This window comes from Primulina eburnea, chromosome 6, assembly GCF_022965805.1.
Source record: "Primulina eburnea isolate SZY01 chromosome 6, ASM2296580v1, whole genome shotgun sequence".
NCBI lineage: Eukaryota > Viridiplantae > Streptophyta > Magnoliopsida > Lamiales > Gesneriaceae > Primulina > Primulina eburnea.
This window is the reverse complement of record NC_133106.1, coordinates 10,012,791-10,156,969: the sequence shown is the minus strand read 5'-3', so window position 1 is coordinate 10,156,969 and position 144,179 is coordinate 10,012,791. Positions and strand designations below refer to the sequence as shown.

The window sequence follows — 144,179 nt, the reverse complement described above, 5'->3', positions numbered from 1 at the left end:
TTTTTAAAAAAAACCGAGAGTTATCTGATCGGGCGGACACTTACATCCGCCAGGCGGATCGTGCAGATTTAAAAAGTCTGCAGCTCTTTCTTCTTCCCCCATTCGAAACCTAGCCGCCCCCCTCGATTTTTCACCCCTACTCTCTCTATCTCGCTCAAATCTCTTGCCTTGTGTCAATTTTAGGTACAAATTGTGGGTCTCCATATGCACCAAACATCAAGAAGTGATTTTTCTGGTCAAAAATTGAACTTTCCGGCCACCTCTACAAACTCCGGCCACCGCTGCGTCATTCCGGCCGCCTCCTCCGAGTTCCGGCAAGCATTCTATCGGTGACACACCCTCCTACTCCGGGCTTATTGTTATTCAGAAATCGTCTTCAACGATGGCACCAAAAAAAGCTCGGGTAAGTCACATTGCCTCTTCATCTTCATCCCGTAACTCTTAGTTATTTGTTAATGATAAAGCGAGGGAACGCTACGAATATGCAAAAATACATAGAGCTCCGCTTCGCGAACGGGATTTCCAGCTTGAGCAATATATATTATAAATCAGATTGAGAATAGAAGCTGGGGAAAATTTTGTAGCCAACCGCAAGCCGCGGTGGTACCAGTGGTGAGGGGATTCCCAATGCAGCTGAGAGGAGTGATGGTAAGGCATTTGTGAGAGGGAAGTTGGTCGATTTTAGTTCAGCGGAGATTAATAGGGTGCTTGAGACACCGACGGTGGATGACTCGGTTTATGTAGCATGGGCAGCAGAACCGAATTTAGACTTGATGATGCAAAGAATCTGTTATCCGGGGTCTCCAAGGAAGACACCTGGCTCGCGCACTTGTTTTGTAGAGAAATATTTTCTTATCCCAGCTGCAATGTGGTATGCATTTTTGGCCACACGTTTGATGCCAGTCGGGCACACTAGTGAAGTCCAGAGGGAGAGGGGGCTGCTACTTTATGCATTGATCACTCAGAAGCCACTCAATGTGGGCAGGATAATCCATTCGCAGATCCAGCTGAGCATTCATAATCCGAATGTGGCATTGTTCTTCCCCCACATTATCACAGAGCTATGTGCGAGCGCTGGAGTCATTTTTCAGGATGACGATGAGCGGTTGCCACCGACCAAGGCCGTCGATGACGCTAGCTGGTTGCAGAAATTAATAGTGCGGCGGAAGGCTTTACCGCAGTTTGGACCCATCTGGGACGGTTTTACGTTTGATCCCGTGCCATAGCAGCCCCCACCACCGGCCCCGTGACCTCGACGTCACCTTCTTCAGGACCGGATGGACGAATTTGCTGCCTTTGCAGACCATCAGTTATAGTGGCAGGCTGTGAGTCAGACGTATCAGAGGCTACTGATGCCATACTTCGCCTATCCATGAGCCACAGTGGTGTCGACCCAACCCTTCTCCCACCACCCATGCCAGCTTTCCCGTCGCCGTTCCATTTTCATTACGCCGATGCACCAGAGCCGGACGCTGGCGTTATTCCTCCGGAGGAGCACGAGGAGGAGGATCAGTGAGAGGGGAGTCACTTCTATCCCTTCTTTTCTTTATCGCATTTCGTTTCGTTCAGTTTATTTATTTTTGTTTATTTCTATTTTTGTTGCATGTTTAGGTCATATTGCATCTGTTTTGTTATGCACGATCTGTCCCTGTTCTATCGTCTGTTTCATTGGGGACAATGCTCGACTTTAGTATGGGGGGGTGGATGGGTGTTGTGTCATCTTTGTCGTGTTGGTGCTTTGTTCGTATTGTTCGTTGGCATGTAGTTTCAGTTATTTTTCATATGTTTGTGTGTCAGCCGACAGTGTTTGTAGTAGTACATTGTTAGCCAAGGATGATGAGGAAGTGATGAGACATTCCCTGTCTGTCGTGTATTCACACACCTTTAGCGCATACTATGGTAAAGACATAAAGTTTTATTTAAAATATTGAACTCTCTTTGCACAAATGTTAGAACTAAGAAGCATGCATGATAAGATGGTGAAAATTTAAACACTAAAGTGGGGAACGAAGATGTTTGAAGGTGTAAATTGAACTTGACGACATTCTCTTGAATCGAGGTATCTATCAGCATCGTAAAAAAAGAAAAAAAAAAGAAAAGATGAAGATGTAAGGTGTGAGGGAGCCGAATAAAGGAATGAAATCCTATTCCTAGCTAAAGTTGGAGATGTAAGGTGTTGAGGAGCCGAATAAAAGAATGAAATCCTATTCCTAGCTAAAAATGCAAAACACATGGATTTGAATCTGAAATGAAAAGTTCTAATATAGTCCTTTCATTACTGTATTCTTATTCAGAAAACAAAGGAGAGAAAAGAATAGTTGCTGATGGATACTGAGTGCAGAGGAATAAAGGAGAGTGATATTTACACTAACAGGCTGATTAAATATTTGACAATGGTTGAGAATGGATCCCTCTATCATGTGTGATGCTAGGACTAACAACACACACACACACACACACGTTCAGGCTTTATTTGAAACGATGTCTAGACCAAGGGAAGTGCGAAGAATTGTGCTTTTGTGTTGATTGACAAGGGAATATGTTGAGTTTCGCTGAGACTAGTTGATGACTATGAATTCACTGTCGAGCTAATTTATGTCATGTTCCATTCTGTCTTGTCACCTATTTTGCTCGAGGACGAGCAAAAGGTTAGTATTGGGAGGTTGATATAGGTGGATTTTACTTGTTTTTCATGTCATGTTTTGTCACATTGTGTTGCATTTATTGTTTAGATTGCATGAATTTTGTCATATTTTAGAATAAATTATGTTTTATTGTTACTCATGTAACTCGTTGGTGAAAATGCAGGAGATTCGTACAAAACTAAAGAAAGAGATAATTTTTGCGAAGGACGTCCGCCCGGGCGCACATTTATGCCCGCCCGGGCGCTTGAGACCTGGAAAAAAAATCATTTTTTTACGAAAGTCATCCGCCCGGGTGGAAACTTATATCCGCCCGTGCGCGTCAAAGGAAAATTAAAAACATGAAATCTGCGACCTTCCGCCCGGGCGGAAACCTATGTCTGCCCGGGCGCGATTGTATTTTTGGAAAATATTTTGCGAGATTCCTTGCCCTATTTAATGGAGGTAGATGATATGGAAGGGGGAGAGGCACAATTTTGGATCATTCAGACATAATTTTTCGCAGCTGCCACAAGTTGGAGAGAATTCTGCGCTTGGATTGAAGATTTCGGGCGTCGCTCTTCGTGTTTTTCGTCAACTCTAGTATTTCTTATTTAGTTTCTATCATTTGAACTTAGTTTTGTTGATTTCAATCATGAATTCGACTAGCTAAACCGTTATTATTTGTTGGGATTTAAGAGGATCCTACCCCGAATGTTGATTTGAATTAATTTATATTTCGATGGTTGCGTTATTCTTGATTATACTACTGTTTTATCGTGTTGTTAGAGCGTAGATAACTTTGGCAACGTTTTTATATTGCGAGTGAGTTCGAGAGAATAACTTGTGATAGGAACGAGTAGTATAATCCGTGGATCAACAATTTGCATAGATATATGAAATTGGATACGCGTCGATAGTCATAGTCCTAAGGGTCGAAAACTAGTGGATTTCATAAATCGACATGCAATTCACTCTTGATAAATAATTAAAGACATTTAATTACTTCATTGAGTAGAATTAGTTTGGCATAGCTCGAGAGAGTGTGTTCAATTGAATAGGAAATCCTGTCGGAAGCATAAAATCAATATCGAACGAATTAATAAATTAACGAGGGGTACATGAACCGATATTCCCAACAAATTCATTTCTTATCGAATTTTACTCAAGCATTTTAGACATTATATTTCATTACTTGATTTTGAATAATTTTTATTTGCATGTTTATTTGATTTTAGTAGTAATAAAACACCCAATCACTTTTCGTTGCTAAAGATCTAATAACTGAAAATAATAAATGTTAAATACAGTTTTCAGTGGAACGATACTCGTACTCACGTACACTATACTATAACTTGACATCGTGCACTTGCGATTAATTTTGAGCATATAAAACATATTTTTTATTAAAGATTTCACAGTGCAAGTTTTGGTCGATCAAGGCCCAACACTACTAACACTGAGAGACGAAAGCTAGGGGCGCAAGAACTCACTATTCTATTCTGAAAGCTAGAAAAGCGTGAAATCTTTACCGAGCCATTGCATAAGAGAGAACTCTTTCTTTAGTATGAGATATCCTCCCAATGTGGATCTAAACGCACCACGCAGTACTTTATTCTCTTTGGTTCTTTATCAATTCTATAATTAACAAATGAGGGAATCGTGTTTCTACTTCTCGCGAGAAGGAATGAATTTCATGTATGTGAATTCATATTCCCAGCCATTCATTTCAAATATAAATTTAAAATGCAAGTATTAAGAATTCACAACCGTAAACTTTAAAAAATCAAGTTTTAGACAAAAGGAAATAATATTTTTATCTGAAGAATCATATTGAAATGAACAAGAGTTTATAATCACATTAGGATTAAGATTTGTCGATATATGATCTTCTTTATGATTTAATTTGAACTTCATAGTAACAACGGAATTATTATGAAATGACTAATTAAATCTGTTTAAGTCGTATATAATCACATTATATATAAATGCCCGCATCTAGATGTCCTAATATCGACGATCCATATAAGACGATCACATTCATAATGTTCATGGGCCGCATTAGTAAAGCATTAATTAAAGATCAATACTTTAATTAATTCATTACATGCTTAATTTAAGTTTATTATCCATACTTTTAATCCTCTTGTATGTAACTGTTTTATATAGTAACATTATTGTTACATCCAATAAACTAAAGATTTTGCTAAGATATTTATGACAATAACATTTTCATGCAAACATGTTCAATAATAATTGTCGCTTTCATTAGTAAAATTAAAATAAACAATAGCTTATTACAATGCTTTAAGGGCACTATCCCACCATTCTCCCACTTGCAGCAAAGCATATGAGACATGTCTCTAAGTCCTAAATTTAGCATATGCCTTTCAAACACTTTTTCAGGCAGTATCTTGGTGAATTGATCGGCGAGGTTGTCAGCAGACACGATCTTGAGAATAGAAGCATCACCTCTTTGCACTATCTCTCAGATCAAGTGGTATTTCCTTTCTATATGCTTCGATCTCTTGTGACTACGAGGTTCCTTCGAATTAGCCACTGCACCACTGTTGTCACATCACAAAATGAGTGGATTATTCACATTTGGAACAACTTCCAAATCAGATAGGAATTTCTTAAGCCATACAGCCTCTTTAGCAGCTTCGGAAACAACTATGTATTCGGCCTCCATGGTCGAGTCGGCTTTGCTAGATTGGTTGATGCTTCTCCAGAATATGGCACCGCCACCAAAAGTAAACATTGATCCAGACAGTCGATTTTCAACTATCTCTATCTGACTGAAAATTAGAATCAGTGTAACCGTCTATATTAAGCTTTCCACCAAATAGACAAGCATATAATTTCAAGATACTTGAGATTTTTCTTATCTGCTATCCAATGATCCAAACCAGGATTTGACTGAACTATCCCCACAACATAACATATGTCTAACCTAGTGCATATCATTGTGTACATAAGGCTGCCTACTGCATAGGCACACAGAACGCGTCTCATGTCCTCAACTTCTTGAGGAGTCTTAGGACACTGCTCCTTAGAGAGGATGATTCCATGTCAGGTTGGTAATAACCTTTCTTCAAATCTTTCATTTTGTAACACAATAGCATCTTATCAAAATAAATAGCTTGAGATAATGCCAACAAATTGTTCTTACGATCTCAAACAATTCGAATTCCAAGAACATAATTTGCTTCCCCCAAATCTTTCATTTGGGATTGCTTGGCAAGCCAACCATTTACTGTAGACAATTTTTCCATATTATTCCAAATAAGCAGAATGTTATTTGCGTAAGGCACTATGAATATCATTTTTCCATATTTGATGTGCTTGTCTACACAATGCTCATCAACACTTTGTTCAAAGCCATAAGATTTGATTGTTTCATCCAATCTATGGTTCCATGATCTCGACTCTTGCTTTAGTCCATAAATTGATCTAAGAAATTTGCAAACCTTCTGCTCTTGGCCTTGGGTTACAAAACCTTCTGGTTGCTTCATGTATATTTTCTCGTCCAGATGACAATTCAGAAAGGTCGTCTTGAGATCCATCTGTCATATCTCATAGTCAAATAAGCAGCAATTGAAAGTAAGATGCGAATAGATTTAACCATGGCTACTGGCGAGAAAGTCTCTTCATAATTGACTCCCTCTCTTTGGGTATGACCCTTTGCAACCAATCTTTGTTTGAAAGTCTCTTCTTTCCCATCTACACCTCTTTTTCTCTTATTTACGCCCAATAGGTCTAACCTCTTCATGTGTATCTACAAGAACCTAGACAGAATTAGAGTACATTGACTCCATTTCTTGGTTCATATCTTCAAGCCACCTTTCTTTGTCGGGATCTTCCATTGCATGTTGAAATGACAATGGATCATCTTCCACCCCATCGGTGACAGTAACATTTACTTCTTCATCTTGACGATAACGGAGGGGTGGTCTTACTACCCTCCCACTACGTTCGAGGTGGCATGTTTTCTTGATTTGGTTCAGTGATATTATTAATGGTTTCCTTAACAACTTTAGTTGGAGGTCAAATGATCTCATCACTGAGTAACTCTTTGAGTACAATCTTACTTTGATGATTCAAGTTAGTCATGTAATCATCTTCAGGAAAATGGCATTTGTCGATATAATTGCCTTCTTTCTTGAGGATCATAAAACCAACCTCCTCTCGTTCCCTTGGCATATCCCACGAACAAACACAATTTTGAACGTGGATGCAATTTCCCAGTCTTTCCTTCCAATACATGTGTTGGGCATCCCCATATGCGAAAATGAGATAAACTAGGTTTTTTCCCATTCCAAAACTCTAGAGGTGCTTTATGGATTGATTTTGATGGCACTGCATTCAAGATTTAAGTGGCAGTCTCTGTTGCATAACCCCAAAACGAGATTGGCAGTTAAGAGTACCTCATCATAGATCTCACCATATCAAGCAAAGTGCAATTTCTCCTTTCAGCAACAGCATTTTGCTGAGGGGTACCAGGTGCAGTGAGTTGGCATAAAATACCATGCTCTAGCAAATAATCTTTGAACTCAGTATCAAGATACCCATTGCCTCGACCTGATCGAAAACATTTTAAAGATTTACCTAATTGTCTTTCGGCTTCCGCATGAAATTCTTTTAACTTTCCATAAGTCTCGGATTTTCTATGGATGAGATTAATATATCCATACCTTGAGTAATCATCAATAAAAGTGACGAAGTACTCATAACCACCTCTAGCTTGTGTAGTCATAGGAACACATACACTATGTATAAGCTCTAGTAGTTCCTTGGCCCTAATGCCCTTTGCGGAGAAATGTCGGGTCTCTTTGTCATTTTTCCTTCCAAACAAGATTCACAAATAGGAAGAGTGCCAACAATTAGCTCTCTTAAAGGGCAATCTTTTACAATTTTTAATCTTTCTAAGGAAGTATGCCCTAACTTTAGATGCCATAGATATCTTTTATCTTCGTCAGAAAATTTTTGCTTTTTAGGTTTGGGATGTTCTACTTTAAACATTTCGACATTAAGCAGCGGTTGTTCATTTGGTCTTAGAATATATAGTCCATTTTTTATTAAAGCAGTACAAATCATACGCCTATTTCTCAAAATAACTGAAACATCTACTACTTAAAATTCAACAGAAATATTTTTTTCAAAAAAGCTCTTTTCGGCAATACTATAACACATGCATGAAATAAAAGAAGTAAATCATGCATTTTAAAAAGTCGTCCAAATACTAAATAAAAAGAACAACAATTAATTAAATCTTAAAATGAAATCAATCTCCTAGTCTACTGTTTTAAAAGAATTCAAGGTCTGTCAAAATCATCAACGTGTAAAGAGATGCAATAATATTTAAAATATTTTTTACACCCATGACTCGTGATGACAATATGCGGAAGAATGCAAGGTCCTTGGGTTAAAAGTGCACCCCCAGCTCATCCTACTCAGTCTTTAGGGCCTTTAGTCTCCTCCTCAACAAACTGCTCACCTGCACCATTCACACCTAATGAGTCTAAAAACTCAACACACATGAACTGTTATAACAGTATATATACATACCAGACACAGTAAAAAGTACTGTAAAAAAAGTAAATTTCATGAACTTTCAAAGCGTGAACATAAACGTAAACATATTCTTATCAAAACATGTCATATCGTGTCAACACATACATATTCTTTTCCTTAATTGAATTCAGATCATTAGTTGTGACTTTCTTATCAGCTCTAATTCGAGGGATCCATCTACGTATAACCGCGGTACCCGACGACGGGGACATCTGCGATAGTTTTACCCATCTACTGAGCCGTGGCCTTACGTGTTCATATCCGTATTAGTCACAACCAACTCTCATCCTTCAAAACATATCATCATATTCATCACTTGTAAAAATCATGCATATACGTAAATTTCCTTAAAATCAAGCATACAACGTATTATTCATATTTTTATAAAAATTCATGTTCGTAATAACATATACATTTTAAACATGCAATTTTTGTTTTCGGGGCGCTGCTAGGACCGCTAACTCGACCTGGTTGTAAAATAACCATTTTCCATTGGAAACCCTAATTGACCGTTTTACCCCTGGATATCAAAATTTCGACACAAAGCCAACCAAACTCCTTGAAACACCTCAAAATATAATTATAATCATTTCCTAAATGTAACCTCGAGTTCGTTCCGTAACTTTTACGATTCGTTTTAAAACCTGGACCGGGGTCCCGGTTTTAACCCGAAACTTAACCAAACTTCCCCAAATTTTTACCACAACTTAATCACACCCTGCCAACTGCTAAACAACACAAATCCAGCAATTGTGAACCCCTTAAAACCAGCTTCTACTTGCTGGAAATTTTTGCACACATGCACCCTACAAACCCTAATTCACTAAACCCTCAAATTTTTGATCCTAGACCTAACCAACTCGAACCAGCCCTGAACCAATGTTACCTAGGACCAAGAACAAGCCATCAACACCCTACTCGACCAACCCTAACAATGCCTACTGCTCCATGCATGCACATTGCTCCATCTTGCCAAGGAGTGACCCGACTAGCCCTTTTTCCTTTCCGTCACCTCTACCTTCACGTCCAGAAGCTCATGGCCCCTTCCCAACCCTGTCACGTACCCACAAGGGTATGGTCCATGGCCGGAACCAAGCCATGCATGGTTGCACCTTCCATTTTTCCCGATCTAGCCACGGAAACCCTAGATCTAGAAGTGTACGGTCAGCCCCTTCCCTCTAAACCTGAACCGAAGCTCTCTCCACCTTATCTACCATAGATCTTGACATGTTTAGTCCCTTGAAACCTAGATCTATCAACCCTTTCAAGGAAGCCATGGAAAAACGTGAGTACATGTCAAACATATTCATATTTCGTAACAAAACTATGCAAAAACGATGCAACATAATAGATCTAATAGTTTCTCATTCATAAACACACAAATCAGCATATAATGATGTGAATGATGATAAAATGAGATTTTGGTCGTGCATTTGTGTTTATATGCTCGAAACCTTAGAGACATTCGCGTAGAACTTGCATCGGGGAGGCGGAGAAGGATTTCTTTGCAAACTTGGGAGAATTTTCGAAGGAGGATACTGTGTTTTTTGAAAATTGTTGTTGCTCTAAGGGGTTAGGCGGCCGAAGTGTAGGGAGATTAGGTTAGGGTTTGGGTTATTAGTGTTAATGGGCCCCTTAATTAAAAATAAAGAGATTAAAAGGATTTTAGGCCCATTAAGAAATAAAATAATCACATTAAGCCCAAAAACACTCCTGAAAAATATATCGTTTAAGTATGTTTTTGAAAATATTGCCCGAACCCTCAAAAAGTACCCCGACTCGCTAAATTTTGCGTATCAATTTAAAATATGACCCGGCGAGTAAACGTAACCCACCAAGACCCATTTTCGAAAATCATACATATTTACACCATATATTAAATAATTAATAATAATTACTTAATAAAAATCCTTTTCATTAACTGTCATCGGTCTCCATTTCTCGTTCAAACGCGAAATACTGTTTAAAGCCCTAGTAAATGAAATCTTAATGAGCCAAGAATTAAAACACACATTCATGTCACAAGCATGCCTTAAATGTATTAAAAATAATTAATTAAAATGCCTAAGAAATTTGATAACTTGAATGCATGTGGTTCATGTGGACTCTCAAATTTTGGGACGTTACACTTTATCTCCCTTAAACGTCCCCGAAATTCGCTTATCTTCGATAATAAAGAAATTTTAGACTCTTAATTTTAGTATCTCAATAATCCACGCTTCCACTGCGCCACTCTGATAGCATAAGTGTTAGGTTGTCCTTAAGTCTTCTCAATCCTAATTAAATTTACCTTGAAAATCCTCGTTTGCAAATCGCAACTTAAAACGACCTATGTGACTTAGTTCTATTTTACTATGACCTCAAATTTTGACTTTTCTCACAATTCATAGTACTAGAAATTGAGGTCCAAACTTATCGCACCTTAATTTCCTTATATTATACCCAATATGTTCACCGACCTATTATATTTCAACATTAAAATCCCAAAAGCATCTTTTCTTAAATTTAATTGAACTCAAGGTGTGTTAAGGTTTTAAATCCAAATATTAGCATTTATGCAGTTCGACTTAAGAGATCTTAGAACCAAAATTTACTGATAGACTTATATCCTGGTAATACATTTAATAGTTAAACCTTATCTCAACCCCATAATAATATTAGCCTAAATTTCTTGAATCGAATCTTTATCTTACGGCACCAAACTAACGTAACTTAACTATTTACAAGTACATCCCAAATATCAAATTGTTGCAAATCTTAATTTCGAGTAGTGTTAATCCAAAAAACCTAAAATATACAATATCGATCTTCTACCTATATAATAAAACCTTTCTAGCATCAATTACATGCTTAAGTTATTTTCTTCTCAATTACAATATAGTTGAGGCCTAAGACACATGGACTTTCCTCATTGGAACGAATGTCGTATTCTGACGTATCCTTAGTACTTAATTAGTATTAACGTATAAAACTTAATAAGTTATCTCGTGTTAGCGTTAGACTAACTCTAATAATTCGAATTCACTTAAAATCTGTAGAATTCTAGAATCCACATATCAAGATTTTAGATTGCTTACTCGATAAAAAATATCTTAATTGTAAAACACTACTAATTTATTTTTGTTTTTTTATTTCACTCAAAAATTTTAGATAAACACTTATCTCTTGTAAATCAAACTTACAAAACCCAGATAGTCTTAGACGACATAATTCTAACAAACATATCCACTTAATCCCAGGTTTCTTAACGACTTTCAAAAATTGCTCAAGTGCTTTTATTTCTTATAAAGCATAACATCTAAATTTTGTTAGTATACCATATATACTTACTTCCAAGTATTACAATATAACTAAACTTTTAAGAACAAACATTTTTAATTTCCAAGACATGGTGTCTATCTCACGTCTTACATACGTCTCTCAAGTAACCTAATCATCAATCATACCCAACTTTCTAAAAAAAAATTAACCCTAAAAAAGGTATAATTTTAAGTCTTATGATCATGACTAAAACTTATGATACATCAAACATAAGTTCCCAAAAATATATTAACTTAATATCTAATTCTATAACTTAACTAATTTATCAACTTTTCCTTAAATTGTCATCACTCTAAATTCTTATTTTTCCACAACACTATTCTATTAATGCTTAGATTTTCAAGCCCAATATCGATTTATCCTACAATGCCCTTGATTATCATTCGTTATAACATTATAACCCGGATATTTCAAGGTTCTAAATATCCCTTCAAGCCTAAATCATTGAAAATTCCTATAATTAAAATCATTCAATTCTCACTCATTGCTACACTAGTCCCCAAATTTTTTAACCATTGCAAGATAAATTCTTTATTTCCTCGAAAATTATCCAATTGGCCCTTAATTTCAAAAATTCTACAATTACCCATAAATTCTTAGCGTTCCTAATACCATTTTATGGGTTCCTATAACATAAAGTTCAATCATCTTAAGCTTATTAATTCCAAAATCAATTCTCATAACAAATCTTACATACCATCAATACCTAAAATCCCAAATTATACATTTTTATACATCTAAATATCGTTTTAGTCTTCGAATCATTATTCCTAATATGAAATTCTCAAAAATTAACTCAACTAGTAACCTCGAATCATCAGTATTTTCTTAGAAAACCTACATGTCACAAAAGTATTCATAATCTTCACGACTAACTTATGACCAAAAAGCAGAATATCAGTACTATTAACGAAAAATCAATATAGTCAAATTATTTCAAACCTTCCCTAACGCCCATTAGTCAACTTCTTAATCATGTCCAATTCCACTACAAAGCCAGCATGCATGAAAATCATAAAATTACTTATTTCATGTCGTAACATGCATAAAAATTCTAAATCTTATATTCTCAATACATATAGACAAATAAACCAGTACTGTAAAACATATATAATATAAACATGCAGGTAATAGCATAAAAATGAAAAACATTTAAAATATGTAAACTTACAGACTTGAGGCTTGACGACCGAGCTTCCAAAGCTGACAGTGGCACAACCCTTTATATATATATATATATATATATATATATATATATATATATATATATATATATATATATATATATATATATATATATATATATATATATATATATATATATATTAAAATATCTTTTTGAAAATACTAAAACACATGCATGAAATAAAAGCATTCAATCATAAATTTTAAAAGTCATCCAATCACTAAATAAAAAGAAATATAGTTAATTAAATCTTAAAATGAAATCAATCTCCTAGTCTACTGTTTTAAAAGAATTCAACGTCTGTCAAAATCATCAACGTATAAAGAGATGCAATAAAATTTAAAATATTTTTTACACCCATGACTCATGATCACAATATGCGGAAGAATGCAAGGTCCTCGGGTTAAATGTGCACCCCCAGCTAGCCTACTCAGTCTTCAGGGCCTCCAGTCTCCTCATCAACAAACTGCTCACCTGCACCATTCACACCTAATGAGTCTAAAAACTCAACATAACTAAACCGTTGTACATATACATATTATGCAACAGTGAAAACTACTGTAAACAAAGTAGCTTTCATGATCTTTCAAAGCATGAATATGAACATAAACATATTCATATCAGGTCATTTCATATCGTGTCATCATATACATATTCTTTTCCTTAATTGAATTCAGATCATTATTTGTGACTTTCGTATCAGCTCTAATTCGATGGATCCATCTACGTATAACCGCGGTACCCGACGGTAGGGACATTTGTGACAGTTTTACCTATTTACTGTGCCTTGGCCTTACATGTTCGTGTTCATATTAGTCACAACCAACTCTCATCCTTCAAAACATATCATCATATTCATCACTTGTAAAAATCATGCATATACGTAAATTTCCTTAAAATCAAGCATGCAACGTTTTATTCATATTTTCATAAAATTCATGTTCGTAATAACATATACATTTTAAACATTCAATTTTTGTGTTCGGGATGCTGTTAGGACCGCTAACTCAACCCGGTTGTAAAATAACCATTTTGCCCCTGGAAAACCCTAATTGACCGTTTTACCCCTGCATATCGAAATTTCGACCCAAAGCCAACTAAACTCCTTGAAACACCTCAAAACATAATTATAATAATTTCTTGGATGTAACCTCAAGCCCGTTCCGTAACTTTTACGATTCGTTCTAAAAATTGGATCGGAGTCCTGGTTTTAACCTAAATCAACCCGAAACTTAACCAAACTTTCCCAAATATTACCACAACTTAATCACACCCTACCAGCCCCTAAACAACCCAAATCCAGCACTTTTGAACCCCTTAAAATCCGCTGCCACTTGCTGGAAATTTCTGCACACATGCACCCTAAAAACCCTAATGCACTAAACCCTCAAATTTTCGATCCTAGACCTAACCAAATCGAACCAGCCTTGAACCAATGTTACCTAGGACCAAGAAAAAGCCATGGAAACCCTACTGGACCAACCCTAACCACGCCTATAGCTCCATGCACGCGCATTGCTCGATCTTGCCAAGGAGTGACCCAACTAATCCTTTTTCCTTCCTATCACGTCTACCCTCACGTCCAGCTACTCACGACCCCTTCCCAGCCTTGTCACAGGCCCAATATGGTCTGATCCACTGCTTGAACCAAGCCATGCATGGCTGCACCTAGGGGTGAGCAAGATTTCGGTTAAACTGAATTAACCGACCGAACCGAGTCAATTCGGAAATTCGATTCGGTTATTTCGGAAATTCGGTTTTCAAATTAAAAAATTCTGTTATGTCGGTTAATTCGGTTCGGTTACGGTTTTCAAAATTTTGAAATCGGTTAACCGAATTAACCATATAATAAATTTTTTTATTTATCAATTTTCATAAATATTTTAATTTTTAATTTTAAAATCGATATAATATGTATTAATTGTGTTCAAATAAAACTTATACATTTGTGATGTGTGTGATTTTATGTTTTTATGCATTTGTGTAAAGTGTAGCGTTAAAAAAAATTAAATATATAATTAAAGTTAAATCACAATTTTTTTAAAACTAGTCGTGACCGAATTAACCGATTTCAATTCGGTTCGGTTTTCATCGGTTATGAAAATTTATTCGGTCGGTTCGGTTATGACTAAATATTTCGGTTCGGTTATGGCTAATTCGGTTCGGTCGGTAACCGAATTAACCGAATGCTCACCCCTAGCTGCACCTTCCATTTATCCCGATCTAGCCACGTAAACCATAGATCTAGAAGCATACGATCGGGCCCTTCCCTCTAAACCTGAACCGACACCCTCTCCACCTTATCCACCATAGAACTCGACGTGTTTAGTCCCTTGAAACCTAGATCTAGCAGCCCTTGGAAGGAAGCCACGGAAGACGTGAGTACATGTCAAACATATGCATATTTCGTAACAAAACTATGCAAAAACGATATAACATAATAAATATAATATTTTTTCATCCATAAACACATAAATCAGCATATAATGATGTCAATGATGAGAAAATGAGATTTTGGGCGTGCCTTTGCGTTTATACGCTCGAAACCTTAGAGACATTCACATAGAATTTGCACCGGGAAAGCGGGGAAGGATTTCTTTGCAAACTTGAGAGAATTTTCGAAGGAGGCTGCTGTGTTTTTCGAAAATTTCTACTGTTGCTGCAAGGGGTGGGGAAGTCGAAGTTTAGGGAGATTAGGTTAGGGTTTGGGTGTAGGGTTTTGATAAAATAATTAGTGTTAATGGGCCCCTTAATTAAAAATAAAAAGATTAAAAGGATTTTAGACCCATTAAGCAATAAAATAATTCCATTAAGCCCAAAAACACTCGTGAAAAATATATCATTTAGGTAGTTTTTGAAAATATTGTCCGAGCCCTCAAAAAATACCCCGACTCGCTGAATTTTTCATACTGGTTTAAAATATTACCCGTCGTGTAAAATTATCCCACCAAGGCCCATTTTCGAAAATCATACATGTTTACACCATATATTAAATAATTAAAAATAATTATTTAATAAAAATCCTTTTCATTAACTGTCTCTAGGTCTCCGTTCCTCGTTCGAGCGCGAAATACTGCTAAAAGCCCTAGTAAATGAAATCTTAATGAGCCAAGAATCAAAACACATATTCATGTCACAATCATGCTGTAATGCCCGAGATATGATGTGTTGTTAATCTAAGATGATTCGTTATTTAATTGATGTGATTATAGACAGAACGGATCAGACCGAGGAAGCCGGAAAGAAGTTGGAATTTTGTGCGAGGAAATGAGCCTCGCGTATATGCGCGACAAGATTGGGCGCATATGCGCGGAATAGGCAGAACACCTCACGCATATGCGCGACGTGCGCATGCACGAGGGTACCCGAGAGTGGGGGAAAATGAATAAGGGCCTCGCGCATATGCGCCGAATGAGAGCGCGCATATGCGCGAGCTGCCGTGAGTCAGACGCGCTGAGACATATTTTCTTGTGCATATGCGCCGAGGAGGGTCGCGCATATGCACGAGACGTGTTTTGCTAAAAGAGAGCCACTTGGTCGCTACATGCATGATATATATATTAAATCACTTCATTCCTTTGGATTAACAAGAAAAAATCGAGAAAGCTTCAGAAAAGTTGTTGAAAATCCTGACGCCTTTATTTTGATCTGTCCGTCTGATTTTGAATCCGACTTCGGTACTATGTTCCTATCGACGCAGGCTACCACTGGACGTAAGTTTGTTACGTTTGGTTATGTCTTGAAATTATGATGTTTTCAGAATCGAATGTGATTCATATATGATGTTCTTGACATGTTAGACATCGTAGAATCAAAGACAGATTGAAAAACAGACTGATTATAGAATTGTTATGAATTTCAGAGTTGATGGGGTTGAGATATGATATCAGATGTGTATCATTATTGACCATGAGTTGCAGGAATTGATATGTATCGATTTGTACTGCTGGGTATATTGAGATTGTATAGTTATGCTGTTGAAACAGAATTTGATTGAGTTCTGATTATATCCAGTATTGACTGAGGGAGGTATTGACATTGTATTCCTCGTTATTGTCATTGCCAGATTGAGTATTGACAGGCATTGAATCCGAGACTCTAACAGAGTCAGACTGATATAAAGAAATGTATAAATTAATGTTGAGTTGGGATTGCACAACTCGAGTGAGGTTTGACTCGAGTTTCCCTAAATCACATACCTCAGTGTATTGCAGTGATATTTGCAATTAATGATATTGATATGTGTGTTCTATTGATTCATAGACAATGTATGTATTGAGTCATAGACTTCTTCGTCTAGCTATCGACTGATTCGCCTAGTCACTGGTTGATTCGCCTAGTCATTGGTTGATTCGTTAATTTTGTGGCCGATTCTCCCAGACACTGGATATATGAATTATATTGATGCCGTTTAGGAATTGATTCATTCCTATCGACTGAGATTCGATATATTTGTCAATATCCAGACGCCGGGATCCCTAGATTAGGAATGAGTCGAGTCTGAGTCTGAGTGCGATTCATTGATTGATATTGATTGATGTTTCTGATTTGATACATGTTATGAATATCTGTTATATGCTTTTATATTGTATATATGATTGCATGTATACATTGTTTATGCTGGGATGTATTTCTCACCGGATTTATCCGGCTGTTGTCTTGTTTTGTATGTGTGAATGACAACAGGTGGGGCAGGATCAGGATCAAGAAGAGGATGAGAGATTCAGGATTAGCGTGGAGATCCGGACTTAGAGTAAAATGATTTTCAGTACTTTACATAGCGACTGAACCTTAATTAAGTTAAATAAATGTTGTGCAAGATGTGTACTATTACACTGACACGTGTATCAGATTTATTATCTTACGTTTCCGCACTTGTATATTAAAAAAAAATTTGTCCCACTATTAATTAATTGTTAACTTTGATCTTAATAACAATTAAGTGTTGAATTAGGTTTGGGTCCCCACACATGCCTAATGCATCAAAAATAATTAATTAAAATACTTAAGAAATTTGTTAACTTGCATGCATGTGGTTCACGTGGACTCTCAAATTTTTGAGATGTTACAATAACAATCTCATTATTATCAAAAGAAAGCGAATAAAATTGTTCGTGCAACTTTGAAACAGAAATAAAATTTTACGAAAACTAGGAATAAAATAAACATTGTTCAAAACCAAATGTCTATCATTAAATCTAAGTTTAATAACTCTCACTGCTTTTGCCGAAACTACTGCACCATTTCCAACTCTCATCGTGAAGGACCCATCGGCAAGCTCTTCATAAGAACTAAGTAGCTGCAAAGAAGAACAAACGTGTAATGCCCGGGAATTATAGGATTGTTGAACCAAGATTATTAATCGTCATTAACGGGAGACTCGGAAGATATGAAAATGCATGACATGCAATGAGGGAAGGAAAGACTTGAGAAACCAGGTGTGGCATGATCAGAAAACTAGAATTTAGAAGTTTGCACAACCGCACCCGCGGTGCTAGCACGACCGCCCCCGCGGTGTGTGTGCAGAAAATGTAGTGCAAAGCCCGTAGCCACACCGCACCTGCGGTATTAGATGGAGCGCACCCGCGCTGAGGACACCGCACCCGCGGTCTTGTAGGCAGCGCACCCGCGGTCAAGCTTCGGGAAATCTGGATAAAGTCGACATTGTATGGAGCGCACCCGCGGTGCATATATGACCGCACCCGCGGTGCGACGTGCCGCGCAAGAACGATGCCACGTTTTCAATTATGCATGTAGTATATATATAGGTGTCAAACGAATTCTCTTTCATTCTTCAGAAGGCAACCGAGAGATTAGGGAGGAACTTGATATTCTTGAGCTTAGAATTTAAGTTACGAAGAATCTGTCTATCAGAATTCGAATCTGAACGCAGCAGCGTGTTCCTCTCGACACGAGCTACATAAGGACGTAAGTTTCGTTACGTTTTGCGATGTTTTGAAATTAGAATGTTGTCAGAACTGAATATGATTCAGATATGGTGTTTCTGCTGTAGTGATCATTGTATAATCGAAGACAAATTGAAGAATAGATTGGTTATACAATTGTTATGATTTTCAGAAGATATTGATTGAGATTAAACACTAGATTTGTATTGTTCTTGATTGAAGAATAGAGAGATGATTATTCTTGTATGTCTGGATAGATTATTCAGTAGATATGTGAAGTCAGATCGAAGAAAGAATACCGTATGTCTGTGTTTTGTATTGCAGCATCTCTGAAGATGTATTTGTTAGATATTCATATGCTGGAAAAAGATTGATCAGATTCAGATATGATTTCGATTAGATTGTGATATTATTGATATGACTCAGATTGTATCTTGTTCAGACATTGATCAGATTGTATACTGAATTGAGTATTGATCAGAACAGATTGTGAATTGAGTTACACATTGATACAGTGTATTTATATTGTCATTTCAGATCGGATATGGACAGACTGGACTTCAAGACTTCGTCTTCCTCAGACGGGAACGACAAATGTATAATTCATGTGATATTCGGGAAGAAACAACTCAATTGAGATCACATTTGAGTTGCCCAATAAAATCACATACTTGTTCATTGTTTTATTTTGAGATGATTATGATATATCTTGACATGATTAGATTTGTTTATAGATCTTGTATGCAAATTATGTTAAGATGATTATGCTTTGTTTACAGATCATGTTACATCGCATTAAGATGATTATGCTTGTTTACAGATTTTGTATTCATGCATTAAGATAGGACAGTCTGGAGATCAGGCAGACTTCTAGACGTTCGGCGATATCACAGCTTAGGGGAAGATCACCTCCCCTATTGTAGATGCGGATACAGATCAGGCCGAAGTCTAGGAATAAGACGTACCGTCACCCCGATTGGAGAGTAGGTGATAGATCGTCTTATTCACCCCGGGATCCCTAGAGTTATAGATCGAGTCAAGTCTAGACATGATTTGATTAGGACTTCATGCTTATATGGATGTGGCTCCTAGATCATGGGACCCATCGTTATTGCTTTTAGTTGTGCTAGCATGTTTTATGATTTAGATTGTTTACATGCATGTTTATCTGAATTGAGCTGCATGCTTAATTTCATAGATTATGAAATATATTGTGTTTATACATGACGACATGTTTTATGAATTAGCTTGTTTATATACATGCTTACCATGTGTTATACTGGGATTTATTCTCACCGGAGTTATCCGGCTGTTGTCGTGTTTTGTATGTGTGCATGACAACAGGTGGGGCTGGATCAGGGTCGAGAAGATGACGAGAGAAGACGAGTTTAGCGTGGCGATTCCGGACTTACAGTAGATTGGATTTTACTACTTGAACTTTAGTAGTTGAACTGTAGATTAATTAAAAAGACTGTTGTACATTATTGTATCTTTATACTGAAATGTAGTTTTATACAGATATGTATATCATGTAGATGCCATTACCTTCCGCACTTTATTTTAAAAAGAAAAATTTTTAGACCCTGTTTATCAGAACTGATAATTAAATCCCAACGATGATTAAGAAGATGATTAGCGTCCGGGTCCCCACAAAACGTGATTAGTAGCACCCTGAATCAACTATCCATATAAAAGAATCAATGGTTATTAAACAAGATTCTAGAACAAGTAAATCATATTTACCTTTCTTTTTCTCTTTTAGGTCAGTGAGATACTTGAGGCAGTTTGTCTTCCAATGACCATCAATCCCAATGTGAAAAATATTTTTATTTGGGCTTTGCAATGTCACCCCTTTTTTTTCCATTGGAACCATTCAATTTTTTTTTGCTTTTTAGGAGCTCCCTTTCCTTTACCCTTAATTTTCTTTTTCAAATTAGCTTTGTAGGAAAGTGACTTATCCTTAACAACATTTGCCTCACCTTCTTGGATTTTTCCAATGGAAATGGCCTCAAAGGTTTTCAACTCATGGAGCAGTTGTGTCATGTTGTAATCAAGCTTTTTCATAACATAGTTGCTCTTGAATTGCAGGAAAGTCGAAGGCAATGATTCCAAAATCATGCTCACTTGTGTGCCATCATCTATGGTCGTACCATAAGTCTCAGCCTCTGTGAAGTAGTTAATCATGTTCAAAACATTTGCTCCAACTTATTGGCCTTTCTTCATCCTAGCATTCATGGCATTCTTAATGGCCTCATGCTTAGATTGACTAGATTGTTGACCAAACATAGCTTGCACAGAACCCAATATCTCATAAGCATTCTCTACATGCTCATGCATAAGTCTAAACACATCGTTCATTCCGGTTAACATGTAGCCCTCGGCTTTATTGTTTGCCGTGATCCATCGATCATATATTTCTCGTACACTACGAGAAGCATTCAAATGGGGCTAGGGAGGAAACACCTCTGTCAAGACAAATTTGAAGTTCTCACAAACGAGGACAATGTTAATGTTACTCTTCCATTTCAAAAAGTTTTCACCAGTCAACTTTTCATTAAGTAAATCAAGAACATGACCAGAAGACATGATTGCTGAAATTAATGTATATAACAAATTTAATAAATTGAACAAATAACATAGATAACTAATCAATTTAGGAATCATAAATATGATGCATGATACATTATTATTTATTCTACAAATCCCAAGGAAATTTAATATCACATTTATAAGCCGCCTTAGGATCAGACAGATTGAATGATGATTAAATCGAGACTATCTCTATTAATATATAAAACATTAAGATATTTCATATTTCACTTTTGTTATTAATTACCTTTTAATTTAACCTAAATGTATTCAAACTATTTAATTGCATTCTTATGAGTATGATCCATTATTTTGGATTTTAAAATACAATCCATAATTCCTCCTTAGGATAGGTAAATTATGAATCATACTAAAAAATCTTATCTTTTTGGAAACTAAGCCTTGAATGTTGATTTAACTGAAAAACCTTCCTTAGGAAGGACGTCCTATGCGTCACTAGGCGCCATTTAAACCTCAAGTTGCTTTTGTTAACAGTGGAGGCCGTAGGATTTATTGTTATATATAATTCTCACACTCATTATTATAATAATTGAAGTTTATCAAACTTTTAACTATTTAATTAAAGAATCTTATGATTTAATTATTAAAAGTCTAATCTTATTGGTCTCTCTTAAATGATATGTGTAACATAATGAATATCATAATCTTTAAATCTAATTTAAACATGATGCATGACATATAAAATACATGGCATATAAATCAAGTTTAAACATGATGTCAGACTTATTTATCGACTTCTAAAATAAATATATGCAAATTATCACATAATTAACATCATAACAATCAAATCTCATTAAAAACATGATATGTGTCATATAAAAACTACAAAACCAGCGAGCATCTATACTGGAGCAATCACGCTTTTGAGTCAGGCGAACGTGAGCCGTGCCAGTCGAACTAACCATTGCTCCACACCGATGCTCTGATCCGGACAATCGATAAACGTTTTCCAATTAAGATCGAATTGTGAAAGAGATCAACGTTTGGACAAAGAACTCTTCTTCCTTGTTGAACATGATAGATCAATTTCTAAAATAAATTTTGGTTTTGATTTTTTTATATAAATAAATAATTACGATAATTCATATTTATATACAAATAAATAATTACGATAATTCAAATTAAACAATCAAACCAAATTTACACAATAAGTATACGAATTTCAACAATAAATCTCACTCTTGTAAAATTTAAATTCATTTAATTTATATTCATATGAAAAACAATGATTGGCTATGATACCATTTGTTGGATTTTATATAGTCACTAAAAAAATTCTGGCTACAAAATTTATTTTCAATCAAATCGAAACACAGCGGAAGCAATTACATAATTTCATAAATTATAATCGAACATATGAATATAAATTAATGATGAATTTAAATCAAACTATTTACTAGAAAATTAACCTCTTGTATTATTCCTCCCATTTTTTTTTGTGAATCCGAGAATTGTAGAAACCACTGCCTTTCAGTACGATTCTTCCTATCGACGACAGTGTGTGGGCACTCAAAAATGCAAATACTAAAAATAATATTTTTTTATTCTCTACTATATTTTCAACTCATAAAAAAGTAGAGAAAAATTTGTTCTTTTAAAAGACCATCTAGGATCCTATTTGTAATTATTCAAACCAAGAGTCCAAATCCTAATCTAAGTGGGACTCCAAAAAATTCGGCCACTTTATTTAGGATAGAGCCAAAATTTGACTTGATTTGAATTGTATTATTTTAAGTCTTCTAAAACTATTTCTAAAAATCATAAGATATCTTGGATCTTATCAAAATAAATCAGAATATCATTCTAACTTATTTTTAGATATTAAATAATATCTAAATTTTATTCACAATAAATTAAAGATATTATCAACAACTTTTGGATATTACCATGCTAATACAAATCTATAATTATCTCACAATTATATTTTAATATAATTAATATCTCATAATTAATTATATTTATCTCCAAGCATTTGAATTTATGGAAACAATTTTTCATTATTCGCATGTGATGTCTAAATTGCATTTCTAGCTCGTCATTAATTTGGAAAGACATATCGTGACCATGGGCCCATAATTAGAAGCTCCAATAAATTGGATAAACAATTAAACTCTTTAATTAATATATCTAATTTATTAATTCCATAATCACTCCACTAAAAATATGAAATTACACTCTTCTTCATTATGGAATATCTTACTTTACAAAATTAGGTAGTTAATTGATATAATTATTACATATGGATTAATCTTCCATAGGCAATTCGTAACTGAAGCTAGGAATATTCCATTTAGCTTTTCAATTATTTCTTATTCCCATTTGCCATTAATTCACCGGTGAGTGGTTCAATTTGTAACTTAATTAGCTGGGCCCAACACTCAGTTCTAGAATTAACAAATGAGGGAATCGTCTTTCTACTTCTCATAAGAAGGAATTGGTTCCATGTCTATGAATTCATATTTCCAGCCATTCATTTCAAATATAAATCTAAAATGCAAGTATTAAAAATGCGCAATTTCAAACTCTAAACAAGCAATCATATTGAAATTAACAGGAGTTTATAATCAGTCCAGGATTAAGATTTGTCGATATATGATCATCTTTATGATTTAATTTGAACTTCATAGTACCCACAAAATTTATTACAAAATGACTAATTAAATCGGTTCAAGTTATACATAATCACATTATATATAAATTCCCCCATCTTGATGTCCTAACATCGACGATCCAGATAAGACGGTCACATTCATAATGTTTATGGACCGCATTAGTGATGCTTTAATTAAAGATCCCTACTTTAATTAATTCATCACAAACTTAATTTAAGTTTATTATCCATAAGTTTAATCATCTTGTATATACCTCTTATATATACTAAATTTATGGTTACATTCAATAAACTATGGATTTTGCTAAGATATTCATGACAATAACATTTTCATGCAAACATGTTCAATAATAAATGTCGTTTTCATTAATAATATGTTGGGGATGAATATAGAGTTTAGAGGGGGTGAATAAACTCGTTCCTTTGTTGGGCGTTTTTGCAAAGTGTGCTAGAATCCTGTTAGAGATTTTAGCTTATCTTGTTCAAATGTATAACCAGCAAATCACAAAAATTTGTGCGGAAACGATACGATGGTATGAGGTGAAAATAACAAAACAGTAGGCGGTAGACAATAGTTGTTTCTGGAAGTTCGAAGATGAAATCGTTTACGTCTCTCCTTCTGTTTCCAGAAGGTACAACACTTATACACACCCACTTCAGTAGGACTTACCCTTAGCCTACTAAAACTCTTAGTTTCACAACATGATGTAAATGAATACAACAACGTTCTAGAAATGGAAAAGACTCTTTTCCAGATTACAGACTCATCTCAATAAGATATAGTAAAGTGTTTAGCTTATGAAGGGATTACGAAACATCAGTACAATATGTTCTCAGAAGATAAGATATTTGCTATAACGAGTGTGCTGCTTTTTCGGTAAGTTTGAGCTTTGAAGATGGCGAGTAGTTCTTTGATTGCTCAAAATAACGTTGGATGGAGAATATATTCCTTGAAAATAATAATGTTGTTTTCTATATAGGATTGATCCTTATATATAGAAAGCTTAAGTTCAACGTAAACAAAAGGGCTTCTTTGACTTCTGAGTAGAATCAGTTTATCATCTAAAAAGGGTCCTGCAGAAAGTTTCAGAGCAATCAGTCTTGTTTCATACTAAAACAGGTAAGGCGTGTTAAATGACTTCGTACAACATTACGAGAGCTTCTGCTTTTTTATATTGTCTTCTGATATAAGCTATCACTGCCTGTGTTAAATGACTTCGTACATCATTACGAGAGCTTCTGCTTTTTTATATTGTCTTCTGATATAAGCTATCACTGCCTACTGGTTTTGACTCTCATCACCACAATTAAATTAAGTCTAACAATTTCCCCCTTTAGGTGATGCCAAAACCTAGAAGTTAGCATCGATGAAGAACAACAGTTATAACAAAAAGCAGATAAGAGTTTATAACCAAATAATTGTTAAGTAAATAAACAAAATAGTAGAGAGTTAAATCATAAGTTCCAATATCTCTGAACATTGTTTCCTCATCCTGAGGATCTTGATTTATGAAGGAAGATTCTGCATGATGTCCTTCAGTTCTGCCTTATTCTGTCCTGCCTTATGCTTCTCCCTTTTGGCATTATGAACTTGAATTCGAGTGAGTAAGTCATCAACTCGGCCAATAAGAGTAATAATCCCATGATTCATCATCTCTAGATAAGGTGTCTGATTCAAAACTCTTTCATTAAGAGGAAGAATAGATTGAGATTGGGACTCAATCTTGGTATCAATAAGTTCCAGTTTCGAATCCATAGCTTCAACTTTTTTGGAGACTGAGCGAATCGATGAATCATGATCAGAGACATTTTTAAGGATATCAGCTTGACCAATCAAGATGATACACTGACTTGAGAGAACAGTTTAATACACTCTTTTCAACATGTAGCTTGGCCAACGATTCTGCCGTGCGAGTGACCTCTTTGGAGATGTGGTCACGGAAGAATTTGGTGGCACTAACCTCACCAGCATGTTCAAAAGACAACTGTTTAACTATCTCTGAAAGATTGTTCAGATTTCTTTGCAGAATATCTATCTGAAATTCAAGATCAAACTGGTCTTCTGGGGATGGAGATATTTCTAGCATACGCTATCTGATCTCTTCAAGATGAGCGATGTGAGAAGGAGAACCAGCAGAATGGACAATCAAAGTAGTAGAAGGGACAAATTCTTGTGGAGCAATAGATGGAGCAGTAGACGGTTCTGCAGAAGTTACTTCAGGAGCAGTAGATAGTTCAGGTTCTACTATGTCTTCTGGTTGGGGCAAAACAGCAATTGTGTCAGTGGTTTCTAGAGGCTCAACAACTGAATTAGATTCAGATAGAATATTCAAAAGAGCTTCCATTACTGTTCAGTAGAAAATTTCTCTAAATTTGGCAGTGATAAGGATTGAACAGCATCTGATTCTTCCATGGTCTCGTCTGCTGGTTGAGCTTTTTGGTTACCTTCTGGAATAACCACATTACCAGCCTGAGTTGCTTCTTGTGCAGTAGTAGAATGAACAATGGACTAAATTACTTCATCAACTGATGTCAACTCATGTACATAAATAAGAGATGAAGATTTGGTAGGCAATGTCGGGGATTCAGGAGTACTGGAAACCTTAGCTTCTGAAGGAGCTGTGGTCATTTCCTCAACTGGCTTAATATCGAGAACGTCCGGGACAAAACCTACTCTGTATTGCAAAGGCTTTGCAAAAGCCTGTTCTTGAGCAAGAAGTCGCTCATTCATCAATATAAATCGATCAGACAAGAGTTGAATCACATTCTAATCTTGAGTAGCAGTAGGAATCATAGAGTCAACATTAGACTTAAGAGTCTTTAAAAAAGATTACAGCTTCTGACACCTGAGTTGCTCGAGAATGTAGTTCCGTCTGTTTATTTCTTCAATCACATTATTGGTTTTAGCTGAAGCAAAGACCTGCTTCTCATTTTTTTAGCATTTTTAAGTAAGCACCGGGAGCGCTCAAATAAGTGAATGGGTGGAAAACTTTAACCTTAAGCCAATCATCGAAGAAAAAAATGTCCTCACTGGAAGATTTTTCTATCTCATCCATGTGAAGATCGATAGCAGTTTTAACAGATGACTTGACGCCATGAATTTGTGGTTCTTCAGTGAGTTTTCCCTTGCCTTTTTCTGATGATGCGGGCAGCACAGGTCTAAAAGCAGAAGACCCTGCAAGAGTTTCTCTAATAACGACTCCAGAAGCGAGTCTAAGAGTCTGAAAAGAAGTGTAAGTGGTTTCAGTAGGTATTTCTGCTGGTTTTGATGAGGGGACAGAGGTTGGTTTAGATGAGGTAGCTTCTGGAAACACTTGTCTCAGAGGGACAGTGTCAATATCAGCAATGGCTGCTGTCTTTTTGAGACGGATAGTGGTTCAGGCTTTCTTTTTTGCTTGGGGTGGCTGGGAGTGAGGCTTTGGTTGGAGCAGCAGATTCCTCAGATACTGTTTTATCTGAATCAGTCAAAAAAACCACTCTTTTTCCTCTTTACTTTCTCCTGAGGGGCTTGAGCCTTGATCTGAGTGTCACCAATTTCCTTCTTGAGAGCAAAAAATTCAGCCACAATCGGCTTAGGACTTAGAGCAAGTACATTATCAGCATCGGCCATTGTGACATGAGAAGCATCCTGTTCAGAAGTAAAAGGAAAACCAGCATCCTTCAGCATCATGCTGATCTGAACAGCAAAACCAATACCTTTCCTCAAAATCATATCCTTCATGATTTTGACCAGAAGCGCCTTTGCCGCAATATCGACGAGTACTTGGTACTTCATCTTCATAAGCTTCTTGAAGGAAGAGGGAGAAAGTTCCTCTCCAGAAGCTGAGAATGTGGTAAGGGCAGTTGACATCTCCTCTTTAGAAATAACTGAAAAATCAGAAGTACCTAAGAATGGAAGAAAGAAAGTTGATCTCAGAAGTCCAGCATCGATGGTGATGGATGCATCTCCCTGGGAGTAAATGATCTTCCCATCCTCAATGGTTTCTGATACGAATCCTCGTACGAATGAAAGGCAAGCACGAATATAGAAATCGCACCCTCAATTCAATAACAAACAAGGAACGATTATTTTGTCCCGATCTTTTGAAACAAGTAACGATTTTGTGATATTCACCTCTAAGCGATTATAACTTAGCAACAAATATCAACGATAAAACAATTGAATTTCAAACGAACCTTCAAAGAACTTGTTTTGACAATCCGTGCGAAGAACAATCGACAAACGCCACAAAGATGCAATCTTTGATAAGTTTGATTTTGATAAACACAAAGCACAAGCCTTGCAAATTGAGAGAAATCTCAAGAACTTTGATATATCATTCAATTCGCAAGGCTTGTGCTTTGTGTTTATCAAAATCAAACTTATCAAAGATTGCATCTTTGTGGCGTTTGTCGATTGTTCTTCGCACGTATTGTCAAAACAAGTTCTTTGAAAGTTCGTTTGAAATTCAATTGTTTTATCGTTGATATTTGTTGCTAAGTTATAATCGCTTAGAGGTGAATATCACAAAATCGTTACTTGTTTCAAAAGATCGGGACAAAATAATCGTTCCTTGTTTGTTATTGAATTGAGGGTGTGATTTCTATATTCGTGCTTGCCTTTCATTCGTACGAGGATTCGTATCATTTGGTATCAGAGCTTTGGCTCATTGAAATCAAGTAAGTTATCATTGTTGTAATTTTTCAGATCTGTGTCAAATTTCATTACGTTTTTAGATCTGTGATATCCTTTTGTTTCTATTTTCATATCTACCAAAAACAAAAATTCGCTTTGTTATCAGATCTGTGTTATATTGTCATTTCTATCTTCATATCTTTCTATAAGAAAAGAAAAATATAAATTTCGTTCTGTTCTCAGATTTGTGTTATACTTTGTTCTATTTCCAGATCTGTGTTATTTCTATCATCCTTTGTTATTTGATAATTCAAAAATCTCGAAAAAAAAAATTAATTGTTCTGTGTTATTCTATCGTTCTTGTTTTTGTGCAATCCAAGGGAGACAGTTGCAAGTGTTCACAAGTTGAATCTTGTTAGTTTGATAAAAAGAAAATATAAAGATTGAGCACACATTTGAGAAAACTATCAAATTTGAGTGAAAAACACTTCAGTGCGAGCGTTATTTCTTTGGAGTGACCGGTGAGTATTTTGTAGTGAAAAAAAAAGGTGAGCCGAGTGAATTTCCATTGGAGTGATCAGTGAGGATTCATGGTGAGAAAACTTATCTTTTATTGTTTATGCTAACCTTTTCTTGCAGGTATAATGGTTGACGATCGTCAATTTCAAACAATGTTGAGAGGGTTGGATAAAATGTGGGAGAAGGAGTTTAAGCCTCTACGAAAAAAATATATAGGTTGTGAAGAAAAGGCGATGCATGATAGGCATGTTGATGAGCGTAGTCGAGGTAGTGGAGTTGAAAGAAGTAGAACATGGCCTTTACATCATGATGATGATAGGCGATGTGAGGAGGATAGAGGAGGTGGTCGGAGATGTGAATCTAGCAAATATGAATATCAAGGTACATTTAAAAACTCAATTTCTAGTACTTGTGATGTTATATGTTGTTGGTGTTTTGAGGTCGGGCATGATATCAGTCATTGTCCACGTGATGAGGTGACCATAATAAAATCGTCAGTTGAGCGTAACTCTAAAATGGAGGGTGATGTTGTGAGTGAGTTTGAATCCCGAATGGAGGATGATGTTGTAGAAGAACCTGAATTTGAGGTTGTGTTTGAGATAGTTGTTGATGATAGTGTTCCACTAGTTGATGAGTCTAATGATGTTAAATTGTGTATAGTGGAAAGTGAATCATTGAGTGGTAAAGAAATGTGTGATTTGTCTATTAAGGAGGAGGAGAGTAGGCAAGAAGAAACTTTGTTGCTCAAAACATTTGAAGAAAAACATATTTCTTATGATCAATTGAAACGAAAAGAAATTTTTGATGATCAATTGAAGTTTATTGAAATAAGTGTAAAAAAATGTGAAATGGCCGAAAGAAAGAGTGAACAAAAGAGTGAGATGGCCATAGAAAATAAAAAAGAGATAAAAGATGAAAAAGAAAAAGAGGCCAAAGAAAAAGAAAGAAAAAATGAATTAAAGGCTCAAAAGAGTAAAAAGAGTGAGGTTGAGAATTATGTATTTTTGAATAAACCCTTTAAAGTACCTTTGTACAAAGTGTTTATTGTCATTGTGATGATATAGTCGGTTCAATCCCGAGCGATGTTAATTCTTCTTTGCAGGATTATTGTGATGGCATGATGAAGAGGAGAACAATTGTTGATGGAGTGAAAATGCGGTGGAACCATCCATATGACGTTGAGAGCAATTATCGTGAGGGAAGGCGACCGTGAAGTTGGGAATTCCAGTCATGATGAAACGAGCACCTGAAAACGTCTACAATCTTGAGCTTAAAGGTAATCATGTTGATAATATACTTCTTGTTATTACTAACTTGCTTCGTTTTTGTGTAGGTAGACAAGATTTGAGGACAAATCTTTTTGAAGAAGGGGAGTATGATATGAATCTGGTTAGGCACCGTGTGCAAATGTTTGGGGGAAGATATAAGATGTGTTGTTGCTTCGGACTTTCAAGCTTGATTGTGATAAAAGATGATGAATCAAGCATATTCAAGCAAGTGGTGGAGTTCAACAAAGAATGCCAGAAAGAACTATAACGAGGGGACAAAGCAAGAAGTTTAAAGATGCACTTCAAGGACTCATGATGAGCTATCAAGGAAGTCCTACAAGTGGGATGTATAAATTAGAGGAGGTTGGGAATCATGTGAATGATATTGGAGGTCTTTGGAATGTTATTCAAGTGCAATTGCCGAAGGTCTAGCGCACCCGCGCTCAAAACAGAGCCGCACCTGCGGTCATGTTTATAAAAAATAAAATAAAATAAAATAAAATAAAATTAATTTTTTTTCCGAAGCCTGACCGCACCCGCGGTCCAGTCTGCAGCGCACCCGCGGTCCAGTTCCGTGTAGAATTTTTTCACAACTTTCTTTATGACTTTTTGGCACTACTTTTCATGTATTGATTATTATATATTCAATGTATATGAATGAAGAACGAACCAATTCAGATTATAACAAATTATTGGAGATTTCTCTCAATTTGCAAGGCTTGTGCTTTGTGTTTATCAAAATCAAACTTATCAAAGATTGTATCTTTGTGGCGTTTGTCGATTGTTCTTCGCACGGATTGTCAAAACAAGTTCTTTGAAGGTTCGTCTGAAATTCAATTGTTTTATTGTTGATATTTGTTGCTAAGTTATAATCGCTTAGAGGTGAATATCACAAAATCGTTACTTGTTTCAAAAGATCGGGACAAAATAATCGTTCCTTGTTTGTTATTGAATTGAGGGTGCAATTTCTATATTCGTGCTTGACTTTCATTCGTACTGAGGATTCGTATCAGTTTCTTTAGCATAGAAGTCCAGGAGGGTTGTCTTGCAGATGATTGTGGGTACTTTCAGAAATCTCCTAAGACTAGATTTCTCAATGGCCATGAACATCTTAACAAGATTCTCATCCTTGATAGTCAATACTGATGCAAAGTTGACCTGGAAAGCGTTGAGTGTATAAGCTCCAACCATTTCTGCAAATAAGATGGATTCGAAGTAGTTTCTGTAGTAGAGAAATACGAGAGAAAGCAGTAGCTAGTATGCAATAGTTCTGAAATCATAAAAGTTGAAATGAGAGAGAAGAGACGGTTAATATTCAAAATGTACAGCCGTCAGTGAAAACATAGTGACACGTGTCAATATGTTTACGGTTGAGTTTTTGGAAAGTTAAACAGTGAGTGTTAGGTAAGCCAGTGATTTTAAAAAAAAAATTAAAATTCAATGAAAAGAGCGGGATGTCCAAGAGGTTACTAAAAGAAATCAGAAGAAGATTTATCGTTTTATGACAATATTTAATGGAAGTCATAAAGTACTGAATATATCTAGCACTTCGATAAAAATCAGCAAACACATTGTTTTAACGAAAAGATAACTCTCCTTCTGTTTTTGACAAAGCACGTAAATATTAACCGATAAAATTATTTCCCATAAATTAATGCAAATAAATAAATATTTAAAACGAAGATTCGAGATCTGAAGGAATGACAAATGACTCTTGATATTCGTGCATGAGGTGAATAGTCACTTGACTCTTCGCCTTCCCCGAGGATGAATATAAATACCTGCAAAAAGACAAATGAAATCATTTTAGTCTCTTAACAAATGGATAGTGCAAGTAATTCATCGGAGTCTTCTCCTGAGTAGGACGCAACAGAGGGGTTCCAGAGGCAACTTATGGCCTCTCGTAAGAAGATTTTTGAAGACATCATTCTCCAAGAGATGAAGACTATGAAGAAATTCCTTGACTTTTAATCTGAATAATCAGTTAGATTATTCTATATAATTAGGTCTAAGATGTGGAATCATCCCTTTCAACAACCACGATAATGCAAAGAGAGGGGGTGATTCCAGTAGCTTTTAGTTAGGGTTTCCTCTGTAATTCTCAGTACTGCTGATATCAACAATTGTAATAGCTTATCTACTGTAACGCATCTAATTTTATGAATGAAATATTTCATTTTGTCATACTTCTTTTCATCAACTGCTTTTACCAAATGCATAATAAACAGAAGATAGTAATCAGTAGTTACAATAAATCAGCTAAACCGAGAACATTACGAAAATAAGAAATATTATTCTCAGGCAGAGGTTTCATAAAGATGTCTGCTGCTTGTGATAAGTAGGAAAATATTCTAGACGAATAACTTTCTTCTGCACATGATCTCTTATAAAGTGATGTCTGATGTCAATGTGCTTCGTTTTGGAATGAAGTACTGGATTGTGTGTGATTGCGATAGCACTGGTATTTTCACATAATATAGGTGATTCAGAGGCTTGAACTCCATAGTCCTTAAGTTGTTGTTGCATCCAAAGTAATTGAGAGCAGCAACTTCCAGCAGCAAGGTATTTTGCTTCTGCAGTAGACGATTGTCTATGGAAGTCTGCTTCTTACTAAACCAGGAGATCAACCTATCACCAAGAAATTGACAAAAACCACCGGTACTTTTTCTATCCAGTTTGTAACCTACATAGTCAGCATTTGAATATCCAATAAGATTGAAAGATGAATCATTTGATTCCATAAGCCGACATTTTGAGTACCATTCAAATATTTCAGAATTCGTTTAGCAGCTATATAATGCGATTGCTTAGGGTTAGACTAAAATCTCGCACAGATACAAATGACAAACAAAATTTCAGGTCTACTGGCAGTAAGATAAAACAATGAACCAATTAGACCACGATACTGAGTTACCTCTACTGAAATTCTATTTCATCCTTATCAAGTTTAGTAGATGAACTTATTGGTGTGGAAACAGCAGAGCATGTTTCCATGCCAAACTTTTTCAGTAGTTCCTTTGTGTACTTAGCCTGATTTATAAAGATCGTTGTATTGTGTTGCTTAATCTGCAGTCCTAGGAAGAATGTCAATTCTCACATCATGCTCATTTCGAACTGTTCCTGCATTAATTTTGCACAATTTGCAAACAATTTGGGGTTAGTTGACCCAAATATAATGTCATCAACATAAATATGCACTAATAAAATGTGCTTATTTTTAACTAATGTGAATAAAGTTTTGTCTATTGTGCCGATTGTAAAATCATGATTGACAAGAAATTGTGAGAGAGTGTCATACCAAGCTCTAGTTTCCTGTTTTAAACCATACAGAGCTTTGTGTAATTTAAAGACATGATGCGGTAAGAAATGATCAGTAAAACCTGGAGGTTATTCAACGTAAACTTCTTCTTGCAGTAGAACATTTAGGAAGGCACTTTTCACATCCATCTGATAAAATTTGAAGTTCTTGAAATCAGCGTGTTAAATGACTTCGTACAACATTAATGGTGCATTTAATACTAGTACTAGATAAAGTAACAGTAACATTTAAGACTTGTATCATTCAAACAAAAGACGTTAAGTTGCTTCTGTTTAAGCTAAGTTCTACTCTGTTTTTATAAACCGTTAAGTACTCGAAAAGTATTGCTTCTGTTTAAGCGATACGAGAGCTTATGCTTTTTATACTGTCTTCTGATATAAGATATCACGGCCTACTTGTTTTGACTCTCATCACCACAATTAAATTATGTTTAATATAATATAAAAAGAAACAATAGCTTATTACATGAATGCTTTAAGGGCACTATCCCCAACATGATGACATTTCCGTGTGATGGAAGAATCCTTCATGTTTCTCCGTACGCTTTGGAAGCATTGTTGTCCCACTAGACGTGTCAATTTGTTTATCATGAAAATTTGTGGGCGTGCCAGGCTCATGCTTATGCCAAATATGAAATGATCTTACTCCTATTGTCAAACGTTGTATGTCTGAATTCGACCGTTTTTTATAATTCTCTCGGAATGAGTTCGAAGTTGAGAATTTGATTGAGAAATATAATGAAAATTACATGAAAAAATAAATGAACAACATCAAATTTAATTATGTTTTTATGAACTCGAGCAATATTTTTACAAGAATGCTGAAGGAATATGTTAAAAAATAAAGAAAGTAGATTGTTAAAAATTGAAAATAAGTGAACAAATTATTGAGAGAATTTGTAGAAATTTTCTGTTAGAATATATTGTTTGACAATTATGGGTAAATATATAAACAGCGGTAAAAACAGTAAATTTGTGTTTTGTCAAAATTAAGTGTTGTGCCAGATGTTACAACATCTCGGACAACATGCAGCGGAATATTATATTTTGAAACACAAATTGACTTTAAATGAATAGATGGACAAGATTAAATTTGCACAAGTAATACTGTGCGGCCTTATGACAAAAATTAATCACTAGAAAACCAAATCGTTTACACAAAAACCTATCACTAGTGATTACTACAAAAATCAATTTCCTCAACACTTTGAGAAAATAAATCTTTCTAACAACTACCAACAATATTAAAATGTAAATAAGAAAGCAAAACTTGAATCCCGAAAACACGATCAATTAGATATAATCTTCAGCCAACATCGTTACGGATGTTGTCTGTAGATGTAGGCAACATTGAGAGCAATACAGTAATCACCACTCTTCAAACAGCAACGGCTTCGTGAATTATCCCTCTCTGAAAAATCTTCACTCCGTGGATGTATGATCGATGTTCAAGAATGTAAGGCCCGAGATAATAAAGATGATATTATTTTAATCCGAGAGTATGTAATTGGAAACTTTTGGAGTGTTGAATTATATTCCAAGATGTTTGCAATTATTTAGGATTGAAATGGAATTATTTAGGATTGAATTGAATTAAAAAGATTGAGTGGGGGCAAATTTGCAATTAGTGAAAAGTTGAGGGACTCAAGTGCAAATATGGAAAATTGAGTGGGACACTTGTCTTGGTCACCCCTTGAACGTGTCATTGTGCACTTTAAAAATTCAGAATTGCATGAGGAAAACCGAAAGCTTCCATGGAAATTCTCAAGCTTTTATTTTCTTTAAAATTTCGATTCGGCGAGATCCGTCTATCAGAATTTGAATCCGACTACAGTACTGTGTTTCTATCAACGTAGGCTACAACTGGACGTAAGTTTTGTTACGTTTAGACAAGATTTGAATATATGATGTTGCTAGAATTGAATATGATTCAGATATGGCGTTTCTGCTACCGTATATATTATAGAATTGAAGTCAGATTAAAGAACAGATTGTTTATGTAATTGTTATGATTTTTGAAAGAAATTGACTGAGATTCTATATCAGAATTGTGTTAGTATTCAGAGTACGAATTGTATTGACACAGATTATGAGTTCCAGTATTACATTTGTGATGTTCAAATTGACGGGGCTATTCAGAGTGTAATGTTATGCCGTCGAAACATCAGTAGATTGATATTGATCAGATTTAGTAGTGATTTAGATTAATCAGATTCAGATATGATTTCGATTGTATTGTGATATCGATGACATGAATTGAATTGTATCTTGTTCAGATATTGATCAGATTATGTACTGAGTTGAGTATTGATCATAACAGATTGTGTATTGAGTTATGCACTGATACAGTGTGTTCAATATTGTCTTTTCAGATTGGATATTGACAGATTTGAATACAGGTCATCGTCTTCGTCAGACAGAGAAGACAAAGGTATAATTCATGTGATATTCGGGAAGACACGACTCAAATGAGATTCCATTTGAGTTTCCCAATAAAATCACATACTAGATTATTGTTATATTATGATATGAATATGCTTTGTTTATATGCTGATATGTTACTGCTTTGTTTATAGATTTATATGCATTGCATTTAAGATATGGAGTCTTGACAGATCAGTCAAACTGCTAGATGTTCGGTGTATCTCGGCTTAGGAGCAGCTCTGACTCCTATTGCAGCCGTTGATACAGCTCAGACCGAAGTCTAGGAATAAGACGTACAGTCATCCCGAGTGGGAGGGTAGGTGACAGCCATTGACGTCTTATTCACACCGGGATCCCTAGAGTTATAGTTGAGTCGAGTCTAGACATGATTTGAATAGAACTGCATGTGTTTAGAGATGTGGTTTCATAGACTATGAAACCCATGTTTATTGCTTTCAGACATGATAGCCTGTGTTTATATGATTTGATTTAAATTGCATGTTTATCTGAATTGAGTTGCATGCTTATTTTGAGTAGATTTCATAGATTATGAAATCTATTACTTGAATATGTGCATGATAGCATGTTTGATGATGTAGATTGTTTATATGCATGCTTACCATGTTTTATACTAGGATTTATTCTCACCGGAGTATCCGGCTGTTGTCTTGTTTTGTATGTGTGCATGACAACAGGTGGGGCAGGATCAGGGTCAAGAAGATGAGGAGAGAAGAAGAGTTAGCGTGGTGATTTCGGACTTACTGTAGATTTGGTTTATTACTTGACTTTAGTAACTGAACCTTAGCCTTAGATTGTACAGTATTGTACTTTTATACTGAAATGTATTTTATACTGAGATGTATATTATTTAGATTCCATTACCTTCCGCATTTACATTTTAAAAAGAAAAATTTTTAGACCCTGTTTATCAGAACTGATAATTAAATCCCAACGATGATTAAGAAGATGATTAACGTCCTGGTCCCCACAAAGAAGGTTTTCCAAAGTCCTTGATACCTTATTTATAGATGAAGAGTTTCACCTCACAAGGAAACCTATTTCATAAGGAAGGTAGAGTTTAATTAGAAATAAACTCTATTTAAACATTGATATCATATCTCATTAAATCTTTATAATAAACATCATATATAGAATATATATTTCCATAATTATCTCATTATCATAGAAAGACAAAATCACATTAAATATTATACTCAGTTTAAATCAACAAGGAAAATAATGTCAGAGAAATAATTTCAGTTAAAATCGAAAATATTATTTCCCTTCACTTTCAAGTAGTTTTTGATGAATTTTTGTCGAGAGCTTTTCTGATTCTTCTTTTCTAGGTTTTGTTCAACTCTTTTCAGCGATTTGGCCATCTTCCATGATCATCAATCATGAATTGTGGGTCAGTTTCTTCAAATATGTGCACCAATTGATTTATTTATGAGTTCGACAACTGGGCATCTCACATTTGATGGGCTTTCATTACTGGCGATATTTACAGAATTTGGGCCCAACACAATCATAAATTATAATATAAATTTAAAAACTATAAAAAAAAAATAGACTGACCGGCCTACCCCGACTCTCGCCCAACCGTGCTTTGATCTGTGGCCCAAACGAAGCACTTGTTTCGGGCCGTCTCCAAGCAAGATGTCGAAATCACGACCCAACTTTTTTTTTATTATATTTATTTTATTTAAAGGGAGATTTGGGCCGATGGTTAAACCCGAACTGACGTCGTACCTGCCATTTCCATGTTTCCTCCACCGAGCCCCTTCAAATTCGAGACCTCTGCCACAAAAAACTCGCCAAAACCCTCCTCGAGATAGCGTTTTTAAATTTAAACCTAAAATGGTAAGCCTCAATATAACTGCGCCAGGAGGAGGAAGACTCTCAATCTTAAACCCCCAAAAACTGTCTTCTTGTAATTCCACAGTACCCATCTCTATTCTTGTCACCAGAAGTAAGAATGAAATTTTTCTCACCGGCCCACATGGGAAATACTCTAAAAATGTACCTGTTATTGTTAAATCTCAATACCTAACTCCCCAAGAACTGCAACAGCAGCAGAGGTTTTCTTCATTGAAGTCTCCTTCTCCCTCTCAGACTGGTTAGTTGGAGTGCTTTTGTTTGACCGTTTGTTATTCTGTTAGTAATGGTTTCAAGATTTGATTTTTCTTTGTGGGTTTTGCTGGGCAGCTTGTTTTGGCTATTTCATAATTTCTTTGGACACACATTTTATTTTAAGAAAATCAATTTTTGCCTAATCTAGAACCGACGGACATTAATCTGGATTATGTTTCTTGTTTTCTTTCCTTTAGGGCATATAATGGATGTAGATGCTAATGCTATGCGTGTTTGATTTATTACGGTGGTCATTTTTGTTTTCCCATTGTTTTCTTTGCGCGCTCAGACAGGATTTCTTTATATTTGGATTTATGCTCTTTTTGGTTGTTATTAGTGGTTTTGCTTAATTTAATCACTACGAAGCTTGTCTACTTTGATTCGTTCCTATGTGTTTCGAGAAGTTAAAAGAAGTATGGTTTGCAAAATCTTCTGTCAAAGAGTTACCTATGGCAGAACATGTGCTTACATTTACCAGTTTTGCAACATTTTTTTTAACTAAACGAATGATCAGAAATATAAACATGTTCAGCTTTTGTTTATCTTTAAGTTATTGACTTGTGAGGAAGAGGATCAAGTGGATGCATAATTGTTATAAGAATAAAGCGTATGCACATTTTTTATTAATCTAAGAGAAAGTGAAAATTGGCTCCTTGTTGATTGATAGAAAATAATATAGAATCCTTAATTTTGAAATGTATGTAGCAGGGCAATTGCCGCGAAGGGTTTATGTAGGGTACACTATATACAAAGGGAAAGCTGCTCTTGCGGTGGAGCCATGCTCACCGGAGTTCTCTCCTTTAGAAGTATGTTTCTTGAGCCTTCTAGTAGTTTTGAGTTCTGGTTCTATGCCATTTCTTTTATCGTCAGATTGTATGGATTTATTCGTAACAGTTAGTTTTTGGTTCAGTCTGGGGCGTTCAAATTATCAAAGGAGGGTCTCATTTTGCTTCAGTTTGCTCCTGCAGCTGGCGTACGCCAATATGATTGGAGTAGAAAGCAGGTAAATGTATTTTACTTTGTTATGTGATTATGTTATTTTTATACACGAGGGAACTCACGTGTGGGTATGATAGGATCCAAATTTGCATCAAGAGTTTCTTCATTGAATGAGTGATTTGCTCCTAAATATGTAAAGAGGAGATTGAGAGTGTGCAGAAGAGACAGAGAGGAGGAAAAAATAACCCGAGGGTAGAAAAGAAAAACTTTTTTCCAATATCATCTAATATGAAATGTTTATGCATTTATATGCCTTCATCATGTGAATTCTTAACTACAAGAAATTTATTCAAGAAACATTGAGTGTGCGCTTTGAACCCAATTTCTAAAGCTTGAGTTTCTTGAGAATAATCACCATCGGAAGGTGATATTGTGGAACTTTTCCTTGTGGCATATCTGTTTTGATTGCTTCGAGACAAATAAAAACTAAATTAAACCACAATTTTCACCATGTGGATTTTTTGAAAGGTGGATGTAATGTATGATGTCGGCAGTGTTCTAAATGGCGGTCGAGTCGGCCACCTAAGCGGTGGGCGGCCCTCGACTGCCCCGCCTTTGCATCAGGCGGCGTTAAGCTATTCGGCTGGCGAGTCGGCGGAGACGGGCAAACAGATAGCAGAGGCAGCCATTTTAAAAGTCTAGTCACCTGTCAAAGTCAATTAATTTAAAAACCTAGTTAAAGTCAATTAATTTTAAAAATCAGTCAGAGTCAACCAGTTTGAAAAACCCTAGTTGTACTAAAAACACAACCCACTTTCTTTTGTTTTTACTTTTGGAGATTTGCTTCTATCCTCTCCAGCTAGTGAAGCTCGAGGTTGGCTTGTTGATGGTGGTGAAGATGAGTTTGAGCGTATTTCAGGACTTACTTGGAGAATGGTAGGGGATGCATCGGGAGCGGATGAAGTTCTACAACCAAGGAGTAGTCCAATGAACATCCTCATTAGAGAACTTGATAAGGTTTTAGACACATTAGAGGAGGAGAATGAAGAAAATATTGATTTTGAGTCCAATGATGAGAGGATTAAGTCACGACCAGCCCAACTCCAGCAAATACCGAGCCCAACCCAATGTCCTCAAAAGATGTTCATCGAAGACACACTCATGGGAAGTACAAGGTGGCAGATTAGATCGTTGGATTCTAGAGTTATCTTGTTTTTTAAATCTTTAAATAAGAGATTATCTCAGTTAGTTGGTTTGGTTTAGATATGGATGTTTATTAGTTAGGAAGATGTCATTTAGGAAGATATCATTTAGGAAGACCAGGCCTTCAGGCGCTGCTGCTGGATTTTGAAGGGATTTTTGGGGACCCTGAAGGACTGCCACCGCGACGACAACATACACACAAAATTATATTAACCCAAGGGACAGATCCTGTCGTGGTTCGACCCTATCGCTACCTGGACGGGCAGAAAGATGAGATCGAAAGACAGTGCACCGAGATGTTAAAGCAAGGAATTATCCGACCCAGTACTTCACCATTTTCATCACCCGTATTATTAGTCAGCAAGGCCGATAAATCATGGCGTTTCTGTGTCGACTACAGGGCTTTGAATGCGCGAACTGTGAAGGACAATTTTCCAATCCCTGTGATTGAAGAACTGTTGGTAGAGCTTAATGTAGCCCAATTCTTTACAAAACTGGATCTCCGAGCAGGTTATCACCAAGTCCTGATGGATCCAACATGCATTCCCATGACAGCATTCAGGACTCATCATGGTCACTTCGAATTTTTGGTTATGCCCTTCGGGCTAACAAATGCGCCCTCCACTTTTCAGGTCATCATGAACACTATCTTCAGGGATTACCTACGCAAATTTGTTCTTGTCTTCTTCGACGATATTTTGATTTACAGCAAATCTTGGGAGGAACACTTGACACACTTACATCTGGTCTTCTCCACGATCAAAACACAACCGTTTTTCCTGAAGCGGTCCAAATGTTCTCTAGCTCAAACAGAAGTGGCCTATCTCGGCCACCGGGTGACACAATCGGGGGTCAAAGTTGATGACGAGAAAATTGCAGCCATTGCTAATTGGCCGACCCCATCCTCCATCCGCGCCCTTCGCGGGTTTCCAGGCCTTGCGGGGTACTATCGCAAGTTCGTCAAAAACTACGGAATTATTGCCGCACCCTTGACCGGCCTACTTCGCAAGAACTCCTTCTTCTGGTCACAAGAAACCACTCGATCGTTCGAGGTATTGAAGAAAGCTATGACATCCACACCCGTCCTAGCCCTACCGAATTTTTCAGAACCGTTTGTGATAGAATGTGATGCTTCAGAAAGTGGATTAGGAGCTGTTCTTCTTCAAAATGGGCGTCCTATTGCATTCTATAGCCAGGCTTTGGCTCTGCAACACCGTAAATTACCCGCATACGAAAGAGTTGATTGGGTTGGCTAAGGCCATCCGCCACTAGCGCAGATATCTATGGGGAGTTTCGTTCTTGGTGCACACCGATCATTATAGTCTCAAATTTCTACTGGAACAGCGTATCACGACTTCCCCGCAGCAACGATGGATCAGCAAGCTGTTGGGATTTGAATTCAAGGTGGAATATAAACCAAGAAAAGCCAATGTGGTGGCCGACGCCCTCTCAAGACGAGATGAATCAGACAATGGCTCTATTTGCGCCCTATCAAACCCACGGATGGAATGGTTGGAAAATATCTGAAGTGAACTCACCTCTAGGCGCGAGTTACAGCCCTTGATTGATAAGGTGAAGGCTGGAGAAGCTTTGGGGCCCTGGGACTTCTCGGATGATCTCCTTTGGTATAATCAGAGGGTGTTCTTACCTCCGGATTCGACCTTAACAGGTACCATTATCTCTTATATTCATAACTCGTGCCATGAAGGATATTTGAAGACTTTGCATCGCGTTCAGCGGGACTTCTACTGGCCACGCATGCGCAACCACATAAAAACAATTGTGGCGGAATGTGAGGTTTGCCAACGCAATAAGACTGAAAATTTGAAGCCGGCAGGGTTGTTACAGCCCCTCCCAGTTCCTCACCACGTATGGACGGATATCTCTATGGATTTTATCGAGGGACTTCCCCTGTCACAAGGGAAAAATGTTCTCTTGGTTGTGGTTGACCGATTTTCCAAATATGCGCATTTTGTTCCCCTTTCACACCCTTATACAGCGGTGCTGGTCGCTTGGATCTTTTTTGAGAATATATTCAAGCTTCACGGGTTGCCCGAGTCTATTGTTTGCGATGGAGATGTCACATTTACCAGTGGATTTTGGAAGGAACTGTTCCGCTTAAGTGGTACCCAACTTTGCTTCACATCGGCCTACCATCCTCAATCGGATGGCCAAACGGAGGTGGTTAACCGTGTGGTGGAGATGTATCTCCGTGGCTTCTCCGGTGACTTTCCTAAGAAATGGACCACATGGCTTGCGTGGGCTGCATTTTGCTATAACACCAGCTTCCATTCATCCTTACGTTCTTCCCCATTTGAAGTTGTCTACGGCCGACCACCGCCGCGTCTTCTATCATTTTGCCCAGGGGTCGCGAAATTAGAGGCCATCGACAAGGAATTACAGACCAGAGACGAAGTCCTGAAACATCCCCGCCCAGAACCTCATGAAGACTCAATATGACGCATCTCACCGAGATGTCCAATATGCAATAGGGGATATGGTTCTGTGTAGTTTTAGTTTTAGAGAATAAAAATGGCTTATTTCATTAATCAGTAAAAAACCTTTAAATAAAGTTACAAACGTTAGAAAATAAGATCCAAAATAACAACTAACTAAAGGTTCTTAAGTATAAGGTAACAAACTAACAACCTATGACTAAGTATATTACTTTAATCTACACCTTCCCCTCATGTTGGTTCATAAATATCATACATGCCCAACTTGTTTACAAGAAAATCAAATGTAGGTTTGAGTAAACCCTTTGTTAAGATGTCTGCGGTCTGATCTTCAGACTTCAAGAAAGGAATACAAATGACTCCTGCTTCCAACTTCTCCTTTATGAAATGTCGATCAACCTCTATATGTTTGGTCCTGTCATGTTGAACTGGGTTGTGTGCAATGCTTATTGCAGCCTTGTTGTCTCAAAAAACTTTAATAGGGAGATTGATTTCCAGTTTCAGCTCCTTGAGAACTCATTTTATCCGTAGAATCTCACAAATTCCATTAGCCATTGCTCTGTATTCAGCCTCTGCACTACTCCGAGCAACCACATCTTGTTTTTTACTCCTCCAGGTTACCAGGTTTCCCCATACGTAGGTACAATATCCCGAAGTTGACTTTCTGTCTGTGATGGAACCAGCCCAATCTGCATCCGTAAAGACTTCGATGCTCCTGTTATCTCCCTTTCTGGAAAAAAGACCTTTACCAGGACTATTCTTTAAATACCTCAAAATTCGATATACAGCCTCAAGGTGTTCTTTATAAGGACAGTGCATAAACTGACTCACCATGCTCATAGCAAATGCAATATCAGGCCGTGTGTGAGAGAGGTATATAAGTCTTCCAACAAGCCGCTGGTATTGCTGAATATTCACCAAGTTGACTTGGTTGACATCACCAAACTTCTTGTTCGGATCTATAGGAGTATCTATAGGACGACAATCACTCATTCCTGTGTCCTTTAAGAGATCCATAATGTACTTCCGTTGAGAAACAACAATTCCCTGTTTAGACCGTGCAACCTCCATAGCCAGAAAATACTTCATTTCTCCTAGATCTTTGATCTCAAATTCTTTTAAGAGTTTATTCTTCATTGCTTCCAATTCTTCTTGATCACTTCCAGTGAGAAGTATATCATCTACATAAACAATAAAGGTTGTAATATGTCCATTGTTCGAGTAGCGAGTGAACAAAGAATGGTTTGATTGTGCTTGAGAATAGCCCTGTTTCTTCACCACTTGCGTGAATCTTTCAAACCACGCGCGCGGAGACTGCTTGAGTCCGTACAATGCCTTCTCCAATTTGCATACTTTAGCTCCAAATTTGTTTTCGAAACCTGGTGGTGGAAGCATGTAGACTTCTTCCTCCAATCTACCATTCAAGAATGCATTTTTTACGTCGAACTGTCGTAAAGGCCAGTCTAAATTTGCTGCAATAGATAACAATATTCGAACGGTGTTAAGTTTGGCTACCGGAGCAAAAGTTTCCGTGTAGTCAATGCCATAGGTTTGTGTAAATCCCTTGGCTACTAGTCGAGCTTTGTGTCTTTCAAGTGTTCCGTCGACATTGAATTTTGGTGTGAAAACCCATTTGCAGCCAATTGTGGGAGTATTCTTTGGAAGTTCTTTAAGTTTCCATGTCTGATTTTTCTCAAGTGCATTCATCTCCTCAAGAACAGCCTGTCTCCACTCTGGAACATTTAGAGCTTCCTGTATGTTGTTTGGAATCTGAACACTTGAGACATTTGTTGTGAAAACAGCAAACAAAGATGAGAGTTTTGAGTTGGATACAAACTGAGACATAGGATATTTAACACAAGACTTTTTTCTTTTCTAAGAGCCATTGGTAGATCAAACTCAGAGTTAGAAGAGACAGAAGAGTTACCAATTTCATTTTCCAGTCCAGGTTCAGATTCTTGACAAGGCAAGGGTGCAACGGCTTCAATTTGTCGATGAGGGAACTTCCTTTCATATATTTGCCCAAATAGTTTTCTATTCTGATCATCGCGTTCTGCTTCCAGTAGCTGTTGAGATTCAATATGATCTAGACTTGAGGAAGTGTTACTTTGGTTAGCTAAGTTTAGATTTTATTTCACATTTATCTCTTTTGTTTGCCTTATATTTTCACTTTCTCTGTTAGAATTAGAATCTAGAAAATCTAAATTTAATAAGGGATCACAATTTTTGTTATTTGCAATGTTCCTGAGGTTGTGATGAAGATTAAACCTATTATTTGATATTCCTAGATTTTTCAACTTTGAATCTTCAACCAAGTTCTCCCCCTGAAGATTAGGATTAAAAAAAGGAATATTTTCAAAGAATTTAACATCCATTGAGACAAACATTTTTTTAAAAGTGGGGTCAAAACACTTGTACCCTTTTTGATTCGCAACAATCCCAACAAACACACATTTTCGAGCTTTTGGGTCAAATTTACTAGTATTCCTGATTGGATTCCTAATAAATACAGTGCATCCAAATATTTTCAAGGACAGTATTATTAAACATACGAGATTGTGGACACAGATTTAGAAGACAAGTGATTGGTGTTTGAAACTTTAGGATTTTAAATGGCAATCTATTCATTAGATAAGTGGCATGCAAAACCGCCTCTCCCCACAAATATTTAGGAACCTTATTAGAGAAAAGTAAAGCACGACTTATCTCAAGAAGGTGTCTATTCTTCCTCTCGGCAACGCCATTCTGTTGAGGAGTGTCATTAGAAGAACTTTGTTGAACAATTCCTTTTTCGTCACAAAATTTTCCTAAGACTTGGGAAAAATATTCACGACTTAAAAATCTGTATACTCGTATTAAATTGATTTTGAACCATATGATAAAAATTTTTGAAAACAACTTCTACTTCAGATTTTTCTTTGAGTAAATAAACCCAACTAACTCTAGTGTGATCATCGATTAGAGTAATAAACCAACGTTTTCCATGACAAGTAGACACTTTTGAAGGACCCCAAAGATCACTATGTACTAGTGCAAAAGGTTTTGAAGGTGTATAAACCCGTGGAGGATATGTACTGCGATGATGCCTGGATAACACACAAATTTCACACTGAAAAGAAGAAGGATCTTTATGACGAAATAAAGCAGGAAACAGTTGTTTTAAATAATGGAAATTTGCATGACCTAGTCTAAAATGCCATAGATAAATCTCGTCATTACTGAAATCTGAAGCAATTTTCAGGCAAGAATTCTTTTGAGCCTCTTTATTCAAGTACATTCCCTCATCTAGAATGTAAAGACCATCACACTCCTTAGCACTGCCAATCATCATTCTCGAGGCCAGATCCTGAAATTCACAATGGGAGGATAGAAAAATGGCAGAACAATTAAGAGTTTATGTTAGTTTACTGATAGAGACAAGATTATATGATAATTTAGGCACATGCAGAACATTAGACAAGGTTAGCACATCAGAAATTTTTATATCGCCTAAACCAGCAATAGCAGAAAAAGAACCATCTGCTATCCTAACTTTGCGATTTCCTGCACAGGGTTTATATGAGAAGAAAAAACTAGAACAACTAGTCATGTGGTCAGAGGCCCCTGAATCAATAATCCAGGTGGTCTTAGATTGGGAACAAACAAAGGATGACAAGAGCTTAGTGTTACCATTGTGAACAAAAGTACAGGAAGATTTATCTTGAGATGACGGCAATAAATTCAACAATTGTTCTATTTGTTCCTTCGTGAATGGAGACTGCCCAGAGTTGATAAAGTGCTCTTGAGAAGGGTCAGCCATGGTTTGAAGGGCTCGCTCAAGACGAGGTGACTTCCCACCAGGTGGTTTCCCGTGTATTTTCCAGCAAGTTTCACGAGTATGCCAGAATTTTTTACAGAAGTCACACCATGGCTTTCTTTTTTTGTCACCACTGGACTCAGCCCCTTTTCACCTCTTTTGATAAATAGTGCAGACATATCGGATCCAGAAACCCTAGACATATCGGAGCTGGGATCTGCTGCAGAAGAATCATTGTTGTTTATAATTTTTTTGCGACTCTCCTCCAGTCGAACTTCAGAAAATACCTCTCTGATGGAAGGAAGAGGACGACGGCCGAGAATTCTCCCCATAACATCATCTAGGTTGCGATGAATCCCGGTGAGCAGCATGAAGATTCGATCATTCTCTTCACGCTTCTTCTGTCGGAGAAAATCCGCTTGGCTTTCCGATACATCATTATGATATTGATCTAGTTCTTGCCACCATGCCACCATCTCATTATAATAGCTGGTGACGTCACGATTCCCTTGCTTGGATTGCCACAGTCGAGTCTTCAACTCGAAGATCTGTGAGGAATTCTCCAAGTCAGAGTAAGTTTCACGGACAGAGTCCCATACCTCCTGAGCGGACTTCATAAATAGATGAGGCTTTGCAATTGAGGTATCAATGGAATTGAGCAGCCAAGCCATAACAAGGGAGTTTTCTGAACGCCATAATATGTAGCCAGGATCTTTAGACTCCGGCTCCTTGGTTTCTCCTGTTAAGTAACCTAATTTTCCCCTACCATCAATGGCAAGTTTCACTGACTGGGACCATTCAAGATAATTCTGACCATTCAATTTATGCACAGTGACTTGCATAGATGAATGAACAGACTCACTCGTCACACTTGATTGAACAGGTGTAGAGATAGATGTGGTTCCAGAATCTGATTTGTCAGCCATAGGATAGAAACCTTAGTTTGTGCGCTCTGATACCATGTAGTTTTAGAGAATAAAAATGGCTTATTTCATTAATCAGTAAAAAACCTTTAAATAGAGTTACAAACGCTAGAAAATAGGATCCAAAATAACAACTAACTAAAGGTTCCTAAGTATAAGGTAACAAACTAACAACCTATGACTAAGTATATTACTTTAATCTACATTCTGGTACGCTTGCAACAGTACCGCCAATCTAGTGTGGAAAAGCGGATGAACAAGAAACTCTCCCCACGTTACTTTGGGCCATTCGAAGTTAGTGCACGCATTGGTCAAGTGGCATACAAACTCAAGCTTCCTGACTCCTCCTTGATCCACCCAGTCTTCCATGTCTTCTCTCTGAAGCCGTTTAAGGGCAACATCCTACACGACACCGACCTGCCAGTACTCAAGCACGACGAACCCCCGCAGCCACTGGCCATCCTGGATTCAAGATTCCGCCAGGGCCGCCGTGAGCTGCTGATTCACTGGGCCGGCCTCTCACCCACCGAGGCTTCTTGGCAGGATGCTTCCACCTTGGCCGAGGAGTTTCCATCATTTGTGATCGTGGACGATCACGTGGCTCCAGAAGGGTGTAATGTCACGACCAGCCCAACTCCAGCAAATACCGAGCCCAACCCGATGTCCTCAAAAGACGATCACGTGGCTCCAGAAGGGTGTAATGTCACGACCAGCCCAACTCCAGCAAATACCGAGCCCAACCCGATGTCCTCAAAAGATGTTTATCGAAGACACACTCATGGGAAGTACAAGGTGGCAGATTAGATCGTTGGATTCTAGAGTTATCTTGTTTTTTAAATCTTTAAATAAGAGATTATCTCAGTTAGTTGGTTTGGTTTAGATATGGTTATTTATTAGTTAGGAAGATATCATCTAGGAAGATATCAATGAGATTTGATTGGGATTCTTATCCTTTAGTTTGGATTGTCAAACCTTGTATATATATCTATCAGATATGAGGAAATAAAGACATCAAATTTTGTGTTGCTTCTATCAAGTCGGAGATCGTGAGGTTCTCTCTTCAACGAGCCTCAATTACCAACTATCAAAAATAGCGAGACGTGGGCGTAAATCTCAGAAACACGCTCACAATCTTGCGAGTGGTGAATTCTCCCTAAATCGCCCCATAACTAGATCCATTACCCGTGAACGTAACAGATTATGAGTGTAATTAATGATGCATATGTAGATGATCTAGAATATTAGTTATGTTTAGTCTAGTACTTGTTGCTGTAGAGAATTGAAACTTTGAATTTTAAACTTAGTTTTTTGGTAAAAGAATATGATGATGAATTTTTATTAATTATCTTCTTAGTTTACATTTATATATTTATTTGCACCTTGTGATCATCGTTAAACATTTTTTAATTACATATGTTACATAAATGATGACTATTTGTGATTACGTTGCATGATTATATATGATTATCTATAAAAAAAAATTGCTTACAAAATTCCATGGTGTTTCATTTTGCTTATTTCCAGTTATTCTCATTGTCGGTGACCGAAATAGGAAACATTATCAGCCTTGGGACTCGAGATTCTTGTGAATTTTTTCACGATCCTCATAAAGGAAGAAGGTCAGATTATATGTCCTGGACATTCTGACTGACTTTTGTTATGAAAACTCAGAAGTTTGTTAATTTTTGTTCACTAGCTCTCTTACCTTGGTTAATACCTCATGCATAGCAGCAACAAAGAGTCGCTCATGGATTTTCTATCCACATAACACTACAAAAATAATATGACCTACCGATTTAATTTAACCAGTCTATCCTTTCTGGCACCTTGCTAGCCATTGTTAAAACACTTATTAAAGGACTAATTAATTTATATATTCGTAAATCGTAAATGTCAGTTAGAATGAACTTGTGCAGCGAAGAAGGCAAGGTGAGGAAATTATTGAAGGTGGAGCCCTTGCCTGATGGTTCTGGCCACTTCTTCAATCTCAGTAATGACATATCTCTTAAATCATGCCATGAACCTTTTGAGAGTAATATATATTATATTCGCTTATTACGCCTTTTGATCATGAGATTGTTTGCTGATTTAAGGTGTTCAAAACAAGCTTATAAATGTGGACGAGAATATATATATCCCCATCACTAAGGCAGAGTTTGCTGTACTAGTTTCATCATTCAATGTAAGTCAAAGCTTTGTCCACTATTCAATTCCCTTGACATGTCGTCTTATTGATATCATTGTCCTATTGATTGCCATTCTGATAGGAGCTATATGAATTTCCTCTAGACCCTTATTATTAGTTTCGCAATCAGTTTGGCCTTGTACAGTTTTTGATCGTTTGTCACGTGGGAGTGTTTAGTGTTGAATTTTTTCGTATAGTTAACCGATATAAATCTCTGTTGAAATAATGCATACTAATTTTATAATGACGACAGCTCATTTTGTGTCGTTGCAGTTCATTTTGCCATACCTTTTAGGTTGGCATACATTTGCAAACTCAACAAGGCCTGAAGATGCAAGTCGTCTAAACAATGCAAACTCTACCGTGGACTATGAATGGAACAGATAGGAGGAAAACTTCGCACCTCTCCTTTTTTTCGCCATTCTCATCTTCTTTGTTTTCTACTGGTGTAAATTTGTTTTCCTCTCCGTTTAGTTATCTCTCTGTTGTATGAATACGATGACCAGAAACCAAAAAATTGGGGAATACTCTTTTCCATTACTTTATGTATGTAATGTGTCGAAGTAATATCCTCTCGTTTAACTTGAATACAATGGCTTCATTGAATGTTTTGATGGTTTGATTAACCTAAGAAATGTCAATATTGGCCTAACTGGTGGAAATAATAAATTACCCAATAGATCTTAATTTAACATATTCAATATACATCAAATACTAGAGCAACGAATGCAGCAGCATATGAAGTCCAAGATGGTTTTGAACTGAAATGGAGAAGAATGCTGTTGCATGATTAATTACGTTGCTCTTGGAGATCAAGAACTTGATGGTGCGCCACCATCGATTGTGTACGCAGGAAAATGGAAGAATTATTACAACAGAATGTCACGCCCCGAGACCGGGGTTAGTCGACACCGGCGTTGTTCAACAATCACATAATCGCCAAACAACAAGCCTCGTAGTTCAGTATAAACCAAAACCAGTCTATTTCATAATTAACTCAAAATAATCTTGTCTTACAGTGATAAATTCCAAAACGAAATAAAATGTGCGGAAGCGATATACAACTTGAATCGAAACTTAGGAAGAACATAAGTGAGAAATCTTCATATCTCGAAACTTCATCTCTAACTCCAAAACACGTCTTATTCATCCTTGTCTACTTGATCTTCGTTCTCATCTGGGGAGAAATGTAAGGGGTGAGTGTTTGGGAAACACTCAGCAAGTGGGGGCCGATCGATTACCACAAATACATATAAATATAATTTAAAACCCATATTGCAACTGATTTTTTTCAAAACGTAGTATCTCATATCAGATCAGAATCGGAATTGAAATGCGAAACAGAGATTATCAGACAATTCAGAACAGAACGAATCAGAACAAATGAAAACACTGTTATTCATCTCGTTATCCATGGTCAAATTGTCCCCAATATGTTAGTCCTCTAAGGGGTGAGGCCAAAACACAGTTTTATACCCACTGATGGGGGCCGAAACACAGTTTTATACCCACTGATGAGGGCCGAAACACAGTTTTATACCCACTGATGGGGGCCGGAACACAGTTTTATACCCACTGATGAGGGCCGAAACACAGTTTTATACCCACTGATGGGGGCCATATATAATTTACAATCGTCGTTCCATATCCCACTCGAATCATAACAGTGCACCACAAAATCAGATGTATCAAACAACATTTATCGGAATTTTTGAATGAACTCAGCAGAATCAAAGAACACCGGAAATAGAAGAACATATCGTACATCGATCGAGATTTTATAAAATATATAATAGCATTTTTCGAAAATGATTTGGCACACATAGACGCATGTCATGAAATACTTATACAAAGTTTAAGGTACAAAGAAATACATAGCAAAAGCCCACTTACCGTATTCTGACTGCTCAAGGAAACGTGAATGGTGAGATTGCGGCAGAGCTTCGCTACTTGAGGATGAAAGCTTCGAAAATACGGTGATGCTAGAGAGGATTTCGAGATTTGGGAGTGCAAGTTCTGAATGAAGAGTCCTCCTATTTATAGGCACGGAAAATCAGCTTACAAGGTAAGCTCTGAAGTCGCTCCACGAATGACGCTGATGGCTAATCAAATGGGTGATTGCACTAATCTCTCTCGGATGAACGTAGACTGCTTTCTTGTACAGGTTCGTGATGTATCTGGACTGTATTGCAAATTTGCTAGCTTCCTTATTGAGAAAACTTCCTTATATACAATATAATATTTCCAATTAGGTGGATATCCAGTATTAATTTACTGTGTATCTTGCACTGGATTTCGATTTTCATGTATTATTTATATTTTCAAATTTATTATAACTCGAAAATAAATTCTTATACATGTCTATATTTAATTAATTATGTGCCCAAAAATTTGGGTTCTCACATCCCTCCCTTCTTATTAGAAGTTTCGTCCTCGAAACTTGAGTCGGTTTGACTTTCAAAAAGGTAAGGATATTGCTTGCGCATTTTCTCTTCAAACTCCCAAGTAGTTTTCTCGTTCTGTGTGTTTTGACTATTGCACCTTGACGTAGGGAATGATACGTCGTCTTAGTACTTGGTCCTTGGTGTCCACAATATGAATATAGACATCTTCATATTTCAGCTCTTCCCCCATGTTACCTTTGATCATTAGCGGTTCAATTTCCATAACATGGCTTTGGTTCGAGGTGTATTTCCTTATTTTGGACTTGTGAAATATATTGTGGATTCTAGATATATCTGATGGCAATGCTATTCTGTAAGACAATGTGCCAATCTCTCCAGAATTTTGAATAGTCCTGCGTACCGAGGTTTCACTTTTTCAGCTTTACTGAATCTAATGATTCCCTTATATAAGCTTTTTCACCCCATGTGAATTCCATTGGTCTCCTTTTAAGATCAGACTAACTCTTTTGCTGGTCTTATGCAACCTTGTGTCTATCTTTGATGATGACCATTTTTTCATTATCTCTTGGATTAGTTCTAGCCTAGTTATGACTGTCTCCTCTATTTCTTCCATGCTCAGTGATGAACGACACTTTACTTGTTGGCATACTTGTCACTTAGATATAAACTCGGTGACATCTCTTTTCATTATGCTTCACTAGAAACTTACTTTCAAATCTCTGTACATCTTTGTACTACCTGGGTGGGTCGGGAATATTGACTTATGTGCCTCTTACATCACTTCTTATCGAAGATTGTTGATATCTGGCACACATAATCGTCCTCTCATCCCTAGGATTCCGTCTGGGTCCACTTGAAAATCTGATGACTTTATTTTCTTGGCTTGTTCTTTGAACTTCTCTAGTGTCGTGTCTCGACTCTGATTTAACTTGACTGCTTCCCGAAGGCATGGTTGCGCGGAGAATGATGTTATGTTATCTTACCCATGTTTGAATCAAAGGATCGGCTACCTTATTTGCTTTGTTGGCGTGGTAGCTTATTGTCAAGTCACAGTCCTTGAGTAACTCTATCAACCGTCTTTGTCTCATTTTTAATTCTTTTTGAATGAACAAATATTTGAGACTTGGTGGTCAGTGAGTGAATATTTCACACTTGACATCGTAGAGATAGTGTCTCCAAATTTTCAAAGCAAAGATCACTGCTGCCAACTCGAGATCGTGAGTATGGTAGTTTTGCTCCTGTGGCTTTAGTTGACTAGCCTCTCTTCCATGAGTACTCCTCTGACATCTTCCTTTGATCCTTGTCCTCAGTAGATAATACCAACATTGGTGTAGATGCTAGCTTCTCCTTTAATGTTTGAAAGCTCTTTAACATCTCTCTCTTCAGTTGAATTCATAGTTCTTTTGTGCGAGTCTCATCAGTGATACGACTACTGAAGAGAAGCCCTCGACGAATTTCCGCTAATAGCCTGGTAATCTAAAGAAGCCTCTAATTTCGGTTCCATTCTTATGTTTCGGCTAATCTAGATTTGCCTCTAATTTCTTAGTTCCACTGATATTCCTGATTTCGATCTCACATGACCTTATTCTGAATGCTGACATTGAGGTGTCTTCTGCTCTGACCTTTAGCTGATGATAGCATGTCCTCAGGTCAAGCTTAGAGAAGATTGTAACTCCTTTACGTTGATCGACAAGACCGTATATTATTGGAAGAAGATACTTATTCCTGATTGCGATATTATAGAGTTCTCTATAATCTATACACAATCTCATACTTTCATCTTTCTTCCATACAAATAGGACTGCAGCTCCCCAATGAGATGCACTTGACATAATATGCTTTTTGTCTAACAACTCTTAGACTCGTTCTTTTAGCTCTTTGAGTTCATCTGGAGCCATTCGGTACAGTGCATTGGAGATTGGTGCATCATCAAGTACCGAATTTACTCGAAATCTACTTCACCATCCAAGACCATTCCAAGAAGCCTTTCTGGAAAAACGCCCGAAAATTTTCGTATTACTAGAATATCTTCCAATTTCAGCTCATCTACTCTTGCACTTTGTTTACCATTGCTAGGTAAATTTCTTCGTCCGATATTATGGCTTTCCAAGTCTGGGAAACAGAAAAAAATGTATTTCCGTTCCTTGGCGTTGCCATGGTACTTGATTTCTTCTTGGTTCGGGGTTCAGAGTTTGACATTCTTACTCTGGCAATCTACTATTGCATGGCTCTTAGATAATCAGTTCATCCTTAAGATGGCGTCGAAATCTATCGAAGTGAGTTGAATCAAGTCGGCACTCAATATATGCGATTGATGCTTATTTAATCTTATCTTGAAGTTATCCCGATTACTATCACAAAATTAAAACCCATATAGAATATTGAAACTTAACTCAATATCGATCTATAGCTTAAAATCCGAAATTATAACATAGTCGTTACCTCAAATAATTATTCTTTTACTAAATCTTACTTTTATCAAGATCATGAGCCTATCACACTCTAATACAAAGGAGTTCATTAAATGTCATTCCCTTTGAATCATTCTTAGTACCATAAAAGTCAAAACTTATTGTACTATACTTTCCTTGATACCCATCAATATCTCATAACTTATTTTATTTACGTAAGGTCATAGCCTACTTGTTATCCCAAAATAATATAAATTCTTTAACCTGGAGATATTGTCTCACAAGATATTCCAAGGTTGAAGGTCCTACATATTTAAAGTTAGCGCTTAACATTCTTAATAACCCAAACTTAATACCCACACAGTTAATTGTTACTACAAAATCAACTTCTCTATTGGAATACCCAAAACTTGTGATATAGTTTTTATATCAACTTTTCTCATATTAGTTTCCATAAATAACTTATCATCCCCGAGTCAAATCTTTTATCTTAAATTAGAAATTTCAGTCAACTTATCTCTTATAGGTATATTCCCAAAAATAAATACAAATACTAATTGTTCTCATAATACAATTCCATAAAATTTCGACAAGTAGTTCAAGAAACACGTTGAACGGGATTTTTCGAGAAAGTTTCCAAAAGTATAAAGTTTGGACATTGACCCATGGATAAAAATAATACGTTGAGAGGAATCTAGAACAGTTGACGGAATTAAATTCTGAGTTTTCTACGAAATGTTATGAGTTCTACGAAACTTTCCTAAAATAACAAAAACGCAATTTCGAATATCTAAATAAAGGAGTTTCGTGTTTTCAGACTATGCCTCGCAACAAGTTGTGATATTACTCGTTGGTCGTTCCGAATGGGACTGCATTGGCCGATTTTTAAAATTCCACCGATTTTTTTTTCCCGAATAATTTTCTTCCCCAACCGGATTATGAACCTGGCGGCTCTGATACCACTTAAATGTCACGCCCCGAGACCGGGGTTAGTCGACACCGGCGTTGTTCAACAATCACATAATCGCCAAACAACAAGCCTCGTAGTTCAGTATAAACCAAAACCAGTCTATTTCATAATTAACTCAAAATAATCTTGTCTTACAGTGATAAATTCCAAAACGAAATAAAATGTGCGGAAGCGATATACAACTTGAATCGAAACTTAGGAAGAACATAAGTGAGAAATCTTCATATCTCGAAACTTCATCTCCAACTCCAAAACACGTCTTATTCATCCTTGTCTACTTGATCTCCGTTCTCATCTGGGGAGAAATGTAAGGGGTGAGTGTTTGGGAAACACTCAGCAAGTGGGGGCCGATCGATTACCACAAATACATATAAATATAATTTAAAACCCATATTGCAACTGATTTTTTTCAAAACGTAGTATCTCATATCAGAATCGGAATTGAAATGCGAAACAGAGATTATCAGACAATTCAGAACAGAACGAATCAGAACAAATGAAAACACTGTTATTCATCTCGTTATCCATGGTCAAATTGTCCCCAATATGTTAGTCCTCTAAGGGGTGAGGCCAAAACACAGTTTTATACCCACTGATGGGGGCCGAAACACAGTTTTATACCCACTGATGAGGGCCGAAACACAGTTTTATACCCACTGATGGGGGCCGGAACACAGTTTCACAGTTTTATACCCACTGATGAGGGCCGAAACACAGTTTTATACCCACTGATGGGGGCCGGAACACAGTTTTATACCCACTGATGAGGGCCGAAACACAGTTTTATACCCACTGATGGGGGCCATATATAATTTACAATCGTCGTTCCATATCCCACTCGAATCATAACAGTGCACCACAAAATCAGATGTATCAAACAACATTTATCGGAATTTTTGAATGAACTCAGCAGAATCAAAGAACACCGGAAATAGAAGAACATATCGTACATCGATCGAGATTTTATAAAATATATAATAGCATTTTTCGAAAATGATTTGGTACACATAGACGCATGTCATGAAATACTTATACAAAGTTTAAGGTACAAAGAAATACATAGCAAAAGCCCACTTACCGTATTCTGACTGCTCAAGGAAACGTGAATGGTGAGATTGCGGCAGAGCTTCGCTACTTGAGGATGAAAGCTTCGAAAATACGGTGATGCTAGAGAGGATTTCGAGATTTGGGAGTGCAAGTTCTGAATGAAGAGTCCTCCTATTTATAGGCACGGAAAATCAGCTTACAAGGTAAGCTCTGAAGTCGCTCCACGAATGACGCTGATGGCTAATCAAATGGGTGATTGCACTAATCTCTCTCGGATGAACGTAGACTGCTTTCTTGTACAGGTTCGTGATGTATCTGGACTGTATTGCAAATTTGCTAGCTTCCTTATTGAGAAAACTTCCTTATATACAATATAATATTTCCAATTAGGTGGATATCCAGTATTAATTTACTGTGTGTCTTGCACTGGATTTCGATTTCCATGTATTATTTATATTTTCAAATTTATTATAACTCGAAAATAAATTCTTATACATGTCTATATTTAATTAATTATGTGCCCAAAAATTTGGGTTCTCACACAGAATATTATTGGCATGGAGCTTTACAACTTTGTATCAAGGTTACCACTAATATTTCCACTGAGGTTTCCACTCTTTGTCCAACCCTCTTGAACTTGAGCTGAGTACTGCAGATGCCAAAGAACGTCCTCAACCGTAGGTCGCCCTATTGGATCTTTGCATAGGCAGTTTACAGTGATCTGGGCAAACGTTTTCAAGGATTCATATGCAAAAGTTCCATACATAGAGGGATCAACTAAGTCTCGTAGTTTTGATGGTGATTCTGCCAAGCTCCTCTCTAGCTGTATATGAATCAACAAGCCGAAGTTCAATAATCCTTGTGGGAAATTGGAAAATTCAGCCTTATTGCGTAGGGTAGTTGCACTACCTGATACTTAAGGTCATCGGATTCACTCTGAGATTGTATTGGTCTACCAATGATAACTTCGGTTAGGATAACTCCCAGTCGATAAATGTCTTCCTTTTCTGGATCTTCACTGCTAGATTCGGAGCATCGCGTGAGATTATCATATTGTGCTTGCTTTGTCTCAACTCTTTTATTTGTTTCAAGATGCGACATGAAACTATCTTGAGAATGAAAACGAAAAGTATGGACTAATGTTCAATCGTTTGAATCATCATGTCAATTCATAACGACAATGTCGAAAAGCAGAGGAAATATGCAGGAAAATGAGACTTAGAAAGGATGAGAAAGCTTAACCGGTTTAAGGTGTCCTGGCTATGAAGTGAGTTTTCCACACCAACCTGCAGTTTCATTGGTTAAAATGAGCCATCAAGAACTTTTTGGCTTACTTTCACTTGTTGGCCTATATATAGATATAGATATATTATATAAACATATAATATATCATTTTAACCACATAAATTGATTACCTTAGATGGAAGTGTTAATTTATAGCTGCTTATTTTCGGAGTGAGACTTCCATCTAAGAGTATGTTTTCGATTTTCAGGTCGTTCCCTTGAACTCCTCCTGTATGCAGGTATTGAATCCCCCTGGCAATACCCATAGTGATTGCCATTCTCTGTGGCCATTTCAGAACTTCCCTTTTTCTCCAATCTGCCAAATGTGAAATAAGTGTTCCTCAGCATTTCAAAATATCAGTTTTAAAAGTTGTGTACCAGTTAGGTGATCCCTCAACGACCCGTTGGCTATATTTTCAAGCACGATATGGACTGCGCAAGTCGTGCTTGGATGGTCTTGGTGCGTGGCAATGCTGTGCCCGAGAACACTGACTAAATGCCTGTGCCTCAGCTTCGATACAACTTCCATGTGGTGCTCCAGAGCTTGTGGTGAATGCTTCTGTTTTAGCTTAATACACTTCACTAAGATTGGTGATCCATCTCTAAGTCTACCTTTGTATCTCTGTTGAAAATCAATAAAAAAGACGAGTCGAATTTTTACCCAAGCTTACTCATTCACTTACATTAAACACACACACACACACACACGAGAAAATAGCTTCTTCACCTGATCCTGTGATCCTTCTCCCACAAGATTAATTGTATCGAAATTGTTGGTTGCATCTTTAATTTCCTCTAGCGTGAACACATGATATGGTGGCAGTCCTGGCAATGCCATTTGATCTGTCTGCGGTATACGTCCTGATGACATGCGATGAAAAAGTCTTGATTCAAGTTCATGGATGACTATCAACTTGTATTAAGTTGCTACTCCCATGAACTCAGATATTTTAAAGAGTAGAATTTAATTTTATATCATGATAACCATTACTATTTCAAAGCACCGGTTCACACTCTCCTTTATATTTAAATAAACTGATCTTGTATGTTATTTTAGGCGTTTATAACCCGCTACCCCACAAAAATATATATACAACTTTGAATATTTAATTTTAGGCATGTACTTGAATCTTTCTTTGATATGCGAGAACATGATAAATATAAACAATATGTCATCCCATTACTCCTTTGACATAAGTACTTTCTAACCATTTCTAGATGCTGAAGAGAAAAAAGGGATTGGGAACTTACTTCCGGTCGAAGATCCGGAAGCGGACGTTTTCTGGATCACAACGTTGTCATACTTGTACTCACTGCCTCTTTTTCTTGGAGCTCTTTTTAGGATTGCCAAAATCAAGAACCCCAAGACACCTAAAACTGCGACAATGCCCCCGATGATACCAAGCACAACGCCAAGTTTCATCGTAGGTTGCTCTTTCTGGATTGTTGCCGAAGGATTAACAGCTAATGCATCTTCTTTTTGGCAGAAAGAAGTAGGTCTCTGATAGACTGAGGTTGTGTTTGACAGACAATTCCATAGAGTAATAAATGTCCTGTTTCCTAGATTTGATGCTAGACAAGAAAGTAATCTCCCAGTTAAGAGGTTATTTGAAATGTCCACATAACTAAGATTGATATTGCATGAAACATCTGCTGAAAGTGCCCCACATAACTGATTTTTAGCCAGACTGATGTACTGAATTGAAGGCATCGAAAAAAGGAACAAAGGGATTGGTCCAAAGAGGTTATTGAATGACAAATCAAGAACTTGAAGCCTATTCATTTTTTTGAAATCTGGTGGAATTTCAGATTTCAATGAATTGTTCCCAATCAGAACAGATACAAGATTGTTGCCTAAAGATGGAAATTTAGGCCCCAAAAAATTGCTACTCAAATCCAGCTCTTCAAGCACCGACAGAGCACTTAGATTTGGAACGCTCCCATTGAGCAAATTGTTACTTAATACAAGGCTTTTTAAACTCTGGTAACTTGATACTGATGGAGGGATGTCTCCATATATGAAGTTTGAGCTAACATTCAGCACTTCAAGGGATCGAAGCCTGTTGATTTTTGCTGGTAACCGCCCCCATAATCCTAAAGAAACCAATGACAGCTTCTGCAAACTCGAAAGCTTGGTTAAGACAGTGAAGAATGATTCAAGTGAGAACTTATCAGAAAGAGTCTGCTCAGAAACTGCAAAATCTGAAGCTGAGATTTCGGATTCCTGGAAGCAGAGCTTTTGTTTCCTACAATGATCAGTTCAGTGATGTGATTACTTGAACAGACAAGTGTAAGAGAAGGATTTGGTGGCAACGTACAAAAGTTTGTCCATTTGTTCCATTGTTCAAGTGCTGGTGGATATTCAAGAAACCATTGAATTTGGAAGAGGATTCTGGTTTCAGTTGAAGATAGTTGTGCCATTGAAAATGGTGAAGATACCAGGAAAATGATGGTTGACAACACCCATTGATGTTCCATTTTCACAGAAAAACAAGCTCAATACTGGCATGTTAGGTGGGAAGATGAGAAATTCAACTAGAAAATCAGCCTAAAACACACGAAATCATCAGAACAATTTGGAGTTTGGATATCTTAAGAAGATGAAATGTGTCATCTTGGTTTTTTCTAAAGTGTAAATAACGCAGAAAGCACTGAGAAATGGATGAAATGATAAAGAGGGACTTTATTTTGCAATAATTTTGTTTCCTTTTTGCTTGGTTTCAACTTGCAAGCTAGCAAGTAGCACACGGTAATTTTTCTTGAAAATACTAAAATTATTTTTTTTTTAAATTATAAAAAGCTAAAACATGAGGAGCATCTAATCGGTGTCGAGCATTTTATTTTATTTTATTTTTTTATGTATCACATGCATTTTCGATAACATAAATTTCTACGAATTTTTAGAAACTTGAAAAGATTTAATTGTAGCATGAATTTAAACACGTCATGTATGAAAGATTATATATACAAGGATTTTGGAAATTTACGAGAATTTTCTTTTGTTGACCATTTAATGCCAATTGATTATTCGTGAATATAATAAATTTTCATTTATTTGAAAACCATTTAATTCTGAATTTAAGGAATTTATTTCTGACGAGTGGGACTTGCATGCATGCAAATTTTGGAACCTTTCACCAGCTAATGGAGCACGTGGGAGTGGAGCCAGTTGTGTTTCATATCACCATTTGATGTCAATCTTGCTTACGGTTCAATAAATTATGAATTTTGACTTTTTAATAAATGAATATTTAATGTTATTGATTGTATTTTAAGCATAGTTTGGTACACATGATAAGATAAACATGTGATAAATAATATAAAGATAAATAAGATGTAGGATATTATATTTAATGTTTGGTATGATTTTAATAAGAGTGATTAAATTTATATATTATATTGTAAAGACAAAATTAACCTTATCGTAATAAATTTTATAATTTCAAAGTTGTTACTAGCTTGAGGTCATATTTTTTATCTATTCATGCGCCGATAGTGCTTGTATGATTTATTTATTTTTTACCTAATTTATATATTATATAATATGATAATTGAGCTCTTGATTTTGTGAGTCAAGTCAAATATAAAATTTTAAGGTTAATCAAGTGATACTAATAGTTTTATTGATATTTATAAAAATTATTAATATAATTATCTCGAAATCATTTATATAATTATCATATTATATAATATATAAAAATAAATAAAAATATTTATTTGATTTTAATTTCTACCTACTAACATATAATTATAAAAATCATTTATAAATTGAGGATAATTAAGTCATTTGTAGTATATTTTATCATTAAATTAAAATTATCACATCTAATAGAAGATACATTTCATCCCTCTAAAAAATTATTTATGAAGGACTCATGATATTATCATGGGTTTTTTAAAAAGTACCAAACGTAGAATAACGATGATTATTTATCAATCACTCCCTTATACCATATATCAAACTATGCCTTAATACATGCTTGACTCTTTGAACTTCCATTTTTTTATGTACTCGAATAAATTTATTTTCTTTTGAATTGTCAAAAAATAAATAAAAATTGGACTTAAGTTTTGATGATCATGATTTGAACTGATCGGACTTAACTCATAAATATATATATCTGACTAACGTGATTTGCAAGTTATGTCGTTAGTTCGAAAGTTTACGACATATGCTTCGATATATAGCAGTTACAAATTCTCACGGCATGAAAAAAACAACACACTCGTAATGCACCAATGAGTTTTCTCTAAAAATGAATACGTACTTCAAAAATTGGATATTCCCTCAACTGAATAGTACTACTTTTAAATTATTATATTATATTATGTATGTGGAGGTTAAGGATAAAGATTGTAGAGTGGGTCTCATGTGAGACCGTCTCATGGATCTTAATCTGTGAGACGGGTCAACCCTACCCATATTCACAATAAAAAGTAATACTCTTTGCATAAAAAACAATACTTTTTCGTGGATAATTCAAATAAGAGATCTGTCTCACAAATAAGACTCGTGAGACCGTCTCACACAAGTTTTTGCCAAGATTGTAATACATTGTGTATTATCTATTTTATTTTATTAAGGTTAAGGGCATGATAGTAACTACTTAGGAAAGACATCAATTTTTATTTTCCAATTTTACCCTTAAAATTATACTAATATTACATTTTTGTTTTTTTTTTTAAAAAAAAATCAACACACATTTTTTTTTATTTTATTTTTATTTAAAAAATTAAAATATTAATTTAGTTCCTCCATAATTTGTCAAATTAGTCTATCGATAATGATAAAAAAGATTGTAAACACACGCATCGCGTGTACAGAATAACAAGTAGGAATTACGTATCCTTTTAGTCAGGATGAATAATAGAAAGGAAATATTCTACTATTTTAACGATCCCTTGCATGTATTCAGCATTTGAACTGGTCTCGCGGGGATAAATTTTTCCATTTGCTATTTCTGAATCATGGGATTTTCAATTATGTAAAACTAGACTATAAAAAATCTCGTAGTATAGAAAAGTGTGGAGGCAAATTCTCCATTTCCAACTGACTACATTCATTTTCTTGGTTTTGTAGTTTTCATTTGTTAATTACTCTGTACAAGATTTTGAGAAGTTGCAAAGGGGAGTGAAAATGGAGAGGGGTTCATTTTCATCAAGTAAAGGATCCGACTCGGCAGATTTCGAGGTTGAATTAACACTGAGTGACAAGCTCAAAGTTTTCAAATCTTCCCAATTCGATCCTGATTCCTATGTCACCACTCGATGTCGTGCCATGAGCGAAAAGGTCGATTTCCCGTAACTTTTTTTGGGATGATTAAACGGCAATGGTTACATTTTTGGGTGAAATTTTACATTTGTTTTTGCAGGAAATCAGGCACTTGTGCATTTACCTTATAGATTTAAAGAAGGCATCCGCAGAAGAAATGCGCACAAGCGTTTATGCCAATTATGCATCATTTATAAGGTAAATGCTCCATTGCTTGCCCCGTTGAGAGCCGAAAAGATAGTTTTGATTGATTAAAGCTACCCTTTTGCACTATTTTTCGCCTTAAATGATTTTTGCATTGGTCATGTGTTTCAGAACATCGAGAGAAATTTCTGATCTAGAAGGTGAGCTTGTTTCTTTAAAAAATCTCCTATCTTCACGAGCAAAATTCGTACACAGCATAGCTGATGGAGTCCGGATGGAATCCTTACATGATGGAACTGATAGTAGTTCAAGAACAGACGATGCTACTGATTTTGAAGATCGGGAACCAACAAGTTTTGATAAATGGCTGTCAGAATTTATCGAAACTCTTGAAATATTGCTAGCCGAGAGACGAGTGGATGAGGCATTGGCAGCACTCGAAGAAGGAGAGAACATTCTTGAGGAAGCCAAGAATCGTCCAACCTTCGCTTCCTCAGCCTTGGTGTCATTGAAAAAAACTATCATGGAACATAGGCAAAAGTTAGCAGATCAGCTAGCAGAAGCAGTGTGCCAGCCCTCAACTAGTGGTGTTGAGCTTCGTTCAGCTGTACAGGCCATGAAGCGACTCGGAGATGGCCCTCGTGCCCATACTTTGCTCCTCAAGTCTCACCAGCAGAAGTTGCAAAGGGACATGCAGTGTCTTCGGCCATCCATTTCTTCATATGGAACAACCTATACTACTACTCTTTCGCATCATGTATTTTCAACAATTGCACAAGCAGCAAGCGACTCGTTAGCTATATTCAATGATGAACCAGCTTTTACTTCTGAATTGGTTACTTGGGCTGTTAATCAAACAGAGGCTTTTGCAGTACTTATCAAGAAAAATGTTGTAGCAATTCCCGCTGCATCTGGATGTCTGAGGGTTGTAACTGACTCTGTCCGTGTCTGCTTTGGCCATTGCTTGGTGCTCGAAAGTCATGGGTTGGCCCTTTTTCCTACGTTATTTAAAATTTTTCGTCCTTGTTTGGAACAGGCACTGAATGCTAATTTGAAAAGGATTGATCTATGTACCGCTGCCATTGCTGCTGCAGATGATTGGTCCCTTGCTTATTCACCCATAGGCAGCCGATCCCTTGCCACTGGCTCCGTTAGCAGCATTGTGATGTCCCAGCCGAAGCTGTCTAGCAGTGCTCACAGATTCAACACAATGGTTCAGGTGAAATATAACTTAAAAGATCGCCTGCATCAGTGCCTAAATTCATCACATTTGATGATTGCATTTTGAACTTTTTTGATGTAGGAGCTGTGTGAGGATATTGGCTCACTCGATATCTTACAGTATTCTGAGCAATCCTTGGAGGGAGTCTTGCTGTCATTTAATTCATACATCAACATGATGATAAATGCTTTTCCAGGTTCCATAGAAACAGAAAACTTGGAAGGATCTGGGAGAAGAATAGTTAAGATGGCAGAATCTGAAACACAACAGATAGCTTTACTAGCTAACGCTTTGTTATTAGCAGACGAGCTTCTCCCACGAGCAACCAGCAAGCTTTGGTCTTGTAATAAAAGTCAGGATCAGTTGAGAGCTTTAAACAAGCAAGATCGTGCACCAGAGCAACGGGAACTGAAACGAAGGCTCCAGCGATTTGTTGATCAGTTGAGAGATAGTTTCTGCCGCCAACACGCCCTTGAGCTCATCTTTACAGAAGATGGAGGAGTTCGTCTTGGTGCAGAAATGTACTTAAGTATGGATTGTAGCAGAGACGAGCCTGAGTGGTTTCCATCCCCAGTTTATCAGGTAACTCAAGTATTATACAAGAAAGAGTTTCTCGCATCCCAAAATCAAGATCTTGTTTCCACATGAGTATTTTCCCGTTGTAATATATTATCTTTTAAATGCAACTTACTTCAGGAACTTTTTGCAAAGTTGACTCGAATAGCCACCATTACATCAGACATGTTTGTAGGAAGAGAAAGGTTTGCAACTGTTTTATTAATGAGACTTACAGAAACTGTCATTCTATGGCTTTCTGATGATCAAAACTTCTGGGAAGAGATTGAATATGGGGAGAGACCTTTAGGTCCACTTGGACTTCAACAGGTTCCTAGAGTTCACTTTTCAAAGATTATAACAAATTTTTTTCAAGATTTTTGGAACTTACCGGCCATATTTGACAGTTCTACTTGGATATGGAGTTTGTTATACTTTTTTCGTCTCAAGGGCGTTACCTATCACGTAATCTACATCAAGTGATCAAGAACATCATAAGCAGAGCTATTGAAGCAGTGCAGGCAACTAAAATTGATCCATACAGGTATGAGACTTTAATTGACAATAAGCCACACTTAATGTGCGCCAGTCCACGCACCTGTCATGAAACCTTAGATCCGAGGCGTAAGGCCATATGTGTGCCTCATCGAAGTATGATGTACCAAGATTGATATCTTATAATATTCATATCATGAAGTGAATTTTTACTAAATTATTATACAACTACTAAATATTATATATATATTCAAACTCATCAGTAAATACTTGATGTAACAGAAGTAAAAAACTCCAATCCTCTAACCATCAAACCCTTCTCCGTCTTCCTCATTGTTATCATGGTCATCTCCAAAACTTTATGATTTGTATCATTCTGTATTTTGATTAGTTTGATCAAGGTTGATCTATTCCTCCTCTTCATCGATAAGATGTAGCATAGTAAATATAGGTAAAGTTGGTCTTCTCTTAGTTGTCTTTCTTCTTGTTGTCATTACTTTTTTTTCAATAAGACGAATTTGAAGATCTCAAACCATAGAAGCTCGTTCTACTTTACTGTAAATCAAATTATCATCATCAAACACAAGATCATTTTCTTCAGTATCATTATTTGTCCCCTCATCAAATATTTGTTAGTATCATCTATGTCATCCAAAAAATAGGATCAATGGTGTAGTGCAAATTATATCAGCGCCTCAAAGCTTAAGATATAGATGACAACAATGAGTGGATGATTGGGGGATTGAATACTAATTAAGATAAATAAAATTATGTCGTGTTAGATTCCGAGTTTCGTCTTCTTCAAAAGAAGTGAGGGCAAGTACAACCTAGATAGCTAAATGAAGACAAATGTCAAATATATCTACTACCCATCAGATTATTGATGAAGAAGATGAAGAAACCAACGTTGATGAAACTAATGAAAATCAAAAGGTTGCTAGATGAGAAGAAAAGGAGTTTTTTTTTTTAAGTTGGGAGAGGGTTTGTTGCTATCGGATTTTAAGAAACCTCGTTCGAAATTTGAGACTTTTGTGTCATATGGGCTACGAGCAATCTAACAGAAGGAAAAATATTTTGGTGGTTCAGTTGATTCAAAATCTTCTTTTTACTTATCTCTACTCTCAAATATTTACTATTTATTTTTTAATTTCATTTATATGCATTCTAAATCATCCGCCTTACTTAGATAAGGAACGCACTTCACCTTGCATCTTGTGCCTGAGGCTCCATGACATTCCCATACACCTTAGTGAAATTTGCACCTTAAATAACTATTAAGAAGCAATTGAATCTTTGCATGAAAAGCGGCTGTCCAGTTAGAATGAAAACTTTCCAATTTTTTGCAGCGAGTTACCAGAGGATGAATGGTTTGCAGATGTTGCTCAAATTGCGATAAAAATGTTATCTGGAAAAGCAAATTTTGGAAACACAGATCGTGATATGAGTAGTCCAACAGCCTCAGTATCAGCAAGATCGGTGTCCTCCGTCCATTCTCATGGAAGTACGTAACACGAGTTAGTTATAATTTTTAGGTGTTCAAGAAAATTTTTATGTGGTTAAGTTCATTGTTAATTTCAAAGGATGAATGAAATCATGTGAAATGTACTAGTAAATTTATGACTCCAACCTTGCCTACATATCGATTTTCAACACCCAACGGACAGAAAACTCTCTGCGGCACTGTAAACTTGAAGGTCTATTGCCTCAAAACATTAGTAATGTATACTAAATTTGAAGAAACGTGAAAATGGTCCGAGTGTTTCTCCCCCATGGAGAACTAGGAAATCTTATAAAAGGTCATAGAATGTCAAATTTGGCTTCAAATAGATGTTAACAAACCATAAATACACGAGGGTCGAAAGGAAACAAAAAGAGCACTTAGACTCCAAAAATTTCATTTTACCGTCAGTTTCTCCGATATCATATGTATGCAGGGGTTCTTTAGAAAAACCCGAATGCTGATAATTCAAATGATCGATTTCATTTAACCGCATACAACACAAGATTTGTTCCGGAAACTCTTCGACTTTGTTACCCTGGCATATATTCATAGGAAGCACATAGTAACATGCATGTCCTTGGGGTATATTGTTTCATTTGATTGCTAACGGGGAGATTTAAACTTGCCTTAATTTTTAATCCAAAATCCAAGGCACACAGCTTGAATATATTTATGAAAGTTTTGAATCCCATCCTTGAAATGTGGCTGAAGTGATGCATGTCTAGATCGATTTCAATGTAACTTTCAACCTAAAAAGAATGATGATAAACAACTTTATGAATTTGAAATCGACTTAGGTTTGATTAATATGAGGCTCATAATTACCGAGTAGAAATCATGTTGCGGACATGAAAGAACGGGTTTCTTGTTGTAAGCGTGCAAGAGCTTCCTCTCTGCTGCGGTTAGAGGAAGGTCGTCCACATTTGCTACACGCCCCTATATCTTCAACCTTTGTCTGAAGGGTGTTTTCGTGTCTCCTCGGAAACCTTTAACTTTTTCTACTTCATCATGAATATATTTGAGTTCATTGCACATGTGACGAATCGTAATCCATGTTAAAATACAGCACAAATCCATGGAATTAAATTCATCAATCACCACTACAACAAAAACGCCATACGACAACGGATTTAATCCGTTGTCGTAGGCCATTTTCGACTGTTGTAACTGAGGGTGTTGTTGAAAGTGTCTTCAACGACAACGGTTTTAAACCGTTGTCTTTTCTACCAACGACAACGGTTTTGCAACGGTGTTAAACCGTTGTATTTTCTACCAACGACAACGATTTTGCAAGGGTTTAAAACCAATGTCTTTTATACCAACTACAGCGGTAGTATAAAAATGCTATTAAAATTTGCGACGGCATTGAAAACCGTCGCAAATGAAAACCGTTGTCGTAGCTGCATTTTGCGACGGTTTGTAAACACCGTCGCTAATATTTTTGGCGACGGTTTTGCAAAACGGTCGCAAATTACAGTTGCGACGGAATTTCTCAGAAACCAGTCGCTAAATGTAGCGACGATATTCATGTGGAAATACCGTCGCTATTTTGCGACGGTTTAAGGTCCGTCGCTAATATTTTAGGTAAAATAAAAAAAAATTTAAGAATTTTATAAATCTGTGTTGTGAATTGGTACAATCTTGTAAGAGATAAAAACTTTAAGTGTCGTGAAGTGATAAAATCGTGTAAAAGATAAAATTTTAATTGTTTTGAAATGGTAAAAAAATCGTGTAAGAGATAAAAATTTTAAGTGTTGTGAAGTGATAAAATTATAAAAATTTTAAGTGTTATGAAGTTGTAAAATCGTGTAAATAAGAAAAATTTTAAGTTTGGTGAAGAAAATAGAGTGAATTTGTATGTAATTATAGAGAGTGGTGGAAGAAAATGGAGGGAGAATCAGGCGGGATCGAATTTTTGAAATTTGCGACAGGTGTTGGCTAAACCGTCGCTAATGTTAGCGACGGGAGTTTGCGTATTGTTGCTATATTCAATATAGCGACGGTTGTACATGATACGGTCGCAAATAGAAGCAACGGTTCTTGTTTAAACCGTCGCCAATATGAATGTAGCGACGGTATATATCAAACCGTCGCTAAAAATGGAGGGAGAATCAGGCGGGATCAAATTTTTGAATTTTGCGACAGGTTTTGGCTAAACTGTCGCTAATATTAGCGACGGTATATTGTATACTGTCGTTATATTCAATATAGCGACGGTTGTAAAAGCTACGGTTGAATATAGCGACGGTTGTAAAAGCTACGGTCGCAAATAGAACCGTCGCGAATAGGAATTTAGCGACGGCAAGTATAAAACCGTCGCTAATATTAGCGACGGTTTTTACAACCGTCGCTAATTAACGTTGGGTTTTGTCCTAAAACCGTCGCTAATTAACGTTGTGTTTTCTAAAACCATTGTCGATTGTCCAAAAATACACGCTAATAGACAACAGTTCATGAAACCGTTGTCGTAAACGTTCTACGGCAACGGTTTTTAAAAACCGTTGTCGTAGCTCGGAAAAAAACCGCTAATAGACAACGGTTTTTTAAAAACCGTTGTCGTTGCCCAAAAAACACAATAATAGACAACGATTTTTAAAACCGTTGTCGTAGGCCAACAAAAAAACAAGCTAATAGACAACGGTTTTTAAAAACCGTTGTCGTAGGCCAAAAAAGACACGCTAATAGACAACGGTTTTTAAAAACCGTTGTCGTAGCTCGAAAAAAAACCGCTAATAGACAACGGTTAAAAACCGTTGTCGTAGGCCTAAAAGGACACGCTAATAAACAACGGTTTTTAAAAACCGTTGTCGTAGCCCAAAAAAAACAAGCTAATAGACAACGGTTATTAAAAACCGTTGTCGTAGCCCAAAAAAAACACGCTAATAGACAACGGTTATTAAAAACCGTTGTCGTATACCAAAAAAACACGCTAATAGACAACGGATTTTAAAAACCGTTGTCGTAGACATATCAATGACAACAGTTTTTAAGAAACTGTTGTCTATGAGCGGGTTTTTTGAGCCTACGACAACGGTTTTTCTTGAATCCGTTGCTAAAAGACAAAACACAACGCTTTTTATAAAAAATCGTTATCGTTGATGTGTTGTTGAATGAAGATTTTCTTGTAGTGACTGACCTGAATGTATTCTTGAAAATGCGGTGGAATTTCCACGGCAAATCTATCAGAAAGCTTAAAATATAACACAACTTTTAAAATATGATACAAAACTTATTCATTCACCATCTGTTTCAACCTGAAAATTGATGCGGGATATAATGGAATCTGTAAAACAAGAAAAACATTATAATATCAGCATAATGATGGAAAAACTAAACCAGCTGGTTTATTCACACACAGGATCATAAAATAAGTTGTTGGAACCATCTGCAAGGTATCATATCATTTTCACATGGTCAAACAAAAGCTGTTACCTTATATCTGCCACAGCATGTTAGAACCTTTCTGGTCTACTTCGTGTATTTGGTATCTGAATGTTTAAAACGAGAATTGGTGGTACTTTTCCTGAAGAAGTAATAATAATGCAGATGGTGGACCATCTGCAAGGCATTCAAGTTATATTCAGAAACAATATTTCTATTCTTGCGTTCGGCTATGTCATTTTGTTGTGGAGTTTTTGGAGCAGAGAATTCATTTGATATTTTTTTCCTATCACAAAAAAAAAAAAACGAGAATTTGGAGTTTTCAAATTCCTTACCATGATCATTCCTGATTCTCCCTACCCTCAAATTATGGAGATTAGTAATTCTTTTGACTAAATGTTTGAATGCATCAAAAGTGTTTGACTTTTTATAATAAAACTTACCCATGAAAAACATGAAAAGTAACCGGCACACACAAAAGAATATTGCTTACCACCAAAACTTTCCGCTTCCATAGGACCTATAAGGTCCATGTGTAACAACTCAAGTCAGTTTGTTGTCCCAAAGTTTGGCAACACGGAATGTGACACTTGAGTTTGCTTACCCTTTTGACAATCTCGACACACATATGGTATACTAGATGACAAGTTAGGCATACCTCATACGGCATCATACTTACACAGATTCTTCGGGATTTTGAAATTTGCATTCCCCAATTTTTTATGCCAGAGGTCAAGTTCACTTATTTTTGCATGTTTTCATGTCAGTTCTTCTCCTAATTGATAGCAATTATCCAAATATCTTGTACATGTCATCACGCAAACATTAGTATCATCAAAAATTTCGCACGAATGTTTATAAAACCTAACATGTAAATTGTCATTACACAATTGGCTAATGCTTATTAAATTTGAGTTTATTCCCTCGACATGTAGCACATTGTGGAGCTTCGGCAGTCCTTCAACATTCAATGTTCTTTTTCAAACAATCTTTATTTTTGCTCCCCCTCCATAGATTACTGTAATGCCCGGAAATTTAATCCTAGTAATCGGTAATTATTGATTTATAATTTGATATGATTACGAAAGGATTAATCGGGACACGAAATAAGATTATATTTGAAGGGCAAAACTGTTGGACAGAACTGGTGGCGCCCGAGCGGTAAGAAATGACGGCCCGAGCGCCAAAGTCCAATAGCAATACGTTTTGGGCAGAGGAGGTGGCGCCCGGGCGGTAGTTTTTTACCGCCCGAGCGCCAAGGATGTAGGGCGAGGACAGAACCTCCCGCGCCCGAGCGGTAGATTTCAACCGCCCGAGCGCCGAGCCAGCGCCCGAGCGGTAAATTACCACCGCCCGAGCGCCGCCCAAAAGATTTGAAAAGTGGACACGTATCATTAACCGAGTACCTTAGAATATATATACGTAAATCCCTCATAATTCAGTGGAAAGAAAGGTAAGAATCGAGAAAAGGGGTCAGTGGAAGTTCACCGAAAATCCTTACGCCTTTTGTGAGAAATCCGTCCGTCTGAATTGTAATCCGACTTCAGTACTGTAATCCTATAGACGCAGGCTACACTTTGACGTAAGTTTTGCTACGTTTTGACATGCTTTGAAATTATGCTATTGTCAGAATTGAATAGGATTCATATATGATGTTCTTGACATGTTAGACATCGTAGAATCGAAGTCAGATTGAGAAACGGATTGATTATGGAATGGTTATGGATTTTTTGGGTATATTGAGTTATACCGGACAGATTTGAATTGTGACGGGATTACGGATTGTATTAAATATGAGTTATGGATTGTAACTGTTATCTGATGATATAGTATTAACGGGAATACTGAAATGGTACCGTTATACCGTTGATTTTGAATTAAATCCAGATTGATCAGATTGTTATGATATTGACTGGTATATTGATATGGGATTATTGATATTGTCAATACCAGACAGGCTTTGAGTTCAAGACTTGGACTGAGCCAGGAACCGACGAAAGAAAGGTATAAGTCAATGTGGTATTGGGAGATGGACTTGAGTCGGTTTAGACTCGGGTTTCCCTAAATCACATACTTTACTTTATTGCATTGATATTTGCACTGATTGATTGATATACTTGTTTTCTTGAGTTATAGATTACAGGTATTAGAAGAGTAATCTTATGACAGAAGTGCCGTTAGTGGTGGGATCACCACGGGCACATTGCACGATGTCATAAGATGGTGTATTGGCGGTTGTGCCAAAGACTGTCACTGGATGTTTGGCTATCGATGTGGATAGGATGGTGGCTTTTTCTATTACTGTTAATCAGTATTGTATCGATGTGGATAGATTAGTAGCTCTTCTATTACTGTTAATCGATGTCATATCGATGTGGATAGAATTAGAGTTGCTTCTATTACTGTTAATCGGTACTATATTGATGTGGATAGAATAATAGCTTCCTCTATTACTGGTAATCGATACCGTATCGATGTGAATAGAACTGGAGTATTTTCTATTACTGTTGATCGATACCATATCGACGTGGATAGAACTGGAGTCTTTTCTATTACTGTTAGTCGATATATGCATGCCAACTTCTGGAATCGGGATCCCTAGACTAGGACTGAGTCTAGTCTGAATGATGTAGCTACGAGTATTTTCGACAGTTTGATATTGATTATGTTTCAGACTTTGTTACATATATCTGTTACCTGATTACATGCTTTATATTGTTTATATGATTGCATGTTTCGTTGATTTATACTGGGAGTATATTCTCACCGGTTTATCCGGCTGTTGTCTTGTCTGTATGTGTACTTGACAACAGGTGGGACAGGATCAGGGTCCAGGAGATGAAGAGAGAGATCGTGATTAGAGTGGTGGCACCGGACTTGATAGAGATAGGGTTCCTATAAGTTTACCCTAGATTGATTTTTGTACATGACAACGTAGTCCCATTTTTAAAAAAAAAAAAAAATAGTGTTTTTAATGATTAGTCTTAATTATGATTAAGAACTGCCCCACATTACTCTAAGGCATTTTTGTTCAACGTAGTCCGTGAGATGTTCATGTGAACCTGTCATGTGGCGTGAGCTTCCACTATTAAGTATTAGTGACCTGCAGTGTTAGTTTTAATGTTGTATACACAACATTACAACAAATCTTTATATTTAGTACCCAAATTTTCCTTACTGTAGGTCAGTGGTTGGAAATGTTGTGGGAGGTGTTTGGCAACACGTTAGACAATATCCAATTTTACTTTGTTGTTCATGCAGTCATCTCTAAGCTTAAACAGCAGGGTCTGATATGACCGGGTTTAAAACTGTAGTGACAGGCATACTTGCGTTTCGTTGGCTTCAGCTTTTGAGCAGCAACTTGTCTTCGTGGTGGGGATTTCTTAACCGTAGATGTAGATTGCGGTTGTTTAGATGTATCAACTTTTTCTTTCACAAAAACAGATGTTCAGATGATTTTTCAACTTCAAAACACTGTTTTTGAAGCCTAATCAAGTCTGATCATCTCTTCCCATCATCAGTTAGATGTACTCAAGTTGAACTTGGAAAGTGTTTCAGCCGCCTTCTTAAGCTCGCCTTCTTAAGCTCATCTTTGATTTTGTACACTTCCATATCCTTTTTGCTTAAGATAAGTTCGAGTTTGGTAACTATGGACTTCAGCTCTGTATTTTCCTTTGTGAAAGTTGTGTCCAACTTGTTTATCTTAATCCAGTCATCGTACAACTCTTCATAAAGTTTATTCACTCTTCAGAGTGATTTCTTCATCATTAGCTTCCAAATCTTCATCAGCTCTTAAAGTTTCAGAAGTTATTGAATTAAGACATAGTGATTTTGAACCGGTGTTGTGGTCATGTGTGGCAGCTCTTGAGGCAACACCTAGTGGATTCACTGGCAACCAACGATTTTATTCTAGAAGCGCGGTCAGGGAGGTGTGATTATTTTCTTCATTGAATTCCTCCTCCTCATCAGATTCCTCATCACTTAGGGAGACATTAAATCCTTTATTCTTGCGGGATCTGTTCGCATTCGTTGGCATAATGTCCAAAGCCATTGCACTCTCTGTATTGCACAGAGTCAAATCTTTTCAGATTAAACTGGTTCTTTCCTTCATTCCTTTGTCGAATTTGTCCTTGGGCAGGAAACTTATGTGGTTTTTCAAAAGCGGTTATACTAGGGAGTTTGGATGAGTCCTCACAAAGATCCGACTCAGTAACTTTTTGTGAAAATTGAAGAAGATCACTACAGGAGTCATTTGACACATGGAAAGCGATCGTCTTATGCATATCCTTCTTCTGCATATCTATGTTCATCTCGAAGGTGCGAAGTGAGTTTATCAAATCTTCCAATGCAAGTTGAGTTATGTCTTTTGCTTAATCAATTGCAAAAATTTTGATATTAAATCGTTCGAGCAGTGAGAACTTTGCTAACCAGACATTCTTTCGAGATTGGATCACCAAGGCTGAATGCTTCACTGGCAATCTCTCTGAGGTGTCGATCATAATCAATGATAGCTTTAGTTTCGTCCATTCTCGGGATTTCAAATTTGGACGCCAGCATTCTCAACTTCGTTCTTCTCACACTTTTTGATCCTTCATAATATTTCTGAAGGATTTCTCACTCATCTTTATCCGATACACAGTTTGTAATCAAGTTGAACATATTTAAATCGATTGAGGTGAAAATAGCGTTTAAGGCCTTTGAATTGTTATTTGAAACATGTACTTCATTTGGAGTCCATTTGTTTTCAGGCTATCACCATCTTCATCTATTCTTTTCGGTGGACTTCAACCACTGACACTATAAGAAAATATGCCTTCAATAACACTCAAAAGGCAACGGTTTTATTGAAAAATTGTTGCGTTTTATTTTTAATAACGATTTTAACAAAAACCGTTGTGGATTAGCGTGTTTTTTGGACAAACGATAACGGTTTTAGAAAATCGTTGTGGATTAGCGTGTTTATTTGGAGAAACGACAAGGGTTTTCTAAAACCTTTGTCGATTAGCATGTTTTTTTGGAAAAAACAACAACGATTTTAGTGAACAGTTGTGGATTAGCGTGTTTTTTAGAGAAACGACAACGGTTTTAGTGAATCGTTGTTAATTTAAATTGCGACGGTTTTAATAATTTTTAAACCGTCGCAAATTTTAAAATAGTGACGGTTTGCGTTTAAACCGTCGCCATAATCGTCGTTAATAGCAACATTTTAATAAAATTAGCGACGGTTTTTGCTTAACCGTTGCTATTAGTGTAAAGCCCGGATTTTGCACACCCAAATCCACGCACTATTTGTAGAGGTCAAGACCAATTTAAAGTACCGATAATCCATATAATCAACATAAGGCCTAAAAATTTAAAAAGAATAATAATTTATTTATTAAAATAAAACAGTGAGTCAATCCCCCAATCATATCAATGAGTAAATAAATTAGTCTTCCAAAGAACTAGCCAAAGTATATGAAAGGAAATAATCCACAAATCCTAAAAGAACTCAAATGAAATAAGTCAAGTCTCCAAAGTCTACGAAGCATCTTCCATGTTATCATCATCCTCAATGATCTCTTCTACATATTTTATGTATTAAACTTCTTCAGTTAGATTATTAACTGAAATCAAAATTATTCAGTACACCCCCGTATCCAACCACTAATTCGATCTCAAGAATAACGACAAAAGCTTTCACAAAAATAAATAATAAATACACATGTAAATAGGATGACATAATGATATAATAATAGAATATCAGAACCTAGATAAGAATTTATATCATGCAGCACTTTGACCATAGAGAAACAAGAGGTGGCTTGCATGCTTCCCCACATGCAGCATTTTGACCCGCAGGAAGCAAGAGGTGGCTCACATGACAGATATAACAGAACAACATCCACAATGTGGCCCCATCATGCAGCACTTTGACCATAGGAAAACAAGAGGTGGCTCACATGTATCCTACATGCAGCAAGCACTTTGACCCGCATGAACCAAGAGGTTGTTCACATGACAGACATATCATCCAGAATATCACCAGAACATAACCAAATACAAAATCCCAACAAATAAGGAACAATAAAGCATCGATAACAACATATGTATCCAAATTCAATATTGTGGAGCTTTTGCGAAATAATATCGGAATATAAGTGTACGCACTTTAGCTTAAATATGAATACTAAATCAGGAATCTTGAGCAATATCAAAATCTATAAACCAAGGTTATTAGATTAGGTGTTTGGTAAATAGAGTTCCAGCAACTATATCTATTACTGTTTAAATTCATACAATACAATATCAGAAATATTGAGAAGCTAGCTGACCGAAGCAATCTATCCAAGCCTCAAAGTTAGGATGCTATTATTAAGTTTTAAGATAATACTTAATACTTAATTTGGAACTAACCTCTTCTAACACAAAATACCAATCATTTAAACCTTGAACCAACAATGATAAATTGAGATTATTCTATTATATAAATATATGTATATACGTAATTGAATTTTTTATAAAAAAAACATGGTTAACGTTAAAATTAATCATTTGATTAATTAGTATCTTTGTATCACAAATTCAGCAACTCATTTCCTTTTTCTATAGAATCGACCAGCTATCAAGACATCACCAAACACCCAACAATGATTTTTTTAACAAACCATTTCCATTTACAAACGTATTTAGTTGTCAAATAATTCAAAACCCATCATTTACGTAGCAAGAAATCTGAAAATGGTTACTGTAATTTATGAACTACTAAGAGCCTAGATCATCAAACAAACCTTAATAAATTATATCTTATGATCGAAAAATCATAAGATTCCCAAATTCACTTGTTATCCACTTTAGAATAGTTTCCTACCTACGCATCAAGTTTTGATAATAACACAACAACCCAGAAAAAAATAATCAAACTTACCTTAAAACAGTACAAAAGATGAGAATGAAGATGAGCAAATTTCCTCCCTCTCCTACTTTTGCCTACACCGATGGAAGACGGGTACTGTTTTCTAGTGAGAGTTTATTTTTATTTTTTTGTCCTCAATTTATTTTTAAACCACTGATGGGCCAAATTTAATTATTTAATGTTTTATTTTGAAGCCCATTAACTTTTACTAGTATTAAGATTAAATATATTAAAATCCGTACATAAGCTTTGGGGTGTTACAATTAGTGATGTTTAATAAACAACCATATGAGCGATGGTTTACCAAAAATTCGTCGTAAATTACAATTAGTGATGTTTAATAAACAACCATATGAGCGATGGTTTACCAAAAATTCGTCGTAAATTATCTATAAATACTCGCATTTTCGGTTCATTTTCCTCCGCACCTTCCATATCTAAGATAAATTTTTTCTCTTATATGCTTTTTGTTTCAATTTAGAGTAAGTTTTTTCGCTTCAATTCTTAGTAAATTTATAAGTGTTAGTTAAGATCATGAATATTATTAGCTTATAAAGAAAGTTTTTTTTGTTAGATTCATTAAATTATAAAAGTAATTTTTTTTATTTTACTTAAAAAATTAGCGAATGTCTAAACCGTCGCGACGGCTTAGCCAACAATCGTCGTTAATTGTAGCTGCGGTTCAACTTAAACCGTCACTAATTAGCGACCACTTAGTCAAAAACTGTCGCAAATTGTAGGGACGATTTTTCAAAAACCGTCGATGACAACGGTTTAAAACTGTTGTCGTTGAAAGCACTTTCAACTACACTGCCAATCTTTTAGCGTTTTTGTTGTAGTGTGACAACACGTTGACATGCTTGTTCATTTATGGATTTAATGTATATTTTGATCTTGACCTTCCAACGACTGTAGTTGGATCCATCCAAAACATGTGGTCGAAGTGCTGCATTTGCAAGTGACGTGTCCATTAACTAAGCGAACTGATTAGCACTTAGTATATCGAGAATCAGCTCTGATACCACTTGTAAAACAAATAACCGGAATAAAACGTATTTGTTTGCACCAAAAATTAAATTGGGCCCAATTCATTATCTAAGCCAAAAAGTTTAAATTAATAGACAAAAACAAGAGGCCCATTAGTGTATTTAAATAAGAAGATAACGTCCAAGCAAGGAGATCGTAGAAAGAGAAGGAAATCGTGGGAGAAAATGGGAGAAGATCGTGAGTCATGGGGGAGTGGAGTGAACTGCTCAACATTCAGAAGAAAATGATCGGCAAACACTGAGTACAAACACAACTAAACTCTACACAGACAAAATTCTGCAAAAATACCCTCTGCAAAAATTCAATCTTCAAGCGATAGTTTTTAAGATTTCTAGCATATTTCTAGCATTCTATCGTTTTAGAATTTCAACAACATTAATTTTATATGTTTATGTCTTGTAAATTCCTACGGTTTATTGAAAATATAAACAATGTCAGGCGTTTATTCCTCCAATTCCAATAATTTTCTTCATTTTGGCGTTATAGTTGTTTTAGGAGATTAGAACCGACGGTCAAATTTAGAATTCACTTTCGTTTGTTTTAGAAGTTAGATTTTTATCATTTCACACAAATCGGTGCATTTTCGCACCTGGCACGCCCGCAACACCAAATATTGTGCAAACATATTTTTGGCACGCCCAGTGGGACCATCACTATGCCGCCAAGGAGAAATGAAAACGTCAATCAAGGGGATGGGGAGTCTCAACCAAGCCAGGAAGAGATTCACGCTCCACTGACAGAGCAGTCGGCCGCTACGGCCGCTGAAGAGCCGACCAGGGAGTTGGATTTGCATCCAAGTAATGTTCCAGAGATGTATGCTCATATTTCAAACCGTTTGGTTGAAGAATTGACTGCGATGAAAATTGAGGAAATATCACAAGCACTATCCAAGGCTGTGTCTGATTGCTTGAAGACAGTATTGGGTAAACCGAACCAGTAAACCGACAAAGAGCAGAGCATAAAGAAGAACGAAGGGAGCAACCAAGTCCAGGGAAATAACCAAGTCCCTGAATTTGACCAGGGAGTTGGAAACTCAAGGGCTGGCGATCCTCGCGGCCCGGAGTTCACTTTTACGAATCAGCCAGAAAGAAGGTATACACCACCTCAAAAGAGAGAAGAAACCATAGGAGGGAGGGCTCAGCCATATTCACGTGCTCATGGAGTGGGGAGTTCAAAGCAACCTGTTACTCAGGTGTACAGCGTAACAAATCCTCTGTATCAAACAAGAGCGTATGAAGATATGTCACACATGGATTATCAAGGAGTAGATGGGGGTTTCCCAGGAGGTAATATTGGTTTAAATGCAGGGATTCAGGCTCGGGGGGCAAGTCACTACCATCACTCACTCCCAGCTCGGAATATGCACGGGATCGATCCAGAAATGGTAAGAGAGGCTGTTCAAGAGCTGTATGGGCCGGCCTTGAAACAGATTGGCCGCCCAGAGTTCCACAAACCCTATCCAGACTACATAGACGTGAATAACCCATATCCAAGGGGTTATAGAGTTCATGATTTCAGTTTATTCTCCGGGGAAGATGGCCAGAGCATGGAACACATAGCCAGATTCACCATCCAATGCGGGGAATTAGCCAACTTGGAGAACTTCAATAATCTAAAGTTGCGGCTATTCCCGAATTTCCTCACTGGAACTGCATTCGCTTGGTATGCCTCACTCCCCAGAAATTCAGTGATGAGTTGGCAAGAAATGGAAAGACAATTTCACATTCAATTCTATAGAACAGAGCCAGAAGTGTGCATTGTCAACTTATCCAGAGTCACTCAAAAGAAAGGAGAGTCTGTGGAATATTTTATCGACAAGTTGAAAAAGATGAAGAATAGATGCAAGGTGTTTTTACCTGAGACAGAGTTCGTGAAAATGGCACAAAAAGGGCTGGATTTTGACTTAAGGAAGAAATTCTAGGGAATGGAGTTCAGGGATTTCTTCGAGTTAGCCGCCAAAGTGGCTGAATACGAAGAACTCTTGCGGGAAGAGTCATACAAGAAGAAAACTGCTATAGGATCTTATTATCAGGAGGTGGAAGATGTGGCATTGGCAGAGATTCAGCCAGTTGGGTCTTGCACAGTTCCCCTGCTAAAAAAGAAGCCAACAGAAATTGAAAAGAAGAACACCTCCCAACTCCCCAAAGACATGCAGTATACATTTGATGTATCAAAGACTGAGGAAGTTTTTGATTTCTTGGTAAAGGAAAGATTCATCACTTTTCCAGCGGATCACAGGATGCCACCCATAGAAGAGCTGAAAGGACGAGAGTATTGTAAGTACCACAACTCCTACAATCATGCTACTAAATCTTGTTGGGCGTTCAAGAACATTTTGCAGGATAGAATTAACAAGAGAGTTGTGAAATTCCCTAACAAACAAGAGCCTATAGCTGTGGATGATGATCATTTTCCCCCAGTAGCTTTGGTTAATGTGAATATGACAGATTTGAGGATTCTTCTCAATGAGAAAAGAAGCCGATCCTTTGCAATGAAAGACGGAATAATCAAGAAATGCTGGATCCCTAAGGGTCAATTGTGTGAAGCCTTTGGAAGGTATAATACCGATCGATTACGAACATTTCAGCAGCGGTTAATCAACAATGTTGGCGAATCCGCTGCCTCTAGGCCGAGGAACCAACATTTCCTTGAAAGATCAGTGGTGGAGAAACAATGGTTTAGAGGGGAGTCATCTCGCAATCATCGCCAAAGGTATTCGGACAGGAGAAATGCATATGAAGTTGAGTCACGAAGGGTGGAAACCAGAAAAGTATTAGCTGATCAAGGCAGAAAGCGGCGTGCATATGAAATCAAAAGGAAAAATGATTGAGAGCAGGGGAACAAAGCCCAGGTACGTCCTTCCAACTAGAGGGGAGTTCAGCGAGTCCTGGAGAGTGGTCCAGCACAAGAAGTTCCCTAGGCCACCGACTAGGACTCAAAAGAGACGGCTATTGAGAGAAAGAGCGATTGCAAGAAGAAAGGAGTCCGCTAAGTTGAGAAATGAACCCACAAATGATATTCCAGTCGCAAGGAGTCCAGTGGGGAGTAAATATAAGTTTGGAAGATCGGCTACTGAGGATAAGTTTGGGAAGGATGATGATGATTTTTTAAGCGAAGAGGATGATCAAAGAGAAAAAACAATCAATTTTTGCGTTGGAGAGTTTCACATCACAGTGGATTGTGCCACAGGAGTGGTGATACTACCAGAGAGATTTAAAATGATGGAAGAAGAGAATGGGGAGTTGATGCCCAAGGAATTAGCGCAAGCAAATTAACTCTCTGAAGGGAGTTCAAGAGTGATTATCAAGGAAGATCACCCGAATAAGCCTAAACAAGTGATACTTGAAAAGCTTACACCGGCCATGACCAAGCACATAAGGCCGTTGTACATCAAAACCCACTTGAATGGGAAGCCAGTGTCCAGGGTGTTGATTGACAATGGTTCAGCTGTGAATGTTCTTCCACTAAGAATGTTGAAACGTTTGGGCAAAAATGAAGAAGACTTGATTCTTCGGAAGTTTCGGTTGCTGCATTTACAGGAGAAACCACCAAGACCATTGGGGTATTCCCCACTGATGTTACTGTGGGGAGTATGTCATCTTTATGTGCACTTTTTTGTGGTAAACTCCTCCGCCAACTTCCAAGCGTTGTTAGACAGAGATTGGATCCATGCAAACCAATGCATACCATCCTCAATGCACCAACTGTTATTATTTTGGAAAGGGGATGATGTGGAGGTTGTAGAAGCTGATGGACAGCCGTTTCAAACAAGTGCAAGTGCACTTGAGGCTAAATATTACAATGGAGATTTTGGGCCCATCAAAATCCGTAGCAATAACAAGAAAGAAAACCCACTGTACATGCAAACACCAACTCCAAGCTCGGTGTTGGAAAGAATCCTCAAACCCATTGTTATCGTGCCGTCTAGGCCGATAATTCAGCCGCTGATTGAGGAGATTGATGATTGATTCGAACAAAAAAGAAAAAGAGGTAGCTGCAACCTCTATATGGAAGGCACATGTGCAGCAAGTACTGGACAAACTAAAGGAAGAGGAAGCATGAGACACTTATGGAACTGAAGTTGTCCAAGAAGAAGAATACGAAGATGATGAGCTCCAAGTCGATGAGTTGTTGAGGGCGCCATCTCAAATGGAAGATGGCCAACACAAAGTGCAAGACCCGTTGGAAGAGATCAACTTAGGAGAATTTGATGATTCTAAGCTGGTATATGTGAACACATTGCTGGAAGGAGGAACTACGCAAGATTTGATCAGCTTGTTAAGGGAGTGAGGGGAGTTGGCCTTTGGGGCCACTTTGGCATACCTTGTTTGTTTTATTACTTACATATTGTGAAATATAGAGAACAAAGTGGACTCTATAGCCACTTTAAGGGACCAAATTTTGTTTGAACGGTGATAATTCGAGTCTACTGTAGCTTTCGTGCTAAAGGAAATTAAGTATGTGGGGAGTCGGCCTTATGGCCACTTGTCCATACATTTGGTTGATGTTTTTATTATTCTTATATTACGAGAAATCATTGATAAGGTCGACTATACAGCCACTGCATAAATGGTTGCTTGCATGTGCAGTGACAGACTCATGAAGTAGGCCTTGAGGCCACTTAGAATAGGGCAAGAAAGAAACATACCGAGCGGGGAGTTGGGCTCACCGAACGGAACATCGAGTAATAATGAAGAACATAAGAGAACAAGAGCGTTATGCGGATTCCAAGAGGACCCAGAAGTGGACTTTGGTATAGAAATAGGCTATCCAGCCATTTTTGTACGGTTTTTAGCTTCATGTTATAAGATTTTGTTTTAAGTAGGCCGTAGGGCCACTAATGTAAAAATTTTGTTGGTTATGATTCAAAAAACGAGAAAGATCAATTAAAGTTGGCCAGTAGGCCACTTTTGTCATATTGAATGCATTTTGTTTCGATAGGGAATCAGATGAGGAAATAATCGCGAGCGGGGAGTTTTAGGCCAACCTATGGCTTGAAGCTATTGAAGTGAGTTGGGTTAAGTGGATTAAGAGCAAATAGAAATTCCTTCCCAACCTCCAATACACAACATCACATGTTACAAACCCATCTTCACTCCACATCCATCATCCAACAACCACAACACCAAGCCAATAGTCAACAAATATAAAGCGGAGCCTCCGCATGCAAGAACAGTAAGTAAACGTGTATGCGGGAAAAGGATGAGACTGAAGTGCAAATGCATATACGTGTATGCGGGAGATGGGTCCGACTGAAGTGCAATGCATGCAAATGGATGCTTGGGTAGGGGGAATGTGACCAAAGTGATGTGCAACACACAAAGAAAATATTACCTTTTGGCTGCCAATTCATGGTCATGTGCACATTCATTGAACAAGAGAGCCAGTGCTCTAGCGGGGAGTTATGCCAACACATGGCTTGAATCAGTTGTTTGTCGGTGAGGTACACAAAACCACCCAACTCCCCACACAAAATCGATAATAACAAAGAAACAAAGGGCAGTGGTGAACCGGGGAACCACGAAAGTTGGGGAGTCGGTCTAGCGAAGAATGACAACGACAAAATTTTAATGTATTCTGGTTTAGGCAAAGTCACAAACACCATGAAGGCACAATGGTGATCAAAATAACATGGGTTGGCACAACCGACGTAGTGGAAGAAACAAGGGACGAAGGTGAACATAAGATGGTGACTTGCGTAGAAAATGCATCCGTGGAGTTCGAACCAGGGAGCGTGCTATGAAGAAGTGCCTGCAGCCGTGATGTGGTCTGGAAAAAAGAAACATGTGAAGAGGGATGGTTGCCAGATTTCAAACTTAGAAACTGAATGAAGAAAGTGATGGTGTGAGATTGTGTGAGATTATGCAAGATAAACAATGAGCAGTAGATGAAAGTGGTGAAAGGGAGAAAGAAAGGAAGAAAGAAAGAAAGGAGCTGGAAAGTTTGAGTTTGAATCCTATGCATAGAATAGGGAATTCCAAGGGATGAAGCGCAAAGTTTAGCAGTGAATTGGGCTTGATTGGGCTTGAGTGTTTAACCCGATACTACGGGCTAAATTCAGGGGATAAATGCTTGCGGGCCGCTCAAGGTAAACAAGTTGGAACTTTTACATACAAGCATTTTGGCCCAATGAGCCAATGCTTGCGGTGGGCATTTGTTTGCACCAAAAATTAAATTGGGCACAATTCATTATCTAAGCCCAAAAGTTTAAATTAATAGAGAAAAACAAGAGGCCCATTAGTGTATTTAAATAAGAAGATAACGTCCAAGCAAGGAGATCGTGGAAAGAGAAGGAAATCGTGGGAGAAAATGGGAGAAGATCGTGAGTCATGGGGGAGTGGAGTGAACTGCTCAACATTCAGAAGAAAATGATCGGCAAACACTGACTACAAACACAACTAAACTCTACACAGACAAAATTCTGCAAAAATACTCTCTGCAAAAATTCAATCTTCAAGCGATAGTTTTTAAGATTTCTAGTATATTTCTAGCATTCTCTCGTTTTAGAATTTCAACAACATTATATTTATATGTTTATGTCTTGTAAATTCCTACGGTTTATTGAAAATATAAACAATGTCAGGCGTTTATTCCTCCAATTCCAATAATTTTCTTCATTTTGGCGTTATAGTTGTTTTAGGAGATTAGAACCGACGGTCAAATTTAGAATTCACTTTCGTTTGTTTTAGAAGTTATATTTTTATCATTTCACACAAATCGGTGCATTTTCGCACCTGGCACGCCCGCAACACCAAATATTGTGCAAACAGTATTGAAGAAAGCAAAACACCGTGCCAAAAACTGGGGCAATAAAAACGTGATCTTCAATTAACACTTCCACACGTGTTGTCTGCAAATGTCTCGAACAATGATGAAAATACGTGAAACTGCACTCTTCAAAACAACAATGTCCTTGTGAATAGCTTTTGTCTGAAGTTCATGGAGTACAAAAGTGCAGAAGTACGCAACTACAAAAAGTAAATGAAAGTGAGAAGCCAAGCGTCCAAACTTCAATAAGCAAAAGTCTTTTTCCTTAGCTTGCTTCTCTTTTTTATAGCTTCATTCTTTCCTAGAATTTATCTCCAAAAAGAAATCCTAAAAAATATGAAAACTAAGAGTTTTATTAGAAATAAACTTTTTTAAACAATAATATCATATCATAAAATTCTTATAATAAATATTATATATCTAGAAAGAAAAAACCCTTAATTAAATATTTCACACAATCTTATCAATAAGGAAAATATATCTACGAAAAAAATTATTTTGAGGAATAAATTATATCTTGTAAATCAAAAATAATTTTTTCTTTTAGAGAGTATGATCAGTTTTTGTCTTCAATATAGCTTAATATTTTCTTTGAGAAAAATATGGTTTTGGGAAATTTACTGGAGATGAAGTACATTTTTTGCTTTTTTTTATTATTTCTAGAAATGAATAAAATTCATTGTCCAAGCAAATGAAGTAAGTTTATCTGATAATTAATTTATTTAAATAATGAGTATTTCTCATATGAGACCGTCTCACGGATCTCAATATGTGAGACGGGTCAACCCTGTTCATATTCACAATAAAAAGTAATACTCTTAGCATAAAAAATAATACTTTTTCATGGATTATCCAAATAAAGATCCATCTCACAAAATACGACCCGTGAGACCGTCTAACACAAGTTTTTGCCTTAAATAATATTTGAATATGTGAAGAATCTTAAGAATAATATTCACTACCAGAAACACAAGGATTTAGCAACTATAATCGCGATAAAAATTTGATTCCATAGCCTTATTCGACGGAAAATAGAAAATCATTCATGGCTAAGTTTCAAATTTTTTTCTTGAGATTTCAATAAATATTTCACGACCCAACGTTTCAGACTAGGATCTCCCCCAACAAGACCTTCACCCACGATTCCGAGCTTGAATACAAATCATGGTTGCAAATTTACGTCTAATAATGTTTTTAGTCTTCTAAATGTTTTAATATATTATATTTAATTTTATTATGATGATGAAACGTCAGCCGCTACTTTTCAGTACGTATTGTGCAAACACTCAGAATAATGTAGTAGGGTAGTAGCCTGCAAACCATATTAGTTGGGTAAACAAATTGAGCAAACCACGTGCGACAAGCTCAATCGAGAAAATTTAGGTTGGCAGAATCGAAATAATGACTATTGATCAAGCACACACTCATTACACTAACTCGGATAACGCTGAGTCATATTTTTTAAATATATTATTGATACCCTTGGGATATCCCAGGTCATGGATGCTAAATGGTTAGCCCAAATCTGGGTTAATCTACAAGATGGATTCTTTAGAAGCCGAGTAGGTGAATGCCCGAGACATATTCTCCCCGAGCAAGCAGATGCCTGGGCTCTCGAGCCATCTCCCGAGAAGCTTATCGCCCGGGCTACCTCGATAACAGTGCCACACTCGATTGCTATCTTATATGTCAGAACTATATGTGTTTGGCGTGTCAGAGAAGCTAGAGGTAGGGTGGCTTGACAGGAAGTCAACATCAAGGGCTATGAGTGGTAGGTGTATGCGCAAATCGAGGTAATCCTTGATTTTCCTTCCTATAAATAGCAGGTATGGTTTACATTTGAGGCACCGAATTCTAGTGCTTCTAAGCTCTTGGCATTTACATATATCCTCACATATATTACTTGTGTTTTTCATCTTCAACTTGCTGACTTAAGCATCGGAGTGGCCACACCGGACACCCCCCTGACGCCCATTCACGAGTTCCTTTCATTGTTTGCAGGTCACGATCGAAGCCATATTCCTTGCTCAGTGTACTTCATTATCTTGATAGCAGATCCGGTGGAGCACCCGACCTGGCTCATTCATTTCGCCCGAATCGCATCATTGGCGCCTTCTGTGGGAACTTGTGCTCAAGGCGTAGATATGGTTTCATTCAAAAGTAAGTCTGACCTTGCTCGGCACCTCAGTAATCCCAACTCTGCTTGGCAAACATACAAAGCCGACCAGATCGGCACTCAGATCTTATATGTGGATCTCATATGGCTCAAAGCTCAGCAGCTATTCCGGATTGGCGTGGAAAAGTATTTTCTATGCTCTCAATAGCATACAGCTATATAGTTACGTAATTTAGCTCAACTAGAGAAGTTTCACTCTACCGAAAATGAATTCGGATTCAATATTTCCAGGTTGGTGATCGGGTTTTTAATAAAACTAATACAGTAGGAGAAGCAAAATCTTCTAAAGTCCGGGAGACATGAGGCCTCGACACATTATCTAAAGTCCAGGAGACATGAGGCCCCGACACATTATCTAAAGTCCGGGAGGCATGAGGCTCCGGCACATTCTTATTAAGTCCGGGAGATATGAGACCCCGTCACATTATCTAAGTCTGGGAGACATGAGGCCCCAGCACATTCTTTAAATTTGAAAGAGGATCGGTTACGGTGACCGGAAGCACAACGGAAGTTTAAAAATCTATAATTTTTAGCTAAAAATTTCGGCCACCTCAATGATTTGTGCAACAAATACAATAAAACACAAAATGACATTCATAGGGTGTTTTAAGAAAATATACCTATCAATCACAAGGATTGATGTATGGTCCAACTTTGTTGTTAAACAACAAAGCTCTTGAATGGATGACAAGTCTACAAGCTTCCTCCTCCAACTTCTTGAATCTTTCCTTCAAATTAGGCCCACCACCAACTAGGTAGATCCCTTCATATTTTGCACTAGAAAAATATGAAGATTTTTCAAAGAGAAGTGTGTGTATTCTTCAACAATTGAAGAACAAAAATATGGAGAAGAAAAAGGAGAGAATTTCGGCCATCTTCATCTAGGAGGGAAGGAGAATGAATTCTCTTGGTTTTGTGAAAAGTAGAGACCAACTTTTGCATGCCAAGCCTTGGTAACCCAAAAAGTTGTCTCCAACTCTTCACCTCCCATGCATGATATATTATATGGTTTTTATCAAAATAAAAACCATGGACTAGATTTAATTATCTCAAACATATTTGAGACTAATTAAACATTACTTGAATTTACCCAAGTCCCACTAGTTAAATAATTAATTTAAATTGAGCTCTACAAGACTCAATATAATTTAATTAATTCAACACTTGAATTAATTTAATTATTTGGACTCTACTAGGTCCACTAGTGTTTAATTAATTCAACACTTGAATTAATTTAATTTAGTCCATAATAATGTTTATGAAAATCACAATTTTCAAATACATTATTCACTTGGCCAACTTTTAATTTAGGAACACTTCCATAAATCAAAATTTACATTTCTCTCATAGAATTCATACTTCTATTTTTCTTTGCACTTATAAACTCATTTATAAGTCATTCAACACATTGAACTATTTTCTCCTTTATAGAAGTCATACTTCTAATTTTCCTTACGCTTATAAACTCCTTTATAAGCCGTTCAACACATCGAACTATTTTCACTTCTCAACGGGATCCAGAAAGCTAGTACTTGTGTGGCCCTCAATGGTTCACTGATACAACTAGCCGTGGGTTCACATCTCTATGTGATTTGGACTAAACATGTCCTTATATGAGCATACCCCAATTGCTCCATTCTTACTTATCAACTCCTTGATAACAAGAACGTCAGAACTCAAGTCTGATAGTACCCAACCAATCATGTTAAACGCCTAGCAGCATCGCTTACATGATTCCCTAGGTATCAAATGATAGTGCCTGCAAGAACCATTCTATTATGGTTAGCGTACAGTACGGTCCCTTCAACTCATATATCCCGACCGATTCGACAACCATTGGTTTATCGAGAGTTATCAATGAATCGATACTATGTGTCATGTCGTAGTTGCATCGATGGTGTAATCTATGAAACCCCTTTCATAATTACCACCATAATCTGGCCAGAGATTTCAACCTACATACACATGATAACACATAGGATATCCATACCCGAAGGTAAGCGGTGAATCCCCGACTACAATGCATCGACTCCTATATGTTTCGACATGACACCCAACCTTGCCACCTGATGACCCCATAAGAGTCGGTAAACAAGTCAAAGGGAAATGCTAGCACATAGAGTCTCAATGTTGTCCCGGGTCATAAGGACTAATGGTGTACAACCATAAACTAGGACGTTTCCACTCGATAAGTGAGAACCACTTGGAAAGTCCTTTAATGGAGGGTTGTTCAGTGCACTCTACCAGGAGCACCTATTGCATGCTCGGACATCACAATGTCCCCTACCAATGAAACATGGTACTCACATCGCAGATACTAGTCTCTAACTCGAGCGGCCTATATCCTTCTTAGTGGCGGCTGAATCGACTAGGAACCGTTTAGAATATACAGTATTACAAATATGAGTTTCATGATACTCATCATATGAGCATCTCATATTCTTTCTACTATTTGTATATTCAAGGGCTTTATCTATGCAACTAGCATGGGTATACAGATAAAGATGTGCCAAAATAATAATTTCAAATATTACTAAAATAAAGATTGCTTATACATAGAGTTTCATTGTGAACACTCGGCCAACACTTGGCTCGACGGGCACCTACTCTAACAATCTCCCACTTGCACTAGAGCCAACTACCCATATGCTTTAAACCCATTGATTCGCGATGCTTGTCGAATAATGGTCCAGGTAAAGGCTTAGCTAGTGGATCAACAACATTATCTGCGGAGCCGACTATGTCAAAAGACACTTCTCTACTTTCCACAATCTCTCCGAGGATGTGGTACTTTCTCAATACATGTTTGGACTTCTGATGAGACCTTGGCTCCTTTTCTTGAGCTAAAGCTCCCGTGTTGTCACACAACACCGGGACAGGAGCAACTCAATTATGAATGATGTCCAACTCTTAGACGAAATTCCTTATCCAAACAGCCTCCCTTGCTGCATCCGATGCAGCAATGTATTCGGCCTCTGTGCTGGAATCCGCAGTATTGTCTTGCTTGGAACTCTTCCAAGAGACAGCAGCACCATTGAGCATGAATACAAACCTAGAGTTTGACTTCGAGTCGTCGATATCGCTGTGGAAGCTAGAGTTGGTATATCCTTCCAATTTCAGTTCTCCACCCCATAGACCAAGAACAATTTATTGGTCCTTCTCAACTACTTGTGAATGTCTTTCATAGCTTTCCAGTGTGGAAGACCAGGGTTCGATTGATATCTTTTCACTACACATAGTGCAAACGCCACGTTAGGACGTGTAGATATCATCCCATACATGATGTTACCAATTGCCGAAGCATACGGAATGCGTGTCATCGCCACTATCTCTGCATCAGTCTTGGGAGACAGACTTGGATAGGGACATGCCATGACACATTGGTAGATGTGTAAGGACCGTGTATCGTATTATCGTAAATCCTACGTGATTATCGATAGTTTATGAAATTGTCATATGATTATGTAATTGATGTATATTATGACAATGAAATTGGGAAATGAATATTGAATATGAATTGACGTTGTAAGAGCTCGAGTGGAGAGGCCGGACGCCAAAACAGTACAAATACAAACATTTGTACAGAAGAGGTGGCGCCCGGGCGGTAGAAAATGACCGCCGAGCGCCAAAGTATGAAAAGATAGTGTTCGGGCAGAACACTCCGCGCCCGAGCGGTAACTTTTGACCGCTCGAGCGTGGCGTAAATAAAATCCGGGGGCAGAATGTCTCGCGCTCGGGCGCGAGAATTCTACCGCCCGAGCGCGGTGAACGGTGGAAGATAAGTACGAGTTTTCCGTACGTTTTATTCATTTGATTTCAACAACTTCGAGAGAGACCCGAGAGAATTTCGATTTTCTTCCGTCCAAATCGACTTTGAAACGCCGTCTAAACGCGAAACAAATTATATATTTGTAATCTGCGCGTCGAGGGCTTCAGACTGAGGTAATTTTCTTCTAGTTCCAGCAGCTTGAAATATTAAAGTGCTGGAATAGCATGTATTTGAAGTTGAATTTCTGATATGTAGTAGAATAACAGACAATAAACGTATATTCGAAGTCGGAATTGAATTATGATATGATTTGAATTTGATATGAATTATTGAAGTTTCAAATGATATTTGAAACTCATATTATTGATTTTGGACCATGTTATTGATTGGAATGAGTATGTTATTGATGTAGATAAAGTGTTATATCAATATCTTCAGGCTACATCAACTGGAAACGAAGAATTGAGGTATGTTGTGACCGGGTAACATACGACATGTATCTGTATTATATGATATATGATTGGATTGATTGGATTGGATTGGAATACGTGTCTATGTGCCTATTTGATGATTTGATGTGGCATACATGACATTGAGATTTGAGTATCAATGTACAAAATAAATGTTTTGTTAACACACATCATTTTATGCATACATCGATACATGACATGCACGTTGAGCTATGATCCTTGGATACCCTGATATGATTGGATTGGATTCCGGGGTTTGTGAACACAATCGCTATGCCGGTATTATATGACCCGTAAAGCATAGACAATTGTGGCCCCATATGATTGGATATGAGATGTGGGATTGATGGCGCTTCGTCGACGCTATCATATGTGTATTCCCATATCGGCCGGTGTGCCAGCTCGAGCATTGATTTGATTTGATAGCGATTCGATTGATTCTGACATGTGCTCAGTGGATGGGCATTTGACCTGATACCTCCACGACATACATGCATTGCATACCATATATCATTGTTTAGATACTTGTGGTATATATTGTGGTTGTTCCATTCGGAGCTTTGCTCACCCCCAAGGGGGGCTGTTGTTGTCTTTGTGTGTGGACAATGACAGGTACTCCAGGATATCAGGAGGCCGGAGAGGGTACTTCTGGAGGGAGCCACAGCTTGGGCTGAGGTTTATGTTTATGTCTTGTTCCCAGTATATATGTATATGTATTTATATACCGGGCATGTCCCGAGGATATGATGTGTTTGTATGTGATTGGTTTTTGATTACGTGTGGGCGTGTTTTATGTTTTAAGATTAAATACTATTTTTAGTATTATAAATCTAGAAGAAATGTTTGGGCTCATTATAAAGAAAATTTAAACTCGTTTTCCGCTGTGATTACTTAACCCTAATCAAATTGTGTTGTAATAACGATTAGGAGCTAAGGGCCCCACACAGAGTGGTATCAGAGCATAGCTGGGAATGCTCTATTGAGTCTTGTGTACACTTGAATAGGCACAAATGAATTGTGCGTATGTATTTGACTTATCTGTATTACTTGCTCTTATGTGATTTGATTTGAGTAAGTATCTGATGAGATTGATGATATGAGACGATGAGATTATGAATTGATATGAAATTGTGATATTCATCTTTTGATTTGTAGATGGATCACACAAATGAAAATGCGAGTAGCAGTACTGAGAGGATTGTTGGGCAATTTGAAGGATTGTCCATGGATGTTGTGATGGCTCGATTCCAGGATCTGAAACCACCGAAGTTCTTTGGTACTGAGAGTGCTGAAAGAGCTGAGGCTTGGTTAAAGGATATCGAGCACTTGTTTAATATTGTTGAGTATTCCAAAGCTCGGAGACTGAAACTTGCTTTATATCAGTTGAAGGACCGAGCTAAATCTTGGTGGGAAGCCGCTGAGATTGGAGTGAAAGAGGCCGGGACTGAAGTCACATGGGATGTCTTCAAGGCCCAGTTTTTGGAGCAGTATTCTCCTCCTTCTTATTATACTGCTCAGGAGAATGAATTCAATAGTCTGCAGCAGGGAACGATGACTGTTGCAGAGTATGCTTCGAAATTTTCGACGTTACTGAAGTATGCACCTCACGTAGCTGGAAATGCGAGGGCAAAATATAACAGGTTTGTAAATGGTTTACATCCTGTTTTATATACATATGTTGTTTCTGGATTTCCTACCAGCTACGCAGAGGCAGTTGAACGAGCTAAGGCAGCCGAGGCTGGAATTAGGCGGGGAGGTCCACAGTATACTCCTCCACCACCGGTGTCAGCTCAGCAGCCTACTTTGCGACCGAGGGGTAAGAAGTTCAAGAAGACTGGCTCTGCTTCTTCGTCTTCTTCGAGTTCTAGTGGATCCCAGAGAGGGAGTCCTGTGATTGCTCCCTACTGTAGTCATTGTGGAGGCAAACATACTATCGAGCAGTGTCGAGGTATGTTTGGTACTTGTTATCAATGTGGGCAGGAAGGCCATTTCTCTCGAGTATGTCCGAACAGGGGTATGACTTCTGCTCAACCCCAGCCAGGATTTAGAGGTGGCCCTAGTATGACGAGACCTGCTGTTCCTGTTCCATCTTTTCAGCAGTCGAATGTCCCATGATATCGAGGACCGGGTGGTCAAAGTGCCCAAGTTCCTCCTCAAGTGAGAGTGTATGCCATGACTGAGGATCAGGCGAGAGAAGCTCCTGAAGGTGTGATTGCAGGTATTTGCACGCTTTGCGATTATCCTGCACGTGTTTTATTTGATACAGGAGCATCTCATTCATTCATATCTCATGCATTTGTTGCATCTCACGATATTGAGTGTACCCCGTTGTATGATACTTTGTCGATAGCCACGCCAGCAGGGAAGATTATTTTGTCTGAGAAAGTTGTGCATAATTGTGTATTGATATATGAGGATAATGTGGTATTTCTGAATTTGATTGTCCTCCCTATGCACGACTTTGATTGTATTGTTGGCATGGATATCTTGATGACGAATCGAGCTACTGTTGATTGTTGTCATGGAGTAGTTCGATTTCGACCTATTGATGGACCCAAGTGGAATTTTTATGGCAAGGGTTCCCAAGCCAAAATTCCATTGGTATCTTCCTTGGAAATGTCCCGATTGTTGACTAGCGGAGATGAGGGTTATCTTATCTACGCTATTGATATTTCGAAGAAGGAATCTTCCTTATCTGAGATTCCTGTTGCGAAAGAGTTTCCGGATGTATTTCCCGATGAGATTCCTGATTTTCCTCCTCATCGAGAAGTTGAGTTTAGTATTGATCTTGTGCCGGGGACTGCGCCTATTTCTAAAGCTCCCTATCGCATGGCACCATTGGAATTGAAAGAACAATTACAGGATCTTCTCGATAAGGGATATATTCGACCGAGTGTATCACTTCGGGGAGCTCCAGTTTTATTTGTTCGAAAGAAAGATGGTACGATGCGAATGTGTATCGACTATAGACAACTGAATCGGGCTACGGTGAAAAATAAGTACCCACTTCCGCGTATTGATGATTTATTTGATCAGCTTCAAGGTACTTCTGTATACTCGAAGATTGATCTTCGTTCTGGGTATCATCAAGTACGAGTTCGAGACGAAGATGTGCCCAAAACTGCTTTTCGTACGAGGTATGGCCACTATGAATTCCTGGTTATGCCTTTTGGTCTTACGAATGCTCCTGCTATTTTTATGGATTTAATGAATCGGGTCTTTCGAGATTATCTAGACCGATTCGTTATTGTGTTTATTGATGATATTCTTGTGTATTCGAAATCGAAAAAGGAGCATGCTGAACATTTGAGACTGGTACTTCAGACTCTTCGTACTAGTCATTTGTATGCCAAGTTGTCCAAATGTGAATTCTGGATGGACAAAGTGGTATTTCTGGGCCACGTCATTTCGAGACATGGCATATCTGTTGATCCTGCAAAGGTCGAAGCTGTATTGAATTGGCCGAGACCTATGAATGTTCCTGAGATCCGTAGCTTCATGGGTTTAGCTGGATATTATCGTCGTTTTATTGAAGGATTTTCGAAAATAGCTAAACCGATTACTCAACTGACACAGAAGAATCAGCGATTCATTTGGTCAGATGAATGTGAAGCTAGTTTTCTTGAATTGAAGACGAGATTGACCACAGCACCTGTGCTTACTATTCCCTCAGGTACCGGAGGATTTGTGGTTTGTACAGATGCGTCTGGTAAAGGGTTGGGCTGTGTTCTGATGCAACATGGCAAAGTGGTTGCTTACGCGTCTCGTCAATTGAAATCTCATGAAACTCGTTATCCTGTTCATGATCTTGAATTGGCTGCCATTGTGTTTGCTTTGAAGATTTGGCGCCATTACTTGTATGGAGAAAAGTTTGTTATCTATTCGGACCACAAAAGTCTGAAATATCTTTTTTCTCAATCTGATCTGAATATGAGGCAACGCAGGTGGATGGATCTCCTGAAAGATTTTGATTGTGAGATTCAATATCACCCTGGATCGGTGAATGTTACTGCGGATGCCCTGAGCCGGAAAGTTTATGATTCTGTTCTAGCTTCTGTTAGTGTCGCCAAGGTACATGATGATATATGTACTTCTGGTTGGACTTTTCACTCGAATTGGAATTCTGTCACTGTTTCTGTAGTGACCCGTTCCAGAATCACCTACTAATGAAGAACTAAGCATGCAATTAACTTAATTAATAATAATCAGAGGTAACAGCGGAAATATGGCCAACGACAGTAGTTATACAACCCAATCGAAATCAGAACAACTCAAAATATATATATCAATGCACCACATAATCATGCAACACATATAAGGATGTATACTCGACCAGGATATCTCAGATAGTACTTTCGTACCTCTATCACAGCAAGCCTAGCCTTACGCAACACCGCTAATCAGGTCTAGAACAAGCCTATGCATCAAAAGCATACCCAATGAACAATACTACCATGCTCGACTAGCAAAACCAGTACTACCAAAGGTTTAGGGTTTACCTTCGTCCGTCGACAGCCCTTTGATGTCGATTGCCTCGTAACTCAGGCGTCACTACGCTACTAATCCTGGCAGCTCTTGGCTAACGCTCGACCGACAAACTAACCCTAGAAACCTTCCAAACCTCTCAAAATGAGACACAAATTCAAGAATTGACAATCCAAAATGAGGAAATCCGAGCACTATTTATAGGCTATGTTCGGATCCACCGAACCCACTTCGGAACGTCCGAACTCCCACGTGTCCATCGGCTCTTGACACCTCATGATCGGATCCACCGAACCTACACTTCGGATCATCCGAACTTGCATGCAAACTGACGTGTCGATCAACTCTTGACACCTCATGATCGGATCCACCGAACCCACTTCGGATCGTCCGAACTCTTCGGTGCTACCGAACCATCTTCGGTCCGTCCGATCATGACCACGGTCAAAATTACACATTAAACCTTCTTATTCACCATTAATCCGTTAATTACCCAATTTGGAATTCGGGCTACTACATTCTCCCCCCCTTAAAAGATTTCGTCCTCGAAATCAGGCTTAGAGGATGAACAAAACGAAATAACAATATCGTTATTACATCTCAATTGTTGTTGAATACAACTGATATTTCGATTACAACTGAAAACACAAACATATACAAAGCATACTCAAAAGAGCTCTGGATGCTCCGAACGCATACGACTCTCTAGCTCCCAAGTGGCTTCTTCAGTGCCTCTGCGCTGCCACTGAACTAAGACAAGAGGAATGATCTTATTCCGCAACACCTTGTCTTTGCGATCGAGGATCCGCACTGGTCGTTCCACGTAAGACAAATCTGAATTTAGTTGAACTTCAGAGGGATGCAAAATGTGAGACTCATCTGCTACGTATCGTCTCAACAAAGATACGTGGAACACATCATGAATACTTGATAGGTACGGCGGCAATGCAAGTCTGTAAGCCAATTCTCCCACGCTTTCCAATATTTCAAATGGACCAATAAATCTCGGAGACAGCTTACCCTTGAGACCAAATCTCAAAATCCTGCGAAAAGGCGAAACTCGGAGAAACACTTTCTCACCTGGCTGAAAATAAAGAGGTCGCCGCTTGGTGTTCGCATAACTAGCCTGTCGATCCTGAGCGATCTTAATCCGTTTCTTGATTATTGCAACCTTATCAATAGCCTGCTGGACTAACTCCGGTCCCTCAACATGTCGTTCCCCAACTTCATCCCAAAATAATGGAGTACGAAAACGTCGCCCATACAACGCCTCAAATGGTGCCATACCAATACTACGATGATAGCTGTTGTTGTACGCGAACTCAATCAAAGGCAAATGATCCTGCCAAGCGGTTCCGAAATCCATCACACAAGCTCGCATCATATCCTCAAGTGTACGGATAGTCCTCTCCGTCTGACCGTCGGTCTCTGGATGATAAGCTGTACTTAAACTTAGGGACGTACCCAATACCGCCTGGAAACTACCCCAAAATCGTGAGGTAAAACGAGGATCTCTGTCACTGACAATACTAACTGGCACCCCATGCAAACGTACAATCTCTTGAATGTACAATCGAGCCATACGATCGAAAGTGAAATCACGGTTATATGGCAGAAAATGAGCAGACTTGGTGAGTCGATCCACCACTACCCAAATAGCATCACTATTCCTCGAAGACAATGGTAAGTGAGTAATGAAGTCCATCGCGATATGCTCCCACTTCCATTCGGGAATAGGTAAGTTCAACAATAATCCTCCCGGTCGACGGTGCTCTGCCTTAACCTGCTGACAAACAAGACACTTGGAAACAAACTGATAAACGCTGCGCTTCATCCCTTTCCACCAAAATCGTGTCCTCAAATCTTTATACATCTTGTTGCTTCCCGGATGGACACTCAACTTGCTTCGATGAGCCTGAGCCAAGATCTCTTCCCTCAAAGTATCATCCTCTGGTACCACAACCCGATTAGACAAACACAGAAGACCATTAGACTGATAATGGAAATTGCTATCTCCACCAACCAATCGGGCTAATCTCTGAGTCTTGAGATCAGACATCTGTGCATCTCGAATCCGAGCGAACAAAGCTGGCTCAGATAAAATGGTAGCAACACGAATGCTCTCCATACCTTTCCGATGATTGAAATTAAATCCCAATGAACAACAATCCTGGATAGTACTAATCATAGCACTGGTCTGAAGTGCAGAGACTCTCACCTTGCGACTAAGAGCATCGGCTGTGAGATTCGCAGAACCTGGATGATATTTGATCTCGCAGTCATAATCTTTAAGTAGATCCATCCAACGACGTTGTCTCATGTTCAACTCAGCCTGAGTGAACAGATACTTCAGACTCTTATGATCAGTAAAAATTTCAAACTTAACCCCGTACAAGTAATGACGCCAGATCTTTAGCGCAAACACAATAGCAGCTAATTCTAGATCATGAATAGGGTACTTCTCCTCGTGAGGTTTTAACTGCCTGGATGCGTAAGCGATCACATGACCATTCTGCGTCAACACACACCCTAATCCTTGAAAAGAGGCATCGGTGTAAACACTGAAACCATCAGATCCTGACGGTAATGCCAAAACAGGTGCAGAAGTCAGAAGTCGACGAAGCTCTCTGAAACTATCTTCTCACTCAGATGACCACTCAAATGGAACATCCTTCCGAGTAAGCTACGTCAATGGTCTAGCTACCTGAGAGAAATTCACGATGAAGCGACGATAATACCCTGCCAGACCTAGAAAACTACGGATCTCAGCCACCGTCGTAGGACGTGACCAATTCAGCACTGCCTCAATCTTGCTAGGATCCACAGAAATTCCTTCCTTGGAAATCACATGACCAAGAAATACTACACGATCAATCCAGAACTCGCACTTACTCAGCTTAGCATACAATTGCTTCTCGCGAAGAATCTGCAACACAATCCTCAAGTGCTGGATATGCTCTTCCACACTGTGAGAATAAATTAAGATATCGTCAATGAAAACCACAACAAACTGATCTAGAAAATCCCGAAAGACTCGATTCATCAGATCCATGAACACCGCTGGCGCATTCGTCAATCCAAATGGCATAACTAGAAACTCGTAATGCCCATATCGAGTACGAAATGCAGTCTTGGAAATATCATCATCTCTAACTCTCATCTGATGATAACCCGATCGCAAGTCAATTCTTGGAGTAAACAGAGGTACCCTGAAGCTGATCGAACAAATCATCGATACGAGGTAATGGATACTTGTTTTTGATCGTCACACGATTCAGCTAGCGATAATCAATGCACAATCGCATAGATCCATCTTTCTTCTTGACAAACAAGACTGGAGCTCCCCAAGGTGAAACACTCGGGCGAATATAACCTTTATCAAGAAGATCCTGCAATTGCTGCTTCAATTCTCTCATCTCTGACGGAGCAAGACGATAGGGGGCACGAGAAATCGGTGCAGTCCCTGGCATTAACTCAATGCCAAATTCCACCTCTCTAACCGGAGGAAAACCAGGAATCTCATCTGGGAAAACATCAGGAAATTCACAAACCACTGGAAGATCATCTAGACCAACACTATCTGTGGATGAATCAATCGCGTAGATGAGGTAGCCTTCCCCGCCCGCCTCTAAAGCACGACAGGCTTTCAGAGCAGATACCACTGGCATCGGAGGTCGCGCTCCCTCACCATAGAAAAACCAACTAGAGCTCTCAGTCGTACGAAACTGAACAAGCTTCTGGTAACAATCCACGGTAGCTCGGTAGGTAGTCAATAGGTCTATACCTAGAATACAATCAAAATCTTCCATCTCCAGGATCATAAGATTCGCAATCAATTCGTTACCCTCAAAATCTAAGGGACAACCCATCACTAGATGCTTTGCTAACACCGAATGACCCATCGGGGTAGAAACGGAAAGAATGACGTCTACGATCGTCCTGGTCACCCCCACGACCTACACTTCCCTGACTACTCTCATCACCAAAGTGGTCAGCCATCGCTACAAGATAGAATGGGGAAAATGGTAAAATGGTCAACGAAAATCCCAAAACAGAATCTATATCCCAAAATCGTAAGCATGCTCTGATACCATAAATGTAGTGACCCGTTCCAGAATCACCTACTAATGAAGAACTAAGCATGCAATTAACTTAATTAATAATAATCAGAGGTAACAGCGGAAATATGGCCAACGACAGTAGTTATACAACCCAATCGAAATCAGAACAACTCAAAATATATATATCAATGCACCACATAATCATGCAACACATATAAGGATGTATACTCGACCAGGATATCTCGGATAGTACTTTCGTACCTCTATCACAGCAAGCCTAGCCTTACGCAACACCGCTAATCAGGTCTAGAACAAGCCTACGCATCAAAAGCATACCCAATGAACAATACTACCATGCTCGACTAGCAAAACCAGTACTACCAAAGGTTTAGGGTTTACCTTCGTCCGTCGACAGCCCTTTGATGTCGATTGCCTCGTAACTCAGGCGTCACTACGCTACTAATCCTGGCAGCTCTTGGCTAACGCTCGACCGACAAACTAACCCTAGAAACCTTCCAAACCTCTCAAAATGAGACACAACTTCAAGAATTGACAATCCAAAATGAGAAAATCCGAGCACTATTTATAGGCTATGTTCGGATCCACCGAACCCACTTCGGAACGTCCGAACTCCCACGTGTCCATCGGCTCTTGACACCTCATGATCGGATCCACCGAACCTACACTTCGGATCATCCGAACTTGCATGCAAACTGACGTGTCGATCAACTCTTGACACCTCATGATCGGATCCACCGAACCCACTTCGGATCGTCCGAACTCTTCGGTGCTACCGAACCATCTTCGGTCCGTCCGATCATGACCACGGTCAAAATTACACATTAAACCTTCTTAATCACCATTAATCCGTTAATTACCCAATTTGGAATTCGGGCTACTACAGTTTCAGCATTGCAAATTGAGCCGAATTTGATATCGAAGATTCGAAAGGCCCAACGAAGCGATGCTCAGATTCAAAAGTCGAAAGAACTTGTATCTGCAGGACATCAGTCTGGATTTCAGATTTCTTCTGATGGTTCTTTACGACTTAATGGTCGGCTGGTAGTTCCTGACGACTCTGATTTGAGATCTGCCCTTCTTCGAGAAGCACATTGTAGCAAATACAGTATTCACCCTGGAGGTCGGAAGATGTATTTGACACTGAGACCTCAATTCTGGTGGAGACATATGAAGAAGGACATTGCTGAATTTATTTCTAAATGTCTTGTCTGCCAGCAAGTGAAAGCCGAGAGAATGAAACCTGGAGGATTACTCCATAGTCTTTAAATACCGAAATGGAATTGGGAACATATCGCTATGGATTTTGTGACTCATTTACCTCGTTCGCCCAAGGGCTGTGATGCTATTTGGGTGATTATTGATCGGCTTTCGAAATCTGCTCATTTTATTCCGTATGAACAGACTTATCCTTATAAGAGAATGGCCCGTTTATACATTGAGAATGTGGTGAGACTGCACGGTGTGTCAGTCTCAATTGTATCTGATCGTGATCCCAGATTTGCTTCTAAATTCTGGGGTAGTTTTCAAGAAGCGATGGGTACGCGTTTGGCTATGAGTACTGCATATCATCCTCAAACTGATGGCCAGACTGAGCGTACGATTCAAACTCTAGAGGATATGTTACGTGCGATTGTGATGGACTTCAGAATGGGATGGAAAGATGCCTTACCATTGGTTGAATTTTCGTATAATAATAGCTTTCAGACGAGTATCGGTATGGCACCGTTTGAAGCTCTATATGGGAGACGATGTAGATCACTGTTATTCTGGGATGAGATTGGTGAGAGACAATTGACTGGACCTGAAATGATACAGGAAATGAACGATAAGGTTCAGCTAATTCGGAAGCGGATGAAAGCTGCTCAGGATTGTCAAACGAGTTATGCGAATAAACGAAGACGACCCTTGGAATTCCAGAAAGGTGACAGAGTGTTTTTGAAGATATCTCCCTTTAGAGGCACTGTTCGATTCGGCATGCGTTATCTCCTCGATATGTTGGTCCATACGAGATTTTGGATCGAGTTGGTGATCTTGCGTATCGATTGGCATTGCCACCAGCTCTATCGGCCATTCACGAGGTGTTTCATGTTTCTATGTTGAGGAAATATGAACCGGATCCATCACATGTACTTGCACCCGATGAGGTTGAACTGGATCCTTCTCTTTCCTATGTTGAACAACCTGTTCGTATTATGGATCGAAAGGAAAAGATATTGAGAAATAAATCGATTCCTCTAGTACGAGTGCAATGGACACGACATGGTGTTGAAGAATCGACGTGGGAATTGGAGAGCAAGATGCGAGATACATATCCGCATTTATTTGATATTGATCCATCTGTTCCATTGTACTCTATGTATTCGGATCCCTATTCTGATTTTAGTTTTGATATGTACTATAACTGGTGACATATGTATGTTTACCAATGTTATGTATATAGAAATATTTGAGATTTCTAGGACGAAATCTTTTAAGAGGGGGAGAAATGTAAGGACCGTGTATCGTATTATCGTAAATCCTACGTGATTATCGATAGTTTATGAAATTGTCATATGATTATGTAATTGATGTATATTATGACAATGAAATTGGGAAATGAATATTGAATATGAATTGACGTTGTAAGAGCTCGAGTGGAGAGGCCGGACGCCAAAACAGTACAAATACAAACATTTGTACAGAAGAGGTGGCGCCCGGGCGGTAGAAAATGACCGCCCGAGCGCCAAAGTATGAGAAGATAGTGTTCGGGCAGAACACTCCGCGCCCGAGCGGTAACTTTTGACCGCTCGAGCGCGGCGTAAATAAAATCCGGGGGCAGAATGTCTCGCGCTCGGGCGCGAGAATTCTACCGCCCGAGCGCGGTGAACGGTGGAAGATAAGTACGAGTTTTCCGTACGTTTTATTCATTTGATTTCAACAACTTCGAGAGAGACCCGAGAGAATTTCGATTTTCTTCCGTCCAAATCGACTTTGAAACGCCGTCTAAACGCGAAACAAATTATATATTTGTAATATGCGCGTCGAGGGCTTCAGACTGAGGTAATTTTCTTCTAGTTCCAGCAGCTTGAAATATTAAAGTGCTGGAATAGCATGTATTTGAAGTTGAATTTCTGATATGTAGTAGAATAACCGACAATAAACGTATATTCGAAGTCGGAATTGAATTATGATATGATTTGAATTTGATATGAATTATTGAAGTTTCAAATGATATTTGAAACTCATATTATTGATTTTGGACCATGTTATTGATTGGAATGAGTATGTTATTGATGTAGATAAAGAGTTATATCAATATCTTCAGGCTACATCAACTGGAAACGAAGAATTGAGGTATGTTGCGACCGGGTAACATACGACAGGTATCTGTATTATATGATATATGATTGGATTGATTGGATTGGATTGGAATACGTGTCTATGTGCCTATTTGATGATTTGATGTGGCATACATGACATTGAGATTTGAGTATCGATGTACAAAATAAATGTTTTGTTAACACACATCATTTTATGCATACATCGATACATGACATGCACGTTGAGCTATGATCCTTGGATACCCTGATATGATTGGATTGGATTCCGGGGTTTGTGAACACAATCGCTATGCCGGTATTATATGACCCGTAAAGCATAGACAATTGTGGCCCCATATGATTGGATATGAGATGTGGGATTGATGGCGCTTCGTCGACGCTATCATATGTGTATTCCCATATCGGCCGGTGTGCCAGCTCGAGCATTGATTTGATTTGATAGCGATTCGATTGATTCTGACATGTGCTCAGTGGATGGGCATTTGACCTGATACCTCCACGACATACATGCATTGCATACCATATATCATTGTTTAGATACTTGTGGTATATATTGTGGTTGTTCCATACGGAGCTTTGCTCACCCCCAAGGGGGGCTGTTGTTGTCTTTGTGTGTGGACAATGACAGGTACTCCAGGATATCAGGAGGCCGGAGAGGGTACTTCTGGAAGGAGCCACAGCTTGGGCTGAGGTTTATGTTTATGTCTTGTTCCCAGTATATATGTATATGTATCTATATACCAGGCATGTCCCGAGGATATGATGTGTTTGTATGTGATTGGTTTTTGATTACGTGTGGGCGTGTTTTATGTTTTAAGATTAAATACTATTTTTAGTATTATAAATCTAGAAGAAATGTTTGGGCTCATTGTAAAGAAAATTTAAACTCGTTTTCCGCTGTGATTACTTAACCCTAATCAAATTGTGTTGTAATAACGATTAGGAGCTAAGGGCCCCACAAGATGTCCTCTCATGGACTCATCCATCGAGAACCGCTACACGATGGTATCAATGTATGTGGACTGGGTGAGACCAAGCAATCTTTTCGATCTATCTCAATAAATCTGTATCCCAATACAAAAGATGCTTCACCCAAGTCCTGCATCGAGAACTTACTCGCTAACCATATCTTAGTTGATTGCAACATTCCTACATCATTCCCAATGATTAGAATGTCATCAACATAAAACACCAGGAATGTCACAACACTCCCACTGACCTTCTTATACACATAGGGTTCCTCAGGATTCTTAGCAAAACCAAACTCTTTGATCGTACTATCGAATCTGAGGTTCCAACTCCTAGATGCCTGCTTTAGACCGTAAATAGATCTCTGAAGTTTGAATACCATATGCTCACTTTCGATAGATGTAAACCCTCCAGGTTTGAGACATGTAAATCACTTTCTTAATATCCCCATTAAGAAAGGCTGTCTTGACCATTGCAACTGGTGAAAAGGTTTCCTCAAAGTCAACTCCTTGTATTTGAGTATATCCTTTTGCCACCAATCGCGCCTTGAAGGTCAATACCTTCCCATCCGCCCCAAGTTTCCTCTTGTAAATCCATTTACACCCTATGGGAACAATTCCCTCAGGTGGATCCACGAGATTCCAAACTTGGTTCGAATGCATGGAATTCATCTCAGATTCCATTGCTTCAAGCCATTTAGGATGAATCGACATCAGATAATGCTTCCTTGAAGGTCCTTGGATCACATCCATGGATAGGCTCATCTTGGCCCTCTTCAAGAAGTAGACCATACCTCATAGGTGGTCTCGAGACTCTCTCGGATCTTTTAGGAGCTTGTATCTCCTCACTTGGCTCTTCGGGTGTGGGTTCTATAATTGCGGGTGTCTCTCGAACCTCTTCGAGTTCTATCATCTCCCCTTTTCTATCCAATAGAAATTCCCTTTTCCAAAAGGGTCGCATTCCTAGAAACAAACACTTTTGTTTCTTGGGGATGATAGAAGTAGTATCCAATCGAATTCATTGCATGTCCCACAAAGTAATATAAAATGGATCGATTATCCAATTTATCTCCCACTACCTGCTTCATAAGCAGGGTACCCCCATATTCTAAGATAAGAATACTTAGGAGGCTTACCCATCCATATCTCATATGGTGTATGCCTTTGAATGGACATTTAATGGAATATCTTTCAATTTTAAGTTATAGAGATCGTTTTCAAGTTCTCAAGTACCAATCAAACATTCAATCATGTAAATGTTGCAAACACCTTTGCAAAATAAACAAGAATATCCATTTTTATCAGCATAGAAATGGAAACAATGTTTTTCACAAAATTAGGTACAAACAAAACATCTCATAAAATTAACTTAAAACTATTGTTCAACAATAAGTAAACATCTCTTAAGGTCTTGGCAGCAACTCTTGCTCCATAGCCCATCCCCAAGAAGGTCTCACCTTCTCTAATCCTCCTACTTCTTTCCCTCACCTGTAACACATTACAGATATGTGAGCCATATTTGGTCTCCAATACCCAAGAAGTAGAGTTAATTGAAATGTTTACTTCAATATAGAACATACCGTTTCCAGAACTTTTCTGGGCCAGATATTCCTTGCAATTTCGCCTCCAATGCCCAGGCTTCTTGCAGTGATGACAAACATCACCAGTCTTGTCAGCCTTAACTGGTCTGGCTGCCTCAATGGGATTCGGAGATTGCCTCATCAAGGGCACGTTCTTCTTGGGACGTTGGAAAGAACGCTTATTTCCATTCCCATGTGGATCAATCTTCATACCAGATGAAGAACCCACATAAAGAACCAACTTCTCTTTCTTGATGGTTGATTCAAACGTAACAAGCATATTCACCAACTCCTCAAGGGTCGGTTCAATCTTGTTCATGTTGAAGTTCACCACAAAAGGATCAAATGAGCTAGGCAGGGATAAGAGCAACACGTCGGTGGTCAACTCCGAAGGCAAGATCATATCCATGCCAACGAGCTTGTCCACGAGCCCAATCAACTTTAGGCCATGCTCATGGACCGAGGCCCCATCTCGCATGCGCAAAGTGATCAGCTCCTTGACGGTAGCATGCCTAAGAGGCCGTGTTTGCTCACCGAAGAGCTCCTTGAGCTGCAAATGAATGTCAGCAGCACTCTTCGCATCCTCAAAACGTCTCTGCAGCTCATCATTCATAGAAGTCAGCATATAACACCTGGCTATCAAGTCATGGTCACACCATTCCTTGTAAGCCTGCAATTCCTCAGGATTGCAGTCAGTCGGAGCCTCAACAGGGGGCGACTCAGTCAGTGTGTATGCTACCCTTTTCGAATTCAAGACGATTTTCAGGTTTCTTAGCCAAGTGAGGTAATTAGGTCCAGTTAATACGTGTTTGTCGAGTATTACGGATATCGGATTGCGAATCGATGACATTGTCAATTTGTACTGAAAAGTAAAAACAGATAAATGTTGATGACTATTTTAAAATATTTAGTAAGATATGAAGTTTGGACTTTTACTTCATAAATAATTGCTCCCACTGTTTTGACATCTTTCACTACCCTCTAGTGAAAACGGGAAACTCCTTTCCTCAGTAGGTACGTAAGGTCCAATTAGCGAATTATGATCCCGAATAATATCAGCCAATCACAATTCCTAAAAGGTAGTTTCCAATTGCATCACAATGCAACCCTCTACGTAAACTTTTGTCTCACGTTTGATTAGGACCCAATAATATGACGTCGTTCATCTTCACGTGTCAAGCCTTACCCATCGATGTTGAACCTTAATGGACGGTCGCCATGAGTTCCCCCAATAATATGAGCCGAAATCATGGGAGTTCCACGTAGTTCACATCACCATGTCAATGGATGTCACAGCTTTCCGGCACCCAAAGCTCCCCCAATAATATGAGCCGAGCCCCGAGTACGGGTAGCGTTCATCATGCACCCATTGTCGATGGAAGACATGGAAATTATAAACAAATTTATAATTCCCCTTTTCGGGCTTGATATTAATTTTGAATCTTATTCAAAATGAGGGTTTTTAATTTAGAAAGGTCTCATCAATAATTTTATTTTAAAAGCTCGCCATGTTTGATCGTATGTTTGCCGGATTCATGCAACTTTGTTATTATCATAATAATAACGCACATACTCATTATTTATAACATATCATGCATATATTATAAACAGTAAACAAACAAGGATGATCAATCGCCCCAATACTAACGGACCGTGTGAGCTAAACACGGGCCTAGGTCCAATCCTAGGGTAAATGCACGGGATGCAAATGCAACTATTACATTAGCTTCCAATATTTACATGTCTTCGATCTTCATAATCATCATGGCCACCATCTTCCAATCTTGATCATCCACTATACTAATATTTACAAATAAATATCCCTGGCAAATAGGGATACATCTCATGGGGTGGGAACGGGCCATAAACCAAGCCCACTTTATAAATTGATAATTATTACAATCATTCAACACAAAATATCCTAGCATACACCTAGCAAATTGGGCTTGGGCTTTTGATCATCCTTCATGCATAATATCACATATCATACACCATCAATTAATTATCACAATAATTAATTGATCCAATATTATATATCTTGATCCAATCACTAACCGCCACGATTATAAACTAAATTAACAAAGTATACAAACACCTTTGTCTACTTTCCAATTAATTTATTTATAACCGAATTTCTTATAAATCACAATTTACTATAAATAATTAAAGTCCAACTTCAATTATTTATTTTATGAGAAAAAATTTGCAACTTTTGTAATTTTAAACTTAAGGGCCCAAAAACTCATTTTTCACCAAAAATATTTTGGCCCATTTAAAATTTCACAAATTATGTTAGCCATCCAATGGCCCAACAATTCAAGGCCCATGACACTTTGATAATCCAAAACACTTTTGGAAACCCTAGTCGTCATCGCCGTCGCCGGATTCCGACAACAAAATTTTTTTTTTTTTTTATTAAATTGATGGAGCTGTTCGGGCAGCCCCTCGGGCTGCCCTTGCTGCCCGAAACGGGCAGCCCCTCGGGCAGCCCGAGCTGCCCGACACGGGCAGCAACATGCTGCCCGAAATTTCCCCAAAGATGGCCTCGATTTTTATGCAAAAATTTATCTCAAGCGGTTAGAAATCGATCTCAACATAATATTATATAAATGCTACACAAAAACGTAACCATAGCTCGGATACCACTTGAAAGGAGATCGGTTACGGTGACCGGAAGCGCAACAGAAGTTTAAAAATCTAAAATTTTTAGCTAAAAATTTCGGCCACCTCAATGATTTGTGCAACAAATACAATAAAACACAAAATGACATTCATAGGGTGTTTTAAGAAAATATACCTATCAATCACAAGGATTGATTTATGGTCCAACTTTGTTGTTAAACAACAAAGCTCTTGAATGGATGACAAGTCTACAAGCTTCCTCCTCCAACTTCTTGAATCTTTCCTTCAAATTAGGCCCACCACCAACTAGGTAGATCCCTTCATATTTTGCACTAGAAAAATATGAAGATTTTTCAAAGAGAAGTGTGTGTATTCTTCAACAATTGAAGAACAAAAATATGGAGAAGAAAAAGGAGAGAATTTCGGCCATCTTCATCTAGGAGGGAAGGAGAATGAGTTCTCTTGGTTTTGTGAAAAGTAGAGACCAACTTTTGCATGCCAAGCCTTGGTAACCCAAAAAGTTGTCTCCAACTCTTCACCTCCCATGCATGATATATTATATGGTTTTTATCAAAATAAAAACCATGGACTAGATTTAATTATCTCAAACATATTTGAGACTAATTAAACATTACTTGAATTTACCCAAGTCCCACTAGTTAAATAATTAATTTAAATTGAGCTCTACAAGACTCAATATAATTTAATTAATTCAACACTTGAATTAATTTAATTATTTGGACTCTACTAGGTCCACTAGTGTTTAATTAATTTAACACTTGAATTAATTTAATTTAGTCCATAATAATGTTTATGAAAATCACAATTTTCAAATACATTATTCACTTGGCCAACTTTTAATTTAGGAACACTTCCATAAATTAAAATTTACATTTCTCTCATAGAAGTCATACTTCTATTTTTCTTTGTACTTATAAACTCATTTATAAGTCGTTCAACACATTGAACTATTTTCTCCTTTATAGAAGTCATACTTCTAATTTTCCTTACGCTTATAAACTCCTTTATAAGCCGTTCAACACATTGAACTATTTTCACTTCTCAACGGGATCTAGAAAGCTAGTACTTGTGTGGCCCTCAATGGTTCACTGATACAACTAGCCGTGGGTTCACATCTCTATGTGATTCGGACTAAACATGTCCTTATATGAGCATACCCCAATTGCTCCATTCTTACTTATCAACTCCTTGATAACAAGAACGTCAGAACTCAAGTCTGATAGTACCCAACCAATCATGTTAAACGCCTAGCAGCATCGCTTACATGATTCCCTAGGTATCAAATGATAGTGCCTGCAAGAACCATTCTATTATGGTTAGCGTACAGTACGGTCCCTTCAACTCATATATCCCGACCGATTCGACAACCATTGGTTTATCGAGAGTTGTCAATGAATCAATACTATGTGTCATGTCGTAGTTGCATCGATGGTGTAATCTATGAAACCCCTTTCATAATTACCACCATATTCTGGCCAGAGATTTCAACCTACATACACATGATAACACATAGGATATCCATACCCGAAGGTAAGCGGTGAATCCCCGACTACAATGCATCGACTCCTATATGTTTCGACATGACACCCAACCTTGCCACCTGATGACCCCATAAGAGTCGGTAAACAAGTCAAAGTGAAATGCTAGCACATAGAGTCTCAATGTTGTCCCGGGTCATAAGGACTAATGGTGTACAACCATAAACTAGGACGTTTCCACTCGATAAGTGAGAACCACTTGGAAAGTCCTTTTATGGAGGGTTGTTCAGTGCACTCTACCAGGAGCACCTATCTGCATGCTCGGACATCACAATGTCCCCTACCAATGAAACATGGTACTCACATCGCAGATACTAGTTGTCACACCCTTACTCTATACTTAGCATAATTACCATAATCAAAATAAGGTTTGAATGATATAACTATATTATGAATCAAATCAAACAAGGGGCATCACTTTGACGGTTTGTAAAAATTTTGGCATGACGTCCCTATATTTTGTATAAGCCCAAACCAAGCAACAACATTCACCCATATATATATAATCGTATTCTTACACACAAACATATTCTGTACCATCATACCCCTAGACATAAACATTGTAAAACTTGTTTCAAACCCTGACATTAAATTCATTATAATACATATGCGGAAGCTATACAATAAGAAGCCCGGTTCTTGTCGAGGTGAGGCACGTCACTAGCATCCATTGGCGAACCGGCATCCTACGCATCTTCACTACCTGATCCTGTAATACATGAGCTACGTGAGTTTATAAAACTCAATAAGTTGGCACTTATACGTATCAATATGCATAGAAAGAACTACATATCAAGTCGTGATCAACAAGGGAACTTTAAACAATGTCATATCATACCGTATATTCATGTTCATTTTTGTACTTGAGCCTCATTAGTTGACCTGTACTACTGTGCTTGCTTTATTATATAGCTACTACTGTGTTGGACGTCAGGGAGCAACCTTTGGCAACCCCACGCCCCATGAACATATATTGGCCAATAGCTTTGGTGGACTTAAAACCAACCATGATGTCAACAAGCTCTATATCATGTAAATCAATCCTTTTCTTTTCATGTTCATGTTCTTGTTCATGACATAGCACCCATCATCAATATTCATGAGTTCCTTACATATTTAATACATAACAATGGAATATTGTGCTATGTTTTCATCAATAAGATACTAACAATGTACATATAGCAATAATCAATGAGAAGTATTTGCAATTCATAATATTACTCATGTATTATTTCAAGAACATGCCAACTTACAGTCCAAGCTTAACAACACTGGTTTGAGATGGTGAATCTTGCTCCTATACTGTCAAATACATCAATAAACCCATCACTATGTATATACTAGGTGAAAATCACTCCTCTACATGTAGAACAACTAAAAGAGAAGAAAACTTACACCTATATGATGTTCTTGTGATGGAGAACTAAGTTCTCACTTCAAAACAATGAAGGAAAAGAAGAAAGAGAGCTTTGGAGGAAGATTCTAAGTTTTTCTTTCGTGCCTTGCTGTGAAGGAAAGGGGGAAGAACTGATACAATGGCTCAGAAATTCGAAACTTATCCTATTTTATACTGGGCGGCGCTCGGGCGGTAGTTTTCTACCGCTCGAGCGCGGAATGTTCTGTCCAAAACGTAAAATTTTGGTGCACTGGCGCTCGGGCGGTCATTTATTACCGCTCGGGCGCCACACTCTCGGGAAAAATACTGAACTTGCAATGTACCGGCGCTCGGGCGGTAAAATCTTACCGCTCGGGCGCCACCTGTTCTGCCTATGCGCACTACTTCGTCAAAGATTGCTCCGGAAACGTCTCTTCCGTTCATAATTTGGAAAAGTGGTAAACTAGGAAGTTGTAGCTCTATGTCTTGGCTTGACTCTCCCACTAGTTTCAGGTCATTTGGAGGTCTGAGTAAAAGGTTATGCCCATTCTCCTAACATGTGTCATTGTAGGATTGACGATACACACAACTCACTTCGGGGCGCTTTTGGCTTGTCTTCCACAATGATTTGGACAAAACCCAAAACGTGAAAGTTGTAGCATTATATCTTAGCTTTCTAATGGTTAAGACCTCACACAATATGGATCAATATTCAAATCATTATACTAAAACCGTACGAACTACCATATTTACGTCTCATTTCCCACAACTTCCATTACACTATCATTACCTACACATCTTACTCTAACTATTTAGGCATATATTCATTCTCAATATACCATGGACAATATAAAAGTCATATTCAATCTCAATATTGATACCTCAATCATCACTTTAAATCTAACAAGCTAAACAACTACATAATAAACGACATAAACGCATTATTATCATTTGTACGAGTAACCGGGCATTACAATTCTCCCCTCCTTCAAAGAATTTCGTCCTCGAAATTTGACGTACCATATAGTTCGGGATATCTCTGTTGAATCTCATCTTCGCGTTCACAAGTTGCTTCTTCGATTGCATGATTTCGCCATAATAGTTTCACCAAGGGTATTTCCTTGCCTCGTAACACTTTTGATTTCCTATTGAGGATTTGGACCGGTCGTTCTTCAAAGGAGAGATTCGAAGCTAGCTCCAATGGTTCGTAATGAAGAACGTGAGAAGGATTGGCCAAATACTTTCGTAGCAAGGAAACGTGAAAAACATTGTGAACATTTGACAAGTTCGGAGGTAAAGCAACTCGGTAGGCTATGTCTCCTATTCTTTCCAAGATTTCAAATGGACCGATATATCTTGGACTCAATTTTCCCTTCTTACCAAAACGCAAAATGCCCTTCAATGGTGATATCTTTACAAATACATGGTCACCAACCTGAAATTCCAATCGACGACGTCGCACATCAGCATAGCTTTTCTGTTGACTCTGGGCAGTGTGCATTCTTTCTCTGATCTTGGTTACGAATTCAGCTGTCTGTTGTACCAATTCAGGGCCTAATAATTTCCTTTCTCCTATTTCATCCCCATGTACTGGAGATCGACATTTTCTACCATATAATGCAGTATATGGTGCCATTCCAATGCTTGACTGATAGCTATTATTATATGTAAACTCAGCCAACGGTAATTTACTGTCCCAACTGCCTGGGAAGTCAATAGTACAGGCCCTCAACATATCTTCTAAGATCTGATTCACTCGTTCTGATTGTCCATCAGTTTGAGGGTGGAATGCTGTGCTGAATGACAATCGAGTTCCCATAGCATGATGCAAACTCTTCCAAAATGCCGATGTAAATTTTGGATCTCTATCAGATACAATGGACACTGGTATGCCATGAAGCCTCACTATCTCCTTGATGTATTCTTCAACATTTGATTCATCGTGTATGTGGTCTTCACCGGAAGAAAGTGAGCCGATTTTGTAAGTCGATCCACAATAACCCATATAGCATTGAATCCTCTTTGTGTTCTTGGCAAACCAAGAATGAAATCCATCGTGATGTGTTCCCATTTCCATTCAGGAATGGGTAGTGGTTTCAGGAGCCCTGCTTGTCTTTGATGTTCAATCTTGACCTGTTGACAAGTTAGACATTGTGCAACAAATTGAGCAATGTCTTTTTTCATACCTGGCCACCAAAATAATGGTTTCAAATCCTTGTACATTTTCGTGCCTCCTGGATGGATCGAATAGGGAGTAGCATGAGCATCAATAAGAATTTCGGTTCTGGTCGTTCCTTGTTTTGGTACACACAGTCTCCCTCGATATGTCCATATTCCTTCCCCATTCAATTCAAAGTTTGAATGTCCTTTATCTTCATCTCGCTGTCTCAATTGTTGTAATTCATTATCTGTGTTTTGTTCGACCTTAATCCTGTCTGCAAGCGTTGGTCGAACCATTAGAGATGATAGCTGAATTGCAGCTCCCTTTGGAATAACATCAAGCCTCAAGTTCTGCAAATCCCATAGGATTTGTTCTTGTACTTGCATCGCAGCAATATAACTGGACTTTCGACTTAACGCATCTGCAACAACATTGGCTTTGCTTGGATGATAATTAATAACACAATCGTAATCCTTCACCAATTCCAACCAACGTCGTTGTCGCATATTCAATTCTTTTTGTGTGAATAAATATTCCAGATTCTTGTGGTCCGTGTAAATTTCACACCGTTCACCATACAGATAATGGCGCCATATTTTTAACGCAAATACCACTGCTGCCAGTTCTAAATCATGTGTGGGATAGTTCTTTTCATATTCTTTCAATTGCCTAGAGGCATAAGCAATCACCTTCCCGTGTTGCATCAAGACTGCTCCTAAACCTTGTTTCGAAGCATCACTGTACACTACAAAATCTCCTGATCCTTCTGGAATAGCAAGGACCGGTGCTGAAGTCAATTTTGCCTTTAACTCTTGAAAACTGCGATCACATGCTTCGTCCCATACAAATCTCACATTCTTTCGAGTTAAAGCAGTTAAAGGCAATGCTATCTTAGAAAATCCCGCTATAAACCGACGGTAATAACCAGCTAGCCCAAGAAAACTACATACCTCGGTAACAGTGGTAGGTCGTAGCCAGTTATTAACAACTTCAATCTTACTTGGATCCACTGATATGCCTTCTTTTGAAATGATATGACCCAAGAATGCTACTTGTTCAAGCCAAAATTCACATTTCTTCCATTTGGCATATAAATGTTTATCCTTCAAAGTCTGCAAAACTAATTGCAAATGTTCTCGATGCTCCTCTACAGTTCGTGAGTAGATTAAAATATCATCTATAAACACAATCACGAACTTGTCTAGGAATGGCTTGAAAATTCTGTTCATTAGATCCATAAATGCAGCTGGTGCATTTGTTAGTCCAAATGGCATTACAAGAAATTCATAATGCCCGTACCTGGTTCGGAAGGCAGTCTTAGAAATATCATCTGACTTCACTTTTAATTGATGATAGCCTGATCGTAAATCAATCTTTGAAAAGATAGCAGCTCCTTGTAGTTGATCAAACAAATCATCAATTCTAGGGAGTGGATACTTATTTTTGATTGTCACTTTGTTCAACTCCCGATAATCAATGCATAGACGAAGGGTACCGTCTTTTTTCTTCACAAATAAAACAGGTGCACCCCACGGTGAAAAGCTCGGTCTAATAAACCCTTTATCAAGCAACTCTTGTAACTGTTCTTTCAATTCTTTCATTTCTGTAGGAGCTAATCGATAAGGAGCTTTTGAGATCGGATGAGTACCTGCCACAATATCAATCACAAACTCGATCTCTCTATCTGGGGGTAAGCCTGTTACATCATCAGGAAATACTTCTGGAAACTCACAAACAACATCTGTATCTTTTAATTCACGAACCGGTGGATCAATAACTAAAACAGATGCTAAATATCCTTGACACCCCTTCTGTAATAATTTACAAGCCTTCAAACAAGAGATTATCCTTAGAGGTAAGGATATACCTGCACTTGGTACTGTGAATGGTTCAGCTCCTACTGGCGCAAACTTGATCATCTTTAAGCCACAGTCAATAGTAACTCTGTACTTCGAGAGCCAATCCATTCCCAATATCACATCAAAATCAGTCATCCTAAGAACTATCAAGTCAGCATACATCTGATATCCTTGGACATAAAGTGGACACCCTCGCACAATTTGGTCTGTCTGTAATTCTTGCCCGGAAGGTAAGGATATAGCGAGTTGTGTCTCTGTTGTACTTGGTGTAATGCCCAGTCTCCTTACAAATGATTCCGAAATAAAAGAATGCGTGGCTCCTGAATCTAGTAAAACAATAGCAGTAATACCAGAAATCAAGAACATACCAGTGATCATCGAAGTATTCGCATCCACTTCTTCCTTGGTCATGGAGAAAAGGCGTCCCTGTACTTTCTCAGAACTTCCTGGACAATTCTTGGCGAGATGCCCTGGTTTTTTGCAACGATAACAGACATTAAAACCTTGCATACATTCCCCACCATGAAGTTTGCCACATTTAGGACAAGGTGGTCTGTCCTGTTCTTTACGTGGAGGGGGACCCTTTGAAAGGGGATCGGTTACGGTGACCGGAAGCGCAACGTAAGATCAAAACTTTGAACTTTAAGGGAAAAAATTCGGCCACCCCAAGAAATTGTGCAACAAATACAATAAAACACAAAAATGTCATACATAGGGTGTTTTAAAGAAATATACCTATCAATCTCAAGAGATTGATTATGGCTCCAACTTTGTTGTCAAACAACAAAGCTCTTGAAAGGTAGAAACTATCTTCAAGCTTTCCAATGAGCACTCCTTGCTCAACTATTAAGCCCACCACCAACTAGGTAGATCCCCTCATATTTTGCACTAGAAAAATATGAGGATTTTTCAAAGAGAAGAGTGTGTTTTTCTCCAAAAAATTGAAGAACACAAAAGGAAGAAAAATTGGAGAGAAAAGAGAGTGAAGATTTCGGCCATATGCATTGCAAGAATGGGGAAGGAAGACTTGTCTTGGATGTCCAAAAAGCAAAAAGCAAAAACACCTTTTTGCATGCCATGCCTTGATATCCCAAAAAGTAGTCTCCAACTCTTGACCTCCCATGCATGCATATTATATAATATGGTTTTTAATCAAATTAAAAACCTTAGACTTAATTTAATTATCTCAAACATATTTGAGACTAATTAAACATTACTTGAATTTACCCAAGTCCCACTAGTTAAATAATTATTTAAATTGAGCTCTACAAGACTCAATATAATTTAATTAATTCAACACTTGAATTAATTTAATTATTTGGACTCTACTAGGTCCACTAGTGTTTAATTAATTCAACACTTGAATTAATTTAATTTAGTCCATAATAATGTTTATGAAAATCACAATTTTCAAATACATTATTCACTTGGCCAAATTTTAATTTAGGAACACTTCCTCAAATTAAAATTTATATTTCTCTCATAGAAGTCATACTTCTATTTTTCTTTACACTTATAAACTTATTTATAAGTCGTTCAACACATTGAACTATTTTCTCCTTTATAGAAGTCATACTTCTAATTTTCCTTACGCTTATAAACTCCTTTATAAGCCGTTCAACACATTGAACTATTTTTACTTCTCAACGGGATCCAGAAAGCTAGTACTTGTGTGGCCCTCAATGGTTCATTGATATAACTAGCCGTGGGTTCACATCTCCATGTGATTCGGACTAAACATGTCCTTATATGAGCATACCCCAATTGCTCCATTCTTACTTATCAACACCTTGATAACAAGAACGTCAGAACTCAAGTCTGATAGTACCCAACCAATCATGTTAAACGCCTAGCAGCATCGCTTACATGATTCCCTAGGTATCAAATGATAGTGCCTGCAAGAACCATTCAATTATGGTTATCGTACAGTACGGTCCCTTCCACTCATATATCCCGATCGATTCGACAACCATTGGTTTATCGAGAGTTGTCAATGAATCGATACTATGTGTCATGTCGTAGTTGCATCAATGGTGTAATCTATGAAACCCCTTTCATAATTACAACCATAATCTGGCCAGAGATTTCAACCTACATACACATGATAACACATAGGATATCCATACCCAAAGGTAAGCGGTGAATCCCCGACTACAATGCATCGACTCCTATGTGTTTCGACAGAACACCCAACCTTGCCACCTGATGACCCCATGAGAGTCGGTAAACAAGTCAAAGTGTAATTCTAGCACATAGAGTCTCAATGTTGTCCCGGGTCATAAGGACTAATGGTGTACAACCATAAACCAGGACTTTTCCACTCGATAAGTGAGAACCACTTGGAAAGTCCTTTTATGGAGGGTTGTTCAGTGCACTCTACAAGGAGCACCTATCTGCATGTTCGGACATCACAATGTCCCCTACCAATGAAACATGGTACTCACATCGCAGATACTAGTCTCTAACTCGAGCGGCCTATATCCTTCTTAGTGGCGGCTGAATCGACTAGGAACCGTTTAGAATATATAGTATTACAAATATGAGTTTCATGATACTCATCATATGAGCATCTCATATTCTTTCTACTATTTGTATATTCAAGGGCTTTATCTATGCAACTAGCATGGGTATACAGATAAAGATTTGCCAAAATAATAATTTCAAATATTATTAAAATAAAGATTGCTTATACATAGAGTTTCATTGTGAACACTCGGCCAACACTTGGCTCGACGGGCACCTACTCTAACAATCTCCCACTTGCACTAGAGCCAACTACCCATATGCTTTAAAACCCATTGATTCGCGATGCATCTCGAATAATGGTCCAGGTAAAGGCTTAGCTAGTGGATCAACAACATTGTCTGCGGAGCCGACTTTGTCGATAGACACTTCTCTTTCCACAATCTCTCCGAGGATGTGGTACTTTCTCAATACTTGTTTGGACTTCTGATGAGACCTTGGCTCCTTTGCTTGAGCTAAAGCTCCCGTGTTGTCACACAACACCGGGACAAGAGCAACTCCATTAGGAATGACGCCCAACTCTTGGACGAAATTCCTTATCCAAACAGCCTCCCTTGCTGCATCCGATGCAGCAATGTATTCGGCCTCTGTGCTGGAATCCGCAGTATTGTCTTGCTTGGAACTCTTCCAAGAGACAGCAGCACCATTGAGCATGAATACAAACCTAGAGGTTGACTTCGAGTCATCGATATCGCTTTGGAAGCTAGAGTCGGTATAGCCTTCCAATTTTAGTTCTCCACCCCATAGACCAAGAACAATTTATTGGTCCTTCTCAACTACTTGAGGATGTCTTTCACAGCTTTCCAGTGTGGAAGACCAGGGTTCGATTGATATCTACTCACTACACTTAGTGCGAAAGCCACGTCAAGACGTGTAGATATCATCCCATACATGATGCTACCAATTGCCGAAGCATACGGAATGCGTGTCATCGCCACTATCTCTGCATCAGTCTTGGGAGACAGACTTGGATAGGGACACGCCATGACACATTGGTAGGTGTCCTCCCTTGGACTCATCCATCAAGAACGGCTTCACGATGGTATCAATGTATGTGGACTGGGTGAGACCAAGCAATCTTCTCGATCTATCTCTATAGATCTGTATTCCCAATACAAAAGATGCTTCACCCAAGTCCTGCATCGAGAACTTACTCGCTAACCATATCTTAGTTGATTGCAACATTCCTACATCATTCCCAATGAGTAGAATGTCATCAACATAAAGCACCAGGAATGTCACAACACTCCCACTGACCTTCTTATACACACAGGGTTCCTCAGGATTCTTAGTAAATCAAACTCTTTGATTGTACTATCGAATCTAAGGTTCCAACTCCTAGATGCCTTCTTTAGACCATAAATAGATCTCTGAAGTTTGCATACCATATGCTCACTTCCGATAGATGTAAACCCTCCAGGTTTGAGACATGTAAATCACTTTCTTAAAATCCCCATTAAGAAAGACTGTCTTGACATCCATCTGCCATATCTCATAGTCATACCATGCAGCTATGGCTAGCAAAATCCTTATGGACTTGAACATTGCAACTGGTGAAAAGGTTTCCTCAAAGTCAACTCCTTGTATTTGAGTATATCCTTTTGCCACCAATCGCGCCTTGAAGGTCAATACCTTCCCATCCGCCCCAAGTCCCTATGGGAACCGTTCCCTCAGGTGGATCTATAAGATCCCACACTTGGTTCGAATGCATGGAATTCAGCTCAGATTCCATAGCTTCAAGCCATTTGGATGAATCGGCATCAGATAACGCTTCCTTGAAGGTCCATGGATCACATCCATGGTTAGGCTCATCATGGCCCTCTTCAAGAAGCTGACCATACCTCATAGGTGGTCTCGAGACTTTCTCGAATCTTTTAGGAGCTTGTATCTCCTCTCTTGGCTTATCGGGTGTGGGTTCTATAATTGCGGGTGTCTCTCGAACCTCTTCGAGTTCTATCATCTCCCCTTTTCTATCTAATAGAAATTCCCTTTTCCAAAAGGGTCGCATTCCTAGAAACAAACACTTTTGTTTCTTGGGGATGATAGAAGTAGTATCCAATCGAATTCATTGAATGTCCCACAAAGTAATATAAAATGGATCGATTATCCAATTTATCTCCCACTACCTGCTTCATAAGCAGGGTACCCCCATATTCTAAGATAAGAATACTTAGGAGGCTTACCCATCCATATCTCATATGGTGTATGCCTTTGAATGGACATTTAGTGGAATATCTTTTAATTTAAGTTATAGAGATCGTTTTCAAGTTCATTAGTACCAATCAAACATTCATTCATGTAAATGTTGCAAACACCTTTGCAAAATAAACAAGAATATCCATTTTTATCAACATAGAAATGGAAACAATGTTTTTTCACCAAAGTGGTACAAACAAAACATCTCTTAAAATTAACTTAAAATCATTGTTCAACAATAAGTAAACATTTCTTAAGGTCTTGGCAGCAACTCTTGCTCCATTGCCCATCCTCTAGAAGGTCACACCTTCCTTAAGCTTTCTACTTCTTCCCATCACCTGTAACACATTACAGAGATGTGATCCACATCCGGTATCCAATACCCAAGAAGTAGAGTTAACTGAAATGTTTACTTCAATGTAGAACATACCATTTCCAGAACTTTTCTGGGCAAGATATTCTTTCAATTTCGCCTCCAATGTCCAGGCATCTTGCACTGATGACAAACATCACTAGTCTTGTCAGCCTTAACTGGTGTGGCTGCCACAACGGGATTCGGAGATTGCCTCAACAAGGGCACGTTCTTCTTGGGACGTTGGAAAGAACTCTTCTTTCCCTTCCCATGTGGATCAATCTTCGTACCAGATGAAGAACCCACATAAAGAACCAACTTCTCTTTCTTGATGGTGGATTCAAACGTAACAAGCATATTCACCAACTCCTCAAGGGTCGGCTCTATCTTGTTCATGTTGAAGTTCACCACAAAAGGATCAAATGAGCTAGGCAATGATAACAGCAACACGTCGGTGGTCAACTCCGAAGGCAAGATCAGATCCATGCCAACGAGCTTGTCCACGAGCCCGATAATCTTTAGGCCATGCTCATGGACCGAGGCCCCATCTCGCATGCGCAAAGTGATCAGCTCCTTGACGGTAGCATGCCTAAGAGGCCGAGTCTGCTCACCAAAGAGCTCTTCGAGGTGCATATGAATGTCAGCAGCATTCTTTGCATCCTCAAAACGCCTCTGCAGCTCATCATTCATAGAAGTCAGCATATAACACCTTGCTATCAAGTCATGGTCACACCATTCCTTGTAAGCCTGCAATTCCTCAGGAGTGCAGTCAGTCGGAGCCTCAACAGGGGGTGACTCAGTCAGTGTATATGCTACCCTTTCCGAATTCAAGACTATTTTTAGGTTTCTTAGCCAAGTGAGGTAATTAGGTCCAGTTAATATGTGTTTGTCGAGTATTACGGATATCGGATTGCGAATCGATGTCATTGTCAATTTGTACTGAAAAGTAAAAACAGATAAATGTTGATGACTATTTTAAAATATTTAGTAAGATATGAAGTTTGGACTTTTACTTCATAAATAATTGCTCCCACTGTTTTGACATCTTTCACTACCCTCTAGTGAAAACGGGAAACTCCTTTCCTCAGTAGGTACGTAAGGTCCAATTAGCGAATTATGATCCCGAATAATATCAGCCAATCACAATTCCTAAAAGGTAGTTTCCAATTGCATCACAATGCAACCCTCTACGTAAACTTTTGTCTCACGTTTGATTAGGACCCAATAATATGACGTCGTTCATCTTCACGTGTCAAGCCTTACCCATCGATGTTGAACCTTAATGGACGGTCGCCATGAGTTCCCCCAATAATATGAGCCGAAATCATGGGAGTTCCACGTAGTTCACATCACCATGACAATGGATGTCACAGCTTTCCGGCACCCAAAGCTCCCCCAATAATATGAGCCGAGCCCCGAGTACGGGTAGCGTTCATCATGCACCCATTGTCGATGGAAGACATGGAAATTATAAACAAATTTATAATTCCCCTTTTCGGGCTTGATATTAATTTTGAATCTTATTCAAAATGAGGGTTTTTAATTTAGAAAGGTCTCATCAATAATTTTATTTTAAAAGCTCGCCATGTTTGATCGTATGTTTGCCGGATTCATGCAACTTTGTTATTATCATAATAATAACGCACATACTCATTATTTATAACATATCATGCATATATTATAAACAGTAAACAAACAAGGATGATCAATCGCCCCAATACTAACGGACCGTGTGAGCTAAACACGGGCCTAGGTCCAATCCTAGGGTAAATGCACGGGATGCAAATGCAACTATTACATTAGCTTCCAATATTTACATGTCTTCGATCTTCATAATCATCATGGCCACCATCTTCCAATCTTGATCATCCACTATACTAATATTTACAAATAAATATCCATGGCAAATAGGGATACATCTCATGGGGTGGGAACGGGCCATAAACCAAGCCCACTTTATAAATTGATAATTATTACAATCATTCAACACAAAATATCCTAGCATACACCTAGCAAATTGGGCTTGGGCTTTTGATCATCCTTCATGCATAATATCACATATCATACAGCATCAATTAATTATCACAATAATTAATTGATCCAATATTATATATCTTGATCCAATCACTAACCGCCACGATTATAAACTAAATTAACAAAGTATACAAACACCTTTGTCTACTTTCCAATTAATTTATTTATAACCGAATTTCTTGTAAATCACCATTTACTATAAATAATTAAAGTCCAACTCAAATTATTTATTTCATGAGAAAATATTTGCAACTTTTGTAATTTTAAACTTAAGGGCCCAAAAACTTATTTTTCACCAAAAACATTTTTAGCCCATTTAAAATTCACAAACATGTTAGCCATCCAATGGCCCAACAACTCAAGGCCCATGACACTTTGATAATCCAAAACACTTTTGGAAACCCTAGCCGTCATCGCCGTCGCCGGAGCTCCGTCGCCGGATTCCGGCGAACAAAATTTTTTTTTTTTTATTTAAAAATGTGGGGCTGTTCGGGCAGCCCCTTGGGCTGCCCTAGCTGCCCGTTTCGGGCAGCCCCTCGGGCAGCCCAAGCTGCCCGAAATGGGCAGCAACATGCTGCCCAAAAACCGCCCCAAAACCGGCCTTGAAACGTTGCAAAACATTGTTCTCATGCGGTTAGAAATCGATCTCAACATAATATCTTGTAATTGCTACACAAAATCGTAACCATAGCTCGGATACCACTTGAAAGGGGACCGGTTACGGTGACCGGAAGCGCAACGGAAGATCAAAACTTTGAATTTTAAGGGAAAAAATTCGGCCACCCCAAGAAATTGTGCAACAAATACAATAAAACACAAAAATGTCATACATAGGGTGTTTTAAAGAAATATACCTATCAATCTCAAGAGATTGATTATGGCTCCAACTTTGTTGTCAAACAACAAAGCACTTGAAAGGTAGAAACTATCTTCAAGCTTTCCAATGAGCACTCCTTGCTCAACTATTAAGCCCACCACCAACTAGGTAGATCCCCTCATATTTTGCACTAGAAAAATATGAGGATTTTTCAAAGAGAAGAGTGTGTTTTTCTCTAACAAATTGAAGAACACAAAAGGAAGAAAAATTGGAGAGAAAAGAGAGTGAAGATGTAGAACCCGTAAATCAGTAGACGTATAAGCCATGCATAATTCTAGATTTTTAAATTTAATTAACTTCATTGCATGATTATTTTTTTTTATGCATTTATTTGAAGTTAATTATTGTTTATTCAGTTCAGTAGTTGATTTTCAGCATTTCAGTTATTTCAGTGAGGCCGGACCGGAGTTGGAGTTTTGAGATAGAATTTAAGATTCGAGAAATATTTCCAGGACTTACTTTAGCTAGCAAGTAAGTTAATTTAAGTTAAAAAGAAGGTTTGAGGATTTATTTTAATAACTTGAGGTGAGTAGGAAATTAATTCAATTAAGCTCCATTTATTAAGGGTTTTATTTACTAAATTATTTAAGGGATTAGTGAGGCTTTGTAGAGTTATTAATTATTAACTAGATAACAAATTTTCCCCTTCATTTTTATTTCATTTTTCGGCCACCCCCCTTGGAGATGCAACAAATCCTTTGCCAACTCATCTTTGACTCATTCTTGATTAGTTTGAGTTGTTAAACTTTTTAATTATTTTGTTCCACCTTAATTAATCAATGTTAGAGCTTATCCTAGACTAATTAACCAAGCATTTTCGGCCACCTCTAGTCTAGATGCATCCAAGAATAAATTTCTAGAAAACCAAAATTCAAAATTCAAAAAAAAACTAGTAGACTTGGTCCTTGATTCTCCCATTTATTTTGGCAACCACTCCCTCACTCCCATAACCATTTCTCCCCCTCTCCATTTTTCGAAAATCAGAGGAGAACCAGAGAGGAAATCGTGACTTATAGCTAGGAAGAAAGGCTAGAGAAAACCGAGAACTAAAGAGAGCAAGAGAAGCCACTCCGTCTCCGTGCCGCGTCGTCGTCTCTTCATTTCGTTGTTCATTAAAACGAAACCAAGGCATGTTTATATCTTCTTTCACTTTTCAATCAAGCCATGTAGATATTTTTAAATATCGCAAGTACATGATTTTTATACAAGATATTTCAGTATGCGATTTAATTATATTACGTGCATTAAATAAAAAAATGATTATTTTTGAGATTTATGCGATATGGCTTGTGGTTCATTCACTATGTGGGAGCATTATTTATACGGTCGCCAGTGACCGCTCAGTTCAGGTTGGTACCACCCGGTCGCCAGTGACCGATCAGTTCAGGATGGTACCATCGGGTCTTCAGTGACCGCTCAGTTCAGGTTGGTACCACCCGGTCGCCAATGACCGATCAGTTCAGGATGGTACCATCGGGTCTTCAGTGACCGCCAGCTCAGTTCCAGGCTCCCCGGTAGTCAGTTACCGATCAGTTCAGCTTAGTGCAGTGGCCACAGGCGTAAAACATAATCTCAACAGAAAAGTTTTATCAATTATTTCAGTGCAGGCTCCAAGGAGCAATTATTTTCACTGTGATTATCAGTTCAGCATGCACGTATTATAATTGCTCAGTACAGATTATTTTCAGCATGTCACATGGCATGATATTTTATCCCATGCATATTTTACTCCAGATTTTTACTCGTTACCTGCGATATATGCATGCTGAGTCTTTAGACTCACTAGACTTGATTGTTGTAGGTACTGATGAGGTCAGGGCCGAGGGCGGGGACCAGTGAGCCAGCTTGGGTCGGCAGTAGTGGCACCCGAGGACCTCAGTGCAGCAGTGTTTATTTTATTCCGCAAACAAATTTTTTATCAGTCATTGGATATTTTTTTTTAAATTGTTATTGTTGGCAAACAATTATTTTCTTCCGCTGCAACTTTTTTGAAACATTGAACTTGATTCACCAGTTGATTTTATGAATGAGGCCATTTAAGTTCTTTTAAAAAGAAAATTTTTAATTTTCCGCAAATTTTAAAGCAAGAAGTTTTAGGGCCTTTACAGAAGATTTCGGCCATATGCATTGCAAGAATGGGGAAGGAAGACTTGTCTTGGATGTCCAAAAAGCAAAAAGCAAAAACACCTTTTTGCATGCCATGCCTTGATATCCCAAAAAGTAGTCTCCAACTCTTGACCTCCTATGCATGCATATTATATAATATGGTTTTTAATCAAATTAAAAACCTTGGACTTAATTTAATTATCTCAAACATATTTGAGACTAATTAAACATTACTTGAATTTACCCAAGTCCCACTAGTTAAATAATTATTTAAATTGAGCTCTACAAGACTCAATATAATTTAATTAATTCAACACTTGAATTAATTTAATTATTTGGACTCTACTAGGTCCACTAGTGTTTAATTAATTCAACACTTGAATTAATTTAATTTAGTCCATAATAATGTTTATGAAAATCACAATTTTCAAATACATTATTCACTTGGCCAAATTTTAATTTAGGAACACTTACTCAAATTAAAATTTACATTTCTCTCATAGAAGTCATACTTCTATTTTTCTTTACAATTATAAACTTATTTATAAGTCGTTCAACACATTGAACTATTTTCTCCTTTATAGAAGTCATACTTCTAATTTTCCTTACGCTTATAAACTCCTTTATAAGCCGTTCAACACATTGAACTATTTTTACTTCTCAACGGGATCTAGAAAGCTAGTACTTGTGTGGCCCTCAATGGTTCATTGATACAACTAGCCGTGGGTTCACATCTCCATGTGATTCGGACTAAACATGTTCTTATATGAGCATACCCCAATTGCTCCATTCTTACTTATCAACACCTTGATAACAAGAACGTCAGAACTCAAGTCTGATAGTACCCAACCAATCATGTTAAACGCCTAGCAGCATCGCTTACATGATTCCCTAGGTATCAAATGATAGTGCCTGCAAGAACCATTCAATTATGGTTATCGTACAGTACGGTCCCTTCAACTCATATATCCCGATCGATTCGACAACCATTGGTTTATCGAGAGTTGTCAATGAATCGATACTATGTGTCATGTCGTAGTTGCATCAATGGTGTAATCTATGAAACCCCTTTCATAATTACAACCATACTCTGGCCAGAGATTTCAACCTACATACACATGATAACACATAGGATATCCATACCCAAAGGTAAGCGGTGAATCCCCGACTATAATGCATCGACTCCTATGTGTTTCGACAGAACACCCAACCTTGCCACCTGATGACCCCATGAGAGTCGGTAAACAAGTCAAAGTGTAATTCTAGCACATAGAGTCTCAATGTTGTCCCGGGTCATAAGGACTAATGGTGTACAACCATAAACCAGGACTTTTCCACTCGATAAGTGAGAACCACTTGGAAAGTCCTTTTATGGAGGGTTGTTCAGTGCACTCTACAAAGAGCACCTATCTGCATGTTCGGACATCACAATGTCCCCTACCAATGAAACATGGTACTCACATCGCAGATACTAGTCTCTAACTCGAGCGGCCTATATCCTTCTTAGTGGCGGCTGAATCGACTAGGAACCGTTTAGAATATACAGTATTACAAATATGAGTTTCATGATACTCATCATATGAGCATCTCATATTCTTTCTACTATTTGTATATTCAAGGGCTTTATCTATGCAACTAGCATGGGTATACAGATAAAGATTTGCCAAAATAATAATTTCAAATATTATTAAAATAAAGATTGCTTATACATAGAGTTTCATTGTGAACACTCGGCCAACACTTGGCTCGACGGGCACCTACTCTAACACCCTTACCACGGGATTCCTCGGGTTTGGTACCTTTATTGTCTGTCTTCTTGCCTTGGCCTGTTGCTTGGCTTTTCTGAAAGTACTGCTGCCTTCGTTGTTGTCTGTCTATGTCAATGTCATGTTCATCTTGTTCAGCCATAAGTGCTCTTTCCACTATCTCTCCATACGTAGCAACTTTGGACATTCGTACATCTCTTTTAATTTCAGAGCGAAGTCCCCGCATGAAGTGTTCGCTCTTACTTGTATCATCTTGTGCAATATATGGTACGTATTGGACTCCAGCTTCGAATTGTTGTATGTATTCTGTCATTGACATAGTTCCTTGCTTCAAGTTAAGGAAATCACTAGCTTTCTTAGCTCGTACGTCTTTACTGAAATACTTGTTGTAAAACATGGATTTGAAAGTTTCCCAAGTCAATGGTATCGCAGGTAATACCACTCTTGCACTCTCCCACCATATCCTTGCATGCTTTGTCAACAAAAATATGGCACAAGTTACTTTGTCTGCATCTTCCATATGAAGGTAGGAGAAGATGGACTCCAATGACTTAATCCACTCTTCTGCTACTGCTGGATCGGTGCTTCCCACGAATTCCGGAGGATTCAAACGTCTAAAACGATCATATACGTCTATTTGAACAGGCACATGTCTGTGTACTATGGCTTGAGCTTGTGCCTGTTCATGAGTAGTCCGTTGCATCTCCAGTAGCTGCTGGATTTGTTCACCATGGACTTTTGCTTGTTGTTGGAGTAATTGCGCGAAGTCATCTATCGGTCGTGGCGCACTGCCCTCACCTTCGACTGCTGGGGCCTTGCCCTTAGATGACTCTCCTTCATGTACTTTACGTTTCGATGGCATCGTCGCTTATCTTAACCTACATGTAGGATACATAGACACATAACTTAGCATAAACTATGAGATACAAAGATACTTACTTGCCGAGTTCTCCATGTGGATGAAGTGCAGTGTCTTTCCTGTCGAAGAAGCGTGGGCTCTGATACCATAAAAATGTCACACCCTTACTCTATACTTAGCATAATTACCATAATCAAAATAAGGTTTGAATGATATAACTATATTATGAATCAAATCAAACAAGGGGCATCACTTTGACGGTTTGTAAAAATTTTGGCATGACGTCCCTATATTTTGTATAAGCCCAAACCAAGCAACAACATTCACCCATATATATATAATCGTATTCTTACACAAAAACATATTCTGTACCATCATACCCCTAGACATAAACATTGTAAAACTTGTTTCAAACCCTGACATTCAATTCATTATAATACATATGCGGAAGCTATACAATAAGAAGCCCGGTTCTTGTCGAGGTGAGGCACGTCACTAGCATCCATTGGCGAACCGGCATCCTACGCATCTTCACTACCTGATCCTGTAATACATGAGCTACGTGAGTTTATAAAACTCAATAAGTTGGCACTTATACGTATCAATATGCATAGAAAGAACTACATATCAAGTCGTGATCAACAAGGGAACTTTAAACAATGTCATATCATACCGTATATTCATGTTCATTTTTGTACTTGAGCCTCATTAGTTGACCTGTACTACTGTGCTTGCTTTATTATATAGCTACTACTGTGTTGGACGTCAGGGAGCAACCTTTGGCAACCCCACGCCCCATGAACATATATTGGCCAATAGCTTTGGTGGACTTAAAACCAACCATGATGTCAACAAGCTCTATATCATGTAAATCAATCCTTTTCTTTTCATGTTCATGTTCTTGTTCATGACATAGCACCCATCATCAATATTCATGAGTTCCTTACATATTTAATACATAACAATGGAATATGGTGCTATGTTTTCATTAATAAGATACTAACAATGTACATATAACAATAATCAATGAGAAGTATTTGCAATTCATAATATTACTCATGTATTACTTCAAGAACATGCCAACTTACAGTCCAAGCTTAACAACACTGGTTTGAGATGGTGAATCTTGCTCCTATACTGTCAAATACATCAATAAACCCATCACTATGTATATACTAGGTGAAAATCACTCCTCTACATGTAGAACAACTAAAAGAGAAGAAAACTTACACCTATATGATGTTCTTGTGATGGAGAACTAAGTTCTCACTTCAAAACAATGAAGGAAATGAAGAAAGAGAGCTTTGGAGGAAGATTCTAAGTTTTTCTTTCGTGCCTTGCTGTGAAGGAAAGGGGAAAGAACTGATACAATGGCTCAGAAATTCGAAACTTATCCTATTTTATACTGGGCGGCGCTCGGGCGGTAGTTTTCTACCGCTCGAGCGCGGAATGTTCTGTCCAAAACGTAAAATTTTGGTGCACTGGCGCTCGGGCGGTCATTTATTACCGCTCGGGCGCCAGACTCTCGGGAAAAATACTGAACTTGCAATGTACCGGCGCTCGGGCCGTAAAATCTTACCGCTCGGGCGCCACCTGTTCTGCCTCTGCGCACTACTTCGTCAAAGATTGCTCCGGAAACGTCTCTTCCGTTCATAATTTGGAAAAGTGGTAAACTAGGAAGTTGTAGCTCTGTGTCTTGGCTTGAATCTTCCACTGGTGTCAGGTCATTTGGAGGTCTGAGTAAAAAGTTATGCCCATTCGCCTAAAATGTGTCATTGTAGGAGTGACGATACACACAACTCACTTCGGGGCGCTTTTGGCTTGTCTTCCACAATGATTTGGACAAAACCCAAAACGTGAAAGTTGTAGCATTATATCTTAGCTTTCTAATGGTTAAGACCTCACACAATATGGATCAATATTCAAATCATTATACTAAAACCCGTAAGAACTACCATATTTACGTCTCATTTCCCACAACTTCCATTACACTATCATTACCTACACATCTTACTCTAACTATTTAGGCATATATTCATTCTCAATATACCATGGACAATATAAAAGTCATGTTCAATCTCAATATTGATACCTCAATCATCACTTTAAATCTAACAAGCTAAACAACTACATAATAAACGACATAAACGCATTATTATCATTTGTACGAGTAACCGGGCATTACACTAGTCTCTAACTCGAGCGGCCTATATCCTTCTTAGTGGCGGCTGAATCGACTAGGAACCGTTTAGAATATACAGTATTACAAATATGAGTTTCATGATACTCATCATATGAGCATCTCATATTCTTTCTACTATTTGTATATTCAAGGGCTTTATCTATGCAACTAGCATGGGTATACAGATAAAGATGTGCCAAAATAATAATTTCAAATATTACTAAAATAAAGATTGCTTATACATAGAGTTTCATTGTGAACACTCGGCCAACACTTGGCTCGACGGGCACCTACTCTAACAAAATTCTGGTTGACATTAGGCCCCGACACATTCTTATTAAGTCCGGGAGATATGAGGTCCCGACTATTTATTATTTAAGTCCAGGGATCCGTATTCTGGCCCAAGGATCCGTACCTTGGCTCGGGGCTCCGCACCTCGACCACTCTAAGACCCAGTACACTGGTTATTATCTAAGTCTAGGGATCTGTACCCTGGTCCGGGAACCCGTACCTCGGCCATCTGCTAAGTCCAGGGATCCGTACCCTGGCTCCGGGCTCAGCACCTCAACCACTCCAAGACCCAAGGCTCCGTACCCTGGTTATTATCTAAGTCCAGGGATCCATACCCTGGCCCGGGGACCCATACCTCGGCCATCTGCTAAGTCCAGGGATCCGTCTCTTGGCTCGGTACTCCACACCTCGACCATCATTAAGTTCAGGGCTCCGTACCCTGGCTCAGGGCTCCGCACCTCGACCATTATTAATCCCAGGGCTCTTTTCCCCGGCTCTGGGCTCTACACCTCGACCAATCTAAGTCCAGGGACCCGCACCTCGACCATTCCCAAGTTCCGGGACATGCTCTCCGGCCCAAGGCCCCGGCACCTCATCCCATCTCTGGGATATTTGAAGCCCCCGATGCCTTTATAGTTTGGAAATTTTTCTATTGAAGTCCATGACCGGGCACACAAGACTAATCGGGACAGCGAGTATGACTCTAGCCCGACTATTTAAGGAGGGAGTGATGATACCCTTGGGATAGCCCGTGTCATGGATGCTAAATGGCTAGCCCAAATCTGGGTTAATCTGCATGATGGATTCTTTAGAAGCCAGGCAGGTGAATGCCCGAGACATATTCACCCCGAGCAAGCAGATGCCCGGGCTCTCGAGCCATCTCTCGAGAAGCTTATCACCCGGGCTACCTCGATAACAGTGGCACACTCGATTGCTATCTTATCTGTCAGAACTATAGGGGTTTGGCGTGTCAGAGAAGCTATCAGAGGTAGGGTGGCTTGATAGGATAGGGTGGTTTGACAAGAAGTCAATATCAAAGGCTATGAGTGGTAGGTGTACACGCAAATCGAGGTAATCCTTGATTTTTCTTCCTATAAATAGCAGGTATGGTTTACATTTGAGGCACCGAATTCCGGTGCTTCTAAGCTCTTGGCATTTACATATCACATGTATCACTTCTCTTCTTCATCTTCAACCTGCTGACTTAAGCATCGGAGTGGCCACGCCGGACACCCCTCCGGCGCCCATTCACGAGTTCCTTTCATTGTTTGCATGTCACGATCGAAGCCATATTCCTTGCTCAGTGTCCTTCATTATGGATAGTAGATCTGGTGGAGCACCCGACCCGGCTCATTAATTCACCCGGATCGCATCAATTATAATATCAGCTAACGGTTGATTTGTTTAGCTTCCAACTTTAATAGTTTCTCAAAAATTTCAGTAAACTATATAAAACCTCGCTCATTAAAATTCTAGGGATCATAATTAATCGTTAAGAAATTTGAACCAAATGGATGTTGGCTTAATTTAATTTTCACATCAAAAGCCATATGATAATTAATATAAAATTTTACCTTTAAACTAATTAATAATTAACTTTTTTGAGAAACTAATTAATAAGAAATTTAATTAGTAATTTCAATTCTTTCGTTTGAAGCTTGGCATCTTCTTTTTCTCACCTTTCTAGTCAAGATCTCCACCGAAGCTTCCAATAAATTATTGAGCCGCCATTAATATTACCCTCTGCACAAACTATTAACAATTTCGGTCTTATAAGTGAAAAACATTCTTTCTTTTTATTAATATTATAAATTATTCAAACAACACGAAATTATTTTCATAAAATCACGGCTATACATACACCTTGCGTTCGTGAGTTGCTATACTATGTCTTGCTTGTGATAGTGTTTTAGTCGAGGGAAAACAGCGAAAATCAAGCCACTGCCTATGAGTTGCCGGTTCATTCTTCAACAGGCACGCGGTTGGAGCCCTGGCTCCTCTAATTACTTGGAAGCTTACGGTTTCATGTTTTATTTCACGTCCTGATGGAGTTTTTTTTCACCCTTCTCTCACGGTACTATTTCGCTATTGATCACCTAGGAGTATTTAGCCGTGTAAGGTAGTCTTTGTTGATTCACACAGAATTCTATGTGTCCCATGCACTCATCTCATTTCGTTTTTGTTTCTCTAATTAGTCAAATATGGTTTTAATATAATATCATCTTTACAGCTTATTTGCAATTTTATCTTTTTCGGCCTCGGTGCAACATGCATGATGCTGATTTTTCCGACATGCATGACATCTTAGTGCTGGATGTTAATTACTATCGTGTCCAGCGTCATTTTAGCATTTAGGTGAAAAAAATACTAAAATCGGAAAATAATCATAGCTATTCTAAGATCAAACATTCCAGCATTCAGATAAAAAAAAAATACTAAAATTGAAAGAGTATTTCTCTTGTGAGACGGTCTCACGAATCTTTATCTGTGATACGAGTCAACCCTACCGATATTCACAACAAAAAGTAATATTCTTAGCATAAAATGTAATACTTTTTCATGGATTACCCAAATAAGATATCCGTCTCTCAAAATACGACTCGTGAGACCGTCTCATACAAATTTTTGTTCAAATGGAAAAGAATCATAGTTATTTACTGCTAAGATCGAACTTAAAATCATTGATTCACTAATATCTAATATCTAAATAATAAAAAGAAATTTATTGAAACAAGTTGGGAATAATATTATAATTATAATCCATGGTACGGAAGCAATTAAGTTTGAGATCTATATATATATATATGTCATGTTGGCATGCATGCATCGTAAGTGCATGAAAATAGTCAAAATTCAGATAAACAAAGAACATTAATGTCACAAAGAACATAAAGCAAGATATGTTCTCTCCACTCCATGTTAATTTCCAAAACCATATAATTAATTAATCCTTTTAATTCTCATTCTTTTACTCTACTCTAATTTCGTGAAAGTAATTAAATAGAATCACCCAACTTATAATGAAAGGATCGGAATAACTGTAAGAAAAAGTGACACATATCAGAAAAAGATAAAACGTGTAGGAAATGGCGACGGCCATTACCTACATCCCATTGCCTACATCTTTTGACAAAACTTGCATACGACGCCTCAACTTTAGAAAATTGAGACGCGCATGCGCCTCATCTTTTGACATTGATATGAATCTGGCCGGGCATGGCGTGCAACATTTAGGGTGCGTGATGCATGGGAGCGAGTTCGGGAGCCAAAGGAGAATTATTCAAGCAATAAATGTTGAAGAATCCTGAGAGACTTGCGCTCGAGCGGATACAAGTTATCGCCCGAGCGGTATAGTGCGTCCTGAAAAAAATAAAAATGCGCCCGGGCGGACCAAAGTTCCCGCCGGAGCGCGAACCGAAGAAAATGAGCGCCGAAGACCTTCCGCCCGGGAGGACATAAATTCTCGCCCGAGCGCGCCGCCTGCGTGAAAAAAATACCTAGTTTCCTATTTTAGAGTTTTAATTAGTTAGGTAACTAGATTTATCATATCTTTTTGATTTTTAGTCAATATATGGACGAATTTATTGATTGAAAACACACTTAACTTTTGAATTATTGATTGAAGTTTAAAAAAATTTCTTTGAGAATTCTCTCAAAAACAAGCTTAAGTTTTGTTATAACTTTTACGTTGTATCAAATCAAACCTATCAAAAGATTTATCTTTTGTGGCGTTTGTCAATTGAATATCACGAGGGTTGCCAAGGACGGGTTCTTTGGAGGTTCTCTTGAACGTGATTGTTTCTATCGTTGATTAATTGTTGCTAGACCGCGTGATCTAGAGACAATTACCACACCTATCGGTTACTTGTTTCAAAGATCGGGACAAATCAAAGATCTCGTGGGCGGGATCGTATCAAGTGGTATCAGAGCTTTTGATTTTTGATTCAAGTAAGCGTATCCGTTCAATTCTTCGTTGGATTGTCAATATCGATTTTCGTGTAGCGATTTCTACGTATTTTTTTGAATCTACAAAAAAAAAATTTACGATTACTGTTCATTTGCCGGAATTACTATTCACCGTGGCGGAATTACTGTTCACGTATCATTTACTGTTGACGGTACTGTTCATCGTATCGGATTTATTGTTCACGTCAATCGGATTTACTATTATTTGCCGGAGTTACTGTTCATTCGCCGGATTTACTGTTCACCTGAAAAAAAAAATTGAATCGGGTGTTTGTTGGAATTTTAGCGCTTATAATTCAGCGTTAAGTTGTCCTTGTCATTTAGTCGCATTCTAGTCAAGTTCCAAAGTTGCTTATTCTTGTGTGGTCTAAGTGAGTCGAATTTCAAGCATCACAGGATTGATCTCATAAGTTTGATACGTGTAAGCCACGGGACTTAAGCACCCCCTTGAGAATTCTCACTGGAGTGAAAATATTTGAGTGGAGTGAATTTTCATTGGAGTGATTTGTGAGATTTTGTGGTGAGGAAAAAAAAAGATGAGTGCAAGTGAATTTTCATTGGAGTGACTGGTGAGAATTTGTGGTGAGAAAACTTTATTCTTTTATTGTTTTATACTAACCTTTTTCTTGCAGGTATAATGGTTGAGGATCGTCAATTTCAAACAATGTTAAGGGGGTTGGATAAAATGTGGGAGAAGGAGTTTAAACCTGTCTGTGAGAAATATAGGCGGTGCGGAATGGATGATCCACGTGAAGTTGATTGGGCTAGGAGATGCAAGGAGAGTGGATCACCACGCCTGGTATCGGGTGATGATAGGAGGTGCAAATCGAGTGGTAGGCATGGAAGTGACTCGTGGAAGGAGTTTTTGACATCCGCACGAAGGTTGAGTGAAGAGAAGAAGGTCAAGACTAGACCGAAGTTGGTTTTGAAGCATGGGTAACAAGGTACATCTACAATCTCAAATGTTAGTACTTATGATATTCAATGTATTTGGTGTCTAGAGTTTGGACATGATATTAGCCAATGTCCAAATGAGGAGGGGAATGTACTGGATTCTAGAGTTGAATGTGAATCTAAGGACGCAGTCGGGTGTGGAGTTGACGTGAGCATTGTTGCTGAACCTAAAGTGGAGGTTGAGAGAATTGAGGAGGTTGGTACTCCACTGATTTCTTACTTAAGCATAGAATGTTGTGATGTGGAGGATGAATCCTTAGATAGTGAATTTCCTTCTAATGTGTGTGCTATGGAGGAGAAAGAAGAAAGTAATAATAATTTGATGCACGCATGTTATGATTCATCATATACCTTTCTTGATCAATCTAATTCAATTGTAATTACTGATGGTCAACTGCAATTTAATTGTGAGAGTGAAAAAGAATTTAAAATGGCCGAAAAAATGAGTGAACAAAAGAGTGAGATGGTCATAGAAAGAAAAGAAAAAGAAAATGCAAAAGAGGTCAAAAGAAGAGAAAAAGAAAATAAATTAAAGGCCCAAAAGAGTTAATATGAGCGTGATTTAATTTTGTATAAATCTCTCCAAGTACCTTTGTACAAAGATGAGATTTATATATCTAGTGATGATATAGCCGGTTCAACCCCGAGCAGTATTAATTCTTCTTTGCAGGAATTTGGCGCCCTCGAGATGAGGAGGCAAGTGAGTGTCGAGGATGGATGGGTTCAAATGGGTTGATCCATATATCAATCGAGGAGAGGTAAAAATAGTTGTTAATGTAACAACTATGAGGTATGAGCTATTTCCCCTATTAATTATGTGAGTTTTAGTTTTCATGGGTTTGATGAGAAATTTGCACTTGTGAGGTATAATAGATGTGATTTGGACTTAACTTTTATTTCCAGGTTTCATGGGTTTGATATTAGTGAGGAACCACATGCTTCATATTTAAATGTTAGTGATTGTGATTTTTCAAAAGTTGTCAAATTGATGATTCTTTGTTATGACAATGGGTTGTATGCATTATGATCAAATCTTTGTGATGTGTTAAATGTTTACATGGGTAGTACATTTAGTGTGTTCTATTTGCATTATTTATGTTGGTTTGTTGATGGTTTTGAGATATGCAATGATGAACATGATTATTTCTTTGTTCATGATGAATACATGTTTAAAGAGAATAAATTTTTCATCTTACACCCATGGCATGAGTTGTTGTTTGATATTGAGGCACATGACATGTGTTTAATTGGTAGCCATGAGGTAACTAGAGCCATAGATATGATGCATGAATTTTTACTATGGTTGCATATGAGAAGGCATATTGAGTGGGAGTGTGTAACATGCATTGCACATAAGAATTTTTATGATCATAATGAATACAATTTTAAAGAGAATAAATTCTTCATTAAATTTTCGTTGCATGAGTTACTTGCTAAGGAGGCATATTGTAGTGGCTTGATCGTTAATAAAATGCATGATTATGTGTGTTGGTTGCATATGAAGAGGTATGCTAAGTGGTGTATTGAAGGGTGCATTGGCTATAGGGAAAGGGCATCAGAGCTTGATTCATATATGTTGCATCGATTATATCTTATTCCTAGTGAACTATGTGTGTACATTAGTGCGGAAATTTTTGTGTTGCTAACTAGGTCTAAGAAGGGGAGGAACTTAATTTTTGTGATACTTAATGGTATTTTATCATTTGTTATTTGATGTTTGGTGAAGTTGATGAGTTTATAGGAAAGAAAACGGTGATGTTGGGATTTCCAGTACTGATGGAGCGAACAAACGATAGCGCCTACGAACATGAGTTTAAAAGTAAGCATGTTGATGATATATTCTTTGTTATTACTAACTTGCTTCGTTTTTGTGCAGGCGGGCAAGATTTGAGGACAAATCTTTTTGAAGAAAGGGAGTATGATATGAATCTGGCCGGGCATGACGTGCAAAATTTAGGGTGCGTGATGCATGAGAGCGAGAGTTTGGGAGCCAAATGAGCATTATTCAAGCAATAAATGTTGAAGAATCCAGAGAGACTTGCGCCTGGGCGGATACAAGTTATCGCCCGAGCGGTATAGTGCGTCTTGAAAAAAATAAAAATGCGAGAGCCTCGCGCCCGGGCGGACCAAAGTTCCCGCCCGAGCGCGAACCGAAGAAAATGAGCGCCGAAGACCTTCCGCCCGGGCGGACATAAATTCTCGCCCGAACGCGCCGCCTACGTAAAAAAAAAATACCTAGTTTCCTATTTTAGAGTTTTAATTAGTTAGGCAACTAGATTTATCATATCTTTTTGATTTGTAGTCAATATATGGACGAATTTATTGATTGAAAACACACTTAACTTTTGAATTATTGATTGAAGTTTAAAAAAATTTCTTTGAGAATTCTCTCAAAAACAAGCTTAAATTTCGGTATAACTTTTGCGTCGTATCAAATCAAACTTATCAAAAGATTTATCTTTTGTGGCGTTTGTCAATCGAATATCACGAGGGTTGCCAAGGACGGGTTCTTTGGAGGTTCTCTTGAACGCGATTGTTTCTAGCGCTGATTAATTGTTGCTAGACCGCGTGATCTAGATGCGATTATCACACCCATCGGTTACTTGTTTCAAAGATCAGGACAAATCAAAGATCTCGTGGGCGGGATCGTATCATTAAGGCTCCCGATAAACTCATCGATGATATGAGAAATGCCTATAAATACCGTGATTAAGGTCCCTAAGCACACCACCTCATAAGAAAAATATACATCATCTACAAAGTGTGTTGAGTGCTTAAAAGACATCAATCAAAGGAAAAGCAGAGAAACTAAAAAAATTTAATGGTTGGAGGTAATGCTCGATATACTTCCACATATTGTTTATAATGTTCATATATACGTAGAAACATGATTTTTAAGAAAAATTCTGACATTTGGTATCAGAGCGGTGATACCTCTGCCTTGAAAATATTGTTTTTATTTTTTGAAAATCGGATGTCATGAAGTTTTGGAAAATTTTGCTTTAGAAATTTACGTAAAAAATTGAAATTTGAAGTCAGACGTAATAATATTAATAAACTTACTTGAGAGTTTTGTTCTCGGTTGCACATTGAAGTTCTTCCTTTAAGTCTTGAAGATTATTATTTGTTTCCGAACTTATGATATGAAAATTTTGGTGTAAAATGAGTTTCTGAAATTTTATAGCTTGCTTTGTATTGAAGACAGAAAGTATGATATCAAATAATACAATACGAATTAAATATAACATATATGATGATAAAAGTCGTTTAATGATATTAAATTATTTGTCGGATTGATTGGAGCAAATGTGAAATTGCAATCGAATTCATAAAATAAATGAGATGGTCTGCAGTGAATTGAATGCAAAGACCCACTCATTGAAGACAATTGTGAAAATTGTCGATAGATATATATTTTTTTGTCAGTAGATAATTTTTTTTTTATTTTTTTAATTGTCGATAGATATATTTTTTTTGTCGGTAGATAATTTTTTTAAAAAATAATAAAATAAATAAATAATGATTAATGTGTTATTAAGTTATATGCATAATTCGGTATAAATATAGCATTTGGTTAGATAATTTGTACACATTAAAATAATTCCAAGTTCGACATAATTTCTAATACATGTTTAAAATTATTTTTGCATGTTAGATATAATGTCAAATATTATGGATAAGTGTTTGATGTGTACATATAAATTTAATATTATGTTTGTATTTATTCTTGAAATTTAAAATACAAATAATATTAAAAAAATAATTGGTACATCAATATTCACATTATGTTCATAATAAATTATATTAAGTTGTTTATAGTTTGAAATGAACATATTAAGTAAGATGTGAATATAATATTATAAAATAAAATATTTCAGATGTTCACAAATGAACAAATAATCATCACTTTATCACTACTCTGATTGAAGAGAAAAACTGATGGAGAACGTATTTGTTCATATCAAGTAAAATGTGAATATAAAGTTGTTTAATGAAAATTTTGACTTATAAAGATTCAAATAAATGTGGATAATTAAAGTGAATAATAATTATTGACATGAGAAAACATGATATGGGGAGTTCTTCATAGATCTGTTTAAACTGACTTGACTAGCCACTTGTCTTCTTGAGGAACGTTGCTCTGTCTAGGAGTTAGGTATTTAAAGGGCCTTAGTCCTACCTATCTTTCTTGTGAGCTGTCTTTGGAAGTCCAAAATTTTGTCGGTGAATCGTATAATTTTAAATAATTGAGGAATAGTCACAATATCCTTAAATATGAAAAATTATACATAAGTCGTTTCGGATCTCATAATGGACATCAATTGTAATTAATTATATAAACATAATAAATTTTACCCCACATGGATTTTTATTATATTTATATAACTAATTAGGTTAAAATACCAAATTATTTTTTTCTTAATTTACCCACAGGAGTTAAGAAAAATACATTTTGATAGTTTTATCATAAAGTTACAAAAAAATCTTATTGAATTAAAATTTTCGCTCACAGGAAAATTGTATGTCACTAGATTTTAAAACATGAATTACATTGGTAACATGATATTGTCTCAAAATTTTAAGCATATGATATTTTGTGCAGTTATATAACCTGCGAGTTTTTCTGATATGAATGTGACATTCCCAAACTGAATTAAGGACAATAAATATAAAATATGGAAAGAAAGAATTATTTTTCAATTAGGGTGGATGGATATTGATTATGTTATACAGAAAGACGAACCATCTGCTATTATTGAAAACAACATTCCTGATGATGTTGATCTTAATGAAAAATGGGAGCGATCTAATCGACTATGCGTAATGTTCATAAAGATCAAAATCTCTGCTGGTATGCTTGGTTCTGTCGATCAGCATAATAATGTCAAAGAATTACTGAACGCTATTGATGAACAATTTCAGTCTTTAGATAAGGCACTTGCCAATACCCTAATTATGAAATTCTCTTCATTAAGGCTCACCAGTGTGAAAGATGTGCGAGAGCACATAATAAAAATGCAAGACATAGCGGCTCGACTAAAGATACTTGAAGTGAAAATGTCTGAAACTCTTCTTGTGCACTACATTTTATGCACTCTTCCACAACAATATGGACCCTTCAAAATTTCCTACAACACACATAAGGAGAAATGTTCAATCAATGAATTAATGACTATTTGTGTTCAATAGGAATGAAGGTTATTGATGGAAACATATGATAGTGTATTTATGACTACACAAGAAAAGTAAAAGAAGCAAGCCAAAGTCAAGGGAAAATAGAAATGAATCATTTCACCTCAACCTGACATCAAAAAAGAATCCAAGTGTTTCCTTTGTAAAAATATAGGACACATGAAGAAGGATTTCATTAAATTTAAGGATTGGCTTGAAAAGAAAGGTATCCCTATTTCATTTGTTTGTTATGAATCTAATATGGTTGATATGATTCATAACAAATGGTGGATTGATTCTGGTTCTACAATTCATGTTACAAATATTTTGCAGGGTATGCAAAGCCTAAGGAAACCTCAAGGAAATGAGCGGAACATCTATTCAGGAAACAAGTTGCCTTCGCATGTGGAGGCTATTGGGACTTGCTGTCTTATATAGGATGGTCATTGTATTTTAAAATTGGAAAAGACGTTTATGTTCCTAGTTTTTCTAGGAATTTAATTACGGTTTCAAATCTTATACCCCTTGGTTATTCATTTCAGTTTTTGGATAAATCAATAAATTTATTTTTTTAAATATTGTTGGAAATGGTACAATGATTGATGGTCTTTTATCTATTTATTTACAAATAATAACACCATTATGCATGTTCAGAGAGGTATTAAAAGATGTGTTATAAAAGAAGATTCCTCTATACTATGGCATCGGAGATTGGGACACATCTCCATAGAGAGAATTAAAATATTAGTAAACGATGGAGTACTCAGTACTTTAGCTTTTACTGATTTTGAGACTTGTGTGGACTGCATTAAGGGAAAGCATACCAATAAGTCTAAAAAGAGTGCCAAGAGGAGTACAGAAATATTAGAAATTATACATTCAGATATTTGTTGTCCAGATATGGATATGCAAATTCCGGAATACTTCATCTCCTTCATTGATGATTATTCACGATACATGTATATCTACATGCTTCATAATAAAAACGAAGCAACTTGAAGCCTTTAAGGTTTTTAAAGCTAAAATGGAGAAGCAATGTGATAAACAAATTAAGATTGTGAGAACATATAGAGATGAAAAATATTATGGTAGATACACTGAGAATGGACATGAACCTGGTCCGTTTGTGAAGTTTCTCCAAGAACATGGGATTGTTGCCCAATATACTATGCCAGGTTCTCCGGACCAAAATGGCGTAGCTGAAAGGAGAAATCGAACATTATTAATGTAGAATCCGTAAATTAGACTACGTATAAGCCATGTATAATTCTAGTATTTTAAATTAAAATGATTTTATTTCATGAGTATTTAAATGCATTTCTTTAAAGTTAATTATTTTATGCTAGTTTAATTTTTATCTTTTCAGTTAATTCGTTGGAGTTTTGAGATAAAATTGAAAATTTAGAAAACATTCCCAGAGTTTATTTTAGCTAGCTATTAAGTTGATTTAAGTTAAAATGAGGTTTAAGGAATTATTTTAGTAACTTGAGGTAAGTAAGAAATAAGTTCAATTAGGTTCCATAATTAAGGTGTTAATTCCTTAAATTATTTAAAGGATAGGTAAGACTCTTAAGGTTTAAAAATTTACTAACTAAACAATATTTTCCCTCGATTTAATTGTTCAATTTTCGGCCACCCCTTAGTTGAGTAAACAATTCTTTGACAACTCACCTTTGACCCTTTCTTTATTATTTTTTGGCATGATAATCCTTTCATTTATTAACCACCATTTATTTAATATAAGATCATTATCTCAGCCTTGTGAGGACATGTAGAATCGGTCACACCCTATCCATTTCCCTCTCCAACAAAGCATTTTGATAGCAAACCAATTCAAATTCAAATGAGAGGTAGACTTGGTCATACATTTGAATCCCTTTTATATTGGAAATCCCCTCACTCTCCAAACCATTTCCCCCTCTCCCTCACCACCGAAATTCTGTACCATTACAGAACATATTTCGTGAGAAAATAGTGAGGAAATCCGAGAGCATTTAGAGAAAAATAATCGAGTAGAAGGTAGATCAAGAAAACGCTCCGTCTCCTCCGCGTCGCGTCGTTGCGTTTCGTTCGTTTTCATTTCAAAACGAAACCAGGCATGTATATGTTCTCCTTTGCTCTTCAATCAAGTCGTACTATGATTTTTAAACACTACATGATCATGATCTTTCAACCAAAACCGAAATACATGACCACCTTTTCAAAAAATGAAGTGCAGAATTTTTGTTCTCCTTTCATGCTTCACGGTTCGCTTGTTTTTGTGAGTACAGGTGGATGGTTCGATCCTAGGCTCCCAAGGCTGCTCCTAGGCATGTACTAGGATGGATTAGGACCATGTTGGTCCATTAGTTCAGCCCCCATGCTTGCTGGAAATCGAAATGACAGCAACCTCCCCATAGTGCAGAATTTGAGTTCGAAAATTTTGTTTTGCTTATCTAAGGATGGTTCGAACCCTGGTTGGCTCTTGGGCCTTTAACCCTGGTTTGAACCCTTCCCTAGCATGTCTAAGACGTGACCAAGTATCCATTTTGAGGCCTGGTCCATGGTTGCATCGGTTTTTAAATCAAAACACAAGAACAGCCCTTTCCCCTTCCCCTTCCGGCCCTTCTCATTTTACAGCAAGTGTGTTTCGGGTTTTGTGGAATGGTGTGGATCTTGGTTGGCCTATGGCCCTTAGCCATGGTTCAAACCCTACCTCTGGATGTCTGGATCATGCCATGGTCAACCAAATGGCCACTGGAATGGTCCATGACAGCAAGAACCACAGCAACATCCCACGCGTAGAATTAGTGCTCGGTTGGGACGTATATTTCATTTCTGGTGTGATGCGAATTGTGGCTGGCCTAGGGCCCTTAGACATGGTTCAAATCATTCCTTAGGATGTTGGTAATAGGTTCTGGTCGGTGGTTCAAGCCCCAAAGGCCATTAGCCTTGCAAACGACACAAGGAAACCAAAGCACAGCTGCTGTATTTTTGTGACAACAACTTGCTGCGTCGGTTCAGTGGCTCATTCGAGTTCTTGGTTGGCTTTTAGCCTAGGGACTTGGACTGAACAGTGCCTCATTGAGTTAGGAAGGTCATGTTTTTGGCCGTTTGTGATTCAGATCATTTTAGAGGTGGTACGATAAATTACGGTGCGATGTGCCAAATTGACTCTCGAAAGAGCGTTTCATGTTTTGGCCTCTATTCACCAAAATTTCGACTTGCATAATTTTTTGGAGCATTATTTCATCATTTTAGGTGTATTTTAATCATGACTAAATGATGGTTCGGGTTGGCACGGAGTCATGATTAAATACGAAGTCGTTGGACGTAATTGTCTCTTTTTTGGATTCAATTACATAGTTTGGTCAAGAAAAATCATTTGCATATTTTTCATGTTAAATTTAGGTCGCAGCGAGCCTGAGAACGATCCAATCCATGTGGTAAAATAATACAGGATATTTCATTATGTCATTTAATTATATTACGTG

General features: G+C 37.7%; 3 protein-coding genes and 1 long non-coding RNA gene across 7 annotated transcripts; 2 read left to right on the top strand and 2 right to left on the bottom strand.

The window, feature by feature from the left end:
• The first annotated feature begins 37,710 nt into the window (after positions 1–37,710).
• On the top strand, positions 37,711–50,216 carry LOC140833814 (single-stranded DNA-binding protein WHY1, chloroplastic-like). Of its 4 annotated transcripts, none has more exons than XM_073198244.1 (7): positions 37,711–38,089; positions 38,809–38,909; positions 39,014–39,106; positions 48,945–49,039; positions 49,322–49,410; positions 49,514–49,602; positions 49,879–50,216. In XM_073198244.1, the coding sequence occupies exons 1-7, from the start codon at positions 37,831–37,833 to the stop codon at positions 49,990–49,992; spliced, it is 840 nt and encodes a 279-aa protein (XP_073054345.1). In that variant the 5' UTR covers positions 37,711–37,830; the 3' UTR covers positions 49,993–50,216. The 4 variants fall into 4 exon arrangements, with proteins under 4 accessions (XP_073054345.1, XP_073054346.1, XP_073054347.1 ...); XM_073198245.1 differs by having other exon boundaries at positions 37,712–38,089; positions 38,812–38,909; XM_073198246.1 differs by having other exon boundaries at positions 37,712–38,089; positions 49,337–49,410.
• Positions 50,217–50,268: 52 nt separating this feature from the next.
• Positions 50,269–60,377, bottom strand: LOC140833813 (probable LRR receptor-like serine/threonine-protein kinase At1g14390). The gene is given in 9 exon segments (XM_073198243.1): positions 50,269–50,486; positions 56,987–57,261; positions 57,348–57,459; positions 57,681–57,724; positions 57,854–58,038; positions 58,101–58,344; positions 58,450–58,583; positions 58,974–59,936; positions 59,939–60,377. Coding segments are annotated over 8 exon segments (2,202 nt in total). The 5' UTR covers positions 60,201–60,377; the 3' UTR covers positions 50,269–50,486; positions 56,987–57,003.
• Positions 60,378–62,706: 2,329 nt separating this feature from the next.
• On the top strand, positions 62,707–66,980 carry LOC140833812 (exocyst complex component EXO84A). Its single transcript, XM_073198242.1, has 7 exons — positions 62,707–63,012; positions 63,095–63,192; positions 63,310–64,357; positions 64,442–64,942; positions 65,057–65,245; positions 65,323–65,459; positions 66,757–66,980. The coding sequence occupies exons 1-7, from the start codon at positions 62,860–62,862 to the stop codon at positions 66,917–66,919; spliced, it is 2,289 nt and encodes a 762-aa protein (XP_073054343.1). The 5' UTR covers positions 62,707–62,859; the 3' UTR covers positions 66,920–66,980.
• A 2,699-nt stretch (positions 66,981–69,679) lies between these two features.
• On the bottom strand, positions 69,680–77,283 carry LOC140833815 (uncharacterized). The gene is made up of 3 exons (XR_012118573.1): positions 73,295–77,283; positions 70,344–71,298; positions 69,680–70,194 (listed from the first exon to the last, which is right to left on the bottom strand). It is a non-coding gene; the product is annotated as an uncharacterized lncRNA (long non-coding RNA).
• Positions 77,284–144,179: the final 66,896 nt, after the last annotated feature.

What these genes read in the sequence shown, in the direction of transcription:
- LOC140833814 (XM_073198244.1), top strand. Translation starts at nt 37,831, where the DNA reads ATGGTAAGCCTCAATATAACTGCGCCAGGAGGAGGAAGACTCTCAATC. An exon ending in TCCTTCTCCCTCTCAGACTG is followed by an intron (nt 38,090 to 38,808) that starts GTTAGTTGGAGT and finishes AAATGTATGTAG; the next exon opens with CAGGGCAATTGCCGCGAAGG. An exon ending in GATCCTCATAAAGGAAGAAG is followed by an intron (nt 49,040 to 49,321) that starts GTCAGATTATAT and finishes AATGTCAGTTAG; the next exon opens with AATGAACTTGTGCAGCGAAG.
- LOC140833812 (XM_073198242.1), top strand. Translation starts at nt 62,860, where the DNA reads ATGGAGAGGGGTTCATTTTCATCAAGTAAAGGATCCGACTCGGCAGAT. An exon ending in GTCGTGCCATGAGCGAAAAG is followed by an intron (nt 63,013 to 63,094) that starts GTCGATTTCCCG and finishes TTGTTTTTGCAG; the next exon opens with GAAATCAGGCACTTGTGCAT. An exon ending in TTCCATCCCCAGTTTATCAG is followed by an intron (nt 64,943 to 65,056) that starts GTAACTCAAGTA and finishes AACTTACTTCAG; the next exon opens with GAACTTTTTGCAAAGTTGAC.